Source organism: Notolepis coatsorum, assembly GCF_963971535.1.
Source record: "Notolepis coatsorum genome assembly, chromosome: 6".
Taxonomy (NCBI): domain Eukaryota; kingdom Metazoa; phylum Chordata; class Actinopteri; order Aulopiformes; family Paralepididae; genus Notolepis; species Notolepis coatsorum.
In genome coordinates, this window is record NC_140170.1 from 65,103,059 (window position 1) to 65,247,237 (window position 144,179).

Consider the following 144,179-nt stretch of genomic DNA (forward strand, 5'->3'; position numbering starts at 1 on the left):
ATATTATTATTATTATTATTAATATTAATATATTATTAATATATTATTATTATTATTATTATTATTATTATTATTATTATTATTATTATTATTATTATTATTATTATTATTATTATTATTATTATTATTATTATTATTATTATTATTATTATTATTATGTAGAGTGTATACTCAAGCCATAGGTTACTAAACAGCCTGAGCCAGGGCTAAACCAGCAGTTTATACAAAACGCAGCTGGATTGACTGACTGGTGCCAACAGCAGAGAATCCATTATTATATGACCATATTGCCCCAGTTTGATTGTAGCATCCCTACACCGACTCCTAGTCAATTTCAAAACTGATCACATTTATATATATATATATATATATATATTTTGTATCCACTTTTTCTCCTCCTGTTTTTCTCTGATTTTCTCCCATCCCAATTTTGTCGTTATGCCAATTCCCCCCCCCCCCCCTCCCCTTCCTGGCCGTTGCTCGCATGTGCCCCCCACTGGTCGGTCTAGGGAGTTCTGAAGTCTATCAGATGCTTCCTCCGTCACATAGGAGACAGCCAGCAACCTCTTTTCACCTGCCAGCACGGACTCTCATTGGTGAAGTGTAACACGTGGGAGGTCACACTACCTTCACCATATCCCTTCTTTGCTGTGCAGGCGCCCTGACCGACCTGTAGGAGTCGCTGTTTACAACGACCAGAATACCACCCCACCGGCTTTCCTCCCGCTGACTCTGCCAATTGAGCCAGTATGACGGCCGGCCCAAGCCGGAGGCAACGCTGACAGCCGGATTCGATACCGGTGTCTCTTGCATTGGTGACGAGCGCTTAGACCGCTGCGCCACCCAGCCGCCCTGATCACATTTATATTTATAACTTTGAATCCGGACAATTTTCTGCACAAAGGGATTCACACCTTAAAATTCTACGACTCTATAGCTGTCAATGTCAAAATCCCCCCACCCAACCCCCTCCAATGTAGTTTCTTCCCCTTGAATGAATGAATGAATGAACACTTTATTTAACAGATTGCAGAATGGGTACAATACAGTACGGCTCAATACACACAATTGTTAAGGGGATGCAGACCAGAGAAAGACGTTTGTCTTGTTTACATCAGGGTCCCCCATTTTCAATTCATATTGACATTTATGACATACTCAACATACATGACATTTATGGCATAGGGACATACAGGTATTTAGTATTACATTTGTGACATATACGATATTCAAATATACAGTACTGTTACCCATAGATCCTGACAGTATACATATGATGGGGAGGGGACTGTACATTAGGAGGGGGTGGGTGGGTGGGAGAGAAATATACATACGGTGGGGAGGAGACTGTACATTTGGAGGGGGTGGGTGGGTGGGAGAGAAATATACATACGGCGGGGAGAGAATATATACATGCGGTGGGGAGGAGACTACATGTCTATTAGGAGGGGGTGGGGGGTTTGGACATTTACGGTGGCCAGTTTCGAATTGCAGCCTCCCGTAGGTGCTCTTTAAGAGCGGTTTTGAATGTGGGTAGGGATTCACATTCCTTTACAGCTTTGGGTAGGGCGTTCCACATTGATGTGGCATAATTGCGAAACGTGTTTAGTCCCTTGTTTGAGCCGAATCTGGGTTTAACATGATTTGTTGAGCTTCCTCTGGTGTTGTGGTCGTGGTATTCACTGACCTTTGGGAAGTATTTTGACATGTACATGGGTACCTTAGTCGTATAGTGTATCTTGTAGACCTTCGGATGTATATATATATTTTTTTATGATCTCTTTTTCTTACACAGTACCGTATATTTGTATGTCTTGTATGTCATAAATGTCTTGATGAATTGAAAATGGGGAACCCTGATGTAAACAAGACGAAAGTCTTTTTCTGGTCTTCATCCTCTTAGCAGTTGTTAGTATTGAGCTGTACTGTATTGTACCCATTCTGCAATGTGTTAATAAAGTTTTCAATCAATCAATCAAATGACCAGCGGCCATCGCAACGTCATCATTAGAATGTTAAGTTCTCACAATTGTAATCAAACTGGTGTAACCAGACACCTGGAAGGAGCACCATTTGGTCTGTCTGGCTCCAGGATACAGTAGAGACCCTTTGACCCCTCATGAGCAGAGGGCAGAACCAGTCAAGACTTAACAGGAAATGTGGTAGGATTGATAGATTGATTGATTGATTGATTGATTGAATGGGTACAGTACAGTACAGCTCAATAGGATGGCCGGTCTGGGGAAATTGGACAGGCTAAAATCACAGCTTGAGTTTTATTTCTATAAACTTGCTTTTATGTCATCTTTATATACTGTATAAACTTGTAAAGACTTGTATTTACGATTTGCTTTTTGACTCATGATCTGTTATTTAGTATCTTAAAATGTTTTAAGCGCCTCAGAAACTACGTTTTAGAAAAGGAGTATAGTATAGTAGCTATAGCTATAATCCCTAACCCTTATTTCAACTCGTAAAAGACACTGAGGTTACCATCATTTACAGCGATGCTCACAAAACAAGACACAGTTTTATCAGCAATTTCATACATATAGACACAATGAATAAGAATAAACGATAATAAATCAGCTAAGACAGTTACAAGTCGACACACAGTGGTCGGAGATCATACTTTTAAATGCAGCAAGAGAAGGAAGAACCTTCAGCTTCAGAGTCAGTTGGAGGGCATTCCAGGTGTTGGAGGCATCAAAGGAAAAAGCAGTTCAGAGCAAACTTGAGGAACCCGTAGTAGAAGCTGTATAGTAACTCAAGCTGAAACGTTGGGGCGAAACGAATCACAGCAAACAAAGAGATGAGTGTTAACAACATTTCCCCCCTCTGTTATTGTTGAGCACCTTCCAGCCTCGGATTTCACTGAGCGTAGAGAACTTACATGGACCACTGGACCAGGATCACTGAGCTCTCAGGTCCATTTAGCAACTCAAGAGAACCTACTGATGAGGGGGTAGAACCAGCTGGGCAGTCTGTCACACACCATAGACACGCTGCGAGAGGAGAGAAGGCTAAGCTGGAGGCAAGGAGAGGGAGAGAGAGAGGGAGGGAGGGAGAGAGAGCTGATTTGTGAGCTGCTGTGACAAGAAAAGGACATCCAACGGAATACAACCACCATAAAGACTGTCAATCACACAAAAATCCTTCGGGTGTAAAGGTACACGTATCTGTACCAAACCGTTTCAGTGTGTACCATACCATACCGAACGGCTGTGTACCGAACAAATACAACGGTATGTTAACCACTAATGACCGCCCACCGGGGGCTGTTTTCTTCACAATCTAATATAATTATTATTATTATATATTTTTTATATTAATATATTATATATCTATATTAATTTCAATATAAAATATTCGTTGACAGCCCTACAAGTACAATTAGTTACTGCACACTACATCACCCCTGAGTGGAACATGGAGAGCCAAACTTTCCCCCACTGTACCGAAAACCCGTACCGAACCGTGACGGCAAAACCGAGGTACGTACCGTACCGTGTTTTTTGTGTACCGTTACACCCTACTGATTTCTTCAGATTTCTCTGTTTGACTGTTTTGCTTTGTTTTGTTTGTTTTAACACTGGCTTTGGCAATGTAAACGTATGTTTCCCATGTCAATAAAGCCCCTTTGAATTGAATTGAAAAAAATTGAGAGGGAGAGAGAGAGAGGGAGAGAAAGAAAGGGAGAGAGAGGAAGAGAGAGAGAGGGGGAGAGAGAGAGGAGCCTCACCAGCAAGTTGCAACTGGTGAGGAAACAGCTCCAGGATGTGGGAAGAACCTATGATCCCTTCTCTGTCGCTCCGTACTCCATCTCCATCTCAGCCCCTCCAGCCACTGAACCCTGCTTATTACAGTTTATTAGAGTTAATTATATTGTTTACACTGTTTATCTTTTCTCATATTTTTATATTCTCATTTTATTGCCTATATTTATGTCTTTCTACTATTACCCTGCCCATACCTGTGCCTCTCCATGCTGCTATTCAAGATTCAATAGTTTATTACCATTTCAATGACATTTATTGGAATTTGTCTTGTGGTGAGTGCGTAGGTAAACAACATTCATACACATAACAGTACAGTATAATACGCATCGGTACAGTCCCGGCGCCATGGGCGGGCATTAGGGGGCCGGGCCCGCCCACTGAGTCAGCTGTGCCCACCCTGGTAATTTTTTTTTTTTTTTTAATCAAAGTCAACTATCCAAATCGGGGACAGCCCTAGTGGGCACTGATGTCAACAACAACACTACTGAAGCTAGCACGGCACTCTGTGAGAATTCGTTTTCTACCCTCAAGAACGTCTTTACAGAACATCGCCTTAGTATGCTTCATCGACGCAACTAAGGCCAATTTAATTCAGTTGGCATTTGAGAAGGACTTAACAAAAAAGTTCAGGAATGAGTGGAGGGGCAGTGTTTTAAGAAGATTTCACTCTGTCCCCAAACACTGCTTGCCTCTCTACTTATGATGGTGAGTAGCCTGTGGAGGAATTTTGTTTGCTTTTTTATGCACCTTATTTTTGTCAGTTCAGTTCAGTTTGTCAGTGAATTCAGAAGTGTTGAATAAATGGAGACTTTTCAAAGATATAGAATAGAATAGAATAGAAATGTATTATCCTGAGGGAAATTTGACACTGCAAATCACTCAACATTAAACATTTAGACAGAACAAGTCACAAATAAGAATAACAAAACAAATGGCCTATATAGAATAAAATGAAATAGAATAAAAATAGAATAAAAGATACAGTAAATAAATACAGTAAAAATATACTGAAGTCTACAGTAGGTGTAATAATGCACAGTGCTGTTTAAAAAGTAAGAGTCCAGGAAGATGGTAATTGTCACTCTGTGCTCAGTGATGCATTGTATAGTCTGATGGCTGTCGGAATGAAGGACTTCCTGTGCCGTTCAGTGCTGCATTTAGGTAGTGTGAGCCTATAACATGCTCCTCCTGTCAGCCAAGTCTGTGTATAGTGGGTGGGAGGGGTTTTCCCTGATGGCCTGGAGCTTAGCAAGGTTCCTCCTCTCCGCCACCCTCGCTAGAGTCCAGCTCCACCCCAACCACGCTACTGGCCTTCTTGACCATCTTATCCAGCCTGTTTGTGTCCCCTGCTCTCAGTCCGCTGCCCCAGCAAGTCTGTTATATATATCCGTTCAGTCTGTTTTTGTATAAGTGAAAGTTCTTAAGATAGAGAGAAATTAGATTTTTCAATTGCCTCTCTGCTGTTTAGTTCAGCACCGTGGGCAGTGCCAAGCAAGCCACAGCGCCGCTGTCCCAGCTGAAACGTATAAAAGGGAACCTGTGTTGAAAAACCATTGTGCCCCCCCGAGAACATTTTATGCCCCCCCACTAATTTGTTTCTGCAGCCTGGTCTGCATCGGTATAGATGTGGAAATAATACACAAAGTAAGCAAATAAACTAAATACTCAGGCATACAGATACATAATGTGTCCGGGAGTATGTTTTAGCATTTTCTTTTAATGATGCCTGAATTTCACCAAGGGGGTCAATAAAGGAATATCTTATTTTATCTTAATTTATCTTAACCCAACAGGCCCCTTCCTGCTATAGAACCACACAGCACCCAAGCTGCCTCGGACAGCCAGGCCTCCTCCACTAGTTGAGGTCATGCATGGCTGAATCGGTACAGCGTGGCACCGACACTGGGTCCCCACTCGCATACTAAAACTGTAGGTGCTTTGGAAAGAAGCCTCCACCAAATGGCATATAGTATGTTCAAATCAATGTAGTTCAGCCACTGCAGATGCTTAGAAGGTCTTTCTGATGGATCCGAATGGGAAATATGCTGCAAAAAAAGGAAAGGCTTAGTGAGGGATGAGATAAGATCAATATAGTGTTATCTTACTTTCAGCGTCTTTGATTAACATTGATTTACCCCGTTGAATGCCACCATCCACTTCAATGTTAGCGTTAAAAACGCCTAATCTATGTTTTAAATTATGGCTATGTGTCTAATCTGCCCGTTGCTTATCAATGACTCGTTTGCAGTCAACATTGTCGAAGCGGATTGTTTTTTTATCGGCTCATTTTCGTTTTATAGCATTTTGAAAAGCCCTCGTTTTCAAGGAAAATATAAAGATTCCATGATAAAAGACATTTACTGGAATATTCTAGAATACACAAAAACGTTGAAATTTTTCTGCCTATTTATGAATAGTTTTCAAATAAACACTAGATTATCGATAGTATATGTGTACGTATGCACGCTATAGACGCAAGCTGAAAAATCGATTATCTTATTTCCTCATCAGCGATCACAGCCAAACAGCCACATCACACATAGGGCAAACGCTGAGATCTCAGCGAATACAACTCTGATTATCCCAAGACTGGTAAAATAGATTCCTTACCTCAGATCAGATGTTCTCCAAAAAAATTATTCCAATTCTGTATGATATAGCACAATAATGCTGTATATACCATATATATATTTATTCTTATTGTATAATAATCCATATCTATCTGTACATACCTGCATATAATCCTTACATATCTGTAGATATTATATCTATATCTATATCCCTTACCCACTCTTACTAGTTACGCTGCTGGCCAGTAAGACTTACCACCATAGTGTCGTAATACCTGTATCACTGTACATATTAATACTACAACTCTGTACATACATCTGATTAGCACTATTACACAGTAGTATTCATTTATATATTTTATACCCAGTTTAATCACCTGTACATTGCTGTTGCACTTTACCATTACATTTGCACTCTGGTCGGATGCCAAACTTATTTTCTTTGTACTGTACTTGTGCTGTATAATGACAATACATTTGAATCTAATCTAATCTAATCAACACCTGCTAATCCCATTAACAAATTATAGGTAAATACAAGACCACCAACCGAGACAGCCAGGAGTCGCCACAGTATAGTGTTATGTAAATTACCTGCACACACCCTGCACCAGGACACAGCAGTCACCTGGGGGGCGGCCAGCAGGGAGTTGACTCTCTACCCACCTAGGATGGATAAGACACCCAGCCTGGCAGATTTACATTGAGTCATTTAGCTTGACACTTTTATCCAAAGCGACTAACAAGTTCTGTACAACAAGTCAGCAGGAAGGGTACACAACTCTGGCAGCTAAGTAACATTGTTCTTCAAACAGTGTTGAACTTGAGTGCTGTGTACAGTCTTGGGTGCATATAGTATAGACATATTAGCATAGTAAGTAGTAATATAGGCACGGTTGATTACTGTGCTTCATAGTAAAACACAGTAAGAAGGTTAATGTTTTTCATTAAAAATGTTATTTCAGATATTGATGTAGTGTGTTGTTAGTCAACAGCGGAAATTGGGTGTGTTTCAGCTGTACTGACTGGTGGGAAGTTCGTTCAAACCATTGTGGAGCCAGGACAGAGAATCGCCTGCTTCTCTTTGATGACCCCCCCCAAGTCAGCAGGAAAGGTACAACTCTTATCAGCTGAGTAACAATGTTCATCAACGTGTTACACTGACTGATGTGTGTGTGTGTGTGTGTGTGTGTGTGTGTGTGTGTGTGTGTGTGTGTGTGTGTGTGTGTGTGTGTGTGTGTGTGTGTGTGTGTGTGTGTGTGTGTGTGTGTGTGTGTGTGTGTGTGTATGAGGGTGTGTGTGTGTGAGATAACTTTTAGATAGCTAGAAGCTGTGCTGCTCTGCCATATGTTTTGGGGCGACAGTGGTTCGGGAGGTAGAGCAGTCGTCTGGTAATCCGGAGAGGTTCCCGGTTCGATTCCCACTCCTCCCAGGCAGCGTGTCGAAGTGTTCTTGAGCAAGACACTTAACCCCTAACTGCTCCTGATGAGCAGGTTGGCACCTTGCATGGTTGCCTCCACCATCGGTGTGTGAATGTGTGAGTGAATGGGTAAAATGTGAGGAACAAACTGTAAAGTGCTTTGGATAAAAGCGCTATATAAATGCACCATTATTTTTTTTACATGTCCACATGGTTATTATTATTATTATTATTATTATTATTATTATTATTATTATTATTATTATTATTATTATTATTATTATTATTATTATTATTATTATTATTATTATTATTATTATTATTATTATTATTATTATTATTATTATTATTATTATTGTTATTGTTATTGTTATTATTGTTATTGTTATTATTATTATTATTATTATTATTATTATTATTATTATTATTATTATTATTATTATTATTATTATTATTATTATTATTATTATTATTATTATTATTATTATTATTATTATTATTATTATTATTATAGCATAATTAATATGCAGAATATGGTACATTACATGCACTTGGGCATCATGGGTTTGAATCCACCTTATGATCTTTGTCGCTTGTCACCTCCACTCCCTAATTTTCTGTCCTGGTGTCATTCTCTACAGCACTAATATCTTAAAAGTAGAAATATCTTAACCCTTTATTCGCCAATGACGTGTTCCCACGTCATTCTCCGCCATGCGTAATCTGCCAATGACGCCGTAAAGTGTCTTTGAGATCAATATTTCAAAAATCTGTGATGGCAATCATATTTTACCCACGGAGTCTTGAGATCTCCTGTTGATCTCCTCTCAACTCTCCAACGGTTTAAGAGCGCCATCTGGTGGCCGATCGGCGGATCGCCCAAACAGGAAGTGACGCGACGGAAGTGGTGCTCGCCCATATTTCGTCCGGGCACTCGCTATTGTTAGTGGGACTCCACTCCATCTTGATACACTGGACATCGATTGGTTGCAAATAACTCGATAAACAACATGATTTGGACGTATATATTATTATACAACCTGGAAATGGATCGCATATATCAACATCCCATAATCGAGAACTTTCTGCTCCACGCTGACCACCCAACGGTCAGAGGAAGCTGAGGTAAGTTTTAGCGTGTTTGAATATTATGATCCATATAAACTGCTGTGATCTATGTATCGCCCATACTACATAAATGATTTAACGTCGGCCACAGACTTATAACCCCCCCCCCCCCCCCCCCCCCCCCCCCCTCCGGTCACCAGCAGATGATGAGGCATGACGCTTAGGACCTTGCACAATTGAAAGTTTTAATATGACGTCAATCGGTATCAAACTACATTTGATGATGTAATATATGTATTTAGGGCTATAAATCACGTTCTGCAGAATGCTGCAGAAAACGATAAAAACATATTTATACTTTAGACCGTATTTTAGTATGAATATGTGAATGAAAAAGTAGAACGTTGCTACATCCTAAACGATAGATACTTGACGTTGAATGGGCCATAGTAATGTCAATTTAGCAATACAATATAAAAAGTTATAGCCTGCAAAGAAGGGGAACATCTCCATAGACTTACAGTGGTGGCAGAGAGGGGTATAAGATCAGAATAATCCCTGGCAGATAAAGGGTTAATATACAAATTAAATAAGTAGGGCACTCAAAGAGAGATGCCTACACCCGAAGGCAAGTGCTGCTGTCCGCGCCACCTCAATATTGATTTCAGTGGAACAAATCAATACTCGTCGTTGAGCGATTTGAAAAATAACAGTATAGGAATAATGGACGGGAAGTGGTCTCCAATCACTCAGAGCCTCATATTAGTTGCAACAGCCATCGCCACCCCCCCATCCCGTGACCTCCTATAGAGTCACCTCCAGCCCTCTGCCTACCACCGCCCCTCCTGTGCCCGCTCGACACCCAGCCAGCGGAGGCCCACGGCCAGCAGGCCTCTCCCACCGCCACGCTGGGGCTCCACCCGCACCACAGCCACCACCAACCTCAGAGCTGGGGCAGATCAAACGAATGCCTGACACGCTATAAACCAAATCCAAAGCCATTGGCAGAAAACCCAGGGGTCGGATGACTTGGGTACGGAGTTCAGACGTTCACAGATCGACGGATTGCGAAAGATGGACCCTTTCAGGCGCCAGTTTTCTCAAACATTTCCATCTTTGAGTTCTATAATTCTATGGCATTTTCAGCAGCCGGTGGCGATTGTTCCCTCATCCTCTCGAACGTCCAGTTCTCAGAACTCTGAACCACACGTGGTGCGACTGTACACCTGACCTAAGAAGAGTTGAATTAAATCGTGGAAATTGGAACACGGGACTACAATCAAATGACTAATTCTCACATTAAGTGGTTTCTCTGCCGTGTGTACACACTGTATCCCCGCGTCACAAAACCAAAACAACACCTTCGGTTATAGTTTGAGATGTGCCTTTTTCAAGTCTTGTGGGGGGGGAGGTTCTTCCCTTGTTATATCCTTGTAACGACATTAACGGTACAACGGTCTGTAAAAACCGCCACACAGGAAGGCAAATATATCACTGACCAAACCGTAAACACTAGCTTCACTCTGTCCCACAGAAGTAATTACGAGTGTTTTGAATAAGAGCAGGAAGAACCTGTTCTGGCTCTGTAGTAGGTGGCGTCTGCATATTGTCAATGATATGACACAAGGCAAAACACTGCGTGGCAAAGTACACGACAAGACACAATATCCTCTCACGTTACTCGTTACGGCCTGGTCGTTAGGTCTTTATTTAGGGACTCTGAACAAATATTGTCTTTTCTAAGTCTTTCTTGCCAACATGGCAGAGACCAGGCCCCTTCATTACATCGTCAGGGGATTTGAGGGTGTCGGGTAGACGCCACATAATACGGGATATGTGGTTCAAGTCCAGTCCTTGAGGTTTAAGAGGAGACATATATTTAAAAATAATCCACGCTCCCACCACTGTAGTACTGGTGCAGATAGTGAAAGGAGGTCGTGTTGAATTGGTGACGGAGTTCCAGGTCCATAACAATCACCTCAGACGGTTCTTTAACCCTTCCACTACCACACTACAGCCTTTTCACTACCACGCTACAGAAGGTTAACCCTTTCACTACCGCACTACAGAAGGTTAACCCTTTCACTACCACACTACAGAAGGTTAAGACTATCACACTACAGATGGTTAACCCTTTCACGACCATGGTTAACCTTCTGTAGTCTGTTAGTGAAAGGGTTAACCTTCTGTAGTGTGGTAGTGCAAGGGTTAACCGTCTAGTGTGGTAGTGAAAGGGTTATCTGTCTAGTGTGGTAGTGAAAGGGTTAACCCTTTGTAGTGTGGTAGTGAAGGGGTCAACCCTTTGCAGTGTGGGGGTGAAAGTGTTAACCTGTAGCATGGTAGTGAAAGGGTCAACCCTTTGTAGTGTGGTAGTGAAATGGTTAACCTTCTGTAGTGTGGTAGTGAAAGGGTCAACCGTTTGTAGTGTGGTAGTGAAAGGGTTAACCATCTGTAGTGTGGTAATGAAAGGGTTAACCCTTTGTAATGTGGTAGTGAAAGGGTCAACCTTCCTTAGTGTGGTAGTGAAAGGTTAACCCTCTGTAGTGTGGTAGTGAAAGGGTTAACCCTTTGTAGTGTGGTAGTGGAAGGGCTAACCTGTAGTGTGGTAGTGAAAGGGTTAACCATTTGTAGTGTGGTAGTAAAATGGTTAACCTGCTGTAGTGAAAGGCTTAACCTTCTGTAGTGTGGTAGTGAAAGGGTTAACCTTTTGTAGTGTAGTAGTGATAGGGTTAACCTTCTGTGTGGTAGTGATAGGGTTAACCTGTGCGGTAGTGATAGGGTTAACCTTCTGTGCGGTAGTGAAAGGGTTAACCTTATGTGTGGTAGTGAAAGGGTTAACCTTCTGCGTGGTAGTGAAAGGGACGTGTTAACCTTTTCTCAACCCAGGCCCAACTTCAACATTGTCCGTCATAATCTCACTTGATTGCTTTAGTATCAGGGGGAGGAAGTTGGCACTGAGCTGCATCCTCTCATCAGGCTCCAATACACTCCAATGGGGCAAGTGTTCTAGCCTTCAAAGACCACGACACGTGTCCTTGTCCAAAATAGTAATCTCACAGTATAAATCAAGATGTGTCTTCATGTGTTCCAGCGAGGAAACGGTTGTACACTGTAGGCTACGCCATCATCAAACTCAATTGGTCCATTAGGTTAATCAAACGACTCATATAACCATGAAGCATGGCAGCAGTAATGAGATAGTTATGAGCTGCTTTGTTTGTTTGTATTTATTTCACCATCAGCGACTGGAAGAAATATGTTAGGCTGCCTTGCCTTCACACAGCAAGCCTCCCGTGCTCAATTCTGATTCATTGCTCAGATCCAATTTGTTTGGCTGTTCACATTATTTTTTAAATGTGGCCAATATCAGCTTCCAGTGTGAGCTGGTCACGCTCCTGAATTGACCCGCATGCGCAAATGAACGAAGATGGATGTCAAAAATGGTAATTTAGAGTGATGTAAAAGTAAAGTCACATGACTGTTCAGACTGAGGTCGCATTGCAAAAGAAATCAGACCTGTATCTGATTTAGGACCACATTATGAAAGTGAGCCAAATCAGAACTGAAAAGATGTTCCGTTCATAATACCGCTGTGAAAAAATCTGATCCGAGTCACATATGAGCAGAAGAAACTGCAGTCTGAACGTATCCCAGTTGATATATATCTTGCCTCGTGTGTTTGAGCTACAATATCTATAAATGACCAAAAACAAAACAAAAGAATAGCTTGGAGTGTCTAATAGTCCTCCCCACTGTACATCAGTGTTGTAGTCCTGGAGTCCTGGACTGATTTTCAGGACTCGTGACTCGACTTGGACTTGAGCACTGATGACTCGGACTTGGACTCGAGCATTGGCTGCGTTTGGACTCTGAAGGTGCAGACTCAGACTTGTTCATTGATAGTTATTTATTTTTAATTTCTTTTGCAATAATAGGTCCTAATAATTTGGCATACGATATTGATGGCTAGCACATTTGTTTGGCTATTGTGTTTACAAAGTAAATACTCCCTTTGAAATGGTGTCATTTATGTTTAATGTTTTTTTTTATTTGTAGCCTATGTCAGCTGACTGCCAGAGTGGAGTGATGACTTGGACTCGGACTAGGGTAATGGGGACTCGTGACTCGACTACAACATTGCTGTACACACAGGTTTTATTTTTTTTTCACTTTTTCTCCCATCCCAATTTAGTCGTTATGCCAATTCACCCCTCCCCTTCCTGGTTGTTGCTCACATGTGCCCTGCCCCCCACTGGTCGGTCTAGGGAGCCCTGAAGTCTATCAGATGCTTCCTCCGAGACATAGGAGACAGCCAGCAGCATCTTTTCACCTGCCAGCGCGTACTCTCATTGGTGAGGTGTAACGTGTGGGAGGTCACACTACCCTCACCATCTCCCTCCCTCGCTGTGCAGGCGCCCTTGACCGACCTGTAGGAGTCGCTGTTTACAACGACCAGAATACCACCCCACCGGCTGACTCTGCCAATTGAGCCAGTATGACGGCCGGCCAAGCCGGAGGCAACGCTGACAGCCGGATTCGATACCAGTGTCTCTTGCGTTGGTGACGAGCACTTAGTCCGCTGCGCCACCCAGCCGCCCTGTACACACAGGTTTTAAACCAGTATTTGTGGCCTCAGGTGAACCAGCGGAGAGCAGAAGTGGCCACTGGGGCGTCTCCTTCAGGGGAGACCCGGCTCCGAATACAACAATCTATTACACCGGTGTTTCTCTGCACAAAGGAAACAACGTGTATCTTTTTTAGTTTTTTTGGAAACTCTTAACCCCACCCAAGAGTCTCAGGGATACATGTACACAGACGCATGCTGGAGTCTGTGGGACGGGGGGCTGACCAGATGCCATAACAGGAAGTGACTAACATGGTCCAGATGTGAGGATGAAGGGGGACCACCCCCACCACAGCTGGAGAAGGTGGGAGACCGCGCGCTTTGATTTTAAAGGGCCAACCCGGAACTTACACTTTGGTTACATTGTTCTTTTTCTTTGACCTTTCTCAGCCCAGCACATCTTGTATGTTTTACTGCTATGTTTACAAACATTTCACATGTAAACAAAACTTTTAGAGTATATCGATTGGAGGACCATTTCAGCTACAGTCGCTCCTTGTATCAAGAGCTCAGTCAGTACATTTGAGAAGATAAAGATTCTTCCAGTACCATATTTCCCCAAGGGGATCAATAAAGGAATATTTTATAGTTTGTTTTTTTAGCGGTGGGGCTTTTGTTTACATTTGATTAAGGATTGGGCCTTTAAGCACACTAGGATCCCTCAAATACAGAACTTTGTAGAATGCAAAAATACTACTTCTTACTAGGGCTGAAAACATTCATATTGATATGTAATACGCAAAACTCTGCAATATAGCCACGTCTTCATCATTTAAAAATATACAAATAACCCAGAAACAGGAGGTCCATATGATATAATGCAAGACGGGTCATCACCTACAATCAGAAGTTGACCACAGGTCACAAGTTACTCAGCAATGGGACACAGCTACTTCAAAAAACCGCAATTACTCTCCCAGCAGCAACAGGGAAGTCATTCAAACATATTCTCGGACAACACTGACACATCCTCTTGTCATTCTAGGTCATCAATAAGAGATGGCGTGATGTCATAGGGCTACACTTTTATAGATTGACTGACTCACTAGATTACTTTTGTGTCATTCACACAAAGTGCCCGACCCTCATGGGTTTATAAGACACCAGAAACACTGTTGCAGTGTTCCATTATTACATTACATGTCATCATCTAAATACGGATTACATAAACAGATTACAGCTCAGTCTTAAACAAAGTATTCCGTCTTCTCTACCAAGCTTGACAAATAAAATCAGATGCAAAAAAAGTCCCCTTCCTGAAGCACATCTCAAGTTTATCCAGCTCAAGAAAATCAACATAAATGGACAGTAAATAGCAGTTAAAAATAAAAGGTTATGGAGTGCAAAAGCATTCCCCACAACATACTAGACTTTTAAGCTGAAAAGGAAATGTAGATTGTAAACTTAAGACCAGACCTTAAAAATGTCTGCAAGTCATATTGCAATGGTAATATCTGCTAAAATAATCACAATATATTTTGTCCTTATGGTTCAGCCGTATTCTTCAAGCACTGATTCAGTCTACACCACAACAGTTAGAAAGTATTCAACACCAGAGCTCCCCCTATTGGTGGAATGGGGTGGTGCAGGTGTAAAAATATGTGAAAAAAACACAAACATAAACGCAAACAAAAAAGAAAACACGTGCAAATCCTGTCGAAACATGACTTATTTATTTATAAACACGCATGAACTGGAACTTGAATTCTATGTCAATACAAATGTCAAATGAGAAACAATTTCCTTTAAATTAGCAATCATTTCTGGCAAAACGAGGAAACAGATCAACTTGTATTTTGTAAAACTTGATTTTCAACTTGAGTATTACTAAGTCTATACTCCTTGTCCCATTGACAAGTAACAAACAACAGCACATCCATTTATATTTATTCATTCATCATTAGGATTTAATATCTGTACGGACCGCGTCTATATTTTCTACAACGGAGTTCGGCGATTTGCGAATCTGATTGGCCACTGACGTTTCTGTTCATGTGACATGTGCGCCCAATAGCGTGACGAGCTGTGTCTTTGCCCATTTCCGCGTCGAACAGCCTGCAAAGCACCTGGCGTTCTATCGCCTAACCCTAACCTTAACCAACTTCGAAAGAGTGCCTAAGCTTAACCGTCGGAATCAGGGCAGGCGTTCTATCGCCATGCTCTAAGACAAACTCTAACCTTAACCGACTTCGAACGAGCGCCTAAGCCTAACCAGTGTAGAAACTTGCGGTCCCACGATTGGGCGTACGCGTCACATGACCAGAAATTACACTGGCCAATCAGATTAGCAAATCGCCGAACTCCGTTGTAGAAAAATAACAGGCGTACGGACCTCCTCTGGTCTTTGGGGCCTGTGAAGGACGCGCCCTCGTCTGAGACTAGTCTGGGAGGAGCCACATCCCCCTGAAGTCAAAGACCTTTTGAGGCTCCTCTACTGATCAGCCTCTTCATCGTCACTGAGGACCATCTATTAATCGTCCTCTTCATCATCAACACAAAAATGACCATGCACTAATCGTCGTCTTCGTCGTCGCTGAGGACCATCCGTCGCCTGCGCTTGGCGGGAGCGACGTCATCTTCCGCGTCCAGGTCACCTGCACCGGCGGGGGACACGTCCATCACGTGGGACACGTCCATCACGACGGGGGAATCGTCATCTGTGAGGACGAAACCTATGATCAGCCAGAGTCCTATGTATAGCATTATCAAAAATGAATTGAACAGTTGTAGTTGTGATTCTGAAAGACCTACAGACTACTAATGTGGAACTGCATTCAGTCCAGCACGTTCTGCCATAGACTTATCCCCCCACGACACACCACAAACCACCAGTCGGCCAGTCTTTCCTGCCAGTAGCCATCAGTCTCCACAACCGCGGGGCACGGACTGCTGCCAATTGCTGGAGAGCTAACAAGCTGGTGAACTTGAGAACTGTTAGGACTATCGGCCTCTTAATAATAAACACTGTTAGGACTGGTCTGACTCTTAATAATAAACACTGCACGGACTCTGGTGCAGTGCGTTGCCACGGTGTGGAGTGGACCATGTATATACCATCACTATTACTACTGTCTGATTGAATCCTGCCACACACTACTGTTCACTACTACTACTAAAGTTAACACTATTATCATTACTACTTGCACTTTGTTCTATTATTATTACTACCTATCCTACCTGTACCCCCCACGATGCTGCTATGACACTTGAATTTCCCTAAGGGGATTAATAAAGGAACACTTGACTTGACTAAATCATTTGAACCATATATCCAAGTCTTTTTTAGACCACTCCACAATAGCAGCCAATGACTCGTACCTCGCATGGGACAGATACATAGTTACAAAGCCTTATTCATGAGCAGAGTGGTTTTAAAACAAACAGAAAGCCATTAGTGGGGTGATGAGTGGTGCCTTGCTCTGGTTTCAGTTGACCACTACATTTCACAAGCGTTCTGCCCGGGTGCCAGATTGTTTTCAACTTAATCAACACTGCTGTCTGTTTACTAAGGATCAACATTAACACTTTGATTGCCCAACCCGAGTTTTCTCTGGTTTACCCCCCGCGGGTTGAATGCCCACTCACGAGAATTCTCGTATTTTTTATATTAGCGATCTGAAATCATATTTCATCAACCAAGTCTACCGTTGGAAATTCAGCCACTCCAGGCGCTCAGATGTGAAAAAAGCGCCCCCTATCGTCTCCCAGATGGTAATTCACCCTTTTGGATTGAACTCAATGAAAATGAACGAGAAAAAAAATCCTGGACTCCACATTTTACTTCTCACTCACGCAGCCGGGGTCGATCAGCTCCACTCTGGAGCCTCAGAGCAGCGGGGATTATGTGTTTTTACAGTATACACGGTGGATCAATAAAAGGATCGATTTTTTTGAATGGCAATCAGGAATTGGAATAATCCATTTGGATACGATCTGATCTCAGGTAAGGAATCTATGTTACCAGTCTTTGAAAATAATAATGAGACTCGTTTTCACGGAGATATACCGTACTTTTCGCACTATAAGCCGCACCTGAATATAAGCCGAAGCAGCTAAATTGAATGATGTGTACATATATAAGCCGCACTGGACTATAAGCCGCAGGTGTTTTAATGTTGAATTACCATATGTAATTAGCATTGGGACACAATACTGTCGGACAAATAACAAGAATTAACTCATTTACAAGTTGTATTAAGTTTAGCAAATAAGGGAACAGATAAATAACATTTCAATGATGGTCGAAAAAGCAATATTTAGATTTTTACATTTTCGGGTTTAGTCACGTCGAGTCACATATAAGCCGCACCGTTATATAAGCCGCAGGGTCGAAAAATGGGGGGAAAAGCCGCGGCTTATAGTCCGAAAAGTACGGTAAGCTTTTATGTGATTATGTGATATGGCTGATTGACTGTGCGAGCGGTCAGGAAATAGGAGAATCGATTTTCAGCTTGCGGCCAGAGCGTGCATGCGTACACATATACTATCGATAATCTAGCGTTTATTTGAAAACGATTCATAAATAGGCCGAAAGAATATAGAATAGAAACTAGAATATTCCAGTAAAGGGCGATTATCATGGAATGTCTTATTTTTTTCGTGAAAACTAGTGCTTTTCAAAATGCTAGAAAACGGAAATGAAGCGATAAAAAAACAATCTGCTACGACAATGTTGACTGGAAAATTAGTCTTTGATAAGCGACGGGCAGATTAGACACATAGCCATAATTTAAAACATAGATTAGGCGATATTAACGTTAACATTGAAGTGGTGCTGGGCATTCAAGGAGGTAAAAAGGAATTAAAGGGGAACTCCAACATTTTGGGAAATTAGCTTATTAACATCTTCCCTGGAGTTAGACAAGAAGATACATACCTTTTTTGTCTCTGTGCGTGCATTTTAGCTTTGGGAATAGACGCTCCGTTAGCATAGCTTAGCTTCATCACTGGAAGTGAGGCAGGACAGTAGCCTTACAGTGCCTTACAGTGTATTGCAAGGTCTGACATTGACCAAACTTGATATGCATGACCTTGGTGGGCTCTAGGTCAACTCCTGAAAAGGGGGTCAATGTCAGACTTTGCAATCAAAAGTTAGGGGGCTAATAACCCTTGCCATAATTTCAGTGCGCCCCCTAACTTTTGATTGCAAGGTCTGACATTGACCCCCTTTTCAGGAGTTGACCTAGAGCCCACCAAGGTCATGCATATCAAATTTGGTCAATGTCAGACCTTGCAATACACTGTAAGGCACTGTAAGGCTACTGTCCTGCCTCACTTCCAGTGATGAAGCTAAGCTATGCTAACAGAGCGTCTATTCCCAAAGCTAAAATGCACGCACAGAGACAAAAAAGGTATGCATCTTCTTGTCTAACTCCAGGGAAGATGTTAAATAAGCTAATTTCCCAAAATGTTGGAGTTCCCCTTTAAGCTTGGGCTCTGAAAGTGTTAAAGGTGCTATAGATTTTTATGTAGACAAATTTATTTTATAATACATCCACAGAGCTCTTAGAATGGTGCAGAATAAAAGTATTGCTTTTCCCCCAAAGAAATTATGGTGTTGCGTGCATGTATCCCCTCCCTACTTCCCATTTCCCCACGTGGAATGCATGATTGGATAAACATGCTGCTAGTTGAGACATGCTGGTGCTCTAGTGGGACACCTAGTGGTGGCTCAATGTTATCTATCTATAGCACCTTTAACCCATTCAGTGCCAACGACGAGATTAGTCGGGTTAACTCGCCATGCGTTGAGTGCCAAGGCCAGAGAAAAAACGATTTATTAGCAATATCCATTCATCCATCCATTTTTCATCCATCCAGCCTGACGTTATCATTGGGAATGGGTCTGAGCTCGAAAAGGGCAAATACCGCCGCCTATCGTCTCCCGGATGGTATTGCACATCATTGGATTGGATTGGGTGGTCATGTGCATCAGAATAAAAGTCCGGTCCGGGGTTTTCCCTTCTCTGGCAAGCAGTATCTGTTACCACATTCACTGGGGAGGCTGGGAGCAGCTTTCGATGATGTGTTTTGGACTATAACGTTGGATCAATAAATGCGATCAATATTTGGAATGGCGATCAGGAATTGGATTAATCTTTTTGCAAAACATCTGATGTGAGGTAAGGACTCTATGTTACCAGTTTTGGGTTAATCAGATGTTTTTTTCACAGCGATCACAACGTGTGTGTGTGTGTGTGCGTAACGTTAGCGCTAAGCACGGCATGGATAATCGATTTTTCAGCCCGCTTCTCTAGCGTGCATAAGTACACATATACTATCGATAATCTAGCGTTTATTTGAAAACGATTCATGAATCACCCAAAAAATTACGTGTTTTGTGTATTCCACTAAAGAGCTATTATCGCGGAATTTCTCTGGAATTACTAGAACTCTCCAAAACTATACTCGTATTCAAAACGGTATAAAACGGAAATGTACCAATGAAAAAACAGTTTCGTACATGTTGACTGCAAGCAAGTCATTGATAAGCAAGCAGTGTTTTAGACCCATAGCCATAATTTAAGATATAGTTTAAGCCTTTGCAAATTTCCCCAACCTCCCATTGACTTCCTTATTGGCACGGTAGCCCTAATATGGTCAAAGGGGCGTGGCACTGAATGTGTTAAGAGAGGGGCATTTAAAACTATTTGACTGCAATACCGCTTGACTCCTCATCGTCCAACACCCGGCTTCTTTTGGTTGAGACATTCTCCTTTGGGGACCTGCAATGAAAATGAATAGACATAATTGAAGTCAAATCCATATCTAGGCTATGATTAAGATTGAATAATTGAATAGATTAGAATAGATCAATGCCTCACCTCTGAGGTACAACACTCTCTGAATCCATATCATCAGCAGGGGTGACATCTGTGGGAGAGGAAAACAAACCATTAGTTGAGTAATATGATAGGAGATATGAAGTTCTGTATCGTTAGTGGCTTAGCTTGGCTTCGCCTTCTGCACTATCTCGCGTACGTGCACGCGTACTGAATAAACCACAAATGTACCTCTAATACCAGTATTAGTCTGACCACACCCCTCATCAGCTTACCTTCATAAGCAGGTGTGTGGTCACCTGCTCTCCTCCTTCTCGCTTTCACCACAAGGAAGAGGTGCCTCGGTAGATCCCCACACTTGACACCATGATGGAAGAAATTGGATTAGGAACAGCTTGGGAAACAAGGATACGTTGACATCATATCTTTATTTTCTCTCTCACTATTTTCGAGAAAATACGGCGATATTGTCTTCGTACTGGAGTGTCTAGAAGATGATGATCATTCTACAAACCCTCCACCGGTTTTCGTATTGGGAGCACGCCGCTGCATGCTTCTCAACTGCAGTTCCTTGCTGTGTTTGTTGGGGTGAAACCTGTCAGGCCACAGCTGAACTGTCGGACATGCCGCTGTTGTGAGGAGCGGTGCGTTCCAGGTTGGGTGAGTAGTGTTTGCTGGCGGGCTCCACTTGTCTGTTAGTGCTATGGGGGCTACTAGACGAAGTTTATGGAAACCGGCCCCAGGCTAGGGTCCTTTGTTTAGCCGTCTAGGCGACAGAAGGCCTTGGTCTGGCGACCATTATAGTTTTAACTAGTGGGCCGCGACCATTGACACTGGTGATCCCTGTGTGTTCTGGACGAGTGGATTCTCTCTGTCACCGTGTTAAGACCCCATCTTTCATATCCAAATGAGAGTATTCCTTCACGAGGGGATATGTGCATGTAATGTGCGATAGCGGCAGATTCATGTTCAAAGTCAGCTATACAGGCCAGTTGGTTCTGTGCTGATTCCGCCGGACGTGTTATTGTCACCGTTGTGAAGCGGTGTTGACGTCTTGTTTTCCCTTTTCTCTTAAAAAGTGAGGAGGGTTCAGAACGGCGGCCTGTCTGGGTGAGTGTTATGTCATTGTTACATGTTCATAGCTTACGGTTAGCCGGTCGGTGGCCTGGCGCGGGGTAGCTTGGCTTCTCGCGCGCCGCCGGGAGCTCGCTCCTGATCGCGTGCGTCGTAGATCGGCGTCTCGCGAGCGGAAGCGATAGCACCCGAACGGCTGGAGCAGCCGTTAGCTTGATGCTATTCTGTTGAACGTGCTTTGATTTTTAACATGTTTTACACTTTTGACCACGACGTCATCCTTGACAGGGGATGTTCGTCAACCCTGCCCGAGCCTAGACGGGGATTGCGTCAACAAAGAGGACTGTAGCGACTGGTGGAGCGGCGACGCTGCCCGGATCGAACAACACGGGACGCTTGTGACTGCACTTCGCTGATCTGCGTTCCGGGCAGGTACGGGGTTGGCCAGACCCTCATAACACGTCTTCTGGTTTTACCTTGCTAAATGTATTGTGAATGACGGTGTTTTTTCCCAAAACGTGTGTTGTTGCAATGCATTTGAGATACGTTGCGGGTTGTGTGTGAGCTGTTTTTGTCACTGGCAGTAGCTTCTCCGTGCAGGTCGTGATGTATTGATCTGGTTGTTGTGTGAGAAACATCATGGTGTTTATGTGTACCGTGTACTCACTACTAAGGCAACTAACCTATGAAGCTATGCTTGGTGACGAGTGAGTAAAAGAATGTTCTTTCTCAGACTGTAATGACAATGGACAGTGAGTTCACACATTAACAGGTTTTCCTGTTTTAACTGGCCGTATTGAGAGTAAAATAGGAGGATTGTGTTTTCCCCCCCCCGGTTCCCTGGGGACTTTATCACCTCCTATCAGACATGTTGTGCATTAATTGTGTCTTTTGTGTGGTAGGGATACGATGTAACTCTCAGCTTGATTGCTGAGGTTGTGCTAAATCTGCTGGAGAAACTTATTTCCTAAAGGGAAATTGGTTTGGTTGCTGTCGTGTGCTTAGCAAGGCCTGTGGTCGATACTAATCAAGAATGATGTATTCTCTCATTGTGATGATGATGGGTTGTGTGTGTCATGTGACCTACAACTGGGTTGTACTGGCCACAGAAGCACATGTGTATGTTGGACCGGGGTTCTTAGAGCCCTCTCTATTCTGTGTTTTTCCTTAGTAAAAATCAGATAGCAGGTTAGCTCGTGCGCTGTGTGGAGCTGTGAAACGCTTCATAGAGCTGACTATGACTGTGTCATATTCTCTTTTTGTCGTTACGTCGTATCATGGGTGTGGGGTCGTAAAGGGGTGAACTGGTAACCTTTCCTCTCCCCATTGTTCTGTCGGTCAGGGGTACACCCCCTGTCTTTCAAGGTTCCCGTCACGTGGCGGTTCGGCACGTTACGGGGGGGGGGGGGGGGGAGGGAGTTCCTGGTCCCACGGCCTGGTATATTGGGCGTGTGCACCGCAGGAATTCCCCCGCCATAGAGTACGTCACCGTGCGCGTCTCTGTTGGTAGGACTTCCGTGTGCTGTTCAGGTCCATGTGATGGATCTGTTTTCAGGGGGGGTGGTCAGGGCTCCTCCTCACCAAGCGCCTACTCAGGCCTTCTGTGAGTTCGGACTCCTTCTTCCATGTGATCCATGTGAGGAAGCCTCCATCAGAGTACAGAGCCTTCCTCCTCAGATTGTCAAAGTGAGTGGACCCTCTAGAAGGGTCCTTTTCTATTGTATGTATATTCGATTCAATTCGTTTATTGAGTGTGTATGGGTTCGGTGCCTCTTCCCCGGAGGCCCTAAAACCAGTTTTTTACATGGCTCAAGGTGCAATATATTCTTTTCAATCTGTACAGCTCGCGTGGGAAGTCTCTCTGGGGATCCCCGTCTCTTTCCTATGGGAGGGTGGTGGGATGTAAAAATGTGAACATTTTTTACCCCGGCTGTGTAGACTGGGATACATACTGTTGATGCTTCCTTCTTTCTATTCCAGAAGTGTTGGAGTTAGGGAGTGTCACACCCCTCTTGTCGTTCCCCTGGGCGCCTTGGGGATTCAATGGCAGGTCTAAATAGCCTGTTCATTGATGGGGGTGTGTCCCGACGCACGTATAGTGCTAGCTCGCTGTAAACAGGCGATTGACTGGCACGCCTTAGTTGCTTGTGGTTGAAACAGCGTTTTTATAAAGCAACTGAGATGGGGGTTTTTCCTCTTCCGGCGACCACATCCCATGACCTGGGTGGGTTGTCGACGGATCCTCGTTCATGTCTGGGGGATGATGACGGGATGGATCTGAACATATGTAGTGGGGTCTCACGCCCTTGGGGTGGGCCACCAGGCGCGGTTCGTCCCGACGTCTGGGTGGCGCCTTCTTTTCATGTTAAGATCAACACGCATATCTGCCCTTTTCCTGGGGCATGTCGGCGTGGTTAGGGCACGGGACTGGTTCTGGTCACGCTGGTCCAGATCAGTTGAACCCGTTGTCCGCCGGGGATGCAGATCTGCTGTTCTGGTACCCTGAGGGACTTGGGCTTTTTTCAGGGGGAAAAATGCCAGGTCGGTCTGGGTGTCACAGGGTTAAGCGCTATGGAGACCCTGGTTGGGTATGTTTTTACTCAGCACTGTCGTCATGGCTTACAGCCATGCCATTCTGTACGCGCTCGATCTCGTCGGATCTCGGCCGCTACACAGGTTGGTCCTGGTTAGTACTTGGTTGGGAGACCGCCGGGGAATACCAGGTACGGTGTGCTTAGGGGCTGGTTCTCCATTGTTTTTCGCTCCTCTCTCACGCATGGCGAAGAGGGGCCTGTGGGGGTGGTTTTTTGACCTCCTCTGGTGACCCTGTGCTTCCCGTACCGCCAGGCCCGGTCCGAAGTGATGTTTGCGACCCGTAGGCCTGGGTTAACCCTTTTTGGAAACTGAAACACTTGTACTGCGGTATAGCCGGTGTATACCCGCAGGTGTGTTTTGGAGTTTTTTCTTGAGGGGTTATAGGAACAACCACCGCATTGGGTAACACCGAGGTGGTTGATTCCCTGGTGTGTTGGAGCAGTGTCAACTCCCGGGTTCACCGGTTGAGGGTGCCCCTGCACGTTCATGACGTCTGCCAATCGTGTCAGCCTTCTCTGCCTCGACCCCTCTGGGTGGGGGTTGTTAAATGGAGGCTTGGTCATGCAACACCGCCAGCTTACGCTCCTTCCGCCGGGGCGGCTGTGTTCAGCTGTCCCCTCTGGCGCCTGTCTCGTCCGCAGTCTCCAGGCTAGGGTTAACAGCCTGTTGCCTGGTTTTTCCCCGGTGCGCTGCCTGCTTCCGTTGGTTAACCTTTTTTGTGTGCTTACGGCCATGCTGACTGCCTATTCTGCAGGGTCAGTGTGCCAGGCGGTGTACTGTTGGGGGGACGGGGCCCGCTCGGCTTACTGGCCTGGTTGGTTCCGCCTGGGAATACCAGGTGCAGTAACTGAGGGGCCTTTGTCCGAATACGCTGGCGATGTGGGGGGCGGGGCACTACGTGCCCACCTGGTGGGGTCTTGATGCTGGCATCATGGACTTCTCCGGGCCCCCATTCCAGGGAGTCCAGTCCTTTTGGTGGGTCTGGGTCTTCCTTCGTGCTCCGCTGCTACGGCCTTGCCACGGGGTTGGGTTTGCCCTTGACCCCGTGATTCTGGGGGCAGTAACGAGGTTGTTCCTCCGTTCGTTCCCGGGTGGCATGCGGGTTGTGCGTGTGTGTAGTCGTGGGTCAAGCCACGGTCTGCTCACCCTGTGCGTTGAGTTGCTTGAGTGCCTCTTCGCACGGTCGGGTCCGTCGCCCTCCCGTGACGTCCCTAATAGGGGGGCTACCCTCCATTAGGGGGGGTCGGGGGGGCTCGGCCCTCCCTGTTCTGATGGTTTTGGGGGGCTGTCAGCGGGGTGTATTTGTCAGCCAAGTGGCTCCGCTTGGCCTCCCTTGTGCAGAAGGCGAAGCCAAGCTAAGCCACTAACGATACAGAACGTTAGGTTATGACTATAACCAAGTTCTGTTAGTTAGGGGCGATGCTTGGCTTCGGACGGCCGCTGCAGCCCTTGATCTCACCTTGTGGTGAAAGCTTGGGAAGGAGGAGAGCAGGTGACCACACACCTGCTTATGAAGGTAAGCTGATGAGGGGTGTGGTCAGACTAATACTGGTATTAGAGGTACATTTGTGGTTTATTCAGTACGCGTGCACGTACGCGAGATAGTGCAGAAGGCGAAGCCAAGCATCGCCCCTAACTAACAGAACTTGGTTATAGTCATAACCTAACGTTATTATGACAGAATACAAACCATTAGTTGAGTAATATGGACAGGAGATATGAAGTTATGACAGAATACAAACCATTAGTTGAGTAATATGGACAGGAGATATGAAGTTATTATGACAGAATACAAACCATTAGTTGAGTAATATGATAGGAGATATGAAGTTATTATAACAGAATGTGTTTTAATTGATTTCTTATCCTTGCTCTTTGCCTCGTCTTATCGTTATGATTTCATATGCTTCTTTTTGGGGGGCTTACTTCTGTATGTATATTCAATGTGACCTCGAAACCTCAGTTTCAGGGTTACCATCATATCACGTGACATTTCTAAACATACCGTCGGCCTCAGCGGAGTGGTGCTTCCTGCTGCGCGCGAGCAGCAGCGCCCTGAGGGCCTGGGCCCTCTGTTCATGAGAGTCCACCTCCTCCTGGTGCTCCTGGACGGGGCTCCCAGGCCGCACGGACGCCTCTCCCCCTGGCGGAACCTCCTCACTGGGGCTGAGGGCTGCAGCTACACCCCTTAGCTGGGATGGGCTCATCTTCTCTGGAATCCTCCAAAAGGTTTCCTGATGAGAATAAATAAGTTTTAAAAACTACATGTAGCATAGTAGTGATACATACATACCGTATACAATATATACAGTATATTAAGAAAATACTATGGTGCATTGGGTATTACACAATAGGGAGGTGTAGTGGTTACGTTATTGCCGTTTCCGGCCGGTCCACCATCTTGAAAACGCAATGTAATTCCCCATTGACCATTTCTAAATTGTCTCGTTTAAAACAAATAAAGCATTAACATTTGCATGGTGTACCTTTCTGTGCGTATTCATCCACAATCTATAGCTCAACATGAAAATATTCGCAATTAAATCGTAAAAAAATGACGAATTTTATTTCAACCAAAAATGCTTAAACAATAATGTTAGTGATAGAAGGGAACTCGTTTTGTGCAAAAATGGAAAGCGTTTCAATATTCATGAGGCAGAATTGTTACAATAGCCGATAATCCATTTTCCCAATGATAAATCCCTATACGGGTGGACCTCGTGGGCGGTCCAAAGCGACGTCAGACTACACCTCCCTATTGATAAATATGAGTTGATTTTTTGTTTGATATTTGTAACTGTTGCCATTACATGGTTTACATAATTTGTTTATGTTTCTTTCTAAGCCTAATGTCATAATTGAGAATGTATTTTTTTTTTTAAGATTTTTTTTTAGCGTTTATCGCTTTTTACTACTGGGCAGTCCAGTAAAGAGAGAGAGAGGAAGAACGGGAGACAGAGCGGGGGGAAGACATCCGGGAATCGAACCCAGGTCGGCCGTGCCGCGACGCAGCGCGTTACATGGTTCGCCACTTGGGCGCCCCATTGAGAATGTATTTAAGTTGTATTTTATATGTATACATTATTTAATTTACTACAAGTAATAGTACTATTATTTTTTTATTTTCATTTATTTTTTTATCTTTTTCCCCCTCCTTTTTCAGATTTTTCTCCCAACCCACTGTTAGTCGTTATGCCAATTCCCAACCCCCTTCCTGGTTGTTGCGCACCCCCCCCCCCCCCCCCTACTGTTGGTCTGAGAGGCCGGAGACTGTCACATGCTTTCCTCCGACGCATGTGCAGCCAGCCGGCAGCCAGCCTGGCAGCGCAGATTCTCACCGGGAGAGTGTAACGTGTGGAAGGTCGCACTACCTCTCTCCAGATCCTACCCTCGCTGTGCAGGCGCCCCGACCTTACTGTAGGGGTCGCTGTCCACAACGCCCAGGACCCACCCACGGCTCCCCTCCCCCTAACTCAGCGAAACAAGTTAGTATAGCGATCAGCCCGAGCCAAGGCAATGCTGACTCTCCGGGAGTCGAGACCGCAGCCTCTTGCATTGGTGACGAGCACAATCTCCGCTACGCCACCTCTGAGGTCATGCTCAATGTCCAATCTGTTCCTCTGCTTTGTCTACACACACACACACACATTCACGACCCACTCAAAATGGCCCCGCGACCCACTTTTGGGTCGCGACCCACCAGTTGAGAAACACTGATCTAGATATCCTTCTGTTATGAATCAAACGAACAAAGACCATATCAAGAGGCTACTGTAAGAGACGGCTATTAAAATCCATCCTCATTCTCCAGTGATTTGACTGGAAACATAGATACCTGCTCGTTCTCTGGCGCTCGCACGCCCAGCTTGCGGAGCAGTTTCTGGAAGCTCCTGCTCTCCATGGCGTCCTCGTTCTCCTCCGTCAGAGGGACGAGCGGGACGGGCTGAGACAAATCTGGGAAACAACCATTTCGAAACATCAACAGGTTGTAACGCAATTACAATTAATGAATTAACATATATCAAACCCCGCCCTCTTTCCTTGATCCTCCAATCGCACCTAGGGTGACCAGATGCAAAAAGTCCAAAAGCAGGACAACAGTAAGATTTTGGTGGGACAAAGTGGGACAGATAGATAATGTAATTTTTTTTTATTAGAATAACTCGTCTTCACTGAATAGATAAAGGTTAAATCAAAATAAATACAAATTAAATACAGAATTATATCTCTCCACATTCATCTTGGCACTGGCAACCGGCTTGTTACCACCTAACATCTGTTTTAAATATTCAAACTTTATCACTTGACAGGAATGTCTTGTGTTCGATATATTTTTTTTTGCTTCGAAAAGAGGGACATCCTCTCAATATGTGGGACGCGGGCTCAAATGGTGGGACAGTACAACCAAAAGGGGGACACCTGGTCACCCTAATCGCACCTTGTTGCTTCCATCTGACAAAGTTAACCACTCATACAGGGTATCTGTAGGTTTCAACAAGTTACATTGAAGACTTTTAAGAAATGTTTAATAACACTTTAAATTTAATACCAATTTCACAACTATACTGGCAAAAAACCCAAACAAATAGCGACACTGAACTGGCGGCTGAATTTTAATTCTTGCGTGTTCTATACAAGCTCTGGCCAGACGCACCAAGCTCCTGGTAGCCCCACAAAAAACAACGACTTGAATACAAAAACATTTTATATATTTCATATTATTTTCTCTACCGACAGCTGGGCTGCTCCCCAATTTATTTGATTATACCTGTGCAAATTAATTAAATACTTTTTAATACCTTTTAAGGCCTTAAATTGAGAATTATTATAATAATTAATACTTTTTAATACCCTGCAGATACCTTGGTATAGTAGAATGTGGAATGAATCACAGAGACAGCAAAATGCTCAAGTTAAGACGTCAAATAACGCCACCTCTTGGAATATCTATGTACTGTATGGTATGTATATCTGTGTACTGTATGGTATGTATATCTATGTACTGTATGGTATGTATATCTGTGTACTGTATGGTATGTATATCTGTGTACTGTATGGTATGTATATCTGTGTACTGTATGGTATGTATATCTGTGTACTGTATGGTATGTATATCTGTGTACTGTATGGTATGTATATCTATGTACTGTATGGTATATGTATATCTATGTATGGTATGTATATCTATGTACTGTATGGTATATGTATATCTATGTATGGTATGTATATCTATGTACTGTATGGTATATGTATATCTGTGTATGGTATGTATATCTGTGTACTGTATGGTATGTATATCTATGTACTGTATTGTATATGTATATATATGTACTGTATGGTATGTATATCTATGTACTGTATGGTATATGTATATCTATGTACTGTATGGTATGTATATCTATGTACTGTATGGTATATGTATATCTGTGTACTGTATGGTATGTATATCTATGTACTGTATGGTATGTATATCTGTGTACTGTATGGTATGTATATCTATGTACTGTATGGTATGTATATCTATGTATGGTATGTATATCTATGTACTGTATGGTATATGTATATCTGTGTACTGTATGGTATGTATATCTATGTACTGTATGGTATGTATATCTGTGTACTGTATGGTATGTATATCTATGTACTGTATGGTATGTATATCTATGTACTGTATGGTCTGCATGGCGGTTTCACTCACTGTCTTCTTCTCGGTTGTCTGCCGTTCGGTTCAGGCAATTCTGCAGCCACAACATGGGTCCCGACAAACCTATTGGAAGAAGGTATTGCATTAAACAAATCATCAGCTAGAACCCACAAGGGAAAATACCACTCAATTTAAGTGAATTCCTATATTATTAAATAATATTGTGGTGTTTATATACAGTATGTATACACGTATGTATGTTTTATATGTATGGATGTGTCTAATCCTTTTGTTTCCGTTTTCGAAAAAAAAATTAAAAAGGAACCGTTACAGATAATTTCCGATATTACATTTTAATGCCAATATCGGCCGATAATATCGGACATCCCTAGAATAGTTATAGCCCTGCAAACAAGGTGACCGACCCCATTGGTTTAATGCGTGGCAGCACATACTAGCCATATCCCGTTCCCAGCGTGGCAGAGAATGAGTAGCCATTTGAATGAAAAACACAGACACCATTTTGACATTTCTCCAACAAATCATCAACCGACAAATGCCATTGTGTGGCACAGGGATTGGCTACAATTTGAGTGGTTGTTTGTTCCACCAATTGAAAGTATCCTTTGGCTTTTTGCGAGGGAAGGGGCCCGAAGACGGAAGGGGCTGAAACTGCATTCTGAATAGCATTGTGGGCGGAGCTCCTGTTTGATTACATTACGGCAGAACGTTTGACCTCTTTACCAGCTTGAACTTAGTTAATCTTCCTCAGTCAGTGTGTTTGGTACCTTGCTGCTTGAGCTCCTGCACCATGCTGCCCACGTTGATGCTCTTCTCCACCTTGGCTCCCGTGCTTTTTCTTCTCTTTCCTTTATCTTCAACCACCTTCCTCTGCGGCTCATCTTCCTCGTCCTCGCTCCCCTCAGACTCTTCCTCTTCCTCCTCCTCCTCCTCCTCTTCGTCCATTGGATCGTCTGTCGGACCTCCCGTCAAGCTATCTAGGAACTCCTCTTCAGTCTGACAAAAGAACAGAGGAATTTACTGTATTTTTAAAATGGCATTATACCAATATCCGATTATAGATCCTTAAAGCAGCTGCTTTCACAAGAGACAACGGTTTCACTTAATTTCACATTAGGCCCACAAACAAGTATTATATATAGGGACACTGTCTTCTGTAGATTTAGCCAAGAGTAGGCATCATTGAGTTGGGATAATCTGCAGCTGAAGAGCTACGCACCGTTCACGTTGGAAAAGGTAACGACAATACTACGGAAGGAAACCATCTTGAGTATCTGTGATGATGTGTCTGAGTTTGTTGAAATCACTCAGGTTCAGTAGTGGCAGCTCTGTTGTGTTACTGTCTGATGCTTCCTAATTACTGTAGCCTTATGGTCATCAGGCATAATGTTACTACCGTCAATGGTTCTTACGGTAAACACAGTTTTTGCTAAGCATGTTAAGCCTGGCATCTGTTTTTTCCTGTTTTCTTTTTACGTGAGGTTAAAAACGTCAGTGGAAACGCAACACACATCCCTTGTAAAATGTCCAGTGTTAACCGGTAACACCGGTGCTGTCAGGAGTTTATTAACCGTGGGGAAATGTCCTCACCGTGGCGTCACACCTCACACCAGACCGTTCTCCAACCACTAGCCTACCATCGTTCCCTCCATTAAGCCTAGAGTACATTTGTCTCCTGTCTCTCCCTACAGACACCACCAACAGAAAGGCCTTACCATCCTCTTCATCAGTCTCCTGTCTCTCCCTACAGACACCACCAACAGAAAGGCCTTACCATCCTCTTCATCAGTCTCCTGTCTCTCCCTACAGACACCACCAACAGAAAGGCTTTACCATCCTCTTCATCAGTCTCCTGTCTCTCCCTACAGACACCACCAACAGAAAGGCCTTACCATCCTCTTCATCAGTCTCTTGTCTCTCCCTACAGACACCACCAACAGAAAGGCCTTACCATCATCTTCATCAGTCTCCCGTCTCTCACTACAGACACCACCGACAGAAAGACCTTACCATCCTCTTCATCAGTCTCCTGTCTCTCACTACAGACACCACCAACAGAGAAGCTTACCATCATCTTCATCAGTCTCCTGTCTCTCACTACAGACACCACCAACAGAAAGGCCTTACCATCCTCTTCATCAGTCTCCCGTCTCTCATTACAGACACCACCAACAGAAAGGCCTTACCATCCTCTTCATCAGTCTCCCGTCTCTCACTACAGACACCACCAACAGAAAGGCCTTACCATCATCTTCATCAGTCTCCCGTCTCTCCCTACAGACACCACCAACAGAAAGGCCTTACCATCCTCTTCATCAGTCTCTTGTCTCTCCCTACAGACACCACCAACAGAAAGGCCTTACCATCATCTTCATCAGTCTCCTGTCTCTCACTACAGACACCACCAACAGAAAGGCCTTACCATCATCTTCATCAGTCTCCCGTCTCTCCCTACAGACACCACCAACAGAAAGGCCTTACCATCATCTTCATCAGTCTCTTGTCTCTCCCTACAGACACCACCAACAGAAAGGCCTTACCATCATCTTCATCAGTCTCCTGTCTCTCACTACAGACACCACCAACAGAAAGGCCTTACCATCCTCTTCATCAGTCTCCTGTCTCTCATTACAGACACCACCAACAGAAAGGCCTTACCATCATCTTCATCAGTCTCTTGTCTCTCCCTACAGACACCACCAACAGAAAGGCCTTACCATCATCTTCATCAGTCTCCTGTCTCTCCCTACAGACACCACCAACAGAAAGGCCTTACCATCATCTTCATCAGTCTCCTGTCTCTCCCTACAGACACCACCAACAGAAAGGCCTTACCATCATCTTCATCAGTCTCTTGTCTCTCCCTACAGACACCACCAACAGAAAGGCCTTACCATCCTCTTCATCAGTCTCCTGTCTCTCCCTACAGACACCACCAACAGAAAGGCCTTACTATCATCTTCATCAGTCTCTTGTCTCTCCCTACAGACACCACCAACAGAAAGGCCTTACCATCCTCTTCATCAGTCTCTTGTCTCTCGCTACAGACACCACCAACAGAAAGGCTTTACCATCATCTTCATCAGTATCCCGTCTCTCACTACAGACACCACCAACAGAAAGGCCTTACCATCATCTTCATCAGTCTCCTGTCTCTCACTACAGACACCACCAACAGAAAGGCTTTACCATCATCTTCATCAGTATCCCGTCTCTCACTACAGACACCACCAACAGAAAGGCCTTACCATCATCTTCATCAGTATCCCGTCTCTCCCTACAGACACCACACTTACCATCCTCTTCCCGGAGCTCTTGCCTGTGGCCCCGTGGCCCCTCTTCTTGTACAGCTCCCGCCGGTCAGACACCAGCCCCATGCTGAGCAGCTTGTCCACCACGCGGGCGCGCGAGCGCTTGGCCGTCACTTTCTTCATGATGTCGCCCAGCACGTCTGCAGGTACACAGTTTCATCAGTGAAAAGGTAAGTCAGCACTAGACACTTAATTCAACAACCTGTTTTTTTTTTTAGATTATATATAGGTATATATATTTCTTTTTGTTATTTAGTTATTAGTGGGAAATCACAATCACAATAATCCTCACAAATATGCTCCTATTTATAATAAGTACTAGATATAAAGAGATCCTTCTACATGACTGGATTCATCTGCAGAAGAACAATAATGTGGGACAGACTACAGGTTTATTACTGGTGACAGATATGATACCCACCACTGTGTCCTACATGAAAAGTTTAGATGGCCTTCTCTGGTTGAAATGCTTAACTATGATTGGTATTTGTTAATTCTTTTTTTTATTATCTTTTTCCCCCTCCTTTTTTCCAATTTTTCTCCCATCCCACTGTTAGTCGTTATGCCAATTCCCAACCCCCTTCCTGCAATGTCCTTTGCTTCACCGAAACATGGCTCACACCGGAGGTTCCAGATCACGCAATTCAACCAGCGGATCACTTCTTTATCCATCGAAAGGATCGGACATCATCAGAGTCCGGTAAACAACGTGGAGGAGGTATTGCCTTCATGTTTAACAAAAATTGGAGTGATCCAACGAACGTGAAGGAATTATCCAACCACTGCTCCCCAGAACTGGAATATATAACCATCAAGTGTCGTCCTTTCTTCCTCCCGAGGGAGTTAACGGCGATCGTCCTGGTCGGAGTGTATATTCCACCGCAAGCCAGCAACAAGGTTGCGCTCTCCAGACTACACGACGAGGTAAATAGAATACAAGTGGCTAACGTTAACGCCGCCATTTTAGTACTGGGAGATTTCAATAGCGCCAATCTGAGAAAGGTATTGCCCGACTTCTATCAGCATGTGACTTGCAACACCAGAGGCGGTAACATCCTAGATCACTGTTACACGCAATTTAAAGGTGGCTACAAGGCTCATTCTGATAGTGGCTTTGGCAAGTCAGATCACGCATCCATTTTCCTTTCACCAAAGTACAGACAGAGAATTAAAAGTACTCCCGTAGTCTCGCGAGAGGTGCAGAAATGGGATCTGACGTCAGAAGAGACGATCCGGTCAGTGTTTCACCACACAGACTGGATTGTGTTCCGCGACACAGATAACATTAATGCCTACACGGAGACAGTGCTGGACTATGTCTGTACTAGGGTGAAAGAAACAATCCCCACTACCAAAATGAAAGTTTACCCAAATCAAAAACCCTGGGTAGACAAATCCGTCCGTGAAGCTCTGAGAGAGCGCACCAAAGCATACAATGACGGCCTAGTGGCAGGCAACATGAATGACCACAAGGTGGCGCGACACAACGTAAGGAGGACAGTGTCAGAGGCCAAACGGCGCTACAGGGATAAAATTGAACTCCAGTTTGAACAAGCTGACTCTAGAGCTATGTGGCAGGGGCTCAAAACGATGACAGACTACAAAGGCGCCTCCCTCAAACTGAACAGTGACATCTCCTTAGCAAACGACCTCAATACCTTCTATGCGAGGTTTGATGCTGGTAATAACAACACCGGCTCACAAGCCTCGGCAATGGGGGGGGGGGGGGGGTCGGCTGCTGATGGAGGCGCAGTGTTCAGGGTAACAGAGCATGAGGTGAGGCGGACCTTTAAAAAAGTGAATATCAGGAAGGCAGCAGGTCCGGACGGCATCCCCGGCCGCGTCCTAAAAGTCTGTGCCGACCAACTGGCCCCAGTATTCACTGACATATTTAACCTGTCCTTAGAACAGGCTGTCATCCCCACCTGCCTGAAGAAGTCCACTATTATCCCTGTACCCAAAAAATCCAAGCCTGCTTGCCTCAACGACTACCGCCCTGTAGCTCTCACCTCCATAGCCATGAAGTGCTTTGAGAAGCTAGTAAAGGGCTACATCTGCTCCTCCCTCCCCATCAACATGGACCCCCTGCAATTTGCATACCGCCCCAACAGGTCCACGGAGGACGCCATATCCCATGTGCTGCACACAGCAGCATCACACCTGGACAAGAGGCAGGGGAACTATGTGAGAATGCTATTCATCGACTACAGCTCGGCATTCAATACCATAGTCCCCTCCATACTCATAGCCAAGCTCAGGGACCTGGGCTTGGGCTATGACCTCTGCCAGTGGGTCTTGGACTTCCTGACTGGCAGACCCCAGGTGGTGAGAGCAGGCAACTGCACCTCCTCATCCATCACCCTCAACATAGGGCCCCCCCAGGGCTGTGTTCTGAGTCCCCTCCTCTACTCCCTGTACACACACGACTGTGTGGCTCAGCGGAGTAGCAATACAATCGTCAAATTTGCTGACGACACAGTGGTGGTGGGCCTGATCTCTGCCAACGACGAGAGGGCCTACCTGGAAGAGGTCAAGGTCCTGGCGGGATGGTGCCAGGAAAACAGCCTCTCCCTGAACGTCAGCAAAACAAAGGAGATGATTGTGGACTTCAGGAGGTCGGGGGTCAAGGACTACAGCCCCCTCAGCATCGACGGGGCACCGGTTGAGAGAGTCAACAGCTTCAAGTACCTCGGAGCCTACATATCCGAGGACTTGACATGGACCACACACATTAACAGTGTGGTGAAGACGGCACGACAACGCCTCTACTTCCTCAGGCACCTAAGGAAGTTCCAAGTCAGCCAGAAGATCCTTAAGAACTTCTACTCATGTACAATAGAGAGCATCTTGACCGGCAACATCACCTCCTGGTTTGGGAATAGCACTGCAAAAGACCAAAGCAGACTACAAAGAGTGACACGTTCAGCCGAACGCACAATTGGAGGGGGGCTCCCCACCCTCCAGAACATTTACTACAAGCGTTGCAAGGGCAAGGCTAAGAGAATCATTAAAGACTCCAGTCACCCGAACAACTGCCTCTTCGAACTGCTGCGGTCAGGCAAGCGATACAGGAGTCTCAAGGCGAGCACAGAAAGACTCAGAAGTAGCTTCTATCCCCAGGCCATCAGGCTGCTAAACGAACAATGAATGAACAACACAACAACAACCACCAAACGCACATAGCACACACATCCACTCGCACACACCCACTTTAAACAAACACACTGTAGCACCCACTCCACACACTTTATAGCACACACCCACTTTAAACAAACACACTGTAGCACCCACTCCCCACACTTTATATTTATGGATGAAGGATTGCACTACAACTCGTACACCTTACTGTAAATTGTACCTAAAATTGTACCTCATCCCATTTCTGCTTTGCACTAGATAGTACTGTACATTAGTACACTGCATAGTATTGTGTATTGTATATTATATGGTAACTCAGAACATTGTACATATGTCTATACCGAACACTGTGACCTCATTTTCTTCTTCTAAATTCATGCTATATTATGTTATTATGTTATTTGATACTATCTTGTCTAGCACAGTCTCTGGAGCGTAACAGTAAGAAGCATTTTGTATGAAAGTATTCTGTACTTCTGTATGACAACTATTAAAGAACTTGAACTTGAACTTGGTTGTTGCGCACCCCCCCCTACTGTTGGTCCGGGAGGCCGGAGACTGTCGCATGCTTTCCTCCGACACATGTGCAGCCAGCCGGCAGCCAGCCTGGCAGCGCAGATTCTCACCGGGAGAGTGTAACGTGTGGAAGGTCACACTACCTTTCTCCAGATCCTACCCTCGCTGTGCAGGCGCCCCGACCGAACTGTAGGGGTCGCTGTCCACAACGCCCAGGACCCACCCACGGCTCCCCTCCCCCTAACTCAGCCAAACGAGTCAGTATAGCGATCAGCCCAAGCCAAGGCAATGCTGACTCTCCGGGAGTCGAGACCGCAGCCTCTTGCATTGGTGACGAGCACAATCTCCGCTACGCCACCTGACCGCCCCTGTATTTGTTCATTATTTAACGCCCTTATTGGTAAACTTCCCTCTTACATCATGTCACTGTTGGAATGGAATCTTGGAACCTATTTTACATGTTCAAATGACTGGTGTGGTTGGTTCTTAGGGTTCCTCCAGTTTGAAACTAGGAAACACTGCCTTTTCCTTTGATGCTTCCAACACCTGGAATGCCCTCCGACTGACTCCTTCTTTTGTTGCATTTAAAAGTATGATCACCGCCTATACGTATGGAATTGCTGATAAACCCTCGTCGGCACACAGACCTTCAGGTGTTCATGAGACTATGATCGGCCTCCTACCACCTCCTCCTCCACCACCACCACCATCTCCTCCTCCTCCTCCTCCACCACCTTCACCTCCACGTACCTGCAGAGTCTTTGAACTCCTCAAACAACATCTGCAGCTCCTCCTCCTGGTCCTCTGTCCAAAGGACGATCCGAGTGCCTTTCCTGCGCGAGGGGAATGAAAACCACAGTTAACGCCCAGGTTCTCCGTTTGAATACCAGTGCCTTCCACTCTTTCCAAATCGTGTGAATTCTCCATTGACATGAGTAAGTTATTGAGTTATTATTAATCTCCAGAGTTACGCACTTTGCCTTCTTTAGCTCCTTGGCGCTGCCCACCAGACCCATGTACACCATCTGGATCACGACGTGGCGGCGCGTGCGGTTGGTGTTGCTTAGCAACTGCAGAAGAGTCTCCACGATGTCTGGCACTGAAGGGTCAAGGGTCAAGGTTCAGAGGCAGGATCTGGACCACAGTTTTATTTTTTTATCCACTTTTTCTCCTCCTGTTTTTCTGTGTTTTTCTCCCATCCCAATTTAGTCGTCATGCCAATTCCCCCCTCCCCTTCCTGGTTGTTGCTCGCATGTGCCCCCCACTGGTCGGCCTAGGGAGGGTTGATAGATACTATCACATGTCCCCTCCGATACATGCAGAGTCAGCCAGCCACTTCTTTTCACCTGCCAGCGCGGACTCTCATTGGTGAGGTGTAACGCGTGGAGGTCACACTACCCTCACCATCTCCCTTCCTCGCTGTGCAGGCGCCCTGACCGACCTGTAGGAGTCGCTGTTTACAACGACCAGAATACCACTCCACCGGCTTCCCTCCCGCTGACTCTGCCAATTGAGCCAGTATGACGGCCGGCCAAGCTGTAGGCAACGCTGACTCGATTCGATACCAGTGTCTCTCGCGTTGGTGACGAGCGCTTAGTCCGCTGCGCCACCCAGCCGCCATGATCTGGACCACAGTTACGCTGATATGATGAAAGAAGAGATTAAAGGAACGTGCGGTAATAACGAATGAATCAATGAGAGCAGACCTTCATCATCGCGATGTTCCTCGTAGAGCTTACGCAGCTCCTCCTCTTCCTCCTCCGTCCACGAGGCTTTCTTCTTGGATCCCTCTCTGACAACAACATGCAGGACAACGGGACAAGTCAGCGATGCGACGGTGAAATAGAAAGGCGGGTAAACTACGATCTCCAGTTGATGAATAATCACCAATATTTTAAATAGATACTTTTCCTTTATAAATAGTATAATTTTATCTTATACAAAAAATATATTGTAATATTTTATTCCTTGAAAAAACCCTGTTTTCACAAAAAGGTACATAATATACGTGTTTCATATCAGCAAAAGTAAAATAAATTGTGGCTGGGGGGGGGGGGGGGCGGGATGAGCATAGTATTGCTGTGTTAGTATCAGGGTGGGTGGCTTGGTGTAGTAGTGCCATCACCCTAAGCATCGTTAGTTTGAATGTTTGCTGTTTTTTTGGGGGGACTTTTGCCGATACAAAACGTAAATATATTACTTATACAATACCGAAAATATAATTTATGGCTATAACAACGTACATTATAAGTGTTTTTCCTGTGGTTGATATGTACTTTATTTACACATTTTAAGCAAAATCGAGCCGCGATTTAGAAAATTGCTTAAAAACTATTTCACAAATAAAAAAGTGGGTAAAATTGTTCAGATGGGGTTTACCTTCCGCTACGTCCCTGAACACAATGTACGTAAGAACAGGGAGCGTAACAAGAAACACAAATGTGGCACACGTCTGCACATGCATAAGATAAAAACACAGACAGAATACCGACCCATCTTTGCTGTAGCCTTCAGTCATTTCACGCACGGCTCCTACATTCTTCCAGAAGAGCAGCTCTACATACGACTTGTCGTTCTTTGCTGCCACTGCAAAGAAACGATTCAGCACAAACTTGGCAAAGGTCACCAGCTCCTGTGGAGGAGGAGAGAACATGAGTCATGAAGAGACTGGAAACCCGCCGATAAAGAGCTGCTTTCATCTGCAACACTGAATACTAGACAGTGGAGGACAATGGGGGGAACATTCTGTGGTCTGTACCAGGGCTGGGGATCGAGACAAAAGATACCCATCAATACCGTTCCGGTTTTTGGTATCGATATATTGATTTGAAGGCATCGACAGGTATTGAATTGTTTTTGAAATGTTGAATTCTTGTTATGAGGAAGTTATTGAATTCTCAACTTTTCTACTAAATAAATCAAATAACCATGATTCTTTTGTGAGAAGTCCACAAACCAAACAAAAAAGTGGTATTCAATGTGTCGCGAAAGAGAAACCCTCTCGAACAACACAGAAAGGTATGGGGGGGGGGGGGGGACTGGTATCAGATCTGAAGTACCAACATCACGATTGAAAAACTTCCAACGATAGTATTGTCTTTAGACCTCATCAAACATGAAAACATAAACATTGTAAATGAGCCATAATACTAATACAATTATTATAATACTTGCTAATACAATAATTATAATAATAATTTATATAATTATTAAATCCTATTATATAATAATTAAAACACTTCCCAATACAATCATTAATATAATTATAAAATCATAATAATTATACAATATTTATAACACTTATACAAATACGAATAATAATAATTAATCATTATAATAAGCCGCCCCTGGCAACAGAATTGTTCTGAAAGCTCCACACACAGCACCTTGTAGGCCGCGGCGGCCGGGTCACTGAGGATCTTGTTGAAGACCCAGAAGACTGACAGCTGGAACAGCAGGGCGTCCATCTTCAGGTCCACGGCCAGGCGGTGCAGCATGCGGGCGATGCAGTGGTTGGTGTGAGGCGTGTTTCGTGAGTACGTCTTCAACAGGAGCAGGTATGGTTGGATAATGTTGGGGCTGGCAAACCTGTCAGTCAGACAAACGGGACAACGTGGTCCATCAGTGAGGTCACGGAACTCATTGGTACATTTACATAATCTTATAGTTGGAATGAAGTACATCTGCATTTACTTGGGATTTTATTATTTCTTTTGTATTTCAATTTGACTAGATGCTATCCTCACTAGTAGATAGTGCACTTTATTCCATGAAAGTGGAAAAGTACTTCTAGCAATTAGCATTAAGGTATATAATTTTACTTATAGAAGAATAGTTTTTATTGAAAAATGTGCAAGATTTAATACCAATGTCAGGAGCAAAAAAACAAAAACCACACAGCGACACTGAATTTGCGGCTGCACAATTTAAATTCTTGCATGTTCCATACAAGCTCTCGGCAGACGCACTTGGTAGCCCTGCAAAAAAACTACCTTTTAAGGCCGTGAATTGAGAATTATTAATTGAATACCTGTTAAGACCTTTTAATACCCCGCAGATACCCTGGATTTAGCCCTGCTCTTCACCTCTTGATGAAGTCTATGAAGTTGAAGTCAGTCTCAGACACCTGCACGGATTCCATCTCTTCCTCCTCCAACTCCGCTGCATCATCCTCTTCCTCCATCACAGGTTCAGGTGGAGGCGGCCCTGAAGGCAAATCAAAATCAAATCCCATTAGAGGTTTGGAGGGACGGAGTAACTTATTAAATGCTAGCTACATGTTCATCACATGGATAATATCGTCAACATCAAACGTGTGCAATTCTAATGCTGCAAAGCAGGTGTTGTGATTTTTTATGCCAACATTGATGGCAATAGCAGCATGTGCCACGATAAACGTTTCAACTTTTGCCGTCGTCTGACCACAGACTTTGAAACCCTGCGCTGAGCCTATCAAAGTGTGGCTTTTCTTTTGTCCCTGCACAACAAAACTAGAGATTTATCGGATATATAATTTGCATGAATAGTTTTATTATCATCACTAAAGACTTCCCGACTTCACTAAAGATCCGCCCCCTTTACCGATGCAGAGTTTTCAAACGTCCCTAGTCTGAACTATGGATGGCCGTGAGTAATCGATTACTCAAGTACTTGATTTTCTTTCTGCTCTGAAATCCCGCGAGGCGCGAGTTGTTGCAGGAAGCTAGAAGCTGTGGAGCATGGATATAGTACGCTTAACGCTAACGCAAACAATCTGTTGCGTTGGAATACAGCTAGCTTAGCGTTATTTAAAAAGATAAAAACAGTGGTTTGTGTCCAAATTGTGCCAACAACATGTCGCCCACATTGCGTAGCGTTTTATATACTACCGATACGAACATGCCGTTTCATGAGCGGAGAGACCTGCTGCAGACAGAGTGGAGGTAACGCATGAGACAATTAACACTATGTAACAAACACTTTAAATAAACAACTCACTGTAGCACCCACTTTACACACTTTAGACACTAACACACTTTATATTTATTGGCAACTCATACCTCACTGCACATAGCCAAGCCTTGCACCTTACCACCACAAGGTGACACCACAAGCTACCTCATCCCATTTATATTGTATTGTAACTACTCTGCATTGTATATTGTACATATGTATATTGAAAATTGTTGTCTTGTTTACACTTAAGTACTTGAATTCTATTTTATACTTATTATACTAATTTGATAATGATCTATTTTTACCTAGCACACTCTCAGGAGCAGAACAGAAAGAAGCATTTCATACAAAAGTATCCTGTATTTCTGTATGACAAATAATAAAGAAACTTGAAACATGAACTTGAACTTGAGACTTACTTGGAAGGTTGGCTAAGAGGATCTGCTTGAGGAGCTCCAGCTCTGCCTCAGGCTCCACATCAGCCGAACCAAACACATCTCCCTCTGGCCAGACCTCCCTGAGGACAGAGAGGAGGGACATTATTCACCACACAAGCTTCTGCGTTCGCTCCCATGGTCACTGAACCTCTACAAAATCTTAAGGAAATTTGATTTAGTCATCGTTAATTTAATTAAATTATAAAATGTTCATCTCAACTTGTAAGTCACTTATGAGGTTACCCTCATTTACAGCGATGACGAACTAACAAAACAAGACCATACATATTAGGCACAATAAATAAGAATTAACAATAAAAAAAAATCAGCTGAGACAGTTCGAGACTCGGTGGTCGGTGTTGGAGGGCATTCCAGGTGTTGGAAGCATCAAAAGGAAAAAGGCAGTTTTTCCAAGTTCAGAGCAAACTGGAGGAATCGTAAGAACCAACCAGTCATTTAAAGCCCAACCTCTAGGTTAAACCCTACTGATCAATTATGGGTAGTTTACATCATTGGTATATAATTTCATTATTTATTTTTTTCCATTTGACACCGGAAATGCCACTCTGAAAGAGTTAAAAAGGTCCACGCACGAATAACATGCACGCGCGAATCAAAAAAGCGTATCAAACGCCGACGTCACAACAGGTGTGGCTTGCATATTAATGAGCCGAATCTAATGTTGCTTTTCCACTAAAATAAAGTACTCAGTTTGTCTCCGTGTGGGGAGGCAGGGCTGCTGATGATCAGCATGAGAGCTCCAGAAATGACACATGAAAAACTGCAGACCACTGATTGGTCAGAAGAGAGACGCGTCACTGTTTGGGGAGTCTGAACGAAAACAGAACGCCGCCATCTTTAATGTCTCGCGTAGGATGTCTTATGTATGTTTGCAGCAAGAAACAAGTGCAATAAAAAAGGATACAGTCACTGTGTATTCTGCCTCATTTATTGATGAAACAAAACCGACATCAACACAATTTGCCACCGAGCGGAGAGTTTAGTCTGACAAAAAGATCGCTGATTAGTTACGCGTGTTGGGGTTAGGGACGTAACGTTAGTTAGCCTAATGCTAACGTTAGCAGATAGACACGAGAGGCTAGGTAACGTTAAAGCTTGTAGAATAGACACAATGAGGTAACGTTAGCGTTAGCATAATAGACACAACGAGAGTCTGGTTAATGTTGTTATTGATTGATTGAATGAAAACTGTGTTTTACTCTGGCTTGCCAAGCTCATCATAGCCCCTTTCGTGACTGATGCACCGAGTGAATCCACAGTCACTTGCTCCTTAATAGGAAACCAACCTAGATTTACCATGAAGGACTGGTTCTGGCCGAACCGTTCGTTATACAAGTATCACAGAGACATTTCAAATGTACTCACAGTTGCACGAGGGTTTCGGACAGAGATACGGGATGGTTTGAAAGCTCTGCGTTGCTAATAAACATTTTAAATATTTTTTATAAACTGCTCAAAACAGCATTATTTCCGGCGTTGGCTGCCTTGTGTGATAACAGCGCATGCGCATCATGCACCCAACGCCGAAAATAATGCTCTGCCTCCTTGCTACTGCCTGTGTCTCCCAGAGCACAGGAGTAGGGTCACAGAGCCCCCTGGTGACCAATACCTGTTGTGACGACATTACACGTGCACGTTATAAACCATTGATTAAAATATGCATGTGCATGTTGATTGTGTTGGGCAGACAAAATGTTTTGATAAAAACGCTAAAACTGGGTCAATTTCAATACTTTTTTTTCCAATTCTTCATGAAAGTCACTGTTGGCCTAGTCCACATTGTTTATTGAACAAAAATACAACGTGGAGGTTGACCTTTAAACGTGTAGAATAGGTTCCAAGATTCCATTCCTAAATTTGACTGCTTCTGTGATCACTGTCTAGATGTAATTTGATTCGTTTTTGTGATCATCGTCTAGACCTCAATAATCTAAGAGACCTTGAGATAGGCCTGATGAGCTGTTGGGTACCGGGGGGTCCTACTAACCTGGCAGCACGCAGCAGCCCCAGTGCCTCCGGTCCCAGCCTGGCCATCAGGGCGTCCTGCAGGCGCACCATGGCCTCGGTCCTCTGCTCCTCCATGGGCGTCTCGGAGGCAGCGTCAAACGGTACAATACCCTCCATCAGACCATCCGACAGCTGCAGGCAGAGAGAGAGATGGTGCAAGTCTTCAGCACATGCATTACATCCTGGACACAGTGCGGAAGAAGCACCCGGCCACAGCCAGGGGGCCACATTTATCTGTCAGTTTATCGTGTTAATTAGATTAATTAATTACACAGCAAATTATCACGTTATGAAAATGAACTCAAAATGTATTAAATAATTAATTTTTATTTTAATCTCATTAATTCCATAAGAACGTAGAATAAACATTTACAGACTTTTTTTTTTTTTTTTTTTTTAAATGGTCCATTTGCATGTTCTTGGTATCTGATTCTAGGGACATCTATGGATCTCAGGGAATGTATTCCCAGTGTCAGAAATACTGTCTGTTACTAGGCTTGAGTAAATTGTAATGAACCAAATGAGAATATCAATTCAATTTAATAATTTTTTTTTTTTTTTTATCTTTGACTGTGTGAATAACACCATGCTAAAATTGACCAGACCTGAAAAATCTAAGCAAATGAATAAATGGAAGATGATTAAACAGAAGGTTTTGTAGATACAGTACTGAATTCTGCCATCCGGACACATGCAATTTGAAATATGATTATAGAATATAGAATATCAGGCCTAAAATAGTTATGCGATTAAAATGCGATTAATTAATTACAAATCCTGTAATTAATTAGATAAATTTTTTTAATCGCCTGACAGCACTAATTAAAAAAAAATTACACACAAATGTTGCGATGTTGCGATTTATTAATAAGTCATCTTGGTGTCAAAATCAGGGGTTTACACCCCTGTGGACTAGTGGACAAAAAGGTTAATTGGTTGGCAGGATTGTCTATTTTCCCTAACTGTTGTTGTTGGTAGCAATCATTCACAGAATAAATGACATTCTGAGATTACATGGCAGTAAAAATGAATATGTACCCAGTACCCAGTTTTTATTTTTTTATTATCTTTTTCCTCCTTTTTCCGTTTTTCTCCCATCCCAATGTTAGTCGTTATACCAATTCCCAATCCCCTTCCTGGTTGTTGCGCACTCTACCCCCTACCGTCCGGGAGGGCGGAGACTATCACATGCTTCCTCCGACACATGTGTAGCCAGCCCACCGCTTCTTTTCACCTGGCAGCGCGGACTCTCACTGGGAGAGTGTAACGTGTGGAAGGTCACACTACCTCTCTTAGATCATTCCCTCGCTGTGCAGGCACCCCGACCGAACTGTAGGAGTCGCTGTCCACAACGACCCAGAGACTCACCCACCGGCTTCCCTCCCCGCTGACTCTGCCAATCGAGCCAGTATGACGGCCGGCCAAGCCGGAAGCAACGCTTGGTGTCTACCAGTGTCTCTTGCGTTGGTGACGAGTGCCTTGTCCCCTGCGCCACCCAGCCGTCCTGAGTTTTGATTTTGAATCGAATCTAATCTCCTTGCTCCCGCTAGTAGATTCCCCACACGGACCTGAAACCCGGAGGCCCTCAGCTCCTCCGCCACAGCCGTCCAGGCCTCCTCCCGGGCTTCTGGGCTCATGTCCACCGCAGGCGGCTTCTTCTGCCCCCGAGGCTTCTTCCGCTTCGTCTTCTTCCTCTGCGGGAAACAAGAGGGGGTTAAATACAACCGAGTAGGGCTGGGAAATTAATCAAGTTTCAATTAAAATGTTGGCTTCCCACGGTCACGGTCACGATAACAAGATAATCGAGATCAAATGATTATTGTGTCATTCAATACCAAATTCCGATACATAAGTAGTTAATCTCATCAGAATCAGTGAGCCCAATAAGCGTGTTTGCTCCAACATATAACATTTCTTCTGTTCAACCACAATCCAAAATCAGCCAAAATGTAACAAAGCCTCAGATTGGCACATCAATGGTAAATGGACTGCATTTATAAAGCAGCTTTTATCCAAAGCGCTTTACAACTTATGCCTCACATTCACCCATTAATTCATACACTGGCAAAGGCAACCATGCAAGGTGCCAACCTGCTCATCGGGAGCAGTTAGGGGTTGTTAAGTGTCTTGCTCAAGGACACTTTGACACAATGCTGGGACGAGCCGAAATTTACCCGGGAGCCTTCGGATTACCAGACGACCGCTCTACCTCCTGAGCCACTGCCGTGCCCACTCAGGACAAGTAAGGTATTGAGAAAAAAAAAGTATGGTTTTGGTATTCGTATCGGCATCAGAAATGTTCAAAGGACAGCCGGCTAACAGAGAGACGACAGGACAGGACTCCTGTGTCCACGAGCGCCTACCTGCACCACCAGGTTGTTGCGGCCTTTGCAGAAGCGCTCCAGCATGCGGAGGAAGAGGTGGGTCGACTCCACCAGGTCCTTGAGGAAGGAGTGCGGCTGCCTCCTCGCATCAAACTTCCTCAGCAGGGTCAGGAGGATCTCCCTGTACTCCATCAGGTAGAAGATGTTACCTACAGGGGACAGGCGAGGGGGGGGGGGGGGGGGGGACGGGACGGACGGACATACATTTACGGTACATGCTTCAATAAGACATTCATTCAGTTATGAGATTACCCTGGTTAAATGATAGGCCACTTTTAACAGCATAACCTAATTCTATTCTTTCAGCCGAGGTCATTGTCTGAGTATTCATTAACACTTTCAGTGCCCACCACGTGATAAGACGTGTTATCAGCCCAATGCCCACCACAACAATTAGCGTTTTATTTTTTTATTAGCGATCTGAATTCATATTTCATCAACCGAGTCTCCCGTTGGTATGCAGCCCCTGTAGGAGCTCAGATGTGAAAAAACCGCCCCTATCGTCTCCCAGATGGTAATGCACCCTTTTGGAATGGACTCAATGAAAATGGATGAGAAAAGAAAAATCCGGAATCCACATTTTACTTCTCAGGCATGTAACCCGAGCCGATCGGATTCATTGTGGAGCCTCAGAACAGTGTGGAATACATAATGTACAGTATGTAGCGTTGGATCAATAAAAGCGATCGATTTTTGGAATGGCGATCAGGAATTGGAATGATCTTTTTGGAGAACATCTGATCTGAGGTAAGGAATCTATTTTACAAGTCTTGGGATAATCAGAGTTGTATTCGCTGAGATCTCAGCGTTCGCCCTATGTGTGATCTGTCTGTGTGTGCGCGATCGCTTTAAGGAAATCAGAGAATAGATTTTTCAGATCGCCTATATATCGCGTGCATACGTACACTATCGATAATCTAGCGTTTATTTGAAAACGATTCATAAATAGGCCGAAAAATGACAACGTTTTTGTGTATTCTAGAATATTCCAGAAAAGGGCGATTATCATGGAATATTTATATTTTCCTTGAAAACTAGGGCTTTTCAAAATGCTATAAAACAAAAATGAACCGATAAAAAAACAATCCGCTTCGACAATGTTGACTGGAAAATGAGTCATTGATAAGTGAGGGGCAGATTAGACACATAGCCATAATTTAAAACATAGATTAGGCGTTTTTAACGCTAACATTGAAGTGGATGGTGGGCATTCAAGCACTAAATCGTGCGCCCCCTGCTGGCACTGAAAGTGTTAAGTGGCAGGACAAGTCTTAACCCTTTCACTGCCACACTGCAGAAGGTTAACCCGTTACTATCGCACTACCGACGGTTACTGTTACATTTGCACTCTGGTTGGATGCAACGATTTGCGTTGTATTGTACTTGTGCTGTATAATGACAATACATTTTATCATCTAATCAACGCCTGCTAATATAATATAATCACAATAACAAGCGATAAGTAAACACTCACTCTTGATGACGTTGGAACCCTGGCGGATGTTCTCGTCGCGGGAGTGATCCATCTCATTCACAGTCAGCAGCAGCTCTTGATAGGCCTTCAGAGCCAAGTGCATCCTAGGGGGTGAAAGGTTACTCAAGTTAAGTGTAATAAGAGTAAATCGATTATTTCATATATTTAATATTATTTCATCTCCCAACAGCCAGGCTGCCACCCTAAACATATAATACTTATATAATAATAATTATGTTTTTGGTAGATATTTTTATTGTTTTTTTTTTTTAAGGTAGTCCGGTAGAGAGAGAGAGGAAGTATGGGAGGATAGATAGGGGAAGACATTCGGCAAAGGTCGCCGGGTCCGGCAGTCGAACCCGGGACTGCCGTGTTGCACCGCAGTGTGCCACCCTGGCGCCCCACCTGTGCACATTTTTAAGACTTTTTAATATCTTTTAAGGCCTTAAATTGAGAATTAGGAATTATGAATCCAATACTTTTCTAATACCCCGCAGATACCCTGTGTGAGAGACGGCCAGCGAGCCCCTCACCTGCGGGACCAGGACGTGGCCTCCTTGCGGTCCGTGAGCATCATCTCGTAGTAGTTGGTGATGTTGCGCTCGATGAAGTGGAAGGCGCGGATGGACATGGTCTCGGAGACGAGGTCTTGCCGGAAGCCGTCGCCGCGGTTGAAGGCCATGAAGAAGCTCAGGGCCCAGAGGTAGTAGGTCTCGTCGTGCTGCTGGGCCTGCTCCCGGATCAGCCCCTCCTGGGGAACAAGAGGACAAACTGTTACTGTGTGAGCCGCTTCACTGCTCCCGGATCAGCCCCTCCTGGGGAACAAGAGGACAAACTGTTACTGTGTGAGCCGCTTCACTGCTCCCGGATCAGACCCTCCTGGGGAACAAGAGGACAAACTGTTACTGTGTGAGCCGCTTCACTGCTCCCGGATCAGACCCTCCTGGGGAACAAGAGGACAAACTGTTACTGTGTGAGCCGCTTCACTGCTCCCGGATCAGTCCCTCCTGGGGAACAAGAGGACAAACTGTTACTGTGTGAGCCGCTTCACTGCTCCCGGATCAGCCCCTCCTGGGGAACAAGAGGACAAACTGTTACTGTGTGAGCCGCTTCACTGCTCCCGGATCAGACCCTCCTGGGGAACAAGAGGACAAACTGTTACTGTGTGAGCCGCTTCACTGCTCCCGGATCAGACCCTCCTGGGGAACAAGAGGACAAACTGTTACTGTGTGAGCCGCTTCACTGCTCCCGGATCAGTCCCTCCTGGGGAACAAGAGGACAAACTGTTACTGCGTCACCCGCTTCACTGCTCCCGGATCAGACCCTCCTGGGGAACAAGAGGACAAACTGTTACTGTGTGAGCCGCTTCACTGCTCCCGGATCAGACCCTCCTGGGGAACAAGAGGACAAACTGTTACGGTGTGAGCCGCTTCACTGCTCCCGGATCAGACCCTCCTGGGGAACAAGAGGACAAACTGTTACTGTGTGAGCCGCTTCACTGCTCCCGGATCAGACCCTCCTGGGGAACAAGAGGACAAACTGTTACTGTGTGAGCCGCTTCACTGCTCCCGGATCAGACCCTCCTGGGGAACAAGAGGACAAACTGTTACTGTGTGAGCCGCTTCACTGCTCCCGGATCAGTCCCTCCTGGGGAACAAGAGGACAAACTGTTACTGCGTCACCCGCTTCACTGCTCCCGGATCAGACCCTCCTGGGGAACAAGAGGACAAACTGTTACTGTGTGAGCCGCTTCACTGCTCCCGGATCAGACCCTCCTGGGGAACAAGAGGACAAACTGTTACGGTGTGAGCCGCTTCACTGCTCCCGGATCAGACCCTCCTGGGGAACAAGAGGACAAACTGTTACTGTGTGAGCCGCTTCACTGCTCCCGGATCAGACCCTCCTGGGGAATAGAGGACAAACCACTTTTTGACCACTTTTGAATCAGATTAAGATAAGACAAGACAAGATGTTCCTTTATTGATCCCATTGGCCCTTTTCATTCTTGCATGAGGAAGGATAATAACGATAATCTAGCATTGATTTCAGGATGATTAGATAATCAGGCGAAAAATGACAACGTGTTTAGTGGATTCCACTAAAACGCTATTATCGCGTCTTTTCCTGGGATTACTAAGAATCACCAAAACTATACTCATATTCAAAACGGTATAAAACGGAAATGTTCGGATGAAAAAACAATCTGTTTTGTGCATGTTGACTGGAAGCAACTCACTGACAATCGACGGGTGTATTAGACCCATAGCTATAATATAAGATATATTTTAAGCACTCGCAAGTGAACAAAGCGCCCCATTGACTTACAGCACTGGCGTTCTATATAGAAGGTAAACAGCGACCCCTGGCTGTGAATGTGTTAAGATAAGACAAGATAAGATACCGGTACTCCTTTATTGATCCCCTTGGAGAAATATGGGTGTCATAGCAGCATGTGGGAGGGAGGGGGTACAGGTATGGGCAGGGTAATAAGAGAAAGACTAAGAAATAAACAAGTGTAAACAATATAATTAACTCTGAATATAAAAATATGAGAATAAATAAACAGTGTAAACAAAGGTGCAGATGAGGGTCTGTATGCCGTATCGGATATATTATATGTTACAATAAATATAGGCCATATAAAGCGATACATTTGAATGTATACCATGAGTATGACTAAAAGTAAACAGTATACACACAAGGTGCCCTAACTGGCATCATATACGTCATACATTGTAGTCTGTGCAGGTTTGGGTGGTTAAGAGTCAGACTAGAGGGCAGATGCAGCAGAGCTCTAGAGACACAGAACACGTTTCATGTCAAAATTATCGCATGTCCTCCACACTACAGAACAATAGGATTCAGGTAAAAAATCGGCAGAATACCCCATTAATATGGGTCTCTATTATGTGCCTTTACTTCTTATGGTTTAATTTCATTGTGCTTATACTTCTCCACGTACTTCTACATTCTTGCCCTTTGCCATGGTGTTGTCAACAAGGATACAGATTATTCCCACAGGGGGAAGAATAAACCTTTATCTTATCCAGATTGTCTTTGTATGATTTAGCAGGATTATATTAGATTATTATTATAAGTCTCCAGTTTCCACAGTGAGATACAACAGTGATTTCCCGTATGATGTGCAGAACACAGTGTACGTCACAGACATCCTGACCTCCTTTCAATCCATCCGCGGGTATCTAGACTACACTTTCCACAACTGCTATAATATATAAAAATTATTAATTATATAATAAATATAACCGACAGACTTTATTCTTTTTTTTACTGTATGAAGCACATTCTCAGGGGGCTCATACAGAACCAAGCATTTCACTGTAATGTACCTTGTGTGTAACAAATAAAACAGCCAGCTCTCCACCTTTTGTTACTTAAATAGGAAATAAATATTGTTATTTTTGCTAAAAACGTGTCTGACTCCATGTGTCCACCACGTTGCAACCAAGGCCTCTAGGGGAAAACGAGCCATCTCAGCTTGACTGTTGAGGCCTTAGGGCAAGACATGCAGGCTTGGTTGTAACAGGGACCAATAAAGGAACATCGTATCTTAACATTCTGTGTGTGCACTAGGGCTGCAACGATTAGTCGACATAATCGACGATGTCGATTATAAAAAAATCGTTGACGAGAAATTGTTGCGTCGATTAGTCATTAAAAAAAAAAAAAAAAAAAAAAAAACGTTATTTAATTTTTTTTTTTTTTTTTTGTGCACTACCTATCTTTGTGAGAGTGGCTTCTCAGGGTTCCAGACAACATCATAACATGATGATCCCATAGCAAATTTTGGACATTGAAAACATTGTTCCCCTGCAGGAGATGATGATCAGACTAGACACACAATACATTACACACGCACTCCTCTCACTCACACACAGCGATCAGAGTAAGACACACACATACACACTCCTCTCACACAGCGATCAGAGTAAGACACACACACATACACACTCCTCTCACTCACACACAGCGATCAGAGTAAGACACACACACATTCACACTCCTCTCTCTCACACACAGCGATCAGAGTAAGACACACACACATTCACAAATTACACAGTACACACCTCTCACTCACACAGCGATCAGAGTAAGACACTAGGGGTGGGAATCACCAGTTTCATCATGATACGATACGATATCGATTCTTTGGACAACGATACGATATTTGCCGATATCACAAAGTCTCTCACGATACAATACGATACGATTAGATTCAGGTGCCTGCGATCGATATGAGATGATATCATATGCCCATTTAACACAATCAGTTATGAGACTCGCCACAGGATTTTCAAAATAAGAGTATCGATATGAATCGATCTTATTACATCGCATCGATCCGATTCGATCGTTGATAATTACATCGATGTATCGATCTGGATCGATGTATCGTCCCACCCAGGGGAGGAAACTAACTTTTTGGCTTACCAGCCAACTGGCGAGTATCTGATTTTTTTTACCAGACAAACTGATTTTTTACCAGCCAAAAAAAATCGCTAATTGTGATAATTACTTCTTTGTATGTCTTCGTCTAAATTGATTTTCAATCATAGTAATAATCACACCGTGTCTCTACTCTTTAAAATATTTATTAGCATAAAACATTAATAACAGTCTCTACTCTTCACAATATTAGCATAACACATATTAACATGAAAGAGGGATCTATTCAAGTTCAAGTTCAAGTTCTTTAATAGTTGTCATACAGAAGTACAGAATACTTTCATACAAAATGCTTCTTACTGTTACGCTCCAGAGACTGTGCTAGACAAGATAGTATCAAATAACATAATAACATAATATAGCATGAATTTAGAAGAAGAAAATGAGGTCACAGTTGTTCGGTATAGACATATGTACAATGTTCTGAGTTACCATATAATATACAATACACAACTATGCAGTGTACTAGTGTACAGTACTATCTAGTGCAAAGCAGAAATGGGATGAGGTACAATTTTAGGTACAATTTACAGTAAGGTGTACGAGTTGTAGTGCAATCCTTCATCCATAAATATAAAGTGTGGGGAGTGGGTGCTACAGTGTGTTTGTTTAAAGTGGGTGTGTGCTATAAAGTGTGTGTAGTGGGTGCTACAGTGTGTTTGTTTAAAGTGAGTGTGTGCGTGTGGATGTGTGTGCTATGTGTGTTTGGTGGTTGTTGTTGTGTAGTGTTCATTCATTGTTCGTTTAGCAGCCTGATGGCCTGGGGATAGAAGCTACTTCTGAGTCTTTCTGTGCTCACCTTGAGACTCCTGTATCGCTTGCCTGACGGCAGCAGTTCAAAGAGGCAGTTGTTCGGGTGGCTCGAGTCCTTAATAATTCTCTTAGCCTTCCCCTTGCAACGCTTGTAGTAAATGTTCTGGAGGGTGGGGAGCCCCCCTCCGGTTGTGCGTTCGGCTGAACGTGTCACTCTTTGTAGTCTGCTTTGGTCTTTTGCAGTGCTATTCCCAAACCAGGAGGTGATGTTGCCGGTCAAGATGCTCTCTATTGTACATGAGTAGAAGTTCTTAAGGATCTTCTGGCTGACTTGGAACTTCCTTAGGCGCCTGAGGAAGTAGAGGCGTTGTCGTGCCTTCTTCACCACACTGTTAATGTGTATGGTCCATTTCAAGTCCTCGGATATGTGGGCTCCGAGGTACTTGAAGCTGTTGACTCTCTCAACCGGTGCCCCGTCGATGCTGAGGGGGCTGTAGTCCTTGACCCCCGACCTCCTGAAGTCCACAATCATCTCCTTTGTTTTGCTGACGTTCAGGGAGAGGCTGTTTTCCTGGCACCATCCCGCCAGGACCTTGACCTCTTCCAGGTAGGCCCTCTCGTCGTTGGCAGAGATCAGGCCCACCACCACTGTGTCGTCAGCAAATTTGACGATTGTATTGCTACTCCGCTGAGCCACACAGTCGTGTGTGTACAGGGAGTAGAGGAGGGGACTCAGAACACAGCCCTGGGGGGCCCCTATGTTGAGGGTGATGGATGAGGAGGTGCAGTTGCCTGCTCTCACCACCTGGGGTCTGCCAGTCAGGAAGTCCAAGACCCACTGGCAGAGGTCATAGCCCAAGCCCAGGTCCCTGAGCTTGGCTATGAGTATGGAGGGGACTATGGTATTGAATGCCGAGCTGTAGTCGATGAATAGCATTCTCACATAGTTCCCCTGCCTCTTGTCCAGGTGTGATGCTGCTGTGTGCAGCACATGGGATATGGCGTCCTCCGTGGACCTGTTGGGGCGGTATGCAAATTGCAGGGGGTCCATGTTGATGGGGAGGGAGGAGCAGATGTAGCCCTTTACTAGCTTCTCAAAGCACTTCATGGCTATGGAGGTGAGAGCTACAGGGCGGTAGTCGTTGAGGCAAGCAGGCTTGGATTTTTTGGGTACAGGGATAATAGTGGACTTCTTCAGGCAGGTGGGGATGACAGCCTGTTCTAAGGACAGGTTAAATATGTCAGTGAATACTGGGGCCAGTTGGTCGGCACAGACTTTTAGGACGCGGCCGGGGATGCCGTCCGGACCTGCTGCCTTCCTGATATTCACTTTTTTAAAGGTCCGCCTCACCTCATGCTCTGTTACCCTGAACACTGCGCCTCCATCAGCAGCCGACCCCCCCCCCCCCATTGCCGAGGCTTGTGGGCTGGTGTTGTTATTACCAGCATCAAACCTCGCATAGAAGGTATTGAGGTCGTTTGCTAAGGAGATGTCACTGTTCAGTTTGAGGGAGGCGCCTTTGTAGTCTGTCATCGTTTTGAGCCCCTGCCACATAGCTCTAGAGTCAGCTTGTTCAAACTGGAGTTCAATTTTATCCCTGTAGCGTCGTTTGGCCTCTGTCACTGTCCTCCTTACGTTGTGTTGCGCCACCTTGTGGTCGTTCATGTTGCCTGCCACTAGGCCGTCATTGTATGCTTTGGTGCGCTCTCTCAGAGCTTCACGGACGGATTTGTCTACCCAGGGTTTTTGATTTGGGTAAACTTTCATTTTGGTAGTGGGGATTGTTTCTTTCACCCTAGTACAGACATAGTCCAGCACTGTCTCCGTGTAGGCATTAATGTTATCTGTGTCGCGGAATACAATCCAGTCTGTGTTGTGAAACACTGACACTAGTGTATCCTCTGACGTCACATCCCATTTCTGCACCTCTCGCGAGACTACGGGAGTACTTTTAATTCTTTGTCTGTACTTTGGTGTAAGGAAAATGGATGCGTGATCTGACTTGCCAAAGCCACTATCAGAATGAGCCTTGTAGCCACCTTTAAATTGCGTGTAACAGTGATCTAGGATGTTACCGCCTCTGGTGTTGCAAGTCACATGCTGGTAGAAATCAGGCAATACCTTTCTCAGATTGGCGCTATTGAAATCTCCCAGTACTAAAATGGCGGCGTTAACGTTCGTCGCTTGTATATTGTTTACCTCGTCGTGTAGTCTGGAGAGCGCGGCGTTGTTGTTGGCTTGCGGTGGAATATACACTCCGACCAGGATGATCGCCGTTAACTCCCTCGGGAGGAAGAAAGGACGACACTTGATGGTTATATATTCCAGTTCTGGGGAGCAGTGATTGGATAATTCCTTCACATTCGTTGGATCACTCCAATTTTTGTTAAACATGAAGGCAATACCTCCACCACGTTGTTTACCGGACTCTGATTGTGTCCGATCCTTCCTATGGATAAAGAAATGATCCGCTGGTTGAATCGCGTGATCTGGAACCTCCGGCGTGAGCCACGTTTCGGTGAAGCAGAGAACGTTGCAGTCCCTAACGTCTCTTTGGTATTGAGTCCTTGCTCGGATGTCATCCAGTTTATTGTCTATTGATTGTACATTGGCTAGCAATATACTGGGAAGTGGTGTACGGTGTCGTCTGGATCTCAGCCTGTTTCGGATCCCAGACCTTTTTCCTCGACGTCTTTTCCTGGGGTCTAGGGACAAAGGATCCGGTCCTAGTCTCCGGAGGATTTCTTCCGGCCATTGATGTGGTTCGGAAAGTTGATCCAGCGAGTAATCCAGTTGGTAAGTTTCCCGTAATCCAATGTCAATGATTGACTGACGGTCATACACATATAATGCACCAACAGTTGGTGCAAATAAAACTCCTAATACTATAAAAATTAACAAAATAAAGCACAGTCTCGTCGGAGCGATCAGAAAGGCAGCCATCACAGCAGCGCCAAGCTTAGGACTGGGTTGGGCTGAACTGGGCAGTGAAAGATGCTGGGTTGGACTGGGTTGGGCAGTGAAAGAAAAAAACCGAAGTATGTTGTGAAGTGTATAGATAGATAGATGTGAAATGTATAGATGTAGCAGTACTGTCTATCTGTATGTCGTGTATGTCATATGTTATGATGAATTGAAAATGGGGGACCCTGATGTAAACAAGACGAAAGTCTTTCTCTGGTCTGCATCCCCTTAACAATTGTGTGTATTGAGCCGTACTGTATTGTACCCATTCTGCAATCTGTTAATAAAGTTTTCAATCAGTCAATCAAGTTAACTTTGAACCTCGGTTGTCAAGCCACGTCAATGTTGTGTATGCATCCGAGTGTTCACTGTGCCTTTAAGACGGCACGGTGGCCTTACGACAGTGCTGTGAAGTACCGTCGAGTGTTGCGGTAACGTCAGTTGGGTTGGTCTGCTGTTGTGCACTGGTTGATCTAGCCCCTTTCGTGACTGCGATGTGCAAGCCAGGGGCTTTTGAGCATGAAATAAAATGTCTAACCTTACGTCGTAGTCCGGTGCGCAATAGACTAACATACACCTCTGTAATTTAAATGTGTCCTTGCCTTGGACTCGAGAGTTGTACTAGGGTTGGATGCAGTTCCCCGTTGCTCAGTCTGTCTGTTTTCCATCTTCTGTGTTTAACGTTATCTGTTTGCGAGTGCTTCCTTGACTGATGGCCAGTACCACGGGACTTTTATTCAACATTCTATATTTCCGCGGGTTGGCCAGTACTGCAGGAACTTTTATTAAACATTATATATGTCCGCGGGTTGGCCAGTACTGCGGGAACTTTTATTAAACATTATATATGTCCGCGGGTTGGCCAGTACTGCAGGAACTTTTATTAAACATTATATATGTCCGCGGGTTGGCCAGTACTGCGGGAACTTTTATTAAACATTATATATGTCCGCGGGTTAGCCAGTACTGCGGGAACTTTTATTAAACATTATATATGTCCGCGGGTTGGCCAGTACTGCGGGAACTTTTATTAAACATTATATATGTCCGCGGGTCTTGTGCAGTGCTCTCGTGGCACTGTCAACTCGCCAGACTGGCGAGTGGTCTTCATGAATCACTCGCCAAACGTAAAAAATACTCGCATTTGGCGAGTAAAGTGGCCTAATTTCCTCCCCTGGTCCCACCCCTATAAGACACACACACAAATTACACAGTACACACACTCCTCTCACTCACACAGCGATCAGAGTAAGACACACACATACACACACACACGGACTCCTCTCACACACAGCAAACAAAAGTTATTTAAAGTACACTTCCACTTTAATTTGTATTATTTAATTTATTTATCTTGTTATGAGTGATTGCTGTATTGTTCTTCAAATACATTTTCATTTAAAGTGGCTTAAAGATCCAAATTCAAATGTTTCATGAGTCATTATTTTAATTTGCTATGGGATCATCATGTTATGATGTTGTTGTTTGGTCCTGACAAGAGTCTCAAAGTCTGGGGTGATGGTAGACAAGCAACTCTGAGGTCATGCTCAATGTCCAATCTGTTCCTCTGCTCTGTCTTCAGCTGGACCAGAGCTGAGAAGCCACTTTCACAAAGATAGGTCATTAAAAAAAAAAAAAAAAAAAAAATTGTTGTTGTTTACATTGGTTTTCGATTAGTCGACTAATCGAAAAAATAATCGGCAGATTAGTCGACTACCAAATTAGTCATTAGTTGCAGCCCTAGTGTGCACCCTTGTCGAAAACAGTGACATCTGAACGCCCGTCTCCAGAGGTGCTTCAGGTGATCGGATTAGCAAGCCGTCCTCCTAATGCAGTTACACTTAGATCGGTCGCGATCAAGCGCTGTCCACTCACAGTCCGGTGACCCGAGACGCGTAACTGGGTGTAAGAGCGAAAACACAACAGAAGCCTCTGGTGTAGGGATGTCCGATATTATCTGCCGATATTGGCATTAAAATGTAATATCGGAAATTATCGGTATCTGTTTAATTTTTTTTTTTTTTTACATTTATTTAAACTTTATTTACCCAGGCAAGCAAGTAAGAACAAATTCTGATTTTATTAATTATCAAAAGTATGCATAATGTTATGTTAATTCCACAACAAGAGATACTGTATGTAATGTTAATTACCTGAAATTATTCAGTTTGGGGGGGGGGGGGGAGACCCCGCATTTATATCGGTATCGGTTGATATCGGTATCGGAAATTAAGAGTTGGACAATATCGGTATATCGGTAAAAAAAAACAATATCGAACATCCCTACTCTGGTGCGACGGTGGTTGTCGGGGTGACGGCCGCTCACCTTGACGAGGTACATGAGGTGGTTGTAGCAGTTCTCCAGGAAGTCCACGCAGAACTCCCGCAGGAAGAGGCGCACGTTCAGGGCAGAGCGGCGTTTGCCCTCAGAGTCCTGCGCAGCGCGGTTCTTCTTGGGGACGCGGCGCACGGCTTTACCCGTGTCGTGGCTGTAGTTCTTGAACTGAAGGACAAAACAAAAAGGCATGGTTTACATTCATAGTGGTCTCATGACGCGTCACGTGACGCCAAACAGAGACAGCTCATTGGTCACGGTTCTCATTTGTATTTTATTTTTTTATTATTTTTTAAACAAACATATAAACAAACATGACAACACACGATAAGATATACAAGCATTAATTGTCAGGGCACATCCAATGAGATCACCTTTTGGTTAGTTGTTTTATATAAGATATACCCATAATACCTGTTATCTAAAAAAAAAAAAAACCTACACACATATGCTCAGCTCGAACCCCCCCCTCCCGGACCCCACCTTGAGAAGTACCTCCACTATCCCTCGCACCTAACCAGACACTACCATTATAAGCTAGCTTTTATTCTCTCCACCACTTCTAACCACATTGACATTTTGGATTCATTGAGACCCAGAATTCTTGCTGTAGATATTTCATGGTAAATTACATCGAGATATGTAAGAAACCAAACTTTACGGCACATTTTTTCCGGTTGAAACCAGCGTGATGCGATCAGCTTTTTGGCTACTGTGATACCCGATAAAACCAATCTCTTTAGCTGTGGATTCACTGCAAACTCAAAAACATCATTCAACAGCAATACCGAGGGGTGTACAGGTATATTCCAAGATACGAGTTTTGATATTTGTTGGGTCACATCTTTCCAGAATGCCTTAACTGGTGAGCAGTCCCAATACATGTGCATAAATGTCCCTTCGTCCCCATTTGTACATTTGGTGCATTTGGAATCTTGTTTGAGCCCCATTCGGCACAGTCTTATAGGAGTCAAGTATGTCCTGTGAATATAGTTAAGATTGATTTGTTGATGATCCGGGTTCCTTGATGTAAGTCGGACATTTGCCCAGGCTCCTTGCCAATCAAAGTCATTTTCCAGGTCTGGTATATCCCTCCTCCAGACAGAGTCAAGTTGGAGGGTTTCATACGAGGACGTTAGTAATTGATGATAAAATTCTGAAACAAAACCTCTCGATGTCTCTCTTGAGTAGAAGAATTTGTGGTATCTGTGGTGTTCAATTGGTCTGTCTAATGGAACACTGTGAGACTTCAAACATAGCTCTAACTGTTTGTGAAAAAGCCATGTGGACTTGGTGAGATTAAATTTTTTGCGTATTTCTTTATCACTACAAAAACCCTGTTTGTTAAAAACATCCCCTAATGAGTGTATGCCTTGCTCTTCCCATATAGGGAATCTTATAGGTCGTTTTCCAATTAAGAGAGCATTGTTATTGAATAAGGGAGTATGATTGTGCCATTCTTGTGGGTTAGGATTTTTTTTTTGTGATTCACGCCATATCCGGATCGCATGAGTAATTATGGGGCCAAATTTTCGTTCACAGTGCTTGATTGGTAGTTTAGTGTATGCTATGTCCTTCAGTCTATGTGGGGCTACTATGTTTTCTTCTATTTTTCTCCAAGATGCTAATGCTTGGGAGTCAAACCATGTTGTCAATGGACTTAATGAGTACGCCTTAAAATATAGGAAAAAATCTGGAAATGCCATGCCACCATCTGCTTTATTTCTCTGTGCGGTGGATCTTTTTATACGTGGTGGTTTGTTATTCCAAATAAATTTGTATGTGGAGGAGTGTAATCTTTTCCAGTAACCCTCTGGAGGGGGTAACGGTAGCATTGAACAGAAGAAGTTGATTTTAGGTAGTACATCCATCTTAACTATTGATATCCGTGCTTGTACTGTGTTCTTAAGTTTTGCCCATCTATCAAGGTCGTCTTTGATTTTGTTTTGGATTTTTGTGTAGTTGTGCTTCACCGTTTGTCTTATGGTAGGGAATATTTCCACTCCCAAGCATCTGAAATGTTTTACCATCGGTATCTGTCCTGGGAGGGTTGTATCTTTTTTTGCAGGGGTGTTAAGTGGAAGGAAAGCCGACTTCGGCCAATTTATCTTAAATCCCGATAAATCACCAAAGTCCTCAATCAACTTGAGCAGATGAGGCAATGTGGTGTTGGGGTTTTTCATGAACAATATTACATCGTCCGCATATAAACAAATTTTTTGTTGTGTGCCCTTGATTACGATAGGTTCTATGGATTGGGATTGTCTTATATATTGTGCTAAAGGCTCTAATGATAGATTGAACAGTCCGGGACTAAGAGGACAACCCTGTCTGGCAGAGCGTGATACCGGAAATATTTCAGAGATGATTGTGCCTGTTGTAATCATGGCCGATGGGTCTTTGTATAATACTTTAATCATATCGATGAATCCTTTTCCTAACCCCATCCTTTCTAGCACTGCCCACAGATACGACCATTCCAGCCTGTCAAAGGCCTTCATAGCATCCAGGGACAGCATCGCCTTAGGTATGGTGTCCTCCTTGTCGGCATCAAGTACGTGCAGTATACGTCTTATGTTCTCAGTGATCAGGCGGCCTCCTATGAAGCCAGTTTGGTCCGGGTCCGGGTACGGTTCTCATTTAACGACGATCGTCATAAACATTTGATTGACCAATCAGGTCACCACAATATGTAATCGTTTTTAACTTATTACCTATGTTTTATATATACACTTTTATTTGTATGTGTTCTTAATTGTTCCGATTGTCTGATGTTTCAGTATTTATTAACGCACTATGACACTTGTGAATGTAACATGCAACACTGTAAATGAGTTTAACTACTGTTACGACCCTGGCTCAAAGGCCCGCAACCTATGTGCAAACCAACACCAAAACCCTGTGCTCAAACTCAAAATGCTACTCTATCAAGGAATTACTGGTGTAAACTAAAGTACAAGGACAGAAGACCGTGATAGCTATCTGTTACCCAACACTTCTCTAACCACAGACAGTGCATGTGTGTTACCAGGGCTGGTTTTAAAGCTGCCAGCAGGTAACCAATCAGCACCAATTAGCTAATTGGCAGCCCTCACCTGCATGCCCCGTGACACAGGAGTGATCAGGCCTGCATGCACAGTGACACAGGAGTGATCAGGCTCCTGGTACATAACACCTCCCCCACCAAACTGGTTGCCCCAGAGGCAACCACTACACAACAACCCATAAACAAAAACAAAAAACAACTGTGACCCATTAGTCGTCAGGGCCACTACCACAACAGCGATAACGGGTCGGCCCCTGTCGAACACGACCACCAACCGTGTTGTATGCTCCCTTTCAACAGGCCCCTCCACCGATACCGACCTGTCAAAAATAGACTGCAAACCAAAATCAATCTGAGAACTAATCTCACTGCGCTCAACAGAACAGAACACAGAAAAACAAAAACCATAGATCACTGATACCACCACCGCGCCCATATCCATCCCACCTGGCACTGGCAGTTCAGGATACTGCAAACCGTGAACATCCAGAGTAGGATGTACCGCCTCAGGTACAGCCCCACCGTCCCTGGAACATGGCAGTACGTCAGTCACAAAAACGTCTGGAACACCATCTAAAATGGCGTCACACAAAATAACATTGTCCTGATCAAAATGGCTGCCACTCATCAGACCAGGTCGCGAAGGCGGCTCCTGCTCCACAGGCAACTAGGTTGACTATCACACCTAGTGCATGGCAGAAAATCAGTGTGGACATGTGGATCAATATCAGAATCATCAACTGACATACTGGGACCATCCCTGCCCACAAGTGAAACATTAGGGACAATAGAGCTACTGTGGGAAGGCTGGCGGCCTAAGTCAGGCTTAGTAGCCTCTCCAACTAGAACGGTGTCACATGAATTAACAGCACCTCTCATAGCATCCTTCCCACACTCATCCTCCAATTCGTTCGTGGCCTCAGCCACCGTACAGGCTCCTCTTTCCTCTCTTTAAGCTCACGCTCCTCTCTCCTCTCTCTCCTTTAGCTCACGCTCCTCTCTCCTTAAGCTCACGCTCCTCTCTCCTTTCCTCACGCTCTTGCTCTAGCTGCCTTTCCTTAAACTCCAACTCCCTAATCCTCCACTCACCCTCTGCACCAGGTAATAGCGGAGACGCGTCAGACAAAGGAGGCTCCTCCACCCTCTCCTCAAGCACCTGCCCTCTAATGAGTAACACCCTTAAAGCACTCAAGGCAGTTGGCTTCAAACGTTTCTCACTTGCAGCAAGCTCTACCCTGTAGTGTACAGCAAGTTCTAGAAGTTGTTCCTTGGAAAACTTCTCAAACATGTCATGAGACGGGGCGATCAACAAAGTCCTTGATGGAAGCCATCGTCACTGTACCAGCCACCACAAGCTACTCACTTTACAGTCACGAAGAACCACTAACAAACCACGAAGAACCACTAAAGAACCACTGAAAAACCACTAAAGAACCACCAAAGACCCCCTAACGAACCACTGAAGAACCACGAAGAACCACTGAAGAACCATGAAGAACCACTGAAGAACCACTGAAGAATGCTAATGCAAATAATACCAACCAGAAGGGAACGCGGTGGAAATGTGAGCTCTACGGAGCGCACCTTTCTAGTTTGCAAAAAAAAAAGATATATATATAAAAATAAAAATAAAACACAACCACCCTGAAATAAATAGACGTGTCATACACGCAGGAGGTCAGGTGCTACCAGGTATGCTCACCAAACACTCAAACAAACAAAATAAATTCAACAAACAAATCCAAACAGGTGCGCCTTCTAACCTGATATGACTACATATGCTTCTACATCTAAACTGCAGTCAAAACCGGCCCACCACATGTCTAACCATCTTCAACCACACCTGCTACCAGTCAAAGATCATACTTGACCATCCATCCACCCGTCCAGTACATGATACGGTACCAGACAAGTAGATGGTGCTAATCACTTCCCTGACTGCCCCAGGAGTATGTGGTGCACAGGAAGCTAACCAACAACCAGAAAATACTGTCCCTATCTACATGTGGTGCCCACTAAACTATATATTTTAACAGCATAAGTAGTCACATCAAATTACAAACAAATAAGGCATACTCACCTGTTTGATGAAACGGCTCAAGCCCCCACGTTACACAATATGTAACGAACACCACCCAAACCATAACACCATGACACCCCGTGTAACACACAAAAAAAAAACACCAAACAAATTTCTAGGGGTAAATATCCCGGACGAGCGCCCAACTGTTACGACCCTGGCTCAAAGGCCCGCAACCTATGTGCAAACCAACACCAAAACCCTGTGCTCAAACTCAAAATGCTACTCTATCAAGGAATTACTGGTGTAAACTAAAGTACAAGGACAGAAGACCGTGATAGCTATCTGTTACCCAACACTTCTCTAACCACAGACAGTGCATGTGTGTTACCAGGGCTGGTTTTAAAGCTGCCAGCAGGTAACCAATCAGCACCAATTAGCTAATTGGCAGCCCTCACCTGCATGCCCCGTGACACAGGAGTGATCAGGCCTGCATGCACAGTGACACAGGAGTGATCAGGCTCCTGGTACATAACACTACTCAGTGTATTTATAGAGTATACACTGCTGTGTGATTTTATATGCCTTTTTTTGCTCAACTCTGTATGTGCACTCGACTTGACAAGATGAGGGGAAACCTCAGTTGCCTTTCGAGTTTAAATAAAGGTTTGAATGAATGAAAATAAAGATTGAATGAATTTGATTTACAATCACGTACAGTTGTCTACGATGACAGTGTAATGGAATACTAATGAGTCACTCGATCATATCCATATGTCCAACGATGTTTCAGCAAATTACATCAGTACAATATGAGGAGGATTCTTAGTAACATATGATTCACTATGTTGGTTGTGTGCAACTCTCCAGCACCTCTCACTCACGTTGTGGAGGCCTCTGTGATAGATCACATCGTTGTCTCCGATCGACCTCAGACCCTGGACCACATAGGACCCTCCGAAACGAGAGTGTCTGGGGGGGGGGGGGGGGGGGGGGTGATGACAGGTAAGATGACAGAAAGCATTGAAAATCAACAAGGTGGACATGATAGGCAGTAGCTTTCACTCCGCTCATTGTTTACTTATACCACTGTAGATCTGACTTAGGGAGGGGCATCGACTTTCAAATAGTTGTTAAATTATAAGAAAACAAATAATCTAACCCATCCATCTACATTCATTGCACACACATCAACACTCACTTTAACTTCTTAACAGGCAGGCAGAACAGTGGCATTTTTTTACTTGAACTTGAGGACTGCATACTTTTTTTGCAAAGTTTTGAATTTTCAAGTTGTTTATTAATTATCACAATAAAATACACATACTTTACGGTGAAATGCTTGGTTCTGTATGAGCCCCTGAGAGTGTGCTTCATACAGTAAAGAAAGTAAGAAAGAAACCACACACACATATTCTGGGGATGTCAGATAATAAAGAACTATTGGGAAGAGATAGGAGAGATAATAAATGAAATAGTATGATATGAAATACCCCAGACAGGCCAAGTATTGTATTTAGGGAACTTAACACAGGAAGGAATTCAGGGGGAAGACAAATACTTGATTAAGATATTATTAGTAGCAGCCAAGAAAGCATTGACGAAAATGTGGTATAGAGTAGAAGCACCGACGAAAGAACAATGGACAGAGATAGTAGGGGGGATACAGGAAATGGAGAGAATCACACATAGGCTGAGGCTACAAGACGAGAAGTTTGAGTCAAAATAGGAGAAGTGGGAAGAGTATAGGAAGAAAAGAAACGACATCACAGGAGAGTGAAAAGGAGACAAGAAGAGAAATAGACATCTGAAAATGAACTATGAAGGTACCAAAGAACCCATGTCACTTTATTCTTTTATATCTTTTTTTTTTAAATAAATTTTAGGTCAACTCTTCATTTGATTTTGATATTATTTTCTACTATCAGCTATATCTTTTAGTTCTTATCTGTCGAATTGTATTGTACTGTCTCTTATAATTTTGACCGCCAATTGTAATGTTGTATGTGGATGTTTGTTTGTAAATCAAGAAACTGATAATAAAAATGTAAGTAAAAAATAATAAAGAAAGAAAGTAAGTAAAAAGTAAGTAAAGAGGAATATACAATATACATATATACAAAGCAAAGCTTTATACTTATAGCACATGCATGGGCCTGGTCTCTTTTGAAAGATAACATTCTGAAGTTACTAATGCAAAAAAGGATCATCACTTTTAGTGCTAATGAAATAGAGTAACAGAGGTTTGAACTTGTGTACTCACATTTTTCTTTAGTGGTTGCAAAATTCCAGATTCCATTATTCCAGCATAGAGGTATGAGCTGGAAAACACTGCGGTTCCATAGCCTGAAGTCTTATGTAGTACAAGTCCAAATCTTATAAAAATCCGTTAGTAAACAGACGCTAAAAAGAAAAAGAGTTCCAAAATCCATTTCTGCCATCCACCTCCGTGTGTTGTGAAGTCTGAGTCACAACTGATTTTCGCTCATCAACTTTCACCTAGTTCCTATATTCGCACCCCCCCCCCCCCCCCCACGTGGGGTATCGTTGGAAGCGGACACTCGTTGACTGCAACACTGACCAATCATTTTCGCCATCAGCGGTGATTGGGTCAGTTCTCAAGCGTATATTGTCCGACATGGTCATTTGACGCGCGGCCTGTAAAAAGATGCTCGCCTGACATATCGTCATGTAACTCGAGAACCGAGGCACAGAATTGCTGGAGTGAGGTGGCGTTCAAACGACGGCAAATAGATGTTTTGAACGGTATATTATATGTTCACCGATAAATGCAGCCCGAGCCGGTAGACGCTCGCAAAGTGCCGTGACGTGCGCGCAAGTGCGAAACGGGACGTATACCTGCCGGTGCGCGCTAAGAGGTTAAACACTCACCTTTAACATTCACATTAGACACTTTAAACACTACACTATATTTGATCTATTTACATTTACATTTTGTCATTTAGCTGACGCTTTCATCCAAAGCGACTTACAAGTTTTGTACAACAAGACAGCAGGAAGGGTACAACTCTATCACCTGAGTAACAATATTCATCAAAGTGTTGAGTGCTATTTATTACTAAAGGATTTGTACTACATCCCTATCTCGTTTATGCATTTAAAAAAGTTAGCATTTTGTACTTTAGTTTGTATACTCTATTTTGTAATATGTTTGGTCTTATTGTTTTTACTTTTTACTGTATGAAGCACAATCTCAGGGGGCTCATACAGAACCAAGCATTTCACTGTAATGTACCTTGCGTGTAACAAATAAAACAAAACTTGAGTTATGTGAATATTTTATATATATATATATATATATAGGTGTTTTCATAGTTTCCATGGACCCACCTGGTTCCTCTCTGTAAGACGCGGCTCCGCTTGGCAGCGTGCTCCTTCTGCCTCAGCGCCTCCAGCTCCTGCCCGTCTCTCTGCTGCACCTGGGTGGAGCGGGCCTGGCCAGCGCTCACCAGGGCCTCTGGCGTCTGCCAGGGGAGAAGAAGAACATAAGAACAGGCCTTTAGAGGAATGCCCATTCCTCCTCCATGCTGGAAGAGTGAACGTTTGCCATGTGCAGAACAACGGTTGATATTAGGGATGGGTATTGATTTTCTAAATATTCGTTAAATGATCAAAGAAAATCGAATAGTTTATGCAAATATCGCTTAGTCTCAGAAAATATATTTTCCCTTGTTTTTACAGGCACCTACAATGTGCAGTGTATTGAGAGAGGGCCCTATTAACTGTTACACCGCTGAACGGAATGCTGGGTACAGCTTGCTAGCCAGGTAGCATAACAGTTGGGAGAACAGAAAAGAAAGATGAAGAAAGAAAAGAAAGAGATGTTACTTGATAGCAACGTTTTGTATGTTTCCCATGTTGTTTCACTAAGTTCACACATTTCAAGCATCAGTGATGTAACGTTCAGAATTAATGCTTTTGTTCATGGAAAACAATGTTAGCCTGCTGTGATTCGCAAATATCTAGTTGTTAGCTATGACAGCAGCCAGCTAGCATGCTTGATTCATTACGTCACGTTCGCTATTAAACAAAAACGAAATCATGTTAATGTGGGGGAAAGGGATTTTTTATTAGTAATCGAATAGTTCTCAGTGACTATCGAATTCGTTTTTCCCATCCCTAGTTGATATATGAGAAATATATCAACAGAAATGTAATCAATTGGTGTCTTATTATTAGGGATGCTCGATATTGGCTTTTTTACCGATACCGATATACCGATATTGTCCAACTCTTAATTTCCGATACCGATATCAACCGATACCGATATATGCAGGGTTTCCCCCCCCAAAAAACGGAATAATTTCAGGTAATTAACATTACTTATTAAATGGCGTTTTAACATTCGCCAAAATGCTTGATTGTGATTGGTCAATAGCGCTCGGTTGCCCCTGACAGCGGTCAATTATTTCTCGATAACTGACCGCTGTCATGGGCAACGCGCAATAATGACCGCTGATACGGGTAACAGAGTGCTATTGACCAATCACAATCAAGCATTTTGGTCGCAGTCACGAAAGCTAAGCATTACCATTATTTATACAACGGCATGCAAATTTCTCGATTCTGATTGGCTGAAACAGTCATTTTACACGTCTTTATTGGCAACAATTCCACGCTGCTGGCCCAGGACCCGCCCACAACCGACCCACATCACATCACTCCGCCGGATCACAAGAAGGTGGACAATAATCTTTACAAATGGATATGTTGATAGCGACTAAACGACTAAATATCAAGCCATTCTGTCACAGCGAATGTCTTAGTCGTTTAAACAATGTTGGATGATGTAATTGATGGGTCTTGAATCATTCTGTAACAAAAGAAAAATCGCGGATTGATTGATTGATTAATTTACAATTTTTTTTCAATTTCTTTTTCCTTTCGACTGTCAGCGCTCGCTCTAGTCTCCACCCACCGCCACACCCCCCCCCACACACACACACACACACACACACACGCACACACACTCTGCCTGCAACGCGGGGGATAGTCAGACTGAGAGAGCTGGGTGCTGCGCTGTTCTAAGTGAGCATGGCCTATTGAGTTGATTGATTGATTGATTGCTAATTTTATTACTGTACACTTGGTTTCCAACTGGTTAAGTTTAGGCCCTCTACAGTAGGTTTAAAAAAATAAATAAAAGAATAGGGCGAAGAAAACGTTTTTTTCCTATAGGGCAAAGAAAACTTTTTAATTTGTTTTACCTACTTTATATAGAAGCATCTAAGAATGAAGTTCTATGGAAAGTAGGTCTGCATTCCCTTAACAATTGTGTGTATTGAGCCGTACTGTATTGTACCCATTCTGCATCTGGTAATAAAATTTTCAATCAATCATTCCAATAATACACAGTTGGATGTGTTAGTTGGTTGGATGCACTTCAAGCTGCTTCCACATGAGGCAACTTCTCTCAATCATTCCAATAATACACAGTTGGATGTGTTAGTTTGGTTGGATGCACTTCAAGCTGCTTCCACATGGAGGCAACTTGTCTTTTTTGTAGTTGTGGGAACTACTTTTTCTGGCGGATGGTTTTTTCAATAAATCTTCGATTAATGTGTGTTTATTGTATAGAAATAAGGTTGGATGAATCTGGCAGTTGTATAAAAGCTTTACACCACTTGCAGTCGTGATTTGTGAACAATAAACCATGCCTAGGGGGGTCTAACGACCCTCGGCTGCGCCTCGGGCCTAACGACCACCCCTAGGCATGGTTTATTGTTCACAAACCACTCCTGCGCGTGATGTAATGCTTAAGCACACAGCTGCACTACACCAGTGCAATCAGACCACACACCTGCCGGCTGCCGGCGATGACAGCGGAGCCACAGAACAGAACAACTGCGTCTGCATTTGATCTCGTCTCGTCGATGGTGTAAAATGAATTAGGTATATTGTTAGTAAGTTAGCCATGTAATAAGCAGGATAATGTATAGCTATACTCTGTCATTGTCGCAAAATAATTGACCTTCACTGCATTTATAACACCTTGGCTGCGCCTCTGTGTTCCAGAACTCTGTGTCTGACTGTGTATTATCCCTTACATATCTCTTGTTGTGGAATTAACACAACATTATGCATACTTTTGACAATAAATAAAATCAGAATTTGTTCTTACTTGCTTGCCTGGGTAAATAAAGGTTATAGAAATGTACAAAAAGAAAAATAATTTAAACCGATACCGATATTTTCCGATATCACATTTTAATGCCAATATCGGCCGATAATATCGGTAGGCCGATAATATCGGACATCCCTACTTATTATGGATCTTGTAAATAAGTCACACCTGGTCTCTGAACATGAGGGAGATGAACTCCAGCACGTGCATGCTCCACTGCTGCTCACTCTGGGCCGACGCCAGGAACTTGACCAGGTCGTCGAAACCGCTCATGTGGATGGCCCACAGCAGCTTGTCGTGCACGCTGGCATCATCGTCCACGTTCTGGAGGGATGGAGGAGAGAGGGAGAGGAGGTAAAGAAGAGGCTAATGAGATAATGCTTTACTTTTATAACTAGCAGATTAGATTACTGCAATTCAATCATATCTGGTTCGCCTGGAGAAGATAACCAATCATCTGTGGTTAATGCAGAACGCTGCTGCTGCTGCTACGGTTTTGTCCCAAGACCAGACGTGGAGCCCATATCACCCCGCTGTCAAAAGTCTCTGCAGTGCACTGGCTTCCTGTCAGCTTTAGAATTTAATTGTATTATTCTTTTGCTAGTTTTTCAGGCCTTACATGGCCTTGCCCTGGAATACCTATCTGCAGGGCAGCCACCCGCGCTGGGCAGGGACCAGCAGGCGGCATGAGCCACAAATGGTGTTAAGACCATGAGGTACCACTTCTGCCTGATTGTAAACAGGGCGTTATACCCCAATGTAGAGCCCTTCACTCCTCTAGTTCAAGACCTGTAGTAGTCCCAACAGGTACAATAATATAATGAGGCTGCCGTAAGCATATAGAATAGAATAGAAATACTTGAATCATCCCGAGGGAAACTTTACACTACAAATCGGTCACATTAAACATTTAGACATTCAGACAGAACAAAGTCACAAATAAGAATAACAAAAATAATTGCCTAAGAATAGAATAAAATATACAGTAAAAAATATACAGTAAAGATATACAGAAGTCTACAGTAGGTGTAATATTGAACAGTGTTGTTTTAAAAGTAGGAGTCTAGGAAGATGGTAACTGTCACTCTGTGCTCAGTGATGCAGTGAGGCACAGTGATGCGTTGTAAAGTCTGATAGCTGTCGCAATGAAGGACTTCCTGTGCCGTTCAGTGCTACATTTAGGGAATGTGAGCCTAGCACTGAACATGCTCCTCCTGTCAGCCAAGTCTGTGTATAGTGGGTGGGAGGGGTTTTCCCTGATGGCCTGAAGCTTAGCAAGGCTCCTCCTCCACCATCGCTAGAGAGTCCAGCTCCACCCCAACCACGCTACTGGCCTTCCTGACCAGCTTATCCAGCCTGTTTGCGTCCCCTGCTCTCAGTCTGCTCATTACGATTTCTTAATACAGTATAATACAATATAATTATGAAATTATATTGGTTACCCATACTAAATAATGTTGATCTAGGGCTGGGAAATTGTTCAATATTATTGTCTATCATCTTTCAATTAGATCATATTGTGATGAAATTGTGATACAAAGTCCTGTTGTCTAAATCAATAATAACTAGTACTAAAATTTCTCGCAAAACAAGATTGAAATACTCAAATCCAATCCACAAAACGAAATATTACTATAATAATATAATATTCAAAGAATTTTTTATTTTTTTTTGAAATCCCAGTTTAGATTAACATGCTGCTAAATCTGAGTCTTTAAGGTGTTATTATGTGTACATAGGTGATATTTACATTATATGTACATAAGTGAGTACATAGACAATATTGGGGATGTGTGGGGGGAGGGTCCTAATGGTTATCATATACATTCACTTCCATATCTCCCAGCCATCAAAAGAGGATTAACATTTATTTATTTAATTTTTTTTTTGAAGAAATTATCTTCCTTAGTTTTTGTATCCTCTGACCTTTTCCTCGGAGGAGTCAGCGGGAACGTGAAGCACATTTCTGGCGAGCAGCAGGATCCTCTCTATGAGCAGGTTGTCCTCCTCCTGTCTGTCCTCCCAGTCCTGCACGGGGGAGGGGGGGGGGGGGGGGTAGACAGGCACTTGCATCAAAGCACTTAAATAAATATAAAACTATTAAATGGGTTCAATTATTAAAGAGGCCTAAAAGCCACCTTGTTTGTCTGTGCAACTACCCACCAGCTGTAGGAGGTTGTACAGCGTCTCACTCAAAACACCAAACACCTTCTCGTTCGCAAAGGCCTGCAGAGATTGAGAATGCAGAGGAAACTAGTAAATGTATCATGCTAAAACTAATGAGGAGAAAACTGAAATAATAACCAGACATTTCACGTCGATAATTGTACAATGTTACAGAGCGTATTAGTCAAACTACGACACTGTGATAACGAGGACATCAGAATACCTCTTTGTAAGCCTGTAAATAAGACACCACTTGTAGATAGTGATGTCTGAAAGCGGGGTCGTCTGGGACCTTGCCGAAGCAGAGCAGGGCGGGCTGGGTGATGTTGACCATGAGCCTGTGAAAGAGCCCCAGACGGAGAGAACGTCAGAACACCGGTGCTCTTCACAAAACACTGCGACTCTGAAAACACAAACTAAATAAACAACTCCAGCAGCTCTAAAAACAGGGTTCTTACGGTTTAAATTTTAGTTTTTACTAGGGATGTTCGATATTGGCTTTTTTTTTTTACCGATATCTCGATATTGTCCAACTCTTAATTTCTGATACCAATATCAAACGATACCGATATATGCAGGGTTTCCACCCGCCAAAAACACAACATTATGCATACTTTTCACAATAAATAAAATAAGAATTTGTTCTTACTTGCTTGCCTGGGTAAATAAAGGTTAAATAAATGTAAAAAAAAAATTTAAATAAAAAATCTTTTTGGAAACAGATACCAATCATTTCCGTTATTTCATTTGAATGCCAATATCGGCAGATAATATCAGACATCCCTAGTTTTTACCCCAAGACCTTTACTCCAATTTAAAATAGCTTCCTGTTTATTTTTTTTTGGCCAATATCAGATTCCAGTGTGAACTGGTCCCACGCTCCTGAACTGACTGACAGGCATGCGCAAATTAACAATAAAGAAGATGGATGTAAAAGAATTGTGACAAATGTTAATCTAGAGTGACGTAAAAGTCCCATGAATGTCACATTACTGTTAAGACTGAGGTTGCATTGCAAAAGATCAGACTTGTATCTGATTTAGGACCACATATGAAAGTGGCCCAAATCATAATTGAAAAAATCTGATTCCAGCTGTTCACACTGTTGAGAAAAAGTAAAAGGTAATAGCTTATAGCAGAATCGCAGATTGCTGTATTTATCTTCCTTCATACTTCCTTGTTTAAGATACACACTCTAATAAGAAACGGTAGAAAGGTAGTTTATTTTTCCCCTCTCCATTAATAATCACACACTAGGCGTTTCAAATAAATTCTCTCGGGTTCCTTTGAGCAGAAATATTCCCGACCACACTTTTGAGTTGATTCCAGTTCACCTGATGCAGGCGTCAAACAGGGGCTTGTCTTGTCCATGCTGGATGATGATTGGCAGAAGGTCGTTCTGCAGGATCTGTCCCGCCCCCAGCTGCTGGCGGATGTCTCGCGTGTCGTCTTCATGACGCAGATACCTGATCAGGTCTTTGATGCTCTCTGCGGCAGAGACAGGAGGGGATTGATTGATTGATTGAATTGATTGATTGAAAAGTTTATTAACAGATTGCAGAATGGGTACAGTACAGTACAGCTCAATACATACAATTGTTAAGGGGATGCAGACCAAATCAAATCAAATCAAATCAAATCAAATTTATTTATAGGGCCCAACAACACACGTTAATGTCCCCATGGGCCGTACAGATCTTCTTTAAACAAGTCAAGAAGAAAACATAACAATAAGTCAAGAACAGAACAAGAACACCATAAGGTGCAAACATTTTTAGATGGATGCAAATAAATGAAAGAATGCAAGCACTCCCAGACATACCCCACGCGAAGGTAAGGAAAAACTCACTAAAACCTAACAATAGGGGAAAAAAGCTCCACAGGCAGTGTGGAGGAGAGAAACCTTAGAAGGGCCATTCAAGGGGGGATCTCCCTTCTTAGATGTTGGTGATAGTAGTGTTGCAGACAGACAGTTGGTAAGCATGCACTCATGTGTGTAGTGGAACACAGATGAGTGCATGCAATAGCAACTGTACATTTTGAAAAATTAAAGATAGAGCTAATAGCGATAGCAACTGAACATTTTGAAATATTAAAGATAGAGCTGATAGCAATCTATTTGAGGCACAGGGGCGGCGCAAAGAGGGTCACGTCCTCCCCGTCTTAGTCAAGGGACATTTAACACTCCGGTCGTTGCTCAGGGACAGCCGGAGACAGGGAGATAGGGGCGGCGCAGAGAGGGTCACGAACTCCCCGACATCATCGCGGGACATCCGGCACTCCGGTCACCACTACGAGACCTCCGGAGACAGGGGGGCACGCAGAGGGGGTCGCAACCTCCCGGCCTTCGTCACGGGACGTCCAACACTCCGGTCAACACTCCAGGACAGCAAGTCATAGGGAGAAAGGGAGACGGGACAGGCGTTAGACGGCTCATGAGATTGTAGTAGGCGGACATAGCAATAGATACAAGTGGTAGGCATATATGTGAAAGGAGTCGATATATGAAGTAGGCGTATTATGTGAATAGAAATGGAAGTACTTAACCCAGCAATGAAACCGCATTGACTGTTAATCTGTTAACAGTCTGTTAATACTGTTAATCAGTTGACAGGACCACGGACAGACGGCGGTGAATAACTGATCCAAGGCCTCGGAGGTGCATGTAGAGCAGTCACTACAATCTTGGCCAAGACCCCGAGGCATCCATCACCTTAGTCAGCGCCAGGAGACGGGCACTCAGAGAGAAGGGGGGGGGGGGGGGGGAAGAGTTAGAGAGTTCCCATGTTTGTGGTGCTGCAAAGGAGCAGACATGTAGTACCCTGTAGTGCCATGTAGTACCATGTAGTACCCCGTAGTGCCATGTAGTACCCTATAGTACCCTGTAGTGCCATGTAGTGCCATGTAGTACCATGTAGTACCCTGTAGTACCCTGTAGTGTCATGTAGTACCCTGTAGTGCCCTGTGGTACCCTGTAGTGCAGGGGTCGGCAATTAGCTTTGCCCACGGGCCAAATTTTCACCAAGCCATTGTGTGGCGGGCCAATGATAATGAAAAATGTTTAACTCTGTCAAAATAAACGACATATACATGTTTGCACTGTCTTTTTTCTATTATAAAGTGCCTCTCACACAGTGCATAACACATGAACAGATCAGTCATTTGATTTTAATGCAGGTGCTCGCATTATAAATCGAATGTATTATTATTAGTATAACACATGAACAGATCAGTAAGGGTGCATTTGATTTGAAGCACCGACGGCGGGTGTATTATACATCGAATGTATTATTATTATTATTATTATTATTATTATAACACATCAACAGATCAGTAGGGTGCATTTGATTTGAAGCACCACAGCGGGTGTATTATACATCGAATGTACAACTCACCATAATGCAGGCAGACCTGGGCTTATTATTGTTTCTGCTTCCTCCTCAATCCATGCTAATGTTTGAAATATGTCAAATGTCCACTCGCGTTGAATGCCCACCCATGTCCACCCAACTTGAACACAGTTGCTTGCTTCATTGAACCCATTCTGCAATCGGTTAATAAAGTTTTCAATCAATCAATCAATCAATCAATCAGCCTCGTGTTGCCATGTGAACACGCAAGAGACACGTTTTGCGATAAACCTGTATTTTAAATATGACTCCTCGTTTTGTTTGTGTCTTGGAAGTCGTAGTTTCCTCTTCTGGCGCCTGAGTTGGTATTTCCTCTTTGCAAGAAGCTACCTAAAGATGTTTAATTGCATTACTGTTTAATGCCAAATTGTATTTTTAATTTAATTCAAATACCTATAGCGCGGCGCCGTCATTTCAGGAGCTTCTTCAAGCACTCTTTTTCTTTAAAGTTAATTGCATTGTTTTTCCATTGTTTTTTATTGCATTACTGTTCACATGCATGTGTGGTGCCGTCAGTCATGACTCGAGTAAAGATAAAGCTTGAATGATTTACTGAACTGGTGTTTTTATTTCATGGACTTGCGTGTTTCCCATTTCAGCACCAGCGCTGTCCACCTCACTTTGAGCAAGCCTAACAGTACATTGCACTCACCTGTTATTCACTCTCAACATGGATAAAACATAAAGTATGCATATAATAAAAAGAATATATATATATATATATAATATTAATATAATATAAATATAATAATAATAAAAAAAAAGATTTAAAATAAAATAAATATCATATTCTCAAAATAAACTGACGGGCCAGAAATTATTGCTGGCGGGCCAATTTCGGCCCGCGGGCCGCCTATTGCCGATCCCTGCTGTAGTGCCACGTAGAGCCATGTAGAGCCATGTAGAACCCTGTAGTGCCATGTAGTACCATGTAGTACCATGTAGTACCATGTAGTACCCTGTACCCTAACTAAACTACCCTGTAGTAAACTACCCAGTGGTACCATGTAGTACCCTGTACCATAACTAAACTACACAGATTAATCTAAAGGTCAGTCCCCGACCAGGTGAGATCAGGGTAGGTTGAAGGAGAGAGAGAAAATATTAGTCTTAAGCAGGGATTTAAAAGCTTCGACAGAGCAGGCGCCCCTGATGACCAGAGAAAGACTTTCGTCTTGTTTACATCAGGGTCCCCCATTTTCAATTCATCATAACATATATGACATACAGATAGACAGTACTGCTACATCTATACATTTATGACACATCAGATTTGCAAATACAGTACTGTTTGTGATACAAAAGTGTCCAGAAAAGGAGTGTATATACATTTGGCGTAGAAACTGTACATTGGAGGAGGGTCAGAACTAAAAGGAGATACACTAGATCAGTGGTTCTCAACTTTTTTTTGGAGTCAATGCCCCCCTATTTGACGTCCATGTTCCATAACACCCCTATCTGACGTCCATGTTCCATAACACCCCTATTTGACGTCCATGTTCCATAACACCCCTATTTGACGTCCATGTTCCATAACGCCCCCCCTATCTGACATCCTTGTTCCATAACGCCCCCTATCTGACGTCCATGTTCCATAACGCCCCTATCTGACGTCCATGTTCCATAACACCCCTATCTGACGTCCATGTTCCATAACGCCCCCCTATCTGGAGTCCATGTTCCATAATGCCCCTATTTGATGTCCATGTTCCATAATGCCCCCTATCTGACGTCCATGTTCCATAACGCCCCTATTTGATGTCCATGTTCCATAATGCCCCCTATCTGACGTCCATGTTCCATAACGCCCCCTATCTGACGTCCATGTTCCATAACGCCCCCCCCTATCTGACATCCATGTTCCATAACCCCCTCCCCCTATCTGACTCCATGTTCCATAATGCTCCCCTATCTGACGTACATGTTACATAACGCTCCCCTATCTGACGTCCATGTTCCATAACACTCCCCTATCTGACATCCATGTTCCATAACCCCCTCCCCCTATCTGACTCCATGTTCCATAACGCTCCCCTATCTGACATCCATGTTCCATAACGCCCCCCGCCCCCCCCTATCTGACATCCATGTTCCATAACACCCCCCCCATATCTGACGTCCATGTTCCATAACGGCCCCCCTATCTGACATCCATGTTCCATAATGCCCCCCTATCTGACATCCATGTTCCATAATGCCCCCCTATCTGACATTGATGTTCCATAGCGCCCCCCACACCCCTATCTGTGAAGCAAGAGTGAAAGGGAAAGAGAGACAGACTATAGACTAGATTCATAACAGGAATTGGATAATTTATTGAATATCATTGTTATCCGAGACATTGTGAGGGCCATGATCGTGGCCACGTGCACGTAAATGATAATATCGCCATATCTCCCAAACCTAGTTGTGTAAGCAATGCACGTCAAGATTATATACACTGTTGTACAACATGCATTTAGGGGTGGGACGATACATCGATCCAGATCGATATATCGATCTATTATCAATAATCAAATAGGATCGATGCAACGTAAAAAGACAGATTCATATTGTGATACTCTTATTTTGAAAATCCGGCGACGGCGACGTCATTATCCGCCCGCGCCCAGTATTGTGAAACTCTGTGTAGCTCTGTACAGCAGAGCAGGGCTACAGAGCGTCTATTTTGTGACCCGATATAAGTCTGTGCAGTTTTTCCCCCGCAACGGGTCAAATGCATCTAACATGCTTTGCATCGTCGCCATTCCTTTATGCCCACGGCAGATCTAAATTAACATTACGTTAGCTGCTTAAGCTAACTAAGCTAAGCAGCTAACCGTGAGAGAACAGGAGAGAGGAGAGGGGAAGGAGGAGGGGCGGGGGCATTCTGTGTGTGTGTGTGTGTGTGTGTGCGTGTGCGTGTGTGTGCGTTTGAAAAGACCAAATGAAGTCAGGAGTATTATTATATTGATATTATTTACTGAGGATGGACAGATAATGTTGATATTTAAACATGAATACATAATAAATGTATTCATGATCATCATGCAACATAAAACAATTGTACTGTAGGAACGGTTTGGGAGAGGAAGGGGTTTTAGCTTGCGTGTTGTGAGTTCCAAAACATTTTACTTAAACTTTAAAGCTCAATATATAAAAACGTGGCACTTTACAGTGAACAGGAGGTCTATTTGTATTAAAAACAATAGATTGTTTTTCATTTAAATGTCTGGAAGAGCTCAAAAATAAAAACGTCAATTGATATTTCCGTAGCCTTTTTTTAGTTGATCTAAATGTGACTGATTGTGTTAAATGGGCACATAATATCGTCTCATATCGATCGCAGGCACCTGAATCGAATCGTATCGTATAGTGGCAGACTGTGATATCGGCAAATATCGTATCGTTGTCCAAAGAATCGATATCGTATCGTATCATGATGAAACTGGTGATTCCCACCCCTAATTGCTATCAATATACTGAACATAGAAGCAAATTAGTAACATTAAAATAGTGTTGTGGTCCAAACAGAAGACACTCACCTAGACAGTCAGGTTCTTTGTGATAAGAGTCTCCTTCCAGAAACCCGAGGGCACTGCACGTTGCCAAAAGTTCACAATTCATCATGTACCAGTCTATATATCACCGGCCGAGCTGGGTGGTGGGGCCACGGCTTAACCTGACGAAAGGAAGCGATAGGAGGGGAATTGTGAGAAGTTGGGGTCGAGAAGATACTATAAAAATCGATTGACAAATTAAAATAATTTAAATAAAATCTTCAGTTTTCAGTCTTGATTTCAAACTTTCTCATGACCATACAAATATAAATTGTTAGCTTATAGCCAATGCTAAGATGATCCAAGCAGAAGGTCTCACACTTCTTGAGAAGGGCCAACTCAGTGGTCAGAGTCAAACTGGTCAAATGAGAAATGGTGGCAGAGAGGAGGATGAGAAGGAAGCTGGAGAACCACTTCCACCCTCTCTATGAGGAGCTAGCAGCAAAGATGAGGAGCATGTTCAGCCACAGACTCATAACCCCCTGACACTCCACTAACGGCCAGTCCTTCGTGCCAGCGGCCATAAGGCTCCAGAACCGTGGGCATGGACTGGAATCTTACAATATACAAACTTTGTAAAATCAAGTAACATCAACATCAAGTAAGTAACAAACCCTAATAGCAATCTAGAAATAAATGTATTGAAAGCCTTAGACAATCATGAATCAAGAAACTGGGTGTTTGTTCACATTATTTGTAAATGTGGCCAATATCAGATTCCAGTGTGAACTGGTCACGCCCCTGAACTGACCCACATGCGCAAATTAACAATAAAGAAGATGTACAGATGTTAATGTACAGTCTCCTCCCCATCATATGTATATATTTTCTGTTAGGATCTCTGGGTAACAGTACTGTATATTTGCATATCGTATACATCACAAATGTAACAGTATTATAGACCTGTATGTCAGGTATGTCCCTATGCCTATGCTTGCAGTGGGCAAGGCGCTCACCACGAATACTGGAGATGCTGGGTTCGCCTGTTCGAGCCCAGCGCTCCACATTGCTTTCAGTTTAGCTGGTCGTCCGTACTAATACACATTGGCCGTATTAGGGGGTGGGAAACTGATGGGTGGGGATCGGGCGTTGTGGACAGCGACTCCTACAGGTCGGTTGGTGCGCCTGTGCAGTAGAATCAGGAAGCGATGGAGGCGGCGCCCCTCCAAAGCGCAGACCCCTGACGCTGAAAGATCGCTGAGAGTATCGGAGGGGACTCGTGCTATGTATGACTTAGTCCACATTGCAGCCGGCTTGTGGGAGGCAAGAAACAGCGTTCGAGACAGGGGAGGGTTGAATTGGATGATACGAAATTGGGATGGGAGAAAAATAAAAAATGGGAGAAAAAGTGGATACAAATAAAATAAAATTCATGTCATGTATGTTGTGTATGTCATAAATGTCACTATGAATTGAAAATAGGGGACCCTGATGTAAACAAGACAAACGACTTTCTCTGGTCTGCATCCCCTTAACAATTGTGTGTATTGAGCCGTACTGTACTGCACCCATTCTGCAATCTGTTAAATAAAGTTTTCATTCATTCATTCATGGATGTAAACATGGACACTGAAGTCACGGTTTACAGTTTATGGTTTAATTTACAAGTTGAATGCAGTGGAGGCCAGCTAATTAAAACAAAATCAGACCTGGCTGTATCTGATTTAGGAGGACTACATATGAAAGTGGCCCAAAACAGAATTGAAAAGATCAGATTCCATGTGATTTGTGCTGTTCGGTGTTGTGAGGGGAAAAAAACAAATCTGAGTCACTATGATGAGCAAAGAAAATCAGATTTGGGCCACTTTTGCCTGCAAGCTGAAGTTCAACGTAGGCTAAATTGTGGTGGAGGGAAGGATGCTGTCGCTCACCCATGATGATCTGGCAGAGCTAGACTTAGCACTCATGTGTCAAACTTTCAGGCGTTGTTGTTTTTTTGCACAGTCGATCTGTCAATAGAATGCCTTTAGTCGGAATTACCCTAATGTCAGTCAGATTGATTGATTGAACATTTTATTAACAGATTGCAGAATGGGTACAGACAGTAGCCTACAGTACAGCTCAATACACACAATTGTTAAGGGATTGCAGACCAGAGAAAGATTTTCGTCTTGTTTACATCAGGGTCCCTCCCCCATTTTCAATTCATCATAACATATATGACATATACATGACATACAGATAGACAGTACTGCTACATCTATACATTTATGACATACCAAATTTACAAATACAGTAGTACTGTTTGTGATACAAAAAGTCTAAAAAAAAGAGTATATACATTTGGCGTCGTATGCTGCTCCCGTTGCTCTGCTGCACACTCCACTTGTCTACATTACATTACTTTAAAAAAAAGTGCACATCGCCATTTGTATTTATAACGTAAGTCATTGACGTTGTGCCTCAACAACAACATTAAAGGCAAAGTTTAGCTCCATTATAGCTGTCATGTTAGCCTGCACAAGGCGGGTGGGCTGAGACCCGGTGGGCTGAATATCGTTACTGAAATTAGTTAATGAAGATGGGCTAAATGTAAAGTTAGACAAATGTCATAACTCACCAGTGACTCTGTTTGTCTACTGCTCCTGAGACATCTCGCGCCAAACCGAGCGCAAATGTGCACCTGACCGGATGTAGATAGTGTCTTCTTCTTCTTCTTCGAATGTATTTTCGACAGACTAGGCACAGCTAGTGCATTGCTGCCATCCACCGGTTGATAATAATACACAATTGTAACGCACAATGAAGGAGATGCTTCCAGCTGCAGCTCCGGAGACCAGCGCTTACAAGCCCCGCACATACAAGCACCGCACATAGCAACCCCTCGCTTCCATTGGCTGATTTTGGTGACGTGATTTGGGTCCCACCCAATGGCTGAAGTTCTGCAGACGCCTCTCTGATTGGTTGGGCTCCATTTCTGCAGCCCCCTCTTTGATTGGTTGAGCGAAGCCCCTCTCTGATTGGTTTAGCTCGCCATGCGGTAAAATGCGGATGTTAATGTTATCATCTCAAGAAGATACAAATAAATATACTACCAGATTCGCGTTTATAACGTTATTTCGCGTGACTTCGCGGTTTATTCATAACGTTATGCACATTTCACAACACAGCCAGCTGTCAGAAACTGTACATTGTAACGTTATATGTTTATTCACGTAACGTTATTTCACGTGACGCGTTCAACTTGTTTACACTCCCCACTTACTGAAACTGTACCATGACGCACTCCCCACTTAACCCAGTTAATGCCTTAACTAGACAGTTAACAATATAACATTTAGATTAATTAACCCAGTTAATGCCTTAACTAGACAGTTAACAATATAACATTTAGATTAACACAGTTAATGCCTAACTAGACAGTTAACAATATAACATTTAGATAGAGAGGCTGGTGGTCAAGTCAAGAGTTTTATTTGTCACAAGTTGTTTATTTGCATACACGTTTATGGGACAGTTTTCTACACCTGACTGAACGGTCTGGGGACAAATGATTAAGGTGGGGTTACAATGATATCAAGGATGAATATGAAAAAGGGGATCTGATCTGATGGTACTTGTACTTTATAATGTGTTATATATGTATGTACATGGATTTTATGTCCGGATGGTATATCTATGGAATGGTCACTGTCTCTATCACACTCTCATATGTGCATGTTTAGCCGCATACAAGTATCTAGGATACACATATTCGTATGTGTACATAATAGGTTTACACACACTCATATGCACAAGGCTAAGTTATACATGTCAGGGGCACACATACATGCACATACTCACTTATAGGAAATAGGCATACACACACCTACATATACACATAGTTGAGGTATAGGCTCTCACTGACACATATGGGGGATATACATGTACATAGGAGACACACACATACGTAGCTGAGACGCACATATATATGCACACCTGAGATATACACTCACATAGGGGGCGGAGGCACACATGGATACGAGACACACACAAGAGATAGGAGTACAGTCGCATACCTGGAAGATGCACACACACACACATGTGAGGCATGTACACATGCTTACGTACACAGCCCTCACCCAACCCACCCAACCCCACCCCACCAACCTCCTCCAATGTACAGTTTCTACGCCAAATGTATATACACTCCTTTTCTGGACACTTTTGTATCACAAACAGTACTGTATTTGCAAATCTGATATGTCATAAATGTATAGATGTAGCAGTACTGTCTATCTGTATGTCATGTATGTCATATATGTTATGATGAATTGAAAATGGGGGACCCTGATGTAAACAAGATGAAAGTCTTTCTCTGGTCTGCATCCCCTTAACAATTGTATGTATTGAGATGTACTGTACTGTACCCATTCTGCAATCTGTTAATAAACTTTTCAATCAATCAATCAATCAATTCAATCAATCAATCAATACACGTACCCACATACATATGTTGGAGACACACATGCATGCATGCTATCATGCACACCTACATGTGTCTGGGACGCTTTCTCTCACATGCAATATGGAGAAGGGTGGCATCCCGATAGAGGATGCAGCACATACCTGCTCGCAGGTAGATCGGTCTACATGCAAAGTATATATATCAGGGATGTATACGCACAATGTATAGTATAGTATTTTTCTTTTTTTCGTAAGTCTTTTTTATTTTCCATGTCAGTTGTACCCATTCTGCAATCTGTTAATAAACTTTTCAATCAATCAATCAATCAATTCAATCAATCAATCAATCAATACACGTACCCACATACATATGTTGGAGACACACATGCATGCATGCTATCATGCACACCTACATGTGTCTGGGACGCTTACCGAACACTGTGACCTCATTTTCTTCTTCTAAATTCATGCTATATTATGTTATTATGTTATTTGATACTATCTTGTCTAGCACAGTCTCTGGAGCGTAACAGTAAGAAGCATTTTGTATGAAAGTATTCTGTACTTCTGTATGACAACTATTAAAGAACTTGAACTTGAACTTGAGTTGTTAATGTATTTGTATGAGTCCTTTACATGTTTTGTATGTTCTTACAAAAAAGAAAAAGGCAAATCTTGGAAGTTGCATATGGTGATGTGGAAAGAGATGTTTTGAATATTGGAGAGATTTGTGCAAAAAATATAAAAAAAAAAAAAAAAAATTAAATGCGGGTGGTCGTGCCCGCAAAGATGTGCATAATACAATAGTAATAACATATAATAGAATCCAATAGAACGACATTGTGCAATAAAACAAGTAAACAGAGTAGGGCATATCGGTATATGTACATAAGTTATTTACAGAGCATGGTAGGACATGCTAGGTCCTGTGGTAGTGCAATATTAGCTACGGATGAGGCACTGGGTCTTTATGTACATGCTATATTGGTGGTCAATGTCACTTCGGATTGCTACGACACATCTCTACTGCTTGTGACAGGCTGTGGTGCGTTCCAGACTTTACTCCTGTTGGGAAACTATAGCGATGGTCTGTGCTCACCACACTTTTCTTCTGCCTCCCCGCAGCGAGCCGTCGTCGACCCCCGAGCTTCATTTTACGACGGGCAACAGAGGTGGGTTGAGCCGCTATACTTGGCCCAGCACGGTTAGCGACTCGCCTGAGTGCGTGTGCACGTTTTGATGCATGGCTGATACCAGAGCGGCCGAAGGTGTGTAGCGCTGACAGCAGCTTGGAGGGATTCCCCTTCAGCTGATTGAAGGTCTTTATCATGGCTTTATCATCACCACCCTCTGTAGAGCCTCTTGCTCTGCCTTTGTGCAGCTGGATAACCACACAGACTTCACACAGACTGTCTGTACAATACTGCTGTAGGCCTATAATACTTATGTAAATAAGTAAGGCAATTGAAATATATCTGCAGTACAGCTCAATACACACAATTGTTAAGGGGATGCAGACCAGAGAAAGACTTCCGTCTTGTTTACATCAGGGTCCCCCATTTTCAATTCATCATAAATGTACAGTTCCCTCCCCCTTGTATATATTTACTGTATGTCACAAATGTAACAGTACTGCATGGTCTGCATCCCCTTAACAATTGTGTGTATTGAGCTGTACTGCATTCTGCAATCTGTTAATAAAGTTTTCAATCAATCAATCAATCAATCAATCAATCAATCAATCAATCAATCGGTCACTGTACCCATTCTGCAATCTGTTAATAAAGTTTTCAATCAATCAATCAATCAATCAATCAATCAATCGGTCAGGTCACGTGTACCCATTCTACAATCTGTTAATAAAGTTTTCAATCAATCAATCAATCAATCCCGCAGTGCAACGTGCAACGTGACCCAAAATCACGTGACCAAAATCAGCCAATGGAAGCGAGGGGTTGCTATGTGCGGGCTTGTAAGCGCTGGTCTCCGGAGCTGCAGCTGGGTACTATTGCAATGAAGGGGTCTTTAGGTTGCTTCCTCCACAAAATGCTCCCTACTAAAAACAATAACAACAACAATAAGCTAAACAACCACAGCCCACTCAGGCCTGAGAGGGTAGGGAATCCTCTCGTATATTCCCTCCTCCAGTCGTCCACTATTTCAGTGCTTGTGATTATACATTTGTAGTATTGTATGTGTGTGTAGGGGAGACTGAGGTAAGCTGAGCCACCCCTTGTTTCTAGGAAACCGTAAAAAAAAGTGAGCATGTGACAAGAAATTTAGGAGGAAGGCGCCATTTCATGGAGTCTGTGAAGGTAAGAGCCACATGGCTAAAGTGGTTAGACATGTACTGTATGTCCAAAAAACTTTTTTCACGCTTGAAAGTGAATTTAATCTATCATCAGTTTCATGAGGATTGTGTTTAGACCAACATGGATAATTAAAAATGTGTTTCATACCTCAGTTGGGGTATATTTAAGCTGCAACATGAGGTAGTAAACCTAGCATGAAAGTCCACCATTTTAGCTGTTGTGGCTAATTAATTGATTGATTGATTGAACATTAACACATTAACTGCCACGCAGTTTGCCTGTCTCATACCCAGTGGTGCAGTCGTAATATGGGGCCCGCGCACGCGCATACATGTTCCCTCGGTTGCGCACAGAACAGATGATTATTATGCATAAATGTTTTAAATGTAATTGTAGTTACAATTTCTTTAATTGAATTAACTTAAACTAGAAAAGTAAATACAAACTAAATTAACAATGTAACTTAGAGTTAGTTTACAGAAGGACAGTTTCCTTCAGCGACTCCCCGCTGGAGCTGGGCGGCTGCTCCGAGGACTCATTGACGCTGGTGGAGAGGCGGTAGTGGAGGAGAGGAGTCCGTTGTTATGCTATCGCCGATCGGTATCCTATGCTATTATTATGCAAAGTCTAGGTGATAAGTGCCGACGCATTTTTGTGTGCGCGCGTGCACATCCGCGCGCACTTCTGCCTCAGTGACCTATACCTAAACGGCTTTAACCGCGTTTGTGCACCACTGAATGCCTGCTCATACCACTCTGCCACCACTCTAAGCCTATGGAGATGTTTACCTTCTTTGCAGGGCTATAACTTTTAAAATTGTATTGCTAAATTGACATTACTATGGCCCATTCAACATCGATTATCGATTATTATCAGGATGTAGGAACGTTATACTTTTTCATTCATGGATTCATACGAAAATACCGTCTAGAATATAAATATGTTTTTATCTTTTTCTGCAGTAATTCCTAGAACGTGAGTTATAGGCATAAACGCATATATATAGATTATCAACTGCCGTTTGTTGCCGATACACGTTATATTAAAAATGTCAACTGTACATGGTCCTAAACGTTATGACTGATCATGCGCGGATGAACGGGGGGGGGGGGGGGGGTCGTTTATAATTCCGTGATTGTCAGTAAATGCTTTATGCAGTATGGGTGATATATTGATCAGAGCAGTTTGCATTAATAATAATAAACACTCACGCTGAAAATTACGTCAACGTCCTCTTACCGTTCGCAGATGAGACTGGAGGAAAAAGATCCCACTTATTTGACGGTGATCTACTCGATCCATTTCCGGTTTGTATAATAATGATAAACGCCCAAATCATAACGATTATTGAGTTATGGCAGCGATCCATATACACAATGTGTGTCTAGAGTCCCGCAACAATATGTGAGTGCCGGATGCATTTGCCCGGTGCACCGAGATCACCAGAGATCCATTTCCAGTTGTAACTCGCCGATCATCCACCAGGCGGCAGTATTGAAGCGTTGCAGAGTTGTGCAGGCTCCCACTGCATCAGACCAGGCTCCGTGAGGGCATTCTGAATACCATGGCGAAAAAATGAAATATGATCTCAATAACGTTGTACGCCGTGGAATGGCAGAATTAGCATGACCTTGAAACACGTTGTACGACGTTTTTGGCGCAGGATGTGTTAACAGGGGGGGTTTCAAGTGGTTCTTGTTGAGTGGTTTGCCAGAGCTGTTCGTTTGTGATGGTGTTTGGCCAGTAGATTCCCAGGATGTGTCGTAAACATCTGTTTATGAAGGTTTGCAGTTTGTTTGATGTTGCTTTTGTGGTTCTCCATGTTTCTGCTCAACACAACCAGGCAGGCCTTAACCTGGAACCCACAGGGGAAGAGTGAATGAATGAATGAATGAAAACTTTATTTAACAGATTGCAGAATGGGTACAATACAGTACGGCTCAATACATACAATTGTTAAGGGGATGCAGACCTGAGAAAGACGTTTGTCTTGTTTCCATCAGGGTCCCCCATTTTCAATTCATATAGACATTTATGACATACACAACATACATGACATTTATGGCATAGGGACATATAGGTATTTAGTACTGATACATTTGTGACATAACGGTATTCAAATATACAGTACTGTTACCCCTAGATCCTGACAGAGTATATACATATGATGGGGAGGGGACTGTACATTAGGAGGGGGTGGGTGGGTGGGAGGGAAATATACATACGGCGGGGAGGGAATATATACATGCGGTGGTGAGGAGACTGTCTATTAGGAGGTGGTGGGGGTTTTGGGCATTTACGGTGGCCAGTTTCGAATTGCAGCCTCCCGTAGGTGCTCTTTAAGAGCGGTTTTGAATGTGGGTAGGGATTCACTTTCCTTTACAGCTTTGGGTAGGGCGTTCCACATTGATGTGGCATAATTGCGAAACGTGTTTAGTCCCTTGTTTGAGCCGAATCTGGGTTTAACATGATTTGTTGAGCTTCCTCTGGTGTTGTGGTTGTGGTATTCACTGACCTTTGGGAAGTATTTTGACATGTACATGGGTACCTTAGTTGTATAGTGTATCTTGTAGACCAGGCCCATTGCAAGTTGCTGTACTCTGTCGTCTACTCGAAGCCATCCTAGGTTGTCAAAGTGGGCAGGGGTGAGGTGGGTTCTAGGGGTAAGGTCAAGTAGAAGTCTGACCAGTTTGTTTTGTGATGTTTGTAATCTTGTTTTTAGCGCCTTTGAGGTGCTTTGGTACCATGAGGTACCGTGCAAGCATAGTCGTAGTACCCTTGAATGAGTGCTCCTGCCAGAGTCTTCAGGGTATTCTTGTTTACCAGAGAGGAGATCCGGTAAAAGGATCTAGTTCGTTCGTTGACTTTTTTTATTACCTTGGATGCCATTTTGTCACAGGAAAGATTTGCCTCTAGGATGGAACCTAGGTATGTCACTTCATCTTTCCTTGTGACAATATTGTCACCCACTGTAACTGAGAAGCCGTCGGTCTTGCTGAGTTTGTTATTTGATCCGAAGAGAATGGACTCTGTTTTACCCAGGTGTAATGATAGTTTGTTATCAGCGAGCCAGGTGCAGATTCTGCCGAGTTCAGAGCTGAGGGTTTTTTCAACCTGTAACTTGTTCTTGTCAGAGACCAGCAGGGCTGAGTCGTCCGCGAACAAGAACAAGTTGCAGTCACAAGCTGACGACATGTCATTTGCATAAATTAGGAACAGTAGCGGTCCTAGTATGCTTCCTTGTGGAACACCACAGCCCACTGTGAGGGGGGGGGGGGGGGGGGGGGTAGAGTACCGTTTACCTCCACCATCTGTTTTCTCCCCTCAAGGTAGGATTGCATCCAGCTCACTGATAAACTATCAAAAAAAAACAATTGCTTTTAGCTTGTCAATCAGAATGGAGTGATTGACAGTGTCGAAGGCCTTTTGTAGGTCCAGCATGACCATGCCGCAGTATTTGCCCGCGTCCACCTCTTGTTTGATGTGGTCGTTCAAATAGAGAAGGCATGTGTCAGTGGAGTGGGATGTTCTGAAGCCAGATTGGAATTCGTAGATTAGATTTTTTTCCGCCAGGTACTTTTCGACCTGTTCGTAATGTGCGGATTGCGCACAGAGATCTAGGTTTATCAATCTGCGCATGCGGAGTTCGGTAGTAGGTGCGGAAAAGGGACTATAGCTCGGCCGGGAAAGTGCCGATCGACTTGGGATTGGTCTCTCCGTCTTCAGGAGACTCAGGCGTATACAAGTCTATTGGATCATGTCTCCAGCACCCCCCACAGCCGTAGCTACAACCACTTCATGTCGAAGCTCTCATCCACATTCATTCATTTTCTCCCTCCGCTCTCTCCCCCATGATTTCAGAATACCGGAAGTGTTGTGGTGGTCTATACCGTGACACCCCCTCCCCCATGCTGCTATGACACCCAAATTTCCCCAAGGGGATAAATAAAGGAATATCTTATGTTATGTTATCTTATTTTGTATCTTTATTAAAAAAAAGTGTATACCATCAGACTACACGAGTCACGACACAAGGCAAAAGGACACAGGTTTGCATTTGCTCCAGTTGCTTTTATTTGCATTTCACATGGTCATTTTTATATGGGTGCTAAATGCACACCCATCATTGCAAGGCATGTTTCATTTCACTAACATTCTGTTTCTCTGGAATGAGCTCAGTTGGCTAATGGTCATCATCCACTGGGTCCATCGTCACTCGTTCCTTGCGGTGGTTCTTGAAGTCCGTGATACACAGGCAATATTAACGGGGCAATGAATATGGGCAATCTCTCCAGCAACCGTGTGTCTCGTAGATGTCTTAAAACCCCACTAAGTCATCAGCAATGACTTCGTCCCCATTACCAATCCCCCCCATCTCTCTCATAACCCTTTCACTATACCACACCACCAAAGGGTTAACCCTTTCACTGCGACAATACAGAAGGTTAACCCTCTCTCACTGCCACACGACAAAGGGTTAACCCTTTCACAGCCACACGACAGATGGTTAAACCTTTCACTACCACACTACAGATGGTCTGTAGTGTGGTAGTGAAAGGGTTAACCTTCTGTCGTGTGCTAGTGAAAGGGTTGTTACACCCATCTCCGTTGCCCACGTGTCATCGCCCTTACACTGGTAGAACGACAAAGCCACTCAAAACAAAGACTCGAGTCTCTACTGAGTCCTACTCTGGCGTCCAGGCTGTCCACTCACGTATATACATAGTATACTATGTTGTATGTACTATGTTGTAGGGCTACTCTGGAAACAAAAATACAAAAAGAACCCTCGTTCTGCATATTGATCGCTAAAACTCCCTTTGACTCGTCCTTAACCCCTTTGCTTAGGCTGTATTTCATTTTAACGCTACAAAAAGTCTGGTCCTCAAAAGTATTCGAAGGAATTGCACTGTAAATAAAGGCCTCAAGTGGTGTATCCATAAAGGGTTTTTTGGTTAGCCCCAGAGGTGACACAAACCTGTGTTTACTCGTTCTGTCAGCATGAATTAATTGGTCTTTAATAAGTAGCACTGAGGTGAAAGGAACCTGTGTGTGTACTCTCTCTATCAACACGAAGTAGTTGTCCTAAGTAGCACCAAGGTGACACCGAGTGTTGTTCTTTTAACATTGCATCTATATTGACAGACTCTCTGTTTGGCACAGATAACCTCGTAAAGTTGTAGGATGGCAAGTGACAAATGAGGAATACGTATAGGCTTAGTTTTTAACGCATTTCGTATTAGCTTGCTTTTTTTCTTTTGTTTTTCTTTTTTTTTCTTCATATTTTCATCTTTTTTCATTTTTACTATCGTTGAACACTGTAACATCTGCACCTGGAACAAGCAACGTGTGTTTAACCATCATCCTAATCGTCCCTGTCGTCCCTGTCCTCCCTATCGTCTTGGTTTCCCTTCTTGTCGCTCCTATCATGGTGGCTTGAGTCCCTTTCCTTCTCCTTCCTGGACTCCTTGACCACCTGGTGGAGGAGGAGAAAAAACAGTCGGTCAATCAGTCGGTCAGTCTGGTCCAAACTCTTTCAAGGCATTTTCAGTTCCTAATCATTTAGAATGATTTTTTGCTTTCTTAACCTTTTCACTACCACACTACAGGGGGTCAACCCTTTCACTACCACACTACAGGGGGTTAACCCTTTCACTACCACACTACAGGGGGTTAACCCTTTCACTACCACACTACAGAGGGTTAACCCTTTCACTACCACACTACAGAGGGTTAACCCTTTCACTACCACACTACAGAGGGTTAACCCGTTCAGTACCACACTACAGATGGTTAACCCTTTCACTACCACACTATGGAGGGTTAACCCTTTCACTACCACACTTCAGAAGGTTAACCCTTTCACTGCCACACTACGGAGGGTTAACCCTTTCACTACCACACTATGGAGGGTTAACCCTTTCACTACCACACTACATGGGGTTAACCCTTTCACTACCACACTACAGAAGGTTAACCCTTTCACTACCACACTACAGAAGACGGTTAACCAGAGAGGTAATCTTCCTCTCTAAAACGGTAATCTATCTTCTTGTCTGACTCTGGAGAAAACGGTAAGCATATTTCCCATAATGTTGGTGTGTTCCTTTAAGTCCATATATTTAGGAAAGCATCCCTTTACCTCTCCATCACGAGTCTCGATGGTCTTAATCACTACATTCTTCTTGCCATGGGATTCTGGGTGTTGTTCATAGTCTGTGATGGAGAGAAAAAGTCCAAATTAAGCCACGTTGCTACATTCAAATGCACATTCTCACATACTCATTTCTGAATGGCTAACTCACTTTTTGACGATTCAGTTTTTTAATGCTGAATCACCAGTCATATTGCCAATACTAGGATATTGTATAAAATGTAGTGCATTTACATGCACATTAATACCCCCCCCCCCCCTGTAATTCAGGACATGGTTAAATCTTTAGGTCTGTGAATATAATTGCATATCCCTTTTTTAAATAGATAGTCTCAGATCCCAATTCTGAGGAGCCTAAATATTACGGCATGCTCCAGGTGGGTTCAGTGGTATCTGGGCTGTCATAGCTGTCTTTCTGTGTGTCAGAGTGGTTCCCATTCATTAAAGGCACAATCTGTCTGTTTAAATGCAAACAAAAGGGTAGCCCCACTACCGAAAATTCAAAACATGGGATTTGAACCTGCTATCACCTCCAAATGTATATCAATGAATCAATGCCAATGATTTAAGTGTGAGTTTACGTTGGTAATGTCTGTAAACATAGGAGAAAACTAAATCGGTTGAGAAAGATAGAAAATTCTTATTTTCCAAGTCAAACTCCTCAATTACATGTTTTGTTTACAATATTCTGAATATTCTTTTCGTCATTTATCCAGGTTCATGACCTTAACCAGAATATGATCATCATCATCTAAAATGCTGTGTGCATGTAAATGCTCGTGCCAAAAGGGAACCCTTTAATTAATTGCTAACTTTCTATTTCATGTGATGCAGGGAAAACAAAAAGATATATCTTACCCCTGTGGTGACCTCCATCATTCATCATGGGCACAGTGATCCTAAAGGAACACAATATAGCAATTAAGTGTTAGTATTTATGAGTGTTCATTAAAAGGAAGCAGACATGGAAGCGGACATGGCCGGTTAGCCTAGGCATTGTCCAACTAACACCCCTCCCGAAGGCTAACCGGCCATGTCCGCTTCCATTCATTGTGCTAAGCTAGGCTAACGTGTGGCCAGATAGCTTTCTACTGAACACACAGAGAGGAAACTGGTACTGGACTCTATAACTCTGCCCTCAGATTCATCACTAATGATAGATACGACACTCATCACTGTGTCCTTTATGGGAACGAAGGCTGGTTGGCCCTCTCTGACGGAGAGGCGCAGCACATTAGAATGTTGTGTTGATATATGTAAAGACCTTGAGTACTATCACATTACTAACAAGTGATTCGGATTTACTTTACAACTGGCCTCCTAAAGGCGGCTGGGTGGCGCAGCGGACTAAGCGCTCGTCACCACCACAAGAGACACTGGTATCGAATCCGGCTGTCAGCGGTGTCTCCGGCTTGGCCGGCCGTCATACTGGCTCAATTGGCAGAGTCAGCGGGAGGGAAGCCGGTGGGGTGGTAATCTGGTCGTTGTAAACAGCGACTCCTACAGGTCGGTCAGGGCGCCTGCACAGCGAGGGATGGAAATGGTGAAGGTAGTGTGGCCTCCCACGCGTTACACTTCACCAATGAGAGTCCTCGCTGTCAAGTGAAAAGAGGCTGCTGGTTGTCTCCTATGTATCGGAGGAAGCATGTGATAGATGTGCGCAACGACCAGGAGGGGGAGGAGGGAATTGGCATAACGACTAAATTGGGATGGGAGGGAAATACAGAAAAACAGGAGGAGAAGAAAAAGTGGACCAAAAAAAAACTGTCCTCCTAAAGAATGAATTAAAAACAGAATCATAAGGGTGTCAACGCGTTCATTCTCCTCCTCACTCACCTGCTCTCCTCCCCCTCCAGCAGCTTGCGGTAGGTGGCGATCTCGATGTCCAGAGCCATCTTGACGTTCAGGAGGTCCTGGTACTCCCTCAGGTGGCGGGCCATCTCGTCCTTCAGGTGGTGGATCTCGTCCTCCAGGCGGGTCACGCTGTCCTGGTAGTTGCCGCATTCGACGCCAAACTGGTCCTCCATCTCGCGCATCTGCCTCATCAGAGCCTCATTCTGAGACACACACACACACACACACACACACACACACACACACACACACACACACACACACACACACACACACACACACACACACACACACACACACACACACACACACACACACACACACACACACACACACACACACACACACACACACACACACACACACACACACACACACACACACACACACACACACACACACACACACACACACACACACACACACACACACACACACACACACACACACACACACACACACACACACACACACACACACACACACACACACACACACACACACACACACACACACACACACACACACACACACACACACACACACACACACACACACACACACACACACACACACATTCAGAAAAACACACACGCCATCAGGCTCCAGAACCGTGTGCATGGTCTGCTGCCAGCAGCTGGAAAACTAACAGTTGCAGACCTCGAGAACTGTTAGGAATGTCTGACCACTAAGTGTGTCTGACTCTTAAAGGGGAACTATTTTACTATTTCTTTCACTATTTGGGCACTTTTACACAATTCCTGTGAGTCTATGGAACACCTCTGTAATATATATATATTTTTTTATTCATTGTTTTGTATTTCTAATCAAGTCCTCAAAAACAGCATTTTTCTACCTCAAGATCTCGAGCTGTTTTGAGCCTGGGCTCCTAAACCACTGCGCCGGGCCGGCCCCGCCTGAACATTAACATGCAGCGGTGTCTTTATGACATCACATATAGGGCACATTTTCAGACGACTCAGTTCAGTGAGGGTGAATATTGTCAGAGGAGAATTGGAAGAATGTGCCAATATGAGAATTTTGAGACATAGATCATATTAATATAAGTTCACATAGCTAGGAAACAATGCTAAACACTCAAAAAGGCCATTTATAAGATAGTTCCCCTTTAACACTTTAATCGCCGGAAAATGCTGAAACACGTCTTTCCCCGCCATGCTCATTCTGCCGAAGACGCTGGACAGCGTCTTTGATATCAATATTTCAAAAATCTGTGATCGAAATCATATTTCTCCCCCGGAGACATGAGATGTACTGTTGAGCCCCTCTCAACTCTACAACGGTTCAAGAGCGCCATCTGGTGGCCGATCGCCCAGGGCAGAAACAGGAAGTGGAAGCTGGTGCTCATTTCAATTCGGTCCGATCACTCGCTAATAGTCCCAGGACTCGAGCTGATCACAACGGATAGTGATCCGTTACCAATAACTCGATAAACAACATGATTTGGACGTATATACTATTATACAACCTGGAAATGGATCGGATATTTCAACATCCCATAATAGAAAAAATTCTGTTCCACGCTCATCTCCCAACGCTACGAGGAAGCTACGGTGAGTTTCAGCGTTATTTGTTAACGTCTTCGATACTAACTGCTCTAATGATCATATCACCCACACTAGATGAATGATATAACGACGGAATTATAAACGACCCCCCCCCCCATCCGGTCAACATCAGATCATACGTAGTAACTCCTAGAAGCACGTACAGTTGAAATTTTTTTATCTCGCACAGATTCCTACCAAACTGTATTTGATCATCAATATAATGCATTTAGGGCTATAAATCAAGTTCTGGAGAAAGCTGCAGAAAACGATAAAAACATACTTATACTTTAGACCGTATTTTAGTATGAATATGTGAATGAAAAAGTATAACGTTGCTACACCCTGAACAATAGATATAGGACGTTGAATGGGCCATAGTAATGTCAATTTAGCAATAAAATTTAAAAAGTTATAGCCCTGCAAAGAAGGGGAACTTCTCCATGTTAAATAGGGCTGGCGAGGGATGGTAAATTATGAATTTAACCCCGGCGATCAAAGTGTTAATTAACCACCAAAACCTGCACGGACTACTACTGCACTTTGTGTGGTATACTGTTTACTTTTACTCTTACTCAGAGTATAAATTCAGATTTAAATTCTCTATTGCCTAAAATGCCTACACAAAAACACACAAAGACAGACGATACAATAATTTCTCTAGAAGTGACATTTTCGTATAATGGGGTAGTTGGTAGTAAGAGTTGACTCGAGTGCAGAAGGTGTGGTGTATATTAGGTATACAGGGATGGCAGGTTGATGGTTGTCTACCTACCGTAATTAGGGATGTTCGATATTGGCTTTTTTACCGATATCCGATATACCGATATTGTCCAACTCCAGATTTTCGATACTATATGCGGGGTCGTCGTCCCCCCCCCAAAAACACAATGCATACTTTTCACAATAAATAAAATAAGAATTTGTTCCTACTTGCTTGCCTGGGTAAATAAAGGTTAAATAAATGTAAAAAAAAAATGTATTTTTTTTAACCGATACCGATAATTTCCCTAGTAATAATTCTCACCGTGTTCTTCAGGGCGTCCACCTCACAGCTGAGGGACTGGATCTGCCTCCGGGACTCGTTGGAGTCCTGCTTGGCCTGCCTCAGGGCGTCAGTGTTGCGCTTCGCAGAGTCGGTCAAATCGGCAAACTGCAAGAGGAACAGGCGCACAAAGGCAGTCGATTCGCTGAAACTGTATGTCTGTGTTCATGCATAATATGTAGCCTCCTTGCATACATTGTACATAAATACTGTTTTTTGTCTAACTTCCTCTACTAATTTTATTCCCTTCTCTTTTACTTTATACATTTCTTTCTGAATATCTCTATTGGCTTAAGAACTGCAAGGTTCTAGGTCACCTTTTTGTGTCCCTTAGGGACTAGTAGCTTGTAGGTCAGCTTGTATAACAGCTATGTACAGTTGAGTCACTGACGGATGACAACTAATCTAGTGGGGGTGTGGTTAGGGGAGTGGTTAGGGGAGTGGTTGGGGGTGTGGTTAGGGGTGTGGTTAGGGGAGTGGTTGGGGGTGTGGTTAGGGATGGGTTTAAGCGCTAATTGTTCACATCTAGTACCTAACTGCCAAGGTGTTAAATGCAGACAAACTTTACATAGTCTTTTCTCAGCGTTTCTCTTCTCTGAGACTTGAGGTTAAACGAGATTCAAATAAGCAAATATTTTCAAAGCTGACATTCTATACTTTCATAATCTGTAAAAAATCTGAAAAATGACAGAGGGAGCCATGAGGCTGGACCCGGTCACATAATAATATGTCTGTGTGTCTCATCTGGCTGTCCCGTGTGTCTCAATACCTTGGACTTGTACCAGTCTTCGGATTCCATCATGTTCTTGGAGGCGATGCTCTCATACTGAGACCTGATGTCCCTCAGAGCAGAGGTCAGGTCGGGCCTGGCGCTCTGGTCCATCTCCACCTTCAGCTGCTGGGTCTGGACACTCACTTGCACATCCTGGATCTCCTGATCACGCACACACACACGCACACAAACACGTGATGACTTGCCAATGCTGCAATGCTATTGTGTCTGCGTTCATTCCCACTAATGTCATTTCAAACCAAATTCCAAAGAAACTTGAACTCTTAACTTGACTTGACAACTGGAAGCACCAAACATTTAATACCTATGCTTGCCAGGTATCATATTTATAGTAATGACTATAATGTAATTACTATACATTTTAACTGTAATTTGACTGTTCTGCTTCATGTAATACACACCTTGTAATTGTATCTGGTTGTTTGTTTGATGTGTGTTTTAATTGTTCCCCTTACCTCTGTGATGTATGTACAGTATCGTCTGTCTCTTTTCTATTTTATTTTATTTCCCCCCTATTACTCTCAGAGAGGCCCGTTTGTCATTGTAAATAAGAATCTGTTCTTAATTGACCTGCCTGGTTAAATAAATTAATTGTTTTCTATAAAAAATACAATCAAAATTAAGAATGAGCCATTTGGGTTCTGATGAAGGCAGAAGTACATATAAGTGACAAGTGATTCCAGGCACCTTCCTGACACCGGCTGTTATCTCCGGAGGCCTGGCGCTGACGGGAGGGAAGCAGCACTAACCTCATCGTGGAGCTTCTTCAGGAACTCAATCTCGTCCATCAGAGACTCGATCTTCCTCTCCAGCTCCAGGCGAGAGAGAGTGGCATCGTCCACATCCTACAGGAAGGGATGAGGTGAGATTATCTCCCCTTCTCTCACAATCTCATCCAATGATCTCTCACAACTCCTCACTGTTTAGAATTGTGCTTACTTTTACGTCAACAAAAACAACACTTTGATACACTGTAATAACAAGTAAAGTTGTGATTATGATGATTTTGTGTGTGTGTGGGGTTCTTTAGAGATGGGGTTAGAGAGTAGACTGAACCAAGGGGGGGGGGGGGGGGGGGGGGGGTGGGGGGTGGCACTAAGAAGTCTGGTGGTCCTCCCCCTGGACATGTTTTTCATCAAATGCTTAATTTCCTGCATTCTGGTGTACTTTTATGAGAGGCACGTTTGCAAGGTGAGATGGTACGGTCCTGTAGGGGTGTGTCTGAAATTGTTGGTTAATATATAGTTACAGGTAAGAAGGATATATTAATGTTTTGACCCCCTCATCTTTGACCTCTTTTGGGGAGGGGGTTGTCTTTCATATTAGCTGTTTTTTTAAGGGGACAAATGTACCTCCTTTCAATATTGATGATATCCCATGCAACCCCCCCCCCCCCCCCTAAATCTACCCCTATGGACTGAACCCATACTATGCCAGTAGTTCAATGATCCATGCCTGTCAAACTGGCTGTGTGTGACCTGTCATACCATCAGTCACCACCGTGTGTCACTGTTACATAACTGTAATGAGAGGAAACAAAGCTATCTTGAGTTTGATGCGATATCTGAGCCAAATGTAACATTACAATTCGATTATCGTGCCGTACGATGAGATTGTAGACTCTGTGTCTGTAGAGACTCTGTCTCGTCTGGGCTGTGACTGTTTACCTTGCGGAAGAGAATCAGGTTGCTCTCGGCTTCTGACTTCTTCTGGTTCTCTTCATCCAACCTTTGATGAGAGAGAGAGAGAGACACAGACACACACAGACAGACAGAGATTACAGAGTGGAATAAATCCATGCAATTAGCTAAAACATTTACACATCCTGTAAACTATGGGTTCTTCTGGTGGGACCCCATTATGACAACAGAAGTAATACCAGTTGTCTGTCACTCAACATTGCTGTAAATGAGGGCAACATCAGTGAAACTTTTTTGTTTGAATTAATATGTTTGTGATATGTTTCAATGAGCCCCACAATAAGAATAAAAGAATGTGGGTCCCTGATTTGAAAAACACTCGATACATACATTACATTCCACCTCAGATCTAAAGAGGTCGCACAGGGAGGGGGGGGGGGGGCAGCTGCTCCCCCCCCTCCCTCCCCAGATCTGGCTAAGCACCAGCAGAAAGGGTCACCTACGCCGGCTACACCTGTCGTCTCCTGTGTTTTATGGGATAACACTGACACTGGTCACGGGCCAACGTCGAACCTGCAGGGCAAGATGTGTTGCAGCTGAAGGGTAAACCCGCTGAAACTAATTCTACCAACCTTTCCAAAAAAAAAATAGATTTTAAGCCTATATAAATATTTATGATTGAAATTCATTGTACATATTATAGTGAGTAGTAGTATCAGATTGATACAGGTGGAAATGGGAGCATTTTGAAGCACACCCATGTCCCCCCCCCCCCCTCCTCAAACTTTCATCACCAGGCCCCAACTTTTGTAACCAAAGACTTTTAGTTCCTCCCCCTCCTACACCCCTCCAGTTCCTCCAGTCACTCACAAGTCCCCAAATCTTCTATTCCCTCCCTGAGTTTACAAATGTTACTTGTATTCCTCACTCCCGTCTTAACTTCTCATCTGTCTTTCAAATGAATACTTCAACCCTCTTTTTTGTGTATGAGTTACACATTGAATGGACAATGGTCCGCATTTATATAGCAGTTTTTATCCAAAGCGCTTTACAATCTTTGTTCCTCACGTTCACCCATTCACTCACACATTCACTCACACAGACGGCAGAGGCGACCATCTAAGGTGCCAACCTGCTCATATACTTACAGGATTATATTTACAGGATTAAATACTTAATATCAACCTTGTACTTTTCCCAGTATCTGCACATGATTATCTTTTATGGCATTTCTCGTTGTGATTGCTACCAGGTTTCCATTCAGAAATCAACAAAGTAACAAAGTATCCATCTATCTGTCTGCCTACCCATCCGCCCACCCATCCCTCCATCTTTCCACCCATCCACCCATCCTTCCATCTCTCCCTCCATCCCTCCACCCATCCACCTACCCACCCATCCATTCATCCATCCATCCCTCCACCCATCCATCCATCCATCCATCCACCCAACCCACCTCTGCTTGAGCGTGTTCACGTCCTCGGCCAGGTTGTCCCTCTCCAGCTGGTAGTGGTCCCTCTCCTTGCCCACGGTGTCCAGCTGGCGCCGCAGCTCCCTCAGCTCGTCCTGGAACAGGTCGGTGGCCCGGTTGGACTTCCCCTGCTGCTCCTGACCTTTGAACTGGCTGAGCTCCTCCTGGAGCCCGCTGTTCTGCGTCTCCAGGTAGCGCACCTTCTCGATGAAGCTGGCGAAGCGGTCGTTGAGGTCCTGCAGCTCGGCCTTCTCGTTGCTCCGGGTGGTCAGGAACTCGGCGTTGACGGCGTCGGCCAGGGTGAAGTCCACCTTCTCGTAGCTGAGGCGCGGGGGCTGGGTGCTGGACCGGGACCGGTGCTGCTGGTGGTAGTTGGTGGCGCGCATGGGCACCGAGGGGGACATGGAGCGCATGGAGTACCGGCCCCCGGAGGAGTGGGGCATGCGGGAGGAGACGGGGGAGTAGGAGGACATGGAGACGCCGCCGGGGCTCCCGAAGGTGCGGCGGTACGAGGTGGAGGCGGAGGCGCGGGCTGAAGGATGGCTCATGGTGACTCTTCTTCTTCTTCTTCTTCTTTCTCTGTCTGTTTACTTCTTCTTCTTCCTCTCTTCGTCTCTTGTCCCTTGTAGTCTTCAGAGGTCGCAGAGCAGCTGGATGCCAGTATGGAGCGATGCAACACGACGCCTAACTGGAGCGCTCCAGGGGTTTATATACCCAAGCTGGACATCCCATCTGCCTTGCGCCTTCCTCTCCCCACCCCTCTTAACCCCCCACCCCTCCCTCCCCTCTCCTCCACCCGCCCCACCGGAACCCTTCCTTCTTCCATCCATCAGTCTCTAGGCACACGATAGGCCACTCCCTAGCCCTGACACGGACCCTCCCTCCTTGACTGGGCTTTTTCCTCTCTCTCTCTCTCTCTCTCTCTCTCTCTCCCCACCAGCGCCTCTCTGCTATCCCTGGCATATGGCAGGAGGCCAACCGATCTCCCACATAAATGCTTCATTAAGTAAAGTAGTCTCTCTTGCAAAAAACCATAATCCCTCACCGACACCCGGCTCACCCGTGCTGATTCACGCTCCACGGTTACACTTTAGACATTTGGACATTTAGAGGACACCGTTATCCAGCCACGTGCTGGTGAAAATAAAAAGGCGGGTAAACCATTCATTTCAGTCAGTGAGGCCTATATATTTATAAAATAATATGAATATATTTTGAGAATGGAATTATTGTTTTGTTTTATTTCCTTGAAAGTTAAAGTATTGCAATCTAACTTGCGTCAGTCTAATACTACTCACTATGGTCCATACAATGGGTTTCAATCATAGAAAATGTATATCGATGTAGAAAGATGGATAAACTCTATTTTCACAAACCCTGCTCTTGTCCAGAGTGAATTACAACGAGTGTAAAAGCAAAAATTTGCAAGAATTCTCACCATATCACCAACATATGAAGAAGGCATTTGGAGTGCTGGGGGAAATCAACAGCTCCCAGTTAGCTGCTGAAGAATAAGTAGCCTACAGATTAATAAATACTGAGGACAAAAGCTCTATAGCAATTTTTTTTAAAGCTCTTTTTGACGTTCCCTCTTTGCTTTTACATGCTCCCTTTTACAAACTCCAAACATTTTCCAAAATGTTGTGTCTTTTGTGTCTCTCTGCGCTTTAGATGAATCTAATTTACTATTAAATGTGTATTGAGGATTGTTGCACTTGTGTCTCGTACAACAATTGTATCAAAGGTAATCTAATCGCTGGCATGTTCCATTCTCTCATTTATCTCTCTCTTCCTCCCTCCCTCTTACTTTCACTCTCTCCCTTCCTCCCCCTTTCTTTCCTTCTCTCTCTTTCTCCGTTCACAGTAATAGAATATTTTATCAATAGAAGCTGCAGGGCATGACTGTGCAATTCTATCCTCCAGAGATTGTATGCAGTGTATCCACTAATCTGGGCTGTAGGTCTAATAATAGATAGCTGTGGATATCCGCACACCTTAGCACTTCTTAGCATGTGTTGGAGGTGTTTTATGCAGAATTTGCAGGACTGGTAAGGGGTTAAGAGTAGGGGGTGAGGCAAACATAGACCAATGAAAGCAGACCTGCCTGCAGTATTCCTGCTACACTACACTATTACACATTGTTACACTATTGCACCAGAACACTAGTACACTATTACACTATGACACTATTATACTATCACACACAATTACACGACACGAGTACACTATTATATTATTACGCACTATTACACTATTTGTAAGGGTTAGACAAAACTATTTTGATTATATTTTTGTTCTGCTACATACATTTATTTTATTTGTAGCGCCCCCCTAGTGGTCGATTTGAATAGCACTTTCAGGGTATGTTTCAGATACTTATGTATTGTGGACTGCAAGTTCTATGATGATTGACCAAATGTATGTGCTGAGCCACGCCCCTTTGAAGTTAATTGGTCAATATCCTTCAAAATGCAATTAGATATCAACAACCCTTATACAACCTTTGATAAGCGTATTCCAGTAATGATCCACAGAAAATGTGGTAACAATTGGACCTATGGTCTAGGACAGGGGTCAGGAACCTTTTTGACTGAGAGAGCCATAAAAGCCAAATATTTCTAAATATATTTCATTGAGAGCCATATAGTATTTTTAACATATAATAAATTAAATATGTCTTACTTTTAATGCGACTTCTGGTGCTGCATGGTTTTGCTGATGGCCTTGTAATCTGGTTCATACGTGGTGAGGTTGAGCTTCATGCAGGCGTTGAGGCTTCCATCAGTTAAACGTGAGCGTAGGTTGGTCTTAATGTTCCTCATATGTGAGAATGACTGCCCACATGCATATGTAGAGCCAAACATGGTCAATACGGCAATACTCACGCTGCATTGTGTGGTATGTCACAGGAAGCTCGTTCCAAGTTTTAAGAATCAGCTGGTCTTCAGGTTGAATATTTTTAATTTCTGTCCACTTGTGTTCCCTCGCCAGCTCTGCTCGCTATATCTTCAGCTACAGATACTATTAGCTGTATCTTCAAAACTAATTCTGTTTACTTTAAAATGACACAGTATTAAGAAATATCACAAGTATTATTAAATTTTTTTTTTTTTTTTTTTTTTTTTCTCAAATATTTCTGGGAGCCATATGCTGTCACCAGAAGAGCCATATATGGCTCGTGAGCCATAGGTTCCCGACCCCTGGTCTAGGAGGATAGGTTAAAAATGTGTTTTTCCAAAAATTCTAAATGGTGTAAAATCCAATATGGCAGACTTTATGGGTCCTTGGGGCAAATTTGTAGAGTGAGGGTAGATGGATATCTGTACCAAGTTTAGTGTAAATTGGACTTGCAGAGTAGGAGTTATGTAAATTTTCAATAATAAAAAGAAATGTCCTGGCCTGCAGGCAACCTACAGTATGTGGCAAGTTTCATCCACCACAGTTTTGTAGTTGCTGAGATTAGCTCTGGATAGACAGACAGACATACAACACGTCACACTACTGATTCCATTATCTCTCCCCAGGCACCAGGTACCAGTCCGATCCATTACATTAAGAATTGGTCAACATCAAGGACGAGGCAAAATTATTACTTTCATGGCTCCATGCCAAGCCACTTATTGGCAATGAAAATACACTCAAATGGTACATTTTCGGATATCCACTCAATCAGGACACAACAGTCACCTCTGACTCAAAAAAGATTAATGACATTTTAAAGAATTGTATTCACAACTGTAGGCTATTAGCGCAGAGGTCAACTTTGATCATAAAACATTTGAAACGTTTATTGATGGTCTCAAAATACTGAAATTTTCCGAGGAAGAGGCTGGGGAATTGGGGAGACCAATCACTCTTGTAGAACTCAGAGAGACGATTGCTGAAATGCAGAGAGGTAAGGCACCGGGTTGGGATGGGATCCCTCCTGAGTTTTACTTGGCATTCTGGGACCACTTGGGCCCATTGCTGTTCGAGATGATTTAACATGCTATTGAACAGGGGGGATTCTCGAGAGACGTTAACATGGCCTTCAGGGCTGTACGCTAAGCTTTTTCACTAGGGGCACATACAATTTTACCATTATAGTGCACAAAAATATGTTCCTCCTGCCTCATTACTGTGGTCCTTTTATTTAACATTTAAGTGCTTTTGTTTTCAGGTTTGTCTTTTATAATGAACCAACTGAAGTATTACCACAGCTGCAAAAATGTCTTCTTACATTGATAACAGTGTATTAACAGTGTTCATTAGGGATGGGTTAGGATCGTTAGGATTTTATCAATACTACTTGGGGCGCTGCCGCTCTCAGACGACGAGCGGCGGCGCTTCATCGAGGAGCGGCGGCGCTTCATCGAGGAGCGACGCTGCTTCCGGTGCGGCCGCACCGGTCATCGTTTCGGCAGCTGTCGGGAACAGGCTGGCTCAACTCGGCGCCAGTCGGGAAGAGGAGGTGCTCCGCCGGGCCTCGAGAGGGCGCCAGCAGGTGGGCTCACCCCAGCACTACCATCTGACACACGTACATTTCTGGAGGTGGCGGTTAACTGTGGGGGTAACGTTAGGGGAACGAAGGCTCTCATTGACTCAGGGGCGGCGGGCAATTTCATTCACTTGGGGTTGGTGAGAGAATGGGGAATCCCGGTAGAAGAGTTGGGGGTTCCCATTCCGGTCTACGCCCTGGACGGTCAGCCCCTGGGCAGTGGGAGCGTCACTCAACGCACTGTTCCTATACACATCCGGGTGGCGGGTGGGGGGTGGGAGTGGGTTCAATTATTTGTCATTGTCTCCCCTTATTCTGTAATGGTGTTGGGTCATCCCTGGTTGTCTTCATGTGTATGGAATATTAATTGGAGCACGGGCAAGCTCTCAACGGAGGTCGACGTGAAGTCGGTCGTCGGCGAGAGTTTGTCCACTCCCTTGTCTCCCTTCCCCTCTTCTCTTTTTTCTCCTTCTCTCTTCAGGATGGTGGGGAGCGTCGCAGATTCTGTTCCACCCTCTAATCCCGATTTGATAGGGGTTCCTGAGATCTATTGGGACCTGGCGGATGTTTTTAGCAAGACGCGTGCTAAAGCACTACCGCCTCATAGATCATACGACTGTCCCATTAATCCCCTACCCGGTACCTCCCTGCCTCGCGGGCGAATGTTCTCTCTCTCACGCCCCGAGACCTTGGCCATGAACACCTACATTGAGGAGGCATTGCTTGCGGGGCACATACGTCCTTCCACATCCCCGGCCGGCGCTGGTTTCTTCTTTGTTGATAAAAAAGATGGGGATCAGCGTCCGTGCATTGATTATAGGGGATTGAATGACGTTTCCATCAAGAACCGATATCCTTTACCTCTCATGGACACAGCCTTTGAGTGCTTACAGGGGGCGCAGGTCTTTTCTAAACTTGACTTACGTAATGCATACAATCTGGTCAGGATTAGAGAAGGAGACGAGTGGAAGACTGCATTTAATACGCCTAATGGTCACTATTAGTATTTGGTCATGCCCTTTGGTTTGGCTAATGCTCCGGCAGTCTTCCAAGCCCTGGTTAACGACGTGCTGCGAGACTTGATTGGGGTGTCTGTGTTTGTTTACCTAGATGATATCTAGGTATCCTAGGCATCTGATATATGCCACGCTAAATCTCAGGTCAGATTGATAACTCCATAACTCATTGGTCTGCTCATCTTGACATCAAGCAGGGCCCTGCGATGTGGTTGACATTCAGAATCCAATGCGTCTACAAAATGTTGTTGTTACACCTGACCGACAGAGATAGCGAATGCATCGTTCCGACCCCCTCCGTCATTGACCAGGTCAAGTGATAGAAGTTGCGAAATCTCTTATTTTATTTGATCACCGGGAAGGATTTATCTGACCAGTATGACCCTGTCGTTAATCAGATGATGTCCATTTCCCTAATCCGTCACACGGCAACTTGGAGAGAGTTACTCTACGAAGTCACAATGCAACGCTTACTATCCAGAGTAAAAATTCTATATAATTTTTAATAAGCCCATATTATCTACTTCTTTTTTTAGGTCTCTGTAGTGAGAAGAAAGACATATGTGATCATTACCACTAGAGTTTTTACATCATAAATAATGTGTGGACGGGGCAGTGTTTCTGCCGATTCTCCTTTATCATGCAAAAATGGGTAAGGTTACAAGTGCAACATATTTTAAAGCTTACCAGGATGGTCAGAAGGATTTACACGAAGTAGTTTCCAAAAGGTTTTAATTAAAAAATACAAGAGTACAAAGAAATGCAAAATCAGGTTACAAAGTACAAAAAGTTCCTCTAAAATATGTCAAAATGCAAAATCAAAATCGCTAGCCTAGCAAAAACAACTCTCTTTGTCATGTTGAGCAAATGAGCAACTGAGCTAAAAAACAAAGCTTTGTCATGGGGACTCTACTTTGAAAAAATAGACCGATTTCGTTCCTTACACCGCACAACGATATCGGCCGCTAGAAGAAAGGTGTCTGCAAGCAAAATCTGAAAATCTGACTGTGATCTGGCACGTTGGCCTTTATAAAGGGCCCCAGATCTCTTCGCCATTGGTTTAAATACAGTGATGTTATTTCACTAGCCAATAAACGTATAACACATAAGAATGAACCCGCCTCCTCTTCTAGTTTCCATTGGCTCCCGTTTACTCCACTGGGCCGTAACTTGAAAAGTAATTGTAACGTTTTTGCTGGAACAGAGTATGATATGGTATCCCTTTGTCTCTCTATGCTGGGAAAGCACCCAGTTTCCCCTGCCCGGCCCTCTCTGCCGGCAGGACAGGCAAGGGTTAACATGTGCCACCCTGCTCTTCAGCTTGAGCTGGAGTGGAATCTTTCAAGGCCACATATAGAGAGAGCACATTCCTACCCCTTCTAACAGAGACTGCATTATCAAAAAGGTTTCTGTTTCCATTCTGACTGTAACATAACATTAACATTTAACTGTAGTATAGTTTTAAAGTGCATAAAGAATATACAGGCCATACAAGAATACAAAAAGACATCCGTCATATCACAAGCCCATTCCATTCTCCAGGATCACACAAGATAGAAGATTGTAGTGTGCACAAGTTACTGTTGCAGAGTCCACAGTCCATAGTTCTCACAGTTTTACACAAGTGGGAGGAAGAATATACAGACATTCCTCATAATCATATATAATAAACATAAGAACAGGATGTCATTATACACAATGCATAGATCTATCTATCCTGCAGAGTTAGCCCTTGTCTTTATGAAGCAGAGGGAGAATGATGGGGAGAATAATGTGCAGAACATATCCACCAATGTATATTGAGCATTTAACATGTTGTTAAGTGCCACAAGTCAACGAGTGACACTTTGTATTCCATTCCGCGTTTCTGCCGTGTTTCTTCTCAACTCCTTTCTGACTGGGCATTACCAGCCTAGGCCTAGATACTTGTTCAAAGCGTATATGCATATATATACATATACACATATATATATATATATGAATACATATCACATCTAGACACCTACAGTAACATATGCCTAGATTTAAAACAAATATATACAATAAACCTATTAAATCATACAAGGGACAGAGAGAACAGGATGTCATTATACAGAGTGTCACTCGTTGACTGTGACTCTCAACACCCCCTCTGTCATCTTGTTCTGTCATTTTCCATGTCATATCCGGCGGGAAGACTTGCATCTGCTGTTCCCGGCCAATGCACCCACGTGTTGTCGTCTGAAGACAACACCTGGTGGTCATCTTGTGGTCATCTTGGTCATCTTGGACATCTTGGTCATCTTGGTCATCTGGTCATCTTGGTCATCTGGGACATCTTGGGGTCACCCCCTCTGACCTCTTGGATCTCTCCCGTAGTTTGAGGTAGGTCGAATTGTCACTTCTCGGGCGACCACACGGGTCCCCGAGAATTGTAGCAGCAGTCCTGGATCGAAGTGTGGTTGGCCTGGTCGTGTGACCCTGTCCGTAGGCCACGCAGGACATCACAGATATAGTCCACAGAGGACTCATTTCTTTTCTCTCTTTCAGGTCCATTCAGGGCTCTCGTCGCCCTGTAACCTGGGTCCAGGCCGATGTCTCTCTGTCTCCATGTCACAGGATATGCGGGCATAATATCCCCTGTTTCATTGCCTGCCCATTCTCCTCCAATCCTGAGCTCCAGGAGAGCTTTCAGAGGAGGCCCCTTGCTGATAGGTCTCAGTTCGGCCTGCTTAGCTCTCTTGTTCGGTCTAGGAGGTTCGTCCCTTGGGTACCGAACTCTCTCCCTAGATCTTGATCTAGATGAGGACCTTGAGGATGCTCTGGAGCTTGACCTATCCCGGTCTTCCTCCATTTCTGAGTTCTGATCTGGGTCAGTATATTCCTGTTTGCTGTTTGCTGCGTCGTCCACTGACTCCGGGGGACAGCCCCCCCCCCGTCTAAGAATGCCCCTGGCCCGAGATAGGGCAGGTTCTGATCCTTCCGGTCCGAACTGTACTGTCGGTCTCCTTGGTGTATCCTAAGGAGGGAGGTCGGTTCATTCCAGGATCGCAACATATTCATTTTGATCCTCTGATCCTTTATAGAGCGTACAGCTCTCTCTGCCACCCCGTTCGTATTGGGCTGGTAGGGTACAGAGTATTGGGCCATTACACCCGCTTCCTCCAGTAGTTTCAGTCCTGCTTTCAGATACTGCTATTCGTCCCGATGGCACTGGTTCAGGTTTTGTCCCCCTTACCATCGCACATTGTTCACAGGCCTTTCGGACTGTTCTCGCTCTTTGTTTGGCTTTAGGTATGAGAATGTTGTTAGTTCTCAGGTATACCAACATCCTCTTACTTCTGACATGTCCAAGGTTATCATGTACCTGTCTGATCATGTGAGTAGCCTCATCCTCCGGTACTCTCACGTGCCTTTGTCTTCCCAGGCAGTGGGCATGACTAAGGCCAGTCTTTTGAGGTGTAGCCCTCCGACCTTAAGTAGTTTTTGGGCCAGGGTATCCGCTTCCTTTATGGGGATGTTCCTATTCCTAGGGTTTTTTCCCTCGAGAGCTTTGCCTTTCAGTTTGGACGTCATTGATGTATATGGTGACGTCCAGACCTTTCAGAATGTCCTCTATGACTCCTTGGAACACATTCGGAGAGTTCTTATACCCTTGTGGTAATACTGTCCATCCATAAGACAGCTCGTTCCAGGTGAACGCTGTCTTTTGGGTGGATAGGGGGTCGATAGGTACTGACCAGAATCCATTAGCCAAATCAATGCTAGACTTCCAACATTTGTTGGGCAGATTCCTGGTTGTTTCCGTCCACTTCCTTCTTGCACAGGGGGTCAACCCTGTGTTGTGCTTGTCTCGGTCCAGACTGGGTAGTTAGTGACTGTTATGTCTGGTGTTAGCTCTGGCTAGTTAGCCTGCTGTAGACTCGGGCTAGGTAGCCTCTTGTAGATTCAGGCTATGTAGCCTCTTGTAGACTCAGCTCCTGCTGATAACACCAGCCTGTATGATTACGCTGGTTCCACTTCTGTCACAGTAGCAGGACTTATGCAGGACTTATTCTGACTTTAAGTAAACATTAGGTTACTTCTAGTTCAGGTGACCTGTTACCTGTTTTCTACTTAAGTTTTGACTCTAAGTAAGCATTATGTTACTTCAAGTTCAAGTGACTGTTTAAAGCTCCCTCGGCCTTTGACTTTAAGGCTCCCTTGGCCTTTGTCTCTACTTGCTGCTCTGGGGTTAGTTTCTCCCCCATGTTTTCCCCTGGATCTGGACCGGGGGTTCTTACTTCTATTTCCATCATTTGGGCCATTGAAGCCCCTTTGGGGATCTCCAGTCCTTTGAGAGGTCTCAACATGCGAGCTAGCGTCTCCTTGTGTTAGCTTCTCTTGAGCTATTACTCAGGATGTTGAGTAATCAGAACTGTGTTCAGTTTCAGAGGTACTTAGCTCCCCATCTTGTTCAGGCTCAGACTTAGTTTCAACTGACGGTGTCATCTGTGGCCTCGGGTTCTGATCCCTGATCTGAATGTCGCCATACTCCTCCTCTGGGCCAAAGAGAATGGGATCATTCCGCTTCGATTCCAGCTCGTCCCAGGTAGTGTGTCGAAGTGTTTTTGAGCAAGACACATAACCCCTGACTGCTCCCGTTAAGCAGGTTGGCACCTTGCATGGCTGCCGTCTGTGTTTCTTAAGCCCTTGCTTTCTCTGGAAGCTCATGTAACACTGGTCACAGTAGTAAGGTTTCTCTCCTGTGTGTATCATGTGGTGTTGTTTAAGGCGAGTCTTCGTCTTGAAGCTCTTGTTACACTGGTCACAGCAGTAAGGTTTCTCTTCTGTGTGTACCCTGTGGTGACTTTTAAGTCCTGTCTTACTCTTGAAGCTCTTCCCACACTGGCCACAGCAGTAAGGTTTCCCTCCTGTGTGTACCATGTGGTGACTTTTAAGCTCTGGCTTCGTCTTGAAGCTCTTCCCACACTGGTCACAGCAGTAAGGTTTCCTCCCTGTGTGTACCATGTGGTGACTTTTAAGTCCTGACTTACTCTTGAAGCTCTTCCCACACTGGCCACAGCAGTAAGGTTTCTCTCGTGTGTGTACCATGTGGTGAACTTTAAGATCTGCCTTTCTCTTGAAGGTCTTTCCACACTGGCCACAGCAGTAAGGTCTCTCTCCTGTGTGTACCATGTGGTGACTTTTAAGTTCTCCCTTCGTCTTGAAGGTCTTTCCACACTGGCCACAGCAGTTTCACAGGTTTCTCTCCTGTTCCAATTACCGCCTGCTGTACAGCCGGCAGCTCTGGGTATTGTGATTTGCTTGGTTCTGTGAATTCCTCACTTTCCACAAGCGTCTCAGGGGACTCTGGGTGTGTTCCCCGTTCTCTTGGGTAGTCTAACCCCCTGCTGGGTGTAGAAACTCCCAATCCATCATCCGAGGGTAATTCCTCGTCCTCGGTGATGTGGGAATGATTGTGAGACATCCTGTTCACTTCCGTTAGCTCTGGCTTGGTAGCCAGCTGTTAGCTCATGTCTGGCTAGGGCCAGTTCACTTCCTGTTAGCACTGGCTTGTTAGCCTGTTGGGAGCTAGTTAGCTCTTGGCTAGTTAGCCATCAATTCGCTCCTGGCTTTGTTAGCCTGTGGTGAGCTAGTTAGCTCTTGGCTAGTTAGCCATCAATTAGCTCTTGGCTAGTTAGCCATCAATTCGCTCTTGGCTAGTTAGCCATCAATTAGCTCCTGGCTTTGTTAGCCTGTGGTGAGCTAGTTAGCTCTTGGCTAGTTAGCCATCAATTCGCTCTTGGCTAGTTAGCCATCAATTAGCTCCTGGCTTTGTTAGCCTGTCCCATAACGCCCCCCATATCTGATGTCCGTGTTCCATAACGCCCCCCCTATCCAACGTCCATGTTCAATAATGCCTCCTATCTGACGTCCATGTTCCATAACGCCCCCCATATCTGACGTCCATGTTCCATAACGCCCCCCATATCTGACGTCCATGTTCCATAACGCCCCCCCCCCCCCCCCCCCCTATCCGACGTCCACGTTCAATAACGCTCCCCTATCTGACGTCCATGTTCTAGGGCTGGGCGATATGGCCAAAAATTATATTGCGATAACGATATCGATAACAATATAATATCACTCGATATCGTGTACAGACGGTTTCAAACTGTATTTTAAATTAGAAAGCAAACAAAATAAATGGACCAGAGAAAAATAAATCTCATTTTGGTCAGTATTGTCATTTGGACAAGCAAAGCCATCACTTTAAGTTGCAGGCAAGAAAGACAAGTCTGTCCACTGTCTCTGGTTTTAAAACTGCCCTGTTGCAGGCCATAATAAAAAATAAAAGAATAAATATATATATATTTTTTTATATTTTTTTTAATATCGATTATTAAAATATATCACGATAATTATCATTATGGTTATATCGCCCAGCCCTACCATGTTCCATAACGCTCCCCTATCTGACATCCATGTTCCATAACGCCCCCCCCCCCCCCCCCTATCTGACATCTATGTTCCATAACGCCCCCCATATCTGACGTCCATGTTCCATAACGCCCCCCGGGCAGCCCCCCCCCCTATCCGACGTCCATGTTCCATAATGCCCCCTATCTGACGTTGATGTCCCATAGCGCCCCCCCCCCCCCACGCAAGGGCCATGATCGTGACTGGCCACGTGCACGTAAACGATAATATCGGCATATCTCCAAAGCCTAGTTGTAAGCAATGCACGTCATCAAGATTCTATACACTGTTGTACAACATGCATTGCTATCAATATACTGAACAAACATAGAAGCAAATTAGTAACATTAAAATAGTGTTGTGGTCCAAACAGAAGACACTCACCTAGACAGTCGGGTTCTTTGTGATAAGTCTCCTTCCAGAAACCCGAGGGCACTGCACGTTGCCAAAAGTTCACAATTCATCATGTACCAGTCTATATATCACCGGCCGTGCTGGGGGTGAGGTGGGGCCACGGCTTAACCTGACGAAAGGAAGCGATAGGAGGGGAATTGTGAGAAGTTGGGGTCGAGATACTATAAAAATCGATTGACAAATAAAAATAAATCTTCAGTTTTCAGTCTTGATTTCAAACTGTCTCATGACCATACAAATATAAATTGTTAGCTTAGCCAATGCTAAGATGGTCCAAGCAGAAGGTCTCACACTTCTTGAGAAGGTGAGGAGGGCAAACTCAGTGGTCAGAGTCAAACTGGTCAAATGAGAGGTGGTGGCAGAGAGGAGGATGAGAAGGAAGCTCAAGTTTCAAGTTTCTTTAATAGTTGTCATACAGAAGTACAGAATACTTTTATACAAAATGCTTCTTACTGTTACGCTCCAGAGACTGTGCTAGACAAGATAAGTATGACATAAAATAGTATAGCATTAGCATGTAAAAATAGAAGTAAAAATAGAAGTCACAGTGTTCAGTATAGACATATGTACAATGTTCGATGCAGAATAGAAGTAACTGAGTTACCATACAATATACAATATACTATGTGTAAGGGCAACCTAACAAGAAAAGATGCCAGTGAGGGAATACTGGATGAAGCTCTTTCCAACGCGTGGTGCTTGTTGATAATAAAATGATGTCTTATCCTTGAGTACGTTTGAGAGTTTTATTTGTACTTGCAGTGTGGACAAATATAAGCATACTGTAAACTCTGTGTTTAAACTGGAATTTAAACACAGGATAATTGCTACAAAATAAACCCAAAAAATTACTCAATATAACTGAAAACAAAACAAACGCGCACGGTAAAAAGACAGTGTGGCTTCCCTGTGATAATTACCCAATTCCCTCCCGCTGCACACCTGTGAACACATAGGCTGCACCTGAGCACATCTGAGCCCCGCCTCCTGTGCCCACTGCCAGCTAATTGGTCAACACTTTCATGGTGACACGGTGCCTTCATACAATAACGTAACGGCAGAAAATCATTAAATTGGCTACAACACCCCGACCCCCAATTGATACTATATAAAAACGTAACAATTCAATGCATTCAAGTGATTGTAGCCAAGTGCGTAGTCCACGTTGATATTTAATTCGTAATGTCCAAAGTTCATGCAGTCCGAAGGAAAATGGATATTAATCTAGTCAGCTTCCAAAAGAAGACAGATCTTGGTGATCGGTCGCTCCAGAATGTTATACTTGGTCTGAACTTTCACAGATCGCACAAGTCCATGTCTGTCGGGAAAGGTCTGCAATACCTTGCCCAACAGCCAGGATCCACGAGGGGCATTAGAGTCTGCAATCATGATGACGTCCCCTGCGACAAAGTTCCTCTTGTCCTTTGTCCACCGTTGTCTCTCCTGCAACAGTGGTACATATTCTCGAATCCACCTGTGCCAAAAGAGGTTGGAGACGAATTGAACTTGCCTCCATCGACGTTTAGAATAAGAGTCAATTTTGCTGAAGAGCCCTGGTGGTAGGGAAGGTTTGCCCTTTAACAGGAGAATGTGATTCGGAGTCAATGGTTCAAGGTCATTTGGATCCTCTGAGGTTTTTGTAATGGGACGGTCGTTCAATATGGCTTCCACTTCGCACAGGAATGTTTGCAATCCTTCGTCATCCAGATGTTGTTGATGAAGAACAGAGGTCAGCACCTTCCTGACCATGCAAATTACCCTTTCCCACACTCCTCCATGATGGGATGCAGCTGGAGTGTTGAAACTCCACTTTACTCCAAGATTAAGTAGTGAGTTTGATATTTTCTCCTGGTTTAGGTGAGTTAGAGCTTCTCTCAGCTCACGTTCTGCCCCAACAAAGTTGGTTCCGTTGTCGGACTTAATGTGTGACACTTGGCCTCTTCTGGAAATGAATCTGCGTATGGCGTTTGTTACAAAGGATCGGATTAAACCGAATATATATATTTATTGATTGATATATATTGCATAATATTTGTATATCGTTTGATATCCCTTGTATATTCCTTGTACATATACACGGAATATCCCTTTAGCCTAGTACAGACCATAATATTTCATTCTCCTATTGGACAGCGGTCCACAGGCGCCAAGGCCATGCCTCCAGAGTCAGGTTCAAAGCCACCGTCAAGACATGTCTGTACATGCCCGGCCTTGCCCAAGAATACGAGACAGAAATGAGGTTGGCCCTAGATTGTTCGCCGTGCATATAAATATGGCGCAGGTGAATACAGAAGTATGTTACCTAATAAGTTGAAGCCTCACCCACGATACTCCGTGCGGTGAAGTATGGCCTGTTTGGCCCCAAATAAGAGCATTGAGACCGCGTGCGAATTAATAACTGAATTGTCAGAGTTTGGCGCTATACCGTCAAGTGCGACATATTTCTATTAAGTCAGTAATAGTCTATTTGTGTATAGTGTATCGTGCGGCTAAAGTTCTACAGTGACCAGCATCACCAACGCTTCCTCGTATCAGCTAGAGAGCTTATCCAGGCTGGGCTGCTTTCATGGCGCTTTCACCCGAGGAGCCCTAGACGAGAACCGTGTGGACATGTACACTGGATTAATCTACCCGACGACTACATAGCCCTTTGCGGCTGGATTATATTTGCTTTTGGTCCTGTGATTAATGGAGCGGAGAATCGCCGACGCCTACACGTGTGTGGGATTTACCCTGTGAGGAGCCACGTCGAGTCTGCGCCTCAGAGAGCCTGAGGCAGGCTAGCTTTCTTCCCTGTGGATCTACAGGCTACGGAGAACAGCTGTATTCATCTGTGGATCAAGATCTTATTGCACCGTCTCCTGTACTCGGAGTCTCCTTATCATCGTTGACCCAGGCTCTACTACCGACAGATCCTCTACCCCTGCTGGCTTACAACCGGGGGGACCCTTCCAGTATCTCCCGCTATATATTACTAGTGTACCATAGATATAATTCCCTAAGATTCAGGTTGTATAATTACCTCCTGCGTAACCAGAGAATGGACATTCATTATTGATTTGCCTACGCACATTCCTTTGCCTTATAAGCGCATCCAAAGTAAAATAGAGAAGTATATTATGTACCTTTTTGCTGCAATAAATACTTATTTACAACTTTGTGTGGAACCGATTCATTGTGGGAAGTGTTCATCATATTTATATATCATGTACTGTATGGCCAGTAATTAAAGTACATAAGACGGTAGTGGTTTAATGATACCATACTTATCAATACAGTCAGGGAATTGTACCCCTCAGTTAAAATTGGTCCTTCGAGCCGGAGGGTAACTAGTGTAATATTAATATAGTGTGGAAGTGAATCAATGAGACGAGCAGACGGAGTATCGAGTCTCTGAACTTTACTTCCAAACAAATCCAACAGAACCAAGGTACAGCCACACCCTTAAGTCAACTCCCTCCTGTCACTCAATCAGTGTCCATTCTGAAGTGAGACACCTCCATCTAGTGTCCACCACAATAGTGGTATTAATATTGACATGGCCAATGATGAACACTCCACAAAACGGTTCTCCTAAAGTAGATCGCCCGCAGCGTAGACGGCAGACACCTCAGTACTTAGAGGATTACGTTGCCAATATACTACCTAGCTTTCTACAGACGGTAAACGCGGAAAAAGTAGATAGTAAAATTATGTCCGACCCTATCGACCAGGCTACCCCGCCAATAGAGGCCCTAGTGGGTTCTAACGTAACTGACCAAGCTCACGGTAGGGACCATGCAAGCCATTCTGAAGAAGGTGTGTTCACACCGAAACGTCATGATTACAGGCTGCCAATAAATTTGGAAAAACCTGGAGTGCGTGCCTGGACATTGTTTCCCTATTTTTTATGGACCAGGAGGGACCCGACATGACTTTACCCCCCGCCAAGACCGAAGAAGTAGTCCCCGGAGAGCTCCAGGATAAAGACAGCCCTCCAGGGATGGAACTCGACCCGCTACAAGAAGAGGCGAGCACCCCGGAGATGGATCTCCAGGACTCGCCACAGGAGAACAGATCTCCAACGAGTACTGCCAGGAGCGGATCACCTCAACCAGCGTCTTCCCCCAGCGAGGCGGACAAGATGCTGGCACAGGCATTCCTCGCCAGCCTGGCAGCCTCAACAGAGCGCGATCGACTCCAAGCACAGACACTTAGTGAGCGCGAACATTCTTCCATGGAAAGAGAACGCCTTCAAGCGCAGCAACGGAGCGACGAAGATCGTATACGTCTAGAGATTAGACGCCTTCAGACGGAAGAGAATATGGTAAGGGACCGGGCCGAAGCCCAGCGCGCCGCCGCCGAAGCCCAGCGCGCCGCTGCCGGTGCCCAAAGAGAAGCAGAGCGCGACCTCGCTCTCACCAAGCGCGAAGCCGAGCGCGACCGATTACAAGCGCAGATAATGGAGCAGCTGATCACCAGGGCAACACCCCCTCCCTCCGCACGGGGTTCCAGGGCCTCGTCAAGACAAGGGTCAAGGGCACCCTCCCCTACCCGATCAAGCGACCCTGAGCCCGACCACCAGAGAGAGCCTATACCCCCCTCCGAACCCCTTCCCCGACCGGTCCAAGTGAGACCCAGCTACAAGGAAGAAACGGTCTACACCGCGGAGAGGCTAAATAGACGACTACAGGATCTAGAGGACCTGCCAGAGGAAGAAGAAGAGGGAGAGGAGGAGAGTCAAGCCCGACAGCAGCACAGTACTCCACAGGACCAGGAGGTCCAGTACAGCCCAGGCTCTACCCCCGCGGCTCTGCGCTACAGACCCCCGACTCAATTCACGGGTGAGCTTGACACACGACCAGCCCCGAGGAACAGCACCTGGATACGCGGGCCATGGTACCCAGCAGGTACCAGCCCACCAAGAGGCGTAAGAGGAGACTCGCCTAGGAGGCCTCTCTTCCAACGCTCACCGATGTGCCAGCCATCCATGGCATCATACATTGGCACACCGACGTTTCCGGACTTCACCCACGAGAACAGAGCACAGTACACGGAGCTACGAATGTGCTTAGAGACAATGATGTCCGATGTAGCTGATGAACCGTACAAGTATGCTATCCTACTGAAGCACCTCAAGGTGCCCCGAGCGCACAATATAGCGCTGGCCTATGCCACCTCTACTACCCCATACACAGCGGCTCTAGCAGCACTCGACCAAAGATATGGACGCATATGGGACTACGTAATACAAGAGATAAGGCATATTGACCGCCTACCCCCAGCCACAGACAATCGCTCACTAGATGACCTGTCTATCAAGGTACAATCCCTGGTAGGGATGCTGGGGGCGCAAAGAGAAAAGGGTATGCACGAACTGTACGCGAACTCTAATGTCGAGAGGATTTTAGAGAAGCTTCCGCCCGCCCGACAAGAGCGCTTCAGGCGGCAAAGAGACCACCGTGATCCTAACGGTCCCGAGCCATCCCTCCTAGACCTAGCCGACTTCCTGGCGAGAGAAGTCAACAGCCTACGGTTGGATATGTTCATGCGGAGCACACCAAGCTCCAGAGAGGGACCTAGGAGAGCAAACGATGGCCGCAGATTGGTGACCGTCATGCACCAATCAGAATCAGTACCGAGCAGCAAGAACCACAGTACCCCCTCGATGAAAGAGAAGTGGAAGATGGTGTGCCCGTACTGCGAAAAGGAACACTGGTTGTCACAATGTGACACGTTCAAGAAGATGACCGCCGACGAGGTGAGTCAATGGATAAAGTCCAACCGACGCTGTTACCGATGTGCGCGCAGTCACATGGCAGCCGATTGCCGCTTAAAGAAGAGGTGTAGTCGGTGTGACGGAGCCCACCTAGATGTCCTACACGACAGTAACAGAAGAAAGCCTGCACCCTCAAGCAGCACAAAGGCAAGTGTTATGTACATTGACCCCGCCAGCAGCGGGGGCGCCCGGGTGCTCTTAAAGGTGGTCCGCGTAACACTGAGTTACCAAGATAAGGTCATGGACACTTACACCGTCCTTGACGACGGGTCAGAGAAGACCCTTCTCCTCGCGTCCGCTGCGGCCCAGCTGGGGCTGCGGGGGAGCGAAAACCAGATGACGATTCGGACAATAAGAAGAGATCTAAAGACGATAAAGGGCGAGAATGTCTCCTTCACTATCGCAGCAAGCGGGCAGCCAGAGAGACGGTATAGGATTACTAACGCTTTCACCAGCCAAGAAATAGGCCTGTCGCAGTACACCTACCCCATCGCCAAGCTGATGGATAAATATGTGCACCTGCGTCAACTACCTATACCGCTCATAGACGGTGCCACCCCGACCCTGCTGATAGGCTACGACCATGCAGACCTCATCGTCCCGATAGACCGGGTCCACACAGGGCCCAGAGGCTGTCCTGCAGCAGTCGAGACCCGCCTAGGATGGACATTACAAGGCCCCCTCGCTAAGTCTCTTAACCGAACAGAAGCCACTAACTGCCTCCACTCCAGAGTGACAGAAGAAGACACCACCCTCCTACAGCATGTCGAGAGGCTATGGACACTAGAGACAATGCCCTTTAAGAACGAAAAGAAAGACATTCGTTCCAAGGAAGACATTTACGCTATAGCCCTCCTCGAGCAGGGGACAAAGAGAGTCAAAGTCAACAGAGTGATGAGATACGCAACTCCACTCCTGAGGCGAGAGGGTATGCCTACCTTCCACGCCCCAAAAGAAGCGACGGAGCGGTATCTATTGAACACAGAGCGGCGCCTAGCCAGAGACCCCGCTCAAGAGACTGTGTACCGCGCTGAGATTAACAAGCTAATCACAGCGGGACACATAAAGAAAATTGACATTAAAGAGGCCGATCAGACGACCGAATCATGGTACGTGCCGCACCACAAAGTCCACCACAACGGCAAGGATCGTATTGTGTTCAACTGCAGCTACCAGATCGGATCACAAAATCTGAATAAAGAGCTCTTGCCCGGCCCAACACTCGGCCCCTCTCTACTAGGCGTGTTACTACGTTTCCGCCAAGACAAGGTGGCCATCAGCGGCGACATCAAAGGGATGTTCCTGCAGGTGAGACTAGTGGAGGAGGACAAGCCCCTGCTGCGGTTCCTATGGAGAGAGAGGATCGGGGATGAGCAACCAGCCATCTATCAATGGGAAGTCCTCCCTTTCGGAACCACATGCAGCCCATGCTGTGCTACGTTTGCACTGCAAAAGCACGTCGCAGAGGATCCAGCAGCTGATGAAGAGGTCCGACAAAGTGTAGGAAATAGTTTCTACGTGGACAACTGTCTGCAAAGCGTCTCGACGCCAGAAGAAGCCGAGGCCCTTCTACTCAAGCTCCGCGCCTCCCTGATCAAAGGCGGCTTTGATCTCAGGCAGTGGGCCAGCAGCGACCCGCAAGTATTGCGCAGCCTCTCCCCCGAGGACAAGGCAGCAAGCAGCGAGACCTGGATGGCGACCATCCCAGGAGAAGCCCAAGAAATGACATTAGGACTAGTCTGGCGCTTCAAAACAGACTCGCTCCATTATAAACACACACCCCTGACCAAGGAGCAGGGAAGGTCGACTGCACTACCGACCACCAGACGGAGTGTATACAGAACACTCGCCAGACAATATGACCCGTTGGGATGTATTCTACCTTACACCACCAGGGCAAAGATGATTGTAAGAGCGTTATGGGACAAGGACCAGGGCTGGGACGACCCCATACCCGAGCACCTTGCATCCACATGGAGAGAGTGGGAGACGGAACTCAGCTCACTCCCAGGTGTCAACATACGCCGCAGCTACTTCCCACCCACAGTGAGGCCGGAGACGTGCCAGATGGACCTGCACGTCTTCAGCGACGCCTCCGAAGTAGCCTACGGTTCAGTGGCCTACTTGCGTGCCCGAGAGGAGGGAGGAGAAATACATACTGCTTTCATCCTGGCTCGCTCAAGAATAGCCCCACGCAAGCAACAGTCTATCCCGCGTCTAGAGCTCTGCGCAGCCCTAGCAGGAGCGCAACTCGCCACGTTAATCCAATGTGAACTCACCATTCCGGTGCAAAGAACAATCTTGTGGTCAGACTCCACGACAGTACTCACATGGATCCGGTCTGATTCGTGCAGATACAAGGTCTTCGTGGGAGTCAGAGTCACAGAGATTCAAGATTTAACAGAAGTAGCAAGCTGGAGGTATGTGGACACAAAACACAACCCAGCTGACGTCATCACCCGGGGAATGTCCCTGGATGACCTCACCCGTCACAACCTATACAGTGACGGGCCAGAGTTCCTCAAGCTCCCGGAAGAAGAGTGGCCTACACCCACCCCACGGGAAGCGAGTAAAGAGGAGGCCGAAAACAAGAAATCTATGTTCTGTGGATTGAACACACTCGTCTCCACAGACCCCGACATCGACGATTGCCTCACCCTAGAGAGTGCGCAGCTAAAGACATTCCTGTGGCACCACCCAGAGGTTCAGCTCACTACTGACATTACAGCAGCTGACTACGAAGAAGCAGAACTTCTTCTACTACAACGAGCCCAGAGAGACTTGTTTCCCGATGAGCTAGACTGTCTACAGGGAGCAAAGCCCGTCCCATCAGACAGCAGACTGCTCCACCTAGCCCCCGAGAGCGACGCCCATGGTCTCATCAGAGTGGGTGGTCGTCTGCGGAGAGCTCCAGACTTACCGGATGACGTCAAGTACCCGATAGTCTTAAACAGCCGACACAAGGTCACAGAGCTGATCATAAAGAAATACGACGAGGATGTGCATCACGCCGGGGCAGAGAGAGTCTTCGCGGAGATCAGACGTCGTTATTGGATACTGCAAGGGAGAGAAGCAGTGCGGCGCTTCCAGCGAACCTGTCTAGACTGTCGTAAGTGGCGAGCGCAGCCCAGTATACCCCGGATGGCTGACCTACCTCCCTGTCGCCTCCGACTCGGCGACAAGCCTTTTCACTCCACCGGTATGGACTGTTTCGGCCCGCTGTATATAAAGAAAGGAAGAGGAACCGAGAAGCGGTGGGGTATTGTATTCAAATGCATGACCACCCGAGCGATGCATATAGAACTCCTTCCAACCATGAGCACAGACTCATTCCTTATGGCCTTCCGAAGATTCACATCGCGGAAAGGCAAACCGTCTATACTATTGTCTGATCACGGGACAAACTTCAAAGGCGGAGAAAGAGAGCTGAGAGAGAGCTTCCAAGCTATGGGCCCAGAACTTAAGACCCACCTCGCTCCATCCCAGATTGACTTCCAGTTTAATCCCCCGAACGCACCTCACTTCGGTGGAACTTGGGAACGAGAAGTACGTTCAATAAAGACAGCCCTGTACGCCGTGCTTGGGGCCCAGACCGTGGCGGAAGAAGTCCTAATGACAGTCCTCACGGAGATCGAGGGAGTATTGAACTCAAAGCCCCTCGGTTACGTCTCAAGTGATGTAGCAGATGTCGACCCAGTCACCCCCAACACACTCTTGATGGGGCGGCTGGACCCCGCGCTATCACAGACAATGTACAGGCCTGAAGAAGCGAACGGCCGAAGAATGTGGAGGTACAGTCAAGTATTGGCTGACAAGTTTTGGAACAGCTTCCTACTCCACTATCTACCGTCTCTACAGACCCGCTAGAAATGGGTGAAAGAGAGAGACAATTTGACAGAAGGAACAGTCGTCATGATTATCGACCAGTCACTACCCCGAGCTATGTGGCCGGCTGGCCGCGTAAGCAAAGTGATCACCGGTGCCGACGGAAAGGTCCGAGCAGCCGAAGTGCTCGTCCAAGGACGGATCTACACCCGACCCGTGGCGAGGCTAATAGAACTGCCAAGGCTCCCCGATACTATCGATGACGACCATGACCCCATGACTTTGTGAACTGCCCGACCCCTCACAACAGACATTGAGTAGTGGACAGTGCGGTTAATCTGTCTCTGCTTAGCTAATTAGGTGGGACTAATTAGGAGGCGGCTGTTACAAAGGATCAGATTAAACCGAATATATATATTTATTGATTGATATATATTGCATAATATTTGTATATCGTTTGATATCCCTTGTATATTCCTTGTACATATACACGGAATATCCCTTTAGCCTAGTACAGACCATAATATTTCATTCTCCTATTGGACAGCGGTCCACAGGCGCCAAGGCCATGCCTCCAGAGTCAGGTTCAAAGCCACCGTCAAGACATGTCTGTACATGCCCGGCCTTGCCCAAGAATACGAGACAGAAATGAGGTTGGCACTAGATTGTTCGCTGTGCATATAAATATGGCGCAGGTGAATACAGAAGTATGTTACCTAATAAGTTGAAGCCTCACCCACGATACTCCGTGCGGTGAAGTATGGCCTGTTTGGCCCCAAATAAGAGCATTGAGACCGCGTGCGAATTAATAACTGAATTGTCAGAGTTTGGCGCTATACCGTCGAGTGCGACATATTTCTATTAAGTCAGTAATAGTCTATTTGTGTATAGTGTATCGTGCGGCTAAAGTTCTACAGTGACCAGCATCACCAACGCTTCCTCGTATCAGCTAGAGAGCTTATCCAGGCTGGGCTGCTTTCATGGCGCTTTCACCCGAGGAGCCCTAGACGAGAACCGTGTGGACATGTACACTGGATTAATCTACCCGACGACTACATAGCCCTTTGCGGCTGGATTATATTTGCTTTTGGTCCTGTGATTAATGGAGCGGAGAATCGCCGACGCCTACACGTGTGTGGGATTTACCCTGTGAGGAGCCACGTCGAGTCTGCGCCTCAGAGAGCCTGAGGCAGGCTAGCTTTCTTCCCTGTGGATCTACAGGCTACGGAGAACAGCTGTATTCGTCTGTGGATCAAGATCTTATTGCACCGTCTCCCGTACTCTGAGTCTCCTTATCATCGTTGACCCAGGCTCTACTACCGACAGATCCTCTACCCCTGCTGGCTTACAACCGGGGGGACCCTTCCAGTATCTCCCGCTATATATTACTAGTGTACCATAGATATAATTCCCTAAGATTCAGGTTGTATAATTACCTCCTGCGTAACCAGAGAATGGACATTCATTATTGATTTGCCTACGCACATTCCTTTGCCTTATAAGCGCATCCAAAGTAAAATAGAGAAGTATATTATGTACCTTTTGCTGCAATAAATACTTAATTACAACTTTGTGTGGAACCGATTCATTGTGGGAAGTGTTCATCATATTTATATATCATGTACTGTATGGCCAGTAATTAAAGTACATAAGACGGTAGTGGTTTAATGATACCATACTTATCAATACAGTCAGGGAATTGTACCCCTCAGTTACAGCGTTAATGCAAAAACTGGTGTCCAATGAGTAGGCCATTTTCAGATGGACTGCCCAGCTGGCCATGCAGGTAAAAATAACTCCATATCGTTTGACGAGGCTACGGCCTCTCTTCACCTCAAATGGTCCAATGCCGACATTTGTGAACGGTGGAAGGTCAGCTTGCAACCTTTCCTTTGGTAAGTCTGCCATCTTTTGCTCACCCAGCTTTCCTCTATTTCGTCGACAGACAACGCAGGAGGTGAGTATTTTTCTGGCAGCCGCATTTGCTCTGGTGATCCAGTACCGTCTGCGAAGTCCCGAAAGCAGGTGGTTCCTTCCACAGTGTCCCAGCTGTTCGTGCACGTGGCGTAAGATGAGAGTGGTGATGTGTTGACCTTTAGCAAGAATGACTGGATGTTTTATATCATCGGGCATTGCTCCTTTGCTAAGTCTTCCTCCCACTCTCAAGAGCCCGTGCTCCAGTACTGGATCAAGTTTGCAAATGTGGCTGCCTTTCTTTACTCCAGATGTTCCTTCTTTTAAAGCAGTGATTTCGTCACTAAACTTGTCCATTTGACAGTATTGAATGATGGCTCTTTCAGCCGTGTCGATGTCTTCAGGACATAAGGTGTGACCACCCATTGTGGCTCTGAAACTCTTCATGTCCTCTTCCACTTTGTTCTTATGAGTTATGTCAAACTCGGTGCTGGACAGAGCAGCTTGTATTTCTTTTCTCCTTTGATGCAGCACCTGCAACGTCTTCCTCAGCTGGAGAAACCACGCAACTGAGGTCTTAAGTCTTTTCCATGAGGAGAAGTAAGTTATCAGCTGATTTGTTGCATTTGGTGCGTCGTTGATGATGACAGCATTAACTGAGACCTCTCCTCGGACCTCTGGGTCATCGCTGTTGACGGAACTTGAATCCATAATGTTAAGAGGCCATTCTTCCTCACTTTTGGAAAGGAACTCCATTCCGTGGATCCATCTACTGCAGGTGAGAATGTGTTCAACTTTCACCCCCGCGGGAGGCCTCGTCTGCTGGGTTCCGCTTTGTGTCAACGTACCTCCATTGTGAGATATCTGTAGCTTCTCTGATAGCGGCAATCCTATTAGCAACAAAGGTGTGAAAGCGCTTTGTTTCATTCCTGATGTATTTTAACACTGTTGTGCTGTCTGTCCAGAAGGTAGAGTTTTCCAGCTCCAGTTGTAACTCTGATGTCAGGAGCTTGTCAACTCTTGCCGCCAGTACAGCAGCTGTCAGTTCCATTCTTGGAATTGTCACACTCTTTAGAGGAGCAACTCGTGCCTTTCCTAGAACAAAAGACAGATGGATCTTCTCATCATTGTTTTGCAGCCTCAAGTATGACACTGTGCCGTAGCCATTCTCGCTGGCGTCAGAGAAGTGGTGTAGTCTGGCACCTGTGAGCTGTCCAAAATCTTTGGGTTGAAAGCATCTTGGCACACTAAAGGTGCTGAGTCTTTTTAAGTCCTCTAACCACCCCACCCATTGCAGCTGATACTTTTGAGGAATACGCTCATCCCAACTGTAGTCCATTTTACAGAGGGTTTGCAGCAGCATCTTGGCAGGTAAGGTGAAGGGTGCTAGAAACCCAATAGGGTCGTAGACTGAGCTTACAACAGACAAAAGACCTCGCCTTGTGAATGGTCTGTCTTGAACTGACATTTTGAACCTAAAGGTGTCAGTTTCTGCACACCATTGCAGTCCCAGGGTTCTCTCGACGGGAAGGCTGTCCCTGTCGAAGTCCAGTTATTTTACGTTCTTGGCTCTTTTTTCTACATCAATGGTTTCCAACACAGATCTGCTGTTGCTCATCCACTTCAACAATTGGAACCCTCCCAACTGGCATACAGCTGTCAGGTCTGTAACCAAAGATATGGCTTCTGCCTCTGAAGACACAGATTTCAGGCAGTCATCCATGTAGAAGTTGTGCTGGATGGTATCTGTTATGTGGACTGGGAAGTCTGCTTTGTTGTCTTCAGCCGTCTTTCTAAGGGCAAAGCTAGCACAGCTGGGCGATGATACTGCACCAAACAGATGGACAGTCATTCTGTACTCAGTGAGCGGCTGTGTTAGATCACCTCCTGGCCACCAGAGGAAGCGAAGGAAGTCCACGTCTCGTTTTGCCACGTGGACTTGATGGTACATAGCCTTTACATCAGCCATAACTGCTATAGAGTTTAGGCGAAACCTTGTGAGAACTCCAAGCAGGGAATTCGTCAAGTCGGGTCCCTGGAGTAGCTTGGTGTTGAGTGACGCTCCCTTGTAGCTTGCTGTACAGTCAAAAACCACTCTCAAGTCTTTCTTTTTAGGATGGTGTACCCCGTGATGAGGGATGTACCACACCTTTCCCTCTTTTCCTTCCAACTGGTGCTCTGGCACTCTCTCTGCATAGCCGTTGCTTATGACGTTATTAAGAAAGTTAGTGTATTCTTCTTTGAAGATAGGATTTTTGTTTAATTTCTTTTTTAGGCAGAGGACTCTTTGCTCAGCAAGGTGGCGGTTGTTGGGCATGACAACGTTGTCCTCTCTAAAAGGCAATGGCAAGCAGTAATGTCCATTCTTTAGTTCGGCTGAAGTATTGACAATCTGCATGAACTTGAGGTCTTCTATGGACATTTCTGGCTTGTCTGCTGTTGATTTCTCATTGAAGTCATGGTTGTATTGTTCAACCAACAATTCCTCTATCTGAGCAATGGAAATGCGGTTGGCTGCGACTGTGGGGCAGCCGATCCCACTGTCATCGCCTTCTCTCAATGGTCCGTTAACAACCCATCCCAACAGGGTTTTAACAGCGTAAGGTCCTTTACCCCTGCTGTTTATCACCTCCCATGGCTCCATTGCGTCTGGAGTGTTAGTTCCAATTAACAACTCCACGTCAGCGTCAATAGCGGGAATTTCCACAGTGTTTAAGTATGGCCAAGCATACAAATCCTTCTGTCGCGGGATGTTGTCGCGAGTCACAGGCATCTTGTGTTGGGTGTACACATCAGGCAACTCAATGTAGGTGTCACTGTTTAGTGCAGCAACCTCTAGTCCCGAGATGACGTGACTGTTGACGAAGCTTTCTTGGTTCATCGTTTTCATTAGGAATCTAGTGTTCCTTCCTGTCACGTTGAGCTTCGTCATGAGTTGCTCGGAGCAGAAAGTGGATGAACTGCCGGGATCTAGGAATGCATACGTTTCTAAGATTGTGCTGCCTTTCTTTGCCTTGATCTTGACAGGCACAATAGACAAAACACAATTCTGTGCTCCGGCCCCTATGTGGCCACAAGTTTTGGGAATGGTGACTTGACTCATTCTGTTTTCATCTCGTGTGTCATCTTGTCGTGATCTTAGTTCTTTCCATTCCCTTTCATGAATGTGGAGAATGGTAGGATGTCTTAGGTTACATATTTTACAAAACAGCCTACTATGGCACTGTGAACTTATGTGCCCGACATATAGACATCCAAAGCAAGCACCCTTTCTTTTTAGAAAATAAATTTTTTCACCATGCCGCATCTTCTCCATCTTAGGACATGCTTCCAAACTGTGGCCCTCTTCACACAGCAGGCAGGATTCTCTTGTTGGTTTTTCTCTCTCCTCTTGGTTGTCAAACTCAACAGGTGCCACAGATGTAGCAAAACTGCTTCCTCTCTCCTGCGTGCGTCCTTGTGATGTTTTGTTTCCAATCTTCATTTTTTTTTTTTTTTTAAAGCAAAAGTTTTTATTGGTGAAGCAAGTTTGTAGTTACAATTACAAAGTCAGAATTATTCATTCACCCTTTTTTCCCTTTTTTTGTATAATCTACCCCACCCATCCCACCCCCAAACCCACCCCACGGATCAACAGGTAGGGTTACATACATAACATGCAACCAGAGAAAAGGTTAAATTACAGACAATAATAACAATTGCTACTTACAATGATACAATTAAATTAAATACAAAATACAAAAATAACAAAGACAAATTAAATAATATAATAAAAAATAAAATAATAATAATAATAATAATAATAAACAAAAAGGAAAATAGTCCAATCTTCAACTTTGACATTGAGACAACAGTGTCTAGAATGTCCCCGTACAGTGGGTCAGATGCAATAGACAATGAAGGTGACAACTTCACTGAAACCTGCTTGACGATGGTGTCTCTCCTGGTATTCAAAAGCAATGTTTCTCCATCTGTCTCTGAGGTCCAACTGGTTGTAAGGTAGCTTCATGATTATTGCCCATAGGTTTGATGGCATATTCATCTCAGACATGTAGCTGATGTTCTCCATAGCATTACAGCAGATGCGTAGAAATAATGAAAATGCTTGTAAGGCCTTGATATCCTCTGATTTTACAGGTACCCATCCAAACGCTCTCTCCATATATGCAGTGGCTATTTTCTGCTCATTTCCAAAACGTTCATGCAGAAGCGTTCTAGCCTTTTGATACCCCCTGTCGGATGGCATATGTTGACAGCTCTTTACCAGCTCTTTAGGTTGCCCTTGAGTGTACTGCTCCAGGTAGTACAAGCAGTCCACACTGTTAGCAGCCTTTCCTTCCACTCCATGTTCAAAGGCTCTAATGAATGTGTTGTACTCAAAAGGGTTTCCATCAAAGATTGGTATATCCCTGGGGGGTAGTGATAGGGAAGATTGCTGTTGCACAAGTAATGCTGTGATGTCATTTTGCTTCTGCATGATCGTGAAAATATTGCCTTGATCTTCACTGCTTTGAATGGGTTGCTGTGGTGGATATACAGCATGAGGTAGGTGTTGAGATCTTTGTGGCATGCTTGCAGTGAGAGTTGGAGCACTTGGTTTTGTTTTGGTTCCTTGAGAAATGATTTCCTTGTGCCGGGTGGCTACAGTACTGAGCTGATTGTATGGGTTTTGGTGTGATTGAGTTGGTCTTGCAGGTTTGCTGCCTCCTGTTGGTAGAAAGTTGACATGACAGTCTGACATTGATGGAATGAATTGTACAGCAGAGGGGTTGAGAGCAGCCTTTTCTTTTGACGCATACGAGTTCATTCCGTCTATAACTCTGCTTTCAATGTCAGACCCTCTGTTCCTGATAACAGTCACCTTAGCTGTCTGAGCAGCAATTTGACTTTGTATTTGAAGCAATTGCCTTTTTTCCCTTATTTGTGCCTCCTGAGCTTCCATTTGTGCCTTTAATTGTACCTCCTGGGCTTCCAGTTCATGACTTTCTTTTAAAGCCATTTCCATTACCAAGAGTGCCGCCACCTCGGCCTGTGCCAAGATGGATGCAGAAATGTTTGATGACATTGAGTGTCTGGTAGAGCTACCACGTGACACCCTTGATTTACCCGTATTGGAAACACTGTCATCTGGCCCAATTCTGTCCACCTCCTCATTTCCATTTGACACAAAGTTGAAATTTGAACCGTCATTATCAAGACCCTCGTTTGTATATGACACAGCATTGTTATTTGAACCGTTGTTATTCAGAACCTCATTTGTACTCGACACAGCATTGTTCTTTGGGTCAACCACAACCTCAGTTGCATTGGGCACACCACTGAATTCATAATCATTGTCATCAACTTGTGTGGGCGTGCACTGCTCCCTGTTAGCAAGCACCCATTTTTCCATTTTGTCAATGATTAGAGTAACATTGTGCATGTGACCTTGAAACCATTTTGTTTGTTTAGACATTTCGTCGTCAGGCAATAGAGGTTTTAGTGATTCATGCAACCGTGTAGTTTCACCAAACAATTTCCACAGTGTGTCGTGCTTAATTTGCATGACGGAGATATTTTCATTTGAGCCCATCATTTGATCCAACTCTTTAGCCATTTTACACAATTGTTTCAGTCCAACGTTCCTTTCTTTATGCAATAACATGATTTTTGTTTCCAAAGCTTTAAATGTGGGCTTAGAAAGCCTTTTGCCAAGTTCATTTTCTGTTTCATTTTGATTGACAGCTGTATCCATTTCAACGTTAATTTCCTGATTCCCCACGTTACTCATATTTACAATGTCAAGCAATAGGCGGAGGTTTTACTTAGAATTCTTGATAGGATTTGCCTATATCCAGTTGCGCGAGGCCACTCCTTCCACAACTTTATTTCATCCATTCATGAATCCGTCTCACCGTAGCTTCTTTGATGTGTTGTTCCGCGTTGCGCTGCGTGCATGTTGATATCGTGGTTGAATCGGCAGAAACGTCAATGAAAGGGGCGCTGTTCCTTGACTCCTTCCGTGTCTGTCTGTCTTCGACAACAATCTTGTTTAGAAGCTTGTCTTTTTACTTGTGTAAGGGCAACCTAACAAGAAAAGATGCCAGTGAGGGAATACTGGGTGAAGCTCTTTCCAACGCGTGGTGCTTGTTGATAATAAAATTATGTCTTCTCCTTGAGTACGTTTGAGAGTTTTATTTGTACTTGCAGTGTGGACAAATATAAGCATACTGTAAACTCTGTGTTTAAACTGGAATTTAATTGCTACAAAATAAACCCAAAGAATGACTCAATATAACTGAAAACAAAGCAAACGCGCACGGTAAAAAGACAGTGTGGCTTCCCTGTGATAATTACCCAATTCCCTCCCACTGCACACCTGTGAACACATACATATAGGCTGCACCTGAGCACATCTGAGCCTCGCCTCCTGTGCCCACTGCCAGCTAATTGGTCAACACTTTCATGGTGACACGGTGCCTTCATACAATAACGTAACGGCAGCAAATCATTAAATTGGCTACAACACTATGCAATGTACTAATATACAATACTATATAGTGCAAAGCAGAAATGGGATGAGGTACAATTTAGGTACAATTTACAGTAAGGTGTACGAGTTGTAGTGCAAATCCTTTACCAATAAATATAAAGTGTGTTTAGGTGTTTAGGATAAATTGGCCAAAGTCGGCCTTCCTTCCACTTAATGCCCCTGCAAAGAATATACTTCTTCCAGAAAAAATACCAATGGTTAAACACTTCAGATGTTTAGGAGTTGAGGTATTCCCCACTATAAGCCAAACGGTGAAGTACAATTACATAAAATTCCAAGATAAGATCAAATACGACTTTGACAGGTGGTCCAAACGGCCAGTGGTGGAAGATGGGCAAAATCTACCCGCCAAGCATATTTCTTACCAGCCAAAATAAAATGTGTGTCACATATATATATAAAATAAATCAGTACATTTCAAGTAGATAGGGTATTATGTTGAAGAATACACTTAAATAAGAGGCCAGAGTAAAATCTTAAGCAAATTATTTTTATATATTTATTGATGATTGATTAATCAATACATGTCAATTCAATCTTAAGCTTAAATTGTAACCTACTGTTAAACATCATCAGACTCCTCACTCTACCCTCTTTGCAGGATTTAACAGAACATAATAAAATATGAAGGTTTTATAAACCTAACTTAAACCTCCTCAATCATGTCCTCATCAGAGTCCTCTGGTTTTCTTTTTTACTTTGACTGAGAAAATAATAATCACACAAAGGGATAATGGCTTATAGCAGACTTTAGAATTGATTTTAGAATATTTCAGATAATGAAATGAAATGGTCATCAACTATCCAGTTAGTATTTATAGTGTAACGTTTGGCTTTAAATCATATTGAACGTAGAGAGAGAGAGAGAGAGAGAGAGAGGGGGGAGAGAGAGAGAGCGAGAGAGAGGAGATGCATAGGAGCCTCGTATGGGTTCTGCGGCCCTGCAGCTGGATACTATTGGGAGAGAGAGAGAGAGCCCCCGTCTGAGCAATAGTATGCAGCCTCGTATGGGTTCTGCGGTCCTGCATCTGGATGCATCTCCGTCTGAGTCGTGTAGTTGATGATGTCACACACAGGGGTGCAGTGCTGGGCATACACGGTCAAACGACGTTTGGGCTTCGTCACTGAGGCAGAATTGCGCGCATCCTATTATTATGCAAAGTCTAGGTGATAAGTGCCGGCCGGCACTTATCACCTAGACTGTGTGTGTGTGTGTGTGTGTGCGTGTGTGTGGAGTGTTGGGCGTGTGTTATGTGACAAAAGACCGCCCGTCTCGTCCCCAGCTCCGACTCATGAAAGAGGAGAGATACATGTATGCGCATGCGCACGGGAGCGCACGCGTGCACGTGGCGTTTGGCCTTGGCCCATATTACGACTGCACCACTGGTCACACACACTAGACTAAGATGTAAACAGAACACACGGAGCCTGGTGGATGCATGAAGCGATATAAATAAACCAATAGCCAATAAATGTGAAGTTATCTTTGAACCACTGTTGTCAAGCCTCGTTAATATAACCCCTTTCCTCACTAATGGAACTGGTTTTGTGGACTCGCTGACGGTGCTTTGAGCGTTTCCAGGATTAGCAGCTAACGCTAATTAGCTTAGCTTAGTTAGCTCCCTACAGTGCAAGCAGCACCAGGCTCCATGAAGCGATATAAATAAACCAATAGCCAATAAATGTGAAGTTATCTTTGAACCCCTGTTGTCAAGCCTCGTTAATATAACCCCTTTCCTCACTAATGGAACTGGTTTTGTGGACTCGCTGACGGTGCTTTGAGCGTTTCCAGGATTAGCAGCTAATGCTAATTAGCTTAGTTAGCTCCCTACAGTGCAAGCAGGCGCCACGGGCAGTCAGGACAGAAGAGTAGTGGATGTGACATCGGTAAACAAGCCACAAATTAGGCCTGTCGTAAGACCAAAACACATGCAGTTTTAATTATTTTACATGACTATTTTGTGACCCGCCACATGGCGGACAGACCTCTCAGTGGCAGTCGCCAAACCTAAAATCTGGTCGCCAATGGCGGGTGGCAGGCTTTAATTTCGGGCCCTGGGCACGAGTATCAATAGTTAAGATGGATGTTTTACCTAGAATCAACTTCATTAGCTCAATGTTACCGTTACCCCCTCCTGATGGTTACTGGAAAAAATTACACTCCACCGCATACAAATTTATTTGGAATAACAAACCTCCACGAATAAAAAGATCAAAGCCGACGGAGGTATGGCATTTCCAGACTTTTACCACTATTTTAAAGCGTACTCTTTAAGACCACTGACAACCTGGTTTGATTCCCAAGCATCTGTATGTAACAGAGTTTATTGTGATTCCACTTGTCAAGGTAACTAAGACCCAATAGCATGGCACTTAATTGTTCTAGGGATTCTTATTGGTTGGTGGGCGTTTCCTTGTGGGCTTCAACCAAAGTGTTCACGTTAGCGTGGCACCTTTACATGAGGAAGCATGGTTCACAGACAGTACACCCAGAATGAACATAACATTCCTAAATGTTTAACTCTCACTACTAGTTGGAAGTATTAATGTAGGCATGTTGACAATACATTGTAGAAGGTAGCGACCGTATGGTAAATGTGTTAAAATAATAATTAAGTGAGATTGTGTCGAAAATGTATATAACTAGCTCACATGCTGGTAGGCTAATTATTCCTAATTCTCCTGTAGTGAGCGGTGTTCGAGGTGTCTGATGAGCCGACCACATAACCTGTCTGACCAGGATCTTTTGTGTGTTACCAGGTACTAAATATTGTCATTTGATTGTACATTGTTTATTTCATGTTATTATATTAACCATTACATGAGGAAGCAGCCCATGTGAGCGGTGTTCGAGGTGTCTGATGAGCCGACCACATAACCTGTCTGACCAGGATCTTTTGTGTGTTACCAGAATAAATCACCCAAGACCGTGGAGCAAGTGTCTGTCGTTCAATTAAAAAAGTACACCGCATTGGTTATAATGGTGCCGCGACCGTGCTTCTGGAATTGTCATCGAGGGATTCGCCACGTTCCAGAAGATTCCTACTGGTGTTGCAGCTGAGTGAGTCCGCCTGACTCGCGCTATATGAACAGTCCGAGCGCAGTGTTGCAGCAGAGTGAGTCCGTGTGACTCGCGCTATATGAACAGGAGGCTGGTTAAACAAAAGTGCAGTGTTGCACATTCGCCACAAGGTGGCAGCATCGGATCATTTATCAGATTGAAAACGAGTTAGAGTTTTCCCTCGGGTAGCAGAGCGCAGTATTGCACATACGCCACAAGGTGGCAATGTTGATCTATTTATCAGAACGAACACATTGTGTTCTGATTTGAGTGGAGCAGGGATTTAGGAATTTTTTTATTCAACTAGTTATCTGTAGCCTACTGTGGTTTTTGGTGATCCCTAATACACTTTCACACAGGGTTCTAAAATATAAGAGGTTCTCTTTTTGGTATTATAGGTGATTTTACATAACATTCTGTGTTTTCTTTTACTGATAGTGTGATCAGCTTGCTGATTTTCTTTTTATTTTCTTTCATCGATACTAGTATGGTGTCGTTCAAGATAGGTTGACTATTTGGTGGACAAGAGTACTGGTAAAGTCTGATTATTAGGATTTTTATTTTTATTTTTTTATAGTATACTGGATACTTCTGCAGATGGAGAGTGGTGAATACTCTGGAGTTGGGAGGGGGGCAATGAGGTACACTCCGATTCCATTAGTTGGGAAGCCTAGCACCAGTTTTCAGCATTCACCTCTCACATCTACACCTATGCCTAATCTTGGAGAGTTATCAGATGCCAATGACAGTTACTCTGGTCCGCCACAACTGAGTGCAGTTAAATCGGAAGTACCTGACACAAATATTGGAGATCCTTCAGTGGAGATGGTAGCAGGCATAGCGAAGCAGATTGGGATCTCCATAGGGGAGAGTATTGCCGCATGCCTAGAGTCAAAGGGGAGCAGTGGGATGGGGTACAATGTTGCAGCAAGCACATTCAACTCAGGCGGGACGGTCCCTTCCCTGGTAAACATGGTGGTGAAGTCTGAGATTAGGGAGCCAGTGTGCTTTAGAGGTGATGGCTCTGATACATGCACAGTGTATGAATGGGAGTCAGTAGTCAGGATATACTTGCGAAAAAGGGGGATCTCAGTGGCAGAGCAGGCTGAGGAGGTCATGAGTAGGCTCATGGGGAGGGCACGAGAGGTGGTGAGAGTAAGCATACGCAGTAACCCCGCTTTTGATCTGTCTAGTGGCCCAGGTCCTATTTTTGATATGCTAAAACAGCACTTTAGTGACACTGCTTTCTCCACTATGCCGTTAGCTGACTTTTATTCCACCATCCCATTGTCTGGTGAGCAACCTTTTGATTCTTGGCTCAGACTAAACAGGGCTATGGACGTGACCGAGGACTGTCTAAAGAGACAGAGTAAGACAATTGATGATCCATCTCGTGAGCTCACAGCCATGTTTATTAGACATTGCCCTGACCCTGAACTGTCTCTCATATTCAAGTGCAAGCCTTTACCACAGTGGACAGCTGCTGGTTGAACACAGAAGGAATCCGAGACAATCCTCCTGGCCAAAGGTAACCCCTGCCATCACTATGCTGCGACAGGAAGTCGGTGCAGCTGGTCATCCCACATCACCTGTTGCTAAGCCTACTATTGAGCCTGCTCCAATGCCTACAACTCAGGCTTCCCAGGGGCCCACGGACCAATTGGAGCGTATCATCGGTATGCTGGAGCGTGTTCTTGAGCAAAGGCCTCAGCAACGCCAGTTTCAGGGTAGGACAGACCGTCAGTATCCAAGAGGCCAAAATAACAGAGGCAGGCCCCCGGTGGCCTGTGAGGTGTGCAGGGATGTTGGGCATACCACAACTTCCCATTGTATGGCCAATCGCCTCTGCTTTCTCTGCTATGCATCTGGCATGCCCGTGCGGAATGCCCCAAGTCTACAGCTTTGCAACCATCTGGTGTGGTGTCTTCAGAACCCACCTCTTGGCAACAGGGAAACTAGAGGGCCAGCATTTGGGGGGTGGGTGTTGGGCCTTCTATGGATACCCCAGTAATGAGAGATGATGATTTAGAGTCCATTTACAAGAGTGTGTGTAGTGAAATGAGAACAGTGACTGAAGTTGTAATGCAGAATACACAGAAGCTTTCCCCTTATGACGATCTGTTTCATGCAAAAGTATTGCTTGGCGGCAACGTTGAGGTGAGGACCATGCTCGACAGTGGGTCGATGGCTTGTTCGTTGAGTGCAAAGATTTTGCCACAACTCTTATAGGAAGGAGTGTTGAAAAGCCCTGCATTGAGCCCAACAGACGCGATTCTTGTGGGATGCGGTGGATCAAAGACTACACCCTTAGGAGTGTGTGAGCTGGAGATGGAGGTGTTTGGCTGTCGTGTGACTGTCCCAACATTCGTGGTTGAAAATCAGGGAGATGACCTCATCGCTGGCAGTAACCTCCTAAAGTACTTGATTCGTCAGCTAAAGATATCAGGGGACTTGTTGAACAAGGGGCCCACATCTGAACACGGTGAAGCGGAACACCACAAGTTATTGAGTTTGATGGCCAATGTGGAGATGTGGACAGGAAATGACATCCCTGACAAAGTGGGGACCGTGAAAATAAAAAGAGCCGTGACTCTAGAGCCCTTCAGTGAACATTTACATTTGGTATGGGGCAGGTTACAGAGTGTGAACAACATCTCAGCTGGTAGTGCTGTCATTCTGGAGCCCAGCGGTGTGAAGTCAAGACCGGGATCAGTCCTGATTGGGAAGACAGTGGCCCTGCTGAGGAATGATGGATGGCTGCCAATGAAGGTGATAAATCCCTCTGGTAGATCAGTGACCCTCAGACGAAATGCCAAGCTTGCTGACGTTTATCCATGCATGGCCTTGGAGGATTTTGACTGCTCTGAGGTGGATGACGATTCACCACCCCTTTTGCAGCAACAGGTGCAGAGGGCAGATGATAACCACCGTGATGAATCGAGTCTGACTGATGATACATCCACCTTATCGGACAGATGTGACAGAGAAGAGGAACCTGGTGGATGTGATGGCAGTCCTGGTTCAGTTTTACGTGGTTTAGGGTTGCCTGACATAGATCTTGATTCCTGTGATGTGTCCTCTTCGGGTAAAGAAAAACTTGTGCATCTGATAGCTCAGTACCAGTCTATATTTTCCAGGCATAAGTTAGACTGTGGAAGGGCTACAGGCTGTCTTCACCGGATTCGACTCAGTGATGAGAAACCCTTTCGCTTGCCATACAGACGAGTTCCACCTAATCAGTATGAGAAGCTCAGGCTGGCGTTGAGTGAGATGGAAGAACAAGAGATCATAAGGAAGTCAAATAGTGAGTTTGCTTCACCTTTTGGTCATTGTTGACGGGGAGGACGTGACCCTCTTTGCGCCGCCCCTGTGCCTCAAATAGATTGCTATCAGCTCCATCTTTAATCTTTCAAAATGTTCAGTTGCTATCGCTATTAGCTCTATCTTTAATTTTTCAAAATGTACAGTTGCTATTGCATGCACTCATCTGTGTTCCACTACACACATGAGTGTATGCTTACCAACTGTCCGTCTGCAACACTACTATCACCAACATCTAAGAAGGGAGATCCCCCCTTGAATGGCCCTTCTAAGGTTTCTCTCCTCCACACTGCCTGTGGAGCTTTTTTTCCCTATTGTTAGTGTTGTGAAGGGCCAGATTAAACCGAATATATATATTTATTTATATATATATATTTAATTGTATTTGTATATTCTCTAATATTCCCTGATATCCCTTGTATATTCCTTGTACAATATGCATTGAATATCCATTCTAGCCTACTGAACATCCCATAATAGTCTCCATTCTACTATTGGTCGAGACCTTGGTGCCAGGCTGCCATACCCCTCAGACCCAGTTCAAACGTACCGCTCCACATGTACGAACAAGTCCTAGTTCCGCGTAGGAATCTGGCTACCGCACCACTAATGGGACTATTTGTTCATAGTGCGTATATATACTGCGCTACTAAAGTAGGACTTTCTTTTCAGTCCAGTTTCTTACCCTCCAATAGAGTCACAGACGTAAAGCCTCCCCGCGACGCCACGTGTGGGAGTAAGGCCAAGTTCGCCTACCATCGGTATTGAGACATCGTGTATATTAATATTTGAATAGTCATATTTGGCACTATATCGTCGAGTTGGACGTAGTCTATTAAGCTAATAATAGTCTGTTAATATATAGTGCTTCGTGCGGTGAGAATACTACCGTAGTCAGTACCCCATCGTTTCGGGCAGAGAACTGGCTGCTTACCCAGGGTGGTTGACCCCATGTGAAGCTGCACCCGAGGAGCCCCAGAGCCGACGAGCGAGTGGACCTGTATACCGGATTATTCTACCGACGACAGCCCGCCTTCCCAGGCACGGATTATGCTTTGTATACTTTGATTATTCCATGGATAAAGCCCCCCGACACTGCCGTGTGTTGGAACCCCCCCCCCCTGGAGAGGACGCAAGGTGAGGAGACGCTCTGCAAGACGAGGTCGCTTCACGTCTCTCCCCCGTGGACCGGAGAGAGCCGGCCCACAAAGAGTCCACCTGCTTTCATCTGTGGTCCAAGGATCGCCGGCGCATTGAACGGCACTACAGTGGGTTCACCTGGGATACCCTTGGCCGGACGAGGCAGCCGGATTCTACCCCCCCCCCCCTTCCTACTCCTGTCGGCTTACAAGCGACCGGATTAACCCCCTCTAGTGTATCTAGTATATAATCATTAAAGTATCATTGCTGTTATTCCTTAACTATTCCAGGTTGTATATTTACCACCTGCGCCTTTAGAGATTGGACATTCTCTAGTGATATACCGACGAATACTCTTTGCCATAAAAGTGCATACTATTTCAATTCATAAATGTAATTAAGTGCTTGTTCTACACACCATCGCTGTGTAGAAATAAAGACCTGTTTCGACTTCGTACATTTGTGTTGGATCCGCTTCATCTACGTGAGAGTGTTTATGATAATATATTTATGCCGTGTACTGGGTGGCCGAATATTAAGTACAAAGGTAGTGGTAGTAAGTATCATATCTAGTAATACAGTCAGGGAATTGTACCCCTCAGTTACAATTGGTCCTTCGAGCCGGAGGGTAATTAGTGTAATATTAATATAGTGTTATTAATATTGAAATGGCCTATGATGAACACTCCACGAAACGATCCTCCTAACCAACGCCCGCAGCGCGAACGACGGCTCCCTCAGTACTTAGAGGCTTACGCTGTCAGTCAACAACCTAGTCTTCTACTAACAGTAAACGCGGTAAAACTAGACAGTAAAAGTATGTCTAACCCCAACGCCCAGACTACCCCGACCATAGAGGCCCCTACGGGCTCTAATGTAACTGACCAAGTTCACGGTGGGGACCAGTGGGAACCAGACATGACTTCACACCCCGCCAGTACTGAAGAAGTAGTCCCCGATGAGTCCCGGGAGGAATACAACGCTACCGAGAGAGAACTCGGCACGGAAGAAGACGGGGAGAGCACCGTGGAGATAGAACTCCAAGGCTCCGCAAGGAGTACCCCGAGGGAAGGCTCCCCTATACAACCGCCTTCTCCCAGCGAGGCAGAGAGGACCCTACAGCAGGCCTTCCTCATCAGCCTGAACGCCGCTGCTGAACGCGACCGACTGCAGATCCAGCAGCGAAGCGAACACGAGCAGATACGTCTAGAAATAAAACGCATTCAGATGGAAGAGAATGTGGCCCGAGAACGAGCCGGTGCTCAACGGGACGCAGCGCGCGACAGACAGCAGTCGCAACTAATAGAACAGCTGATCAGACGGACAACACCCTCTCCCTCCGCCAGAGGCTCCAGGAACTCGTCTAGACACACCTCCAGGGCGGCATCCCCTAGCCGAGTAAACAACCCTGAACTTGACCAACAGACGAGGTCTATACCCCCCACAGACCACCTCCCCCCACCGGTCCAAGCGAGACCTAGCAACCGGGAAGGAGCAGCATATCCTGTGGAGAGGCTAAACCAGAGACTACAAGCACTGGATGACCTAACTGAAGACGAAGAGGAAGAGGAGGAGAACCACGCCCGAAGACAGCACAGTACTCTACCGGACCAGGAGGCCCGGTACAGCCCAGGCTATACTCCCGCGGAGCTGCGCTACAGACCCCCGACTCTATACCCGGGTGAGCACGACGCACGACCCGCACCGAGGAACAGCACCTGGACAAGCGGGCCATGGTACACTGCCGGTACCAGCCCATACCAAGGAGCGGGAGGAGACTCGCCTAGGAGGCCTCTCCCCCAACGCTCGCCGATGTATCCACAGTCAGCGTCATACATTGGCACGCCTATGGTACCCGACTTCACCCAAGAGAACCGGGCCCAGTATACAGAACTCCGCATGTGTCTGGAGACCATGTTGGTGGATGTATTGGATGAACGCCACAAATACGCCATCCTACTGAAGCACTTAAAGGTACCCCGCGCACATAATATAGCGCTCGCCTACGCGACTTCCACCACCCCATACACAGCAGCGCTGGTAGCATTGGACCAGAGGTATGGGCGCATATGGGATTACGTGATCCAGGAGATCCGACACATCGACCGCTTACCCCCAGCAATAGACAATCGAGCACTGGACGACCTGTCCATCAGAGTGCAGTCCCTGGTAGGGATGTTGGGAGCGCAAAGAGAGAAGGGGAGGCATGAACTTTACGCCAACTCAAATGTGGAAAGGATCCTGGAGAAGCTGCCGCCCGCTCGTCAGGAGCGCTTTAGGCGGCAGAGGGACCACAGAGACCCGAATGGCCCCGAACCGAACCTCCTCGATCTAGCAGACTTCCTGGCGAGAGAAGTCAGCAGCCTACGGCTAGATGCATTCGGACGGAGCACCCCTGGCTCCAGAGAAGGAACCAGACGACTAAATGATGGAAGAAGATCGGTGACTGTGATGCACTAATCGGAGTCAGTACCGAGCAGCAGGAGCCACAGTACCCCCTCCAGAACGGAGAAGTGGAAGATAGTGTGCACCTACTGTGAGAAAGAACACTGGCTAGCGCAATGTGACTCCTTCCCCAAGCTGAACGCGGAGGAAGCAGGTCAATGGATAAAGTCCAACAAGCGCTGTTTTCGCTGTGCGCGCTCACACATGGCAGCCGAATGCCGCTTAAAGAAAAGGTGCACCAAGTGCGATGGAGCCCATCTGGACATACTTCACGACAGTAACAGACGGCGCCCTTCACCTGCACCATCCAGCCGCAAAGCGAGCGTCATGTACATCGATCCCGCCAGCAGCAGTGGAGCCCGAGTACTCCTAAAAGTAGTGCGTGTGACACTAAGCTACCAGAATAAAGTCCTGGACACTTACGCCGTCCTCGATGACGGGTCAGAGAAGACCCTGCTGCTCGCCTCCGCTGCGGCCCAGCTAGGGCTGCGGGGAAGCGAAACCCAAATGACAATTCGGACAATAAGACGAGATTTGAAGACGATAAAGGGCGAGAATGTCTCATTCTCTATCGCAGCAAGCGGCCAGCCTGAGCGACGGTACCAGATTGCAGACGCTTTCACCAGCCAAGAAATAGGACTGTCGCGGTACACATACCCCGTCGCCAAGCTGATGGAGAAATATGCACATCTGCGCAAGTTACCGATCCCGCTCATAGACAATGCTATGCCGACCCTGTTGATAGGCTCCGACCATGCAGACCTCATTGTCCCGATAGACCGGGTTCATACCGGACCCCGAGGCTGTCCTGCAGCAGTCGAGACCCGTTTGGGATGGACTCTCCAAGGCCCGCTCGCCAAATCTCTCAACCGAAGTACAGCCACTAGATGTCTCCACTCCCGAGTCACAGAGGGAGAAACCGCACTCCTGCAACACGTAGAGCGGCTATGGACCTTGGAACAAATGCCCTTTAAGAACGGAAAGAAAGACATTCGCTCTAAAGATGACATTTACGCCATTCACCTCCTCGAGACAGGGACCAAGAGAGTCCCGGTCAACGGCGTGTTGAGATACGCCACGACCATCCTGCGGCGAGAAGGAATGCCTACTTTCCACGCCAAGACAGACGCCACAGAACGGTACCTGCTGAACACGGAGAGGCGCTTAGCCAAGAACCCCGCCCAAGAGAGTGTATACCGCGCTGAGATTGAGAAGCTCATCACAGCGGGACACGTCACAAAGATGGACATTAAAGAGGCTGACCAGACCACTGAATCGTGGTATGTGCCCCACCACAAGGTCCATCACAACGGTAAAGACCGCATAGTATTTAACTGCAGCTACCAGATCGGATCCCAAAATCTAAATAAAGAGTTACTGCCCGGTCCCACACTCGGCCCCTCCCTACTCGGCGTTCTACTCCGCTTCCGCCAGGAAAAGGTGGCCATCAGCGGGGACATTAAAGGAATGTTCCTGCAGGTGAGATTAGTAGAGGCGGACAAGCCCCTGTTACGGTTCCTATGGAGAGAGAAGCCAGGAGATGAGCACCCAGCCATCTACCAATGGGAAGTCCTCCCCTTCGGAACGACGTGCAGCCCCTGCTGTGCGACATTTGCACTACAGAAACATGTAGCAGAGGACCCAGCAGCGGACGAAGAGGTCCGACACAGCGTAAAGAACAGCTTCTACGTAGACAACTGTCTACAAAGCCTTTCAACCCAGGAAGAAGCCGAGGCTCTCCTGATTAGACTCTGCGCCTCATTGATCAAAGGCGGCTTTGATCTCAGGCAGTGGGCCAGCAGCGATCCGCAAGTACTGCGCAGCCTCTCCTCCGAGGACAAGGCAGCCAGCCGCGAGACCTGGATGGCTACAATCCCGGGAGAAGCCCAGGAGATGACCCTGGGATTGGTGTGGCGATTCAAAACAGATTCGCTTCACTACAGACACAAGCCCCTGACTACGGAGCAGGGAAGGCCGGCGGCGGCGCCGACCACCAGACGGAGTGTGTACACAACACTCGCCCGACAATATGACCCGCTAGGATGTATTCTACCGTACACCACCAGGGCAAAAATTATTGTACGAGCATTGTGGGACAAGGACCAGGGCTGGGACGACCCCATTCCCGCACACCTTGCATCCACCTGGAGAGAGTGGGAGATGGAGCTCCACTCACTCCCAGGCGTTAATATGCGCCGAAGCTACTTCCCACCCACGGTGAGGCCAGAGACATGTAAAATGGACTTACACGTCTTCAGTGACGCCTCAGAGGTCGCATACGGATCAGTAGCCTACTTGCGGGCCCAAGACCAGGGGGGAGAGATCTACACAGCATTTGTCCTCGGCCGCTCGAGAATAGCCCCACGCAAGCAACAATCTATCCCACGTCTAGAGCTCTGCGCAGCCCTAGCCGGAGCGCACCTAGCCACGCTCATCCAACGTGAGCTCACCATACCGGTGTCTAGAACAATCCTGTGGTCAGATTCCACGACGGTACTCGCCTGGATCAAATCGGACTCATGCAAGTACAAAGTCTTCGTGGGAGTCAGAGTCACCGAGATTCAAGACTTAACCGAAGAGTTAACCGGAGAAACAGAGTGGCGCTACGTTGATACAAAACAGAACCCAGCTGACGTCATCACCCGGGGGATGCCCCTGGATGACCTCACCCGTCGCAATGTCTACAGTGACGGCCCCGCATTCCTAAGACTCCCGGAAGGACAGTGGCCCAAGCCTATCCCGAGGGAAGCAAGTCCAGAGGAGGTGGAAAATAAGAAGTCTGTGTTCTGTGGATTGAGCACCGTAGCCTCCACCGACCCTAACATAGACGATTGCACGTCCATAGAGAGTGCACAACAAAGAACATTCCTGCGGTACCACCCGGAGTGCAAGTCCCCCGCTGATATGTCAGCAGCTAACTACGAGGAAGCAGAATTGCTTCTACTGCAGCGAGCCCAGAGAGACTCGTTCCCCGATGAATTGGCCTGTCTACAGGGAGGAAAGCCCGTCCCATCCGACAGCAGATTAATTCACCTGGCCCCCGAGAGCGACGCTCATACCCTCATCAGAGTGGGTGGTCGCCTACGCAGAGCCCCCAATCTACCGGATGACATTAAATACCCGATCGTATTGAACAGCCGACACAAGGTCACAGAGCTGATTATAAAGAAATACGATGAGGATGTACATCACGCAGGAGCAGAAAGAGTCTTCGCGGAAATCAGACGTCGTTACTGGATCCTACAAGGAAGAGAGGCGGTACGACGCTTCCAGCGAACATGTCTAGACTGCCGCAAGTGGCGCGCGCAGCCCAGCATACCAAGGATGGCTGACCTTCCTCCATGTCGCCTCCGAATCGGTGACAAGCCATTCCACTCAACGGGTATGGACTGCTTTGGCCCGCTGCACATAAAGAAAGGAAGAGGAACCGAGAAGCGGTGGGGTATTGTATTCAAATGCATGACCACCAGAGCGATACACATCGAGCTTCTCCCGACCATGAGCACAGACTCATTCCTTATGGCCTTCCGAAGATTCACATCACGGAAAGGAAGACCGTCTACCCTATTGTCCGATCATGGGACAAACTTCAAAGGCGGCGAAAGAGAGCTGAGAGAGAGCTTCCAAGCTATGGGCCCAGAACTTAAGACCCACCTCGCTCCAGCACAGGTTGATTTCCAATTCAACCCCCCAAACGCACCCCACTTCGGTGGCACTTGGGAACGAGAAGTGCGCTCCATAAAGACAGCCCTGTACGCAGTACTTGGGGCCCAGACTGTGGCGGAAGAAGTCCTACTGACAGTCCTCACGGAGATTGAGGGAGTACTTAACTCGAAGCCCCTCGGATATGTCTCCAGTGATGTGGCGGATATCGACCCAGTTACCCCCAACACACTCCTGATGGGGCGGCTAGATCCCGCGTTACCCCAGACAATGTACCGGCCTGAAGAAGCGAACGGCCGACGA

At 44.9% G+C, this 144,179-nt stretch overlaps 2 protein-coding genes across 2 annotated transcripts; both read right to left on the reverse strand.

Annotated features, from left to right (window-relative positions):
• Positions 1-15,143: 15,143 nt before the first annotated feature.
• On the reverse strand, positions 15,144-81,268 carry timeless (timeless circadian clock). Its single transcript, XM_084317569.1, has 30 exons — positions 81,207-81,268; positions 78,632-78,768; positions 73,032-73,185; positions 71,921-72,035; positions 71,695-71,757; positions 71,458-71,559; positions 69,700-69,855; positions 66,738-66,871; positions 64,271-64,358; positions 58,312-58,488; positions 48,334-48,551; positions 47,801-47,904; positions 46,306-46,475; positions 45,511-45,636; positions 43,923-44,074; positions 41,897-41,994; positions 40,628-40,748; positions 39,929-40,130; positions 39,035-39,174; positions 38,249-38,334; positions 37,518-37,641; positions 37,293-37,375; positions 32,874-33,028; positions 30,345-30,573; positions 29,611-29,679; positions 27,748-27,866; positions 25,918-26,146; positions 20,286-20,334; positions 20,125-20,186; positions 15,144-16,118 (listed from the first exon to the last, which is right to left on the reverse strand). The coding sequence occupies exons 2-30, from the start codon at positions 78,714-78,716 to the stop codon at positions 15,973-15,975; spliced, it is 3,756 nt and encodes a 1,251-aa protein (XP_084173695.1). The 5' UTR covers positions 78,717-78,768; positions 81,207-81,268; the 3' UTR covers positions 15,144-15,972.
• Positions 81,269-90,038: 8,770 nt separating this feature from the next.
• Positions 90,039-100,524, reverse strand: LOC311230058 (plasticin-like). Its single transcript, XM_084316200.1, has 9 exons — positions 99,855-100,524; positions 98,426-98,486; positions 97,508-97,603; positions 96,735-96,899; positions 95,948-96,073; positions 93,335-93,555; positions 92,357-92,397; positions 91,487-91,560; positions 90,039-90,820 (listed from the first exon to the last, which is right to left on the reverse strand). Exons 1-9 carry the CDS (start codon positions 100,415-100,417, stop codon positions 90,710-90,712), a joined length of 1,458 nt encoding a protein of 485 aa, XP_084172326.1. The 5' UTR covers positions 100,418-100,524; the 3' UTR covers positions 90,039-90,709.
• Between the last annotated feature and the right edge of the window lie 43,655 nt (positions 100,525-144,179).

Coding starts and splice junctions, on each gene's coding strand:
- timeless (XM_084317569.1), bottom strand. CDS start 78,716: ATGATGAATTGTGAACTTTTGGCAACGTGCAGTGCCCTCGGGTTTCTG. Junction 48,552..58,311: donor ACCTCATGTACCTCGTCAAG/GTGAGCGGCCGT, acceptor CTTGTTCCCCAG/GAGGGGCTGATCCGGGAGCA. Junction 20,187..20,285: donor GAGAGTGTTGTACCTCAGAG/GTGAGGCATTGA, acceptor TTTTCATTGCAG/GTCCCCAAAGGAGAATGTCT.
- LOC311230058 (XM_084316200.1), bottom strand. CDS start 100,417: ATGAGCCATCCTTCAGCCCGCGCCTCCGCCTCCACCTCGTACCGCCGC. Junction 96,900..97,507: donor TGAAGAAGCTCCACGATGAG/GTTAGTGCTGCT, acceptor GTGCGTGATCAG/GAGATCCAGGATGTGCAAGT. Junction 91,561..92,356: donor TGATGGAGGTCACCACAGGG/GTAAGATATATC, acceptor TCTCCATCACAG/ACTATGAACAACACCCAGAA.